Source organism: Caloenas nicobarica, chromosome 8 (assembly GCF_036013445.1).
Source record: "Caloenas nicobarica isolate bCalNic1 chromosome 8, bCalNic1.hap1, whole genome shotgun sequence".
Taxonomy (NCBI): Eukaryota; Metazoa; Chordata; class Aves; order Columbiformes; family Columbidae; genus Caloenas; species Caloenas nicobarica.
Genome location: NC_088252.1, coordinates 22154026 through 22296211, shown reverse-complemented (window position 1 = coordinate 22296211; position 142186 = coordinate 22154026). Strand labels below are relative to the sequence as shown.

General features: G+C 44.4%; 3 protein-coding genes and 1 non-coding gene across 8 annotated transcripts; 3 read left to right on the top strand and 1 right to left on the bottom strand.

Annotated features, from left to right (window-relative positions):
- The first annotated feature begins 21010 nt into the window (after nucleotides 1-21010).
- Nucleotides 21011-21084, top strand: TRNAN-GUU (transfer RNA asparagine (anticodon GUU)). Its single transcript has one exon. It is a non-coding gene; the product is annotated as a tRNA-Asn (tRNA).
- An 18632-nt stretch (nucleotides 21085-39716) lies between these two features.
- Nucleotides 39717-45890, top strand: OSTN (osteocrin). Its single transcript, XM_065640496.1, has 4 exons — nucleotides 39717-39815; nucleotides 42602-42819; nucleotides 45467-45546; nucleotides 45868-45890. The coding sequence occupies exons 1-4, from the start codon at nucleotides 39717-39719 to the stop codon at nucleotides 45888-45890; spliced, it is 420 nt and encodes a 139-aa protein (XP_065496568.1).
- A 4840-nt stretch (nucleotides 45891-50730) lies between these two features.
- UTS2B (urotensin 2B) lies at nucleotides 50731-59082 on the bottom strand. 3 transcript variants are annotated; one of them, XM_065640464.1, is made up of 5 exons: nucleotides 58929-59082; nucleotides 56608-56709; nucleotides 53635-53672; nucleotides 52202-52295; nucleotides 50731-50756 (listed from the first exon to the last, which is right to left on the bottom strand). In XM_065640464.1, the coding sequence occupies exons 1-5, from the start codon at nucleotides 59080-59082 to the stop codon at nucleotides 50731-50733; spliced, it is 414 nt and encodes a 137-aa protein (XP_065496536.1). The 3 variants fall into 3 exon arrangements, with proteins under 3 accessions (XP_065496536.1, XP_065496537.1, XP_065496538.1); XM_065640465.1 differs by having other exon boundaries at nucleotides 58959-59082; XM_065640466.1 differs by having other exon boundaries at nucleotides 52205-52295; nucleotides 58959-59082.
- An 11569-nt stretch (nucleotides 59083-70651) lies between these two features.
- On the top strand, nucleotides 70652-115177 carry CCDC50 (coiled-coil domain containing 50). 3 transcript variants are annotated; one of them, XR_010606528.1, is made up of 12 exons: nucleotides 70652-70820; nucleotides 87489-87551; nucleotides 88881-89007; nucleotides 94046-94136; nucleotides 97155-97272; nucleotides 104361-104467; nucleotides 105057-105101; nucleotides 105603-105707; nucleotides 106653-106732; nucleotides 107749-107846; nucleotides 108874-108987; nucleotides 114960-115177. XR_010606528.1 is itself a non-coding variant. In XM_065640302.1 (12 exons), exons 1-12 carry the CDS (start codon nucleotides 70772-70774, stop codon nucleotides 108891-108893), a joined length of 1608 nt encoding a protein of 535 aa, XP_065496374.1. In that variant the 5' UTR covers nucleotides 70652-70771; the 3' UTR covers nucleotides 108894-114640. The 3 variants fall into 3 exon arrangements, 2 of the variants coding, with proteins under 2 accessions (XP_065496374.1, XP_065496373.1); XM_065640302.1 differs by lacking the exon at nucleotides 114960-115177 and adding an exon at nucleotides 100888-101592 and having other exon boundaries at nucleotides 108874-114640; XM_065640301.1 differs by lacking the exon at nucleotides 114960-115177 and having other exon boundaries at nucleotides 108874-114640.
- The last annotated feature ends 27009 nt before the right edge of the window (nucleotides 115178-142186 follow it).

Below are 142186 nucleotides of genomic sequence, written 5' to 3'. Positions count from 1 at the left end.
CTGGAACAAAATAGTTGAGCATTTGTTGGGAAGGTAGAGCCTTTTGCAGCAAACCCCTGGCTGAACCATTAGTGTTTCACTGATGGAGTGAGGGGACTGGAGAAGAGGCAAGCTTTATAGAATATGCATTTCCTCCTTCTTTCCTCCATTGCGGGTGATGCATAGATGGGACCAGATCTTCAAATCTTCAGTCTTTTTGCTTGTATGAGCTTTAAAACTAACTTGCCGTTTTCTTTTCAATTACAATAGTAACCACCTGCTGGTAGTTTAGAAAAGCCTTACAGCATGCAATGGCTGACAAAAGCATAAGTAAGGCTGGGTCTCAGGGAACATGGCCAGAGTCTGAGCTCCCCGTCTCTCTGCTCCCTGAAGAGGAGATGGCCAAAGCCGCTGTCGTGTTCTCTGGGATAAATATTCAGATGTCAAAGGGCAGGGAGGAGGGTGAGCAGCTGTAATCCTTCCTGCAGAGAGGCTGTGCTCCCTGCTCCAGTGAGGGATAGCAAACAGCCCACCCTGAACACAGACCGTTGCCTCTGATGTGACAGAGCACTGGCCCCTGACATCTGGATTAACCTCAGAGCAGGTTGTGGAACATGCAGCAAAGAGGCACAACGGGAGCCCAGGGGTACAGACTGATATTCGGCCAGCACCCTACCAAATGGGCAGGATTAGAGTTTTGTGTCTCACATGAAGAGAGTGTTGTGACAGAAGAGATAACTGAGCACAGCAGTGTCTCCTGTGGGTGGAACAGATGGGCATGAGCTGTTGTCTCCTGTGGCTGTGGGGAGCTGCTGGGCTGCTGTAGCAAACCTCTGCGAGAATGAGTTCAGCCTTTGTTGCCACTAATGGTTACAAGTAACTGATCTCTCCATGGAAGTGCCATAAATGAAGAAGAGTAATTTTGCTATTCAAGATACTAAAATCTTCCATACGGAAGAAAGAGGGTTTTTTGTTTTGTTTGAATTGCCATTTATTTTTCTCATTGTGTCCTAAATATACATAGCACTGTCCAGCTGGCTGAACCACAGAACAGAATGCAATATCTGCCACATTATAAAGGCACAAACCTATAAAGTGCAGATGATAGACTGAAGTCTCAAATCTTTGCTGCATTCACATATATGGATGTTTTACCATCGACTTCAATGAGACCAGAACCAGGATTTGGCTTATGTGAAAGGAGCATTAACCAAATGAGCACAAGCATATGAGTCAGATGTTCTGGGTTTGTTCCTGCTGTTTGACAAATTTCTTCACTGGTCTTTGCCTCAGTTTCCCCTATTTATCAGTGCGTACCACACTGAGGATATCTACATTATTAAGTTAATTAAATTAATAAAACTCACTTTACAGCTACTGCTGTTTTTGTAAATGCTTTTGAAACTTCACTAGGAGTGCACTTTTGCTGGTATCAAACCTATTTTTATCATAAGGATTATCAGCTCTGTCCATGAGTCTGGCTCTCTGCTCATTGCCAGCACTTTTTGTGGCAATCATTTAAATTCAGTGTCATCATTTAAATTGTAGGTGTTCAGGTACAAAGAAGCCCCAGTCACTGCTTTGAATAGGTGCCTGATTTTTCTAGAAAAAGGATGAGAGCAAGGAACTTTCCATTTCCCCCATGGATTGTAGGTTGGTTTTGAGAGGTGTCCAGCTACAGAAGCTCTGCAGACACAGCTCCAAATAACATTGGGTCACCACTGCAGGGATATTTCTGTGGTTAGTACAGGCACCGTTGTGACCATCTAAGGACTTAAATGCATGTGCGTGGCTTACTAGATAAAGCAAAGTGGGAGAAGTCACTCAGTGGATATAACTTGGTATTATTTTTGGATGATTTCATCTTCTCTCTCAAATGCCATCTTTGTGCTTAGTAGATGGTTTATCTGACTGTATTGCTGTGGTTAGAGTGCAATGCATAGGACAGCGTAGTTTGTGTTAATAATAATTAATAAGAGGGCAATATAGCTGCAATTGTTGTCCCTTGATTCAAGGACATCATCTCTACTGACAAGATGGAAGAGTTTGTTCTGGACTCCAGAGGTTTTGTGTCACTTTTCAAAAGCTTTATTTTCATATTTTTTAGCTTTATTATTTCAAGATCCTAAGGTCTCCTGCCAGGCTTAAATTATCTTTTTTTTTTTTTTTAATATATATCTTTATTTGGCTTCCCATTTAAACCATCCCTTCATCCAGTTTCCATAAAACCCTTAATAACTATTTCAAAGTTTTTGTTCTTGGCTCTTTCCAAACCCATAAATACGGATTTGAAAACCCAAGCTGAATTCCATGCAAGTAATCCTCTCTAGCACTGCTTCTCCTCTGGTTATAAGTGGAGCCTTCAGTGTTTTCCTTCCCAGCACTTGTTAGTTCTCAGTGGTCCACATGCCTTCCCCTCTTGGGAGGGGAAAAGGTACCTGTGGCATATAAGCAACCTGACAGATGATGCCTCAGAGACACGATGGTTGCAATAACAAAGGAAAATAGCAGCAGGTAAATTAGTTAAAACACAGTTGCACTTCAAACCTGTCTTTTCTTCCTGCCTTAATGTAATCCCATCTTTAGCATACGCATGCTTCTTAGCAAGCACCCCTGAGGAGGTTATTATGCTTGTCAACAGCTCTCGGCTTCTGTGTGGCAAACACAAACCAAGCCCAGCCCTCACCAGTGAGTGCTGCTGGTGCATGCGAAAGCCCCTGAGAGACTCCCAGCTCCCAGCTTGTGGAATGTTCAGATGTTCTGGTGAGAGGAAAAAGCACAGCCATGTCCTGGGGCGCTGGCCCATGCTGCTCTGCAGCTTGAGAGACAGTGTGGAGGATGAAGCGGTAGAGAAGTCCCAGCAGAATATCAGTGCCTTGGGAGACATGGTTGTTTAAAGATCTGGTTTTCGAATGAGAAGTGAGCCCTGGTATCTTTTTCCTGAGGGTAAGACTTGCCACTGATATCTAAGATGGCATCTCCTTATTATGGGAAAGTTTTGTTTTTCTTGTCAAAAACCAGAACCTTTTATGCAAAGCTAGTCCCTAGGAAGTTTCTTGCTATGCTTGTTGTCTTGGTGGTATGGAGCTAAATCAGGATTTGGTGAACTTACTTGGACTTTGAGCCAAGTGTCAGGAGAAGGTGGGGTTCAGTCTCTTTTATTTGTGTTGTGTTGGCTCTTCTTTGCATTGTATAGGTGCTGGGATGCTGTGTACTGATGGCAGTGGAATTGCCTTGTCCCAGCTTGTGCAGCTTGGACACTTGACTTATATCAGCCAACCAGAGGCTGCTCTTCATGTAACAAGTGCTGTAAGTGAAGTCAACCCAGGATCAAATGTCCATCTCATGTCCTTCACAGATGCTCAATCTGGTGTCATAACCAGAAGTCCAGAGTTAAACCTATTGAACTTGATGGAAAAAAGTCCGTATGTTTTCAGAAGCTGTGGATCCTCACCAGAGATAAAAGCAAATCTTCCAATACACTTTTTCTACATAGAGACACTAAGTGAGGCCTCTGGCCAACATCTGAAAAAATGGGGCCTAAAATTAGACCTCTAAAATACCAAGAGCAATAAGTGGTTCCAACTGATACCAAGTTAGGAAAAAGGGCCCGAAATAAACAGATTCCTCAGTAACCAAGATCCTGTTTTTGAGACAAGTGTTCATTCTCACAAATCAAATCAACAAGAAACCAAAAAGAAAAAAGAATGAAAACATCAAATCAAATCCCAGCAACGCGATGATATTATCAGCCAAGGCATGTCTTACTAGAATGTTTTCCAAGATTCCTCAGGAAGTACCAGTGAGCCATGAAGAGGATATTGCTTTTTTTCTGAAGTATTAGATTGGGGATTTTTGGAACATGCCAGATTTATTCATGTGACAAATCTGTTCTTCTGTTTGGTCATGTATATACTTTCTGGTTCTTTTGCCCCTTGTGAAGTTTCTTCTTTTTCCAGGTTTATGCTGTAAGATATTAATATTTTAAAAGCTTTTTTCTTGTCATCTTTTTGACTTTGTGATAGACACTATGATCAATTGTCTCATTTGGCAGGTAAAGTGAGGAAGCAATTAGCAGCAATAAGTACTCTGTCCAGAGACTATGTTGCTTTGATAGGTGTGTGTACACATTGTTCAGTGCAATCCTGTTCCTTGGCTGAAATTGTTGGGAGTACTGAAATATAAATGTCAGAAAATATTAACAGGAATGACAGCAATCCTGAGAACATTTCTTTAGAAATAGCCTTGGATCTATTTTCAGCCCGCTTCTACGTTTGCGGTGATGTTCCTTTCTGCATATAATGAAAGTGGCCATGTTGTTGCATTTTATATTACTTTTATGTCTTATTTAGGAGCATCTACTTTATAGTTCAAGGATGAATGACTAAGCAATAAGACATAGGAAGCCCTACAAGATGATCAGCACTTTTTAATTGTATACACAATTGTTAACAGTGGCTTGAGTAGCTAGTATATCTTTATTGTTGTACTTAAATTGCTGTATTGTCCCAAAACCCTGCTTGTCGGGCAAGATCTCATTGTACAATTGCACAACCAGAAGATAGATTCTGATCCAGGAGATCATGTACCTGCTTGACTCTACACAGAGGGAGGGAGGACTCGTACCAGCCTGAACTGTGTAGTTCCCCAAAGTGAGTGTGTACAATAGTGCAGACTGCTTTGCGCATCAACCAATTTCTTGTTATGTATCTGCAGAAAGCTTAGGAGAGGGAGTGTGATTCCTGGCTTAATTCTCATTCTTGTAATGTAAGATGAATAAGTAATATTTCTAAGAATATGCACGTTGAAATCCATGTGTGAGGAAGCGTGTAGAGGGCACTCTGAAATATGCAGTAAAGAAAAAAAAAATCTTTGTGGCTGTTCAGTACCAGAAACATAACGTCTTTGCAGTTCTGCACAATCTCATTTTTGCTTTCTTTCTTCCTATTCTGACCATGTGAGATCCCATTGGGTCCCACACCACTGGACTGCCTGGGCAGCTGGAGACAGGGCAGATGAGACAGAGCAAAGAAAACAGAGTTAAAGTACTCCCACGGCAGGATAGCTGCTATACAGCACCAATAGAGAGTCTGACCATCTTTATGAAATGCATCAAGACCTTCCTTTTTTGACAAGGTATCTGAACAAGGGCCAGGTTTCTCCCTGCACTGAAGTCCCTAATGTTGTGTGTCCTCTGTAGCTGGAGAATTCCCTAATCCCTGTAACTGGAGAAAGGAAAGAAGCTGAAGATTCCAGAAGCCCTACTGGCAACTTGCTTTGTAGTCTAATTTAGAGGGAAGTGGTCAGAAACTAGAGAGACTGGCACTGTTGCAAAACCCTAGATAGACCCTGACATAGAAAAAAGACTTTTTGCAACATTCTGCATAGCAGAGCCTTTTCCATTTTAAGTTCAAGTGCAGTCACAGTGGCAACAGTATCTTCTGTCCAATGTCAGTTTATGATGGAATATAAACATAGATTTAAAAATACATATCGGGCTTAAATGCAGCTCAAAATGTCAGCATATTACTCTGTGGTCTTGCAACAGTGGTGTTCTAATAAAATCACAGCCCTTCAACTTCTGGAAGGCAACATGGACAATGATACTCCTCTGGTACTATAAGCTGTATTTTTCCTTTACAGCTCTGGCATATTTCTTGAAAGTTCAGTGATATCCAGGCAAAAACAACCTTGAACAAACCTGAACTCCGCCTAGAAAAAATCCTGATGTTACCTATGTTCGTAGCTTCCTCTCCCTAATTCTAACAGAATGTTTTGGTGATTGAAGGCTTTTTTTTTAATGTGTGTGTGTGGCAGGAGGTGTTACATTCCTCTCCTCCATCCCCATTCAAGAAGTGTGCTGCAGCTGTTTTAATAAGGAGATATTTCTACTCTAAAGATCTCCCTAGGTAACCAGGGCACTTGTATGCATAGCTCAGCTACCATGTGGGCTAGCACACTCCATCTGTCTCTGTGTTCGAGGTCTTTGTGGTGCCTCCGTTGCATCCACAGTGCATCCTTGTGGACACCACCTCTCCTGCAGACCCTTCCCATGTGCCTGACAGCAACACTGAAGCAGTGAAACGGTTGTGTCACTTTTCAGTGGCCTGTGCCAGGCTCCCCTGTCACTCCAGAGTCTGGTGTGTATGAGTCCTGCTCACAGCCACCATAAGCTTTAGAGAAGAATACTGAAGATGACCAGATGAATAGACTGGTTTCTTTATGAGGGCTAGTGGGACAGACTGGGAATCTTTAGCCTGGGAAAGAGACACTGAATGTGGCCATATGATAAAGGCTGACAAAATCATGGAGTGTAGCACCATGGCTATTAACCACTGCCTCTGCCCAGCCTTGACACTCAAAAGTCCCTCTGCTTCCTAATATCTCTGCAGTTTCTGTCATCTACACCTTCTTCCCTCTCAGCTGGCAGGAGCTCTCTTTCTCCAAATAAGCAGGCAGCTACCTGATGTTGGTCAAGTCCTAGGGCAGTGTACACTCCTTCTTGACTGTATTAACTCCCTCTGAAAATGTTAATATGCTGTCTCCTGCTCTCTTTTCCCCATCTGCTTCAAAACAGGGTGAGGATTTTCCACAGTGCGGATTTGTTGCTTGTCATCAGTGATGTGCAATGTGCACTCCAGTGTCCAACTGGAGTGAGCTTCCTTCAGAACCTGGACGAGCTTAGACTAGAGAGCTAACGTTGAGATGAAGGTTTTTCCATCTATGGGCCATCTGAAGTCACGGAGAGTCCAGTACAAATCCATTCTTTGGGTCAGACTGCTCGCAGGGAAGGAAGGAACACTGAAAAACAGAAACTAAAGTTTCTGTCTTCCACTGCAGGTTGCTGGAAAATAAGATCTTTCTTGCCATCTGGTTATAAAAAAGCAAATGTGCAAATCATGTAAATCACAGAATAATTGACTCATGTGAAATTGATATTGCAGCTGAACAAAGTAGATTTCTCAGCATTTCCTCAGTTTCCTAGCAAGAGAAGTGCTGGATTCTCTATATTTATGTTTACATATTCAAAATTGATACCTCAGCTTTAGCCTAACAAAAGTTAATGGATGCCGACTTAACAAAATGTAAACATTATCTGTGGACATCAACTTGGGATCTGATGGTCTGATGCTCTATGAGTCTATTAAGTCTTCAGAAGTTTCTTTCCACCTTAAGTAATGTACAAGCAGTTTCTTGCTGACATCCAAGCAGATGCTGTTGTGAGGTTTCCGTAGAAGTAACTTATTTGGTTTAGTTTGGTTATTTTTTTGAGTGGTATATGAAAAAATATAGTAAGAGCTAAGTTAAGTTTTTCAAATCTTAAAGCTGATTAATGTGAAAATAAGTAAGTTTTTTTTCACAGAGGAAGGGAAAGGGTATTTTAAGTCCCTGCAGAAATCTTTGTGTTATTTCCAAAATTTGGAACTTGTCTTTCTTTTCCATCAAAAATAATCACATTTTGAGGAAGTTATCAAAATTATTGGGCTACTAAAAATCCTGTGAGCCTTTTTCAATGAGAGGGATATTTGCCTGCCACAATAGATTCTGATTATAACTTCCAATTTACTTTTTTTTTGCTTTAGTTGCTTTAAGCTTTTCTTCATTCTCAGATTAATTCTCTCAGACTTAACTTTTATATCAACCCCAGTTTATTCTGTGATAGCAGTATTTCTTTGTATGACAACATTTAAACACTTTGGAGTGCATCACTGAGGGAGTGCCTTACTTGAAATATTTGTGCCAGCTAAGATATGTAGTAACACTCTTTAACTTATTTAACTTTGTTCAAAACATTAAAAAGTATGTCTTTTTCTGCTGCTGGTGTCGTTATGGACTAAGTATCAGCTTTCTTCTGTGAAGGCAGCAGAGCCAGTGTTGATGAGTCAGGCTTCAGTAGACCTATGCTGATTCACATTGGCTGAAGATCTGAGAAAATTCAAAGTCATGTGTCATTCAGAGTTGGAGCAGGAACCTTAAATCAGAGTTCTTCTCCATCTATAACACATGGGTATGGAAAGAGGGTTATCCATTGGAAGGCAGTATCGTATCATCTTGTGGGTGCTGTAGTCGGCAGAACTCTTACTTGAATGCCACGCTGTTTCTTCTGGATCCAGATGAGTTGTGCAAACTGGCTGTTTCTGTCCCTAAAGAAAGAGAAGGTAATGTTTCCTTCCTTTCTTCAGGGACCTTGTCTCCCTCATCATCAACAAGGAAATACTGTCCTTCTGCTAGGCAGAAAAGGCAAGTCACCACATCAGCTTTTCAGCCTGGAACCAGACCTGGAACTGGTGAGGCTCAGGCTCTGGTAAACCAGGAAGCATAAGTCATGCCTTGCTGCTCCTGAATGAGGTGGCAGCCAGCGTGCCCGTTTCAGACACTTCCCTGGCTTTCTGCTTGCTTTCTGCCGCATGGGCGATGTCTCTAATGTAACACTCGCATCCTGTATGTATTATTGTCTGTCTGTACACGTAGGTACCCAGACATTCATTTGCCTTCCAGAATTTAACACATTCCTACATGCTGTCTGCCCAGCGCACTCAAGCCAGGGGCTGCAGGGCTGTAACACAGCTCAGCTTAGTCTGTGGTGGAGGAAGGTTAAAGTGAATCTGGTTATCCTGTTGTAAACTAAGAGTGCACAAACAAGAAATACCAATGTCAGCCTAATGTAGGGTTAAGTTAACTTGGCTGTGCCCAAATCCTTTGATTTTAAGGCTGTGAGACAGGAGAGGGTCTTTCTGTTTGTTTACACAGCTTCTGACATGGCAGGCTGTGACCTGTGTTTGGGACTATGGTGACTGACAAATTAATCCTGTGTTTTGCTTAAAACTGCAGCCCATCTCAGCTCAAGTGCAATAATTATATGAGTCTCAGAAGCTAGGGATAATAAAATATCTCCTGGCCCAGCTTGGATTTCATTGCTCCTTGCAAGCCTGACTACATGGAGTTTCCTACTTTGCTGCTGCATCACTTCAGGTATTAAGGCCTTCCCATGATGCAGATGGCCATGGACAAACACAGAACAATAAACAGGTAGCAACAAACCATCTTAATTCCCCAGCCATGCGGGTGGGACAGAGCTTGGCTTCTAAAGAGCACCACGCTCTTCTTCTGCATCTGTCATGCAAGTAAAATTGGCTTGTCACCTTCAACTTTCTGCACAGAGAAGTTAAATGTATACTGCCCATTAAAGACCTTGTCCTTTAGTGGAAGCAGAGGGACCTATCCTGCCCTGCAAGTAAAATCCCTATGAAGTTTAACAGCACTACTGTAAAATAAAGGGCATAAAAAAAAAAAAAAAGCTCAGAACCAGACGTTAACCCTACATGGTGGCCATAGGCTAGGGCTGGCCAGCTATACACATGACAAAGAGGGGCCATGTCATAGCAATTAATTTCTTGCCGCAGGGTGGAATAGCAGACTTCCACTCAGACATATACAGAGCCAATCCCTTCTCCAAAAGCCAGAGTGCTCATGTTACATGGTGTTCAAAAGTCCTTGCTGTTTCCAGAATATTTCCTTAGCTCATTTGTCCAGTGAGGGGCACAAGGGAAAGCAATTACTGCAGCAAAGGTGGAAAACGGAGTTAACGGTTCAATCTAATCACCACCCCACCGTGGAGAAAGCTACATCTCTCCTAACCACAGAGGAGGTGTTTAGTGTTCCAGCTCAAGGCAAATATTTCCTCATCACTCAGCAGCAGTTAGGCAGGATGTGCCAAAGCCACTCAGGTCCTGCAGTGTGAGGAAAACAAGAGCTGCATGGAACTGTCATCAGCAACGAGAATCCGGGAGTTTAGACTCAGCTCTTCTCACTGTACTAAAACAGATGACATGCCACATTACACAGCCACAGAGATTAAAGTTCAACATGCTTGAGTGCATAGCTAGTGGCTGGTCATTGCGTTTAACACTTTGAAGATCTTAAATGACACTTGCACCCTTCTTACTAGAGTCTAGAAGACACCAACAAGGAATTTCTTCCAGGGACAGGTGTGGCTGGTGCAGAGGGTCCCTTTTGCAGCCCTGGCGGATGAGGTTCTCCTGTACAGCTGTAGCTGCAGTGAGCTGCTAAGTCCGTGCCAAGAGGGACAGCCTTCCACAACCTGCTTTCTCTTAAGATGAGTCCCTATTCCTCTTGAGTCAGGTACCAGGCTGGATTTTATGCCTACCAAAGTCTTTGCCTCCAGCTGACAGAAGGGAGATAAACCAGGCAAGCTCGATCTCATTCAGATCAGCTTCACCTCAAACTTGCTGTATTGATTCTCATGATGTTATTCCCTGTTTGCCCTGAGGTCAGGACACTACACGCTGGATTTATGTCATGATCAGGCATGACAATTATTTTACTCCAAGTGCTTGTGTTTGTAAAATATGACCAGGTGGCAAGAGGAGTTTCTTAGGAGACAGCTGCTGTAGCCTGAAAGTGTTTTAACAAGATAAATGTTCTGATGGCTCCACATGCTACAGCTGGACTGTGATCAATCTATTACCACAGTTCCAATGATGGAGAGCTTGTGTATCATTGGAATGACATTGCTTCAACTAATGTAAGGAGTAGTGTGAATGCCCAGCGACAGCCTGGGTTCAGACTTCAGAATAAAGATGCAGACCTCCATTGCTCCACTTTTTTATTATAGCTTTTGCTTTCGGAAATGTAGGTCTGAAGGTTATCAAATCTTGCTTGCACCATTGTAGACAATTGCATCAGTTCATACTGTTTATGAACTGATTGGAACCCAAAGCAGAACGTTGCTCAGACTGGTGTCCTGTGTGTTGAACTATGTTTCTGCTGACCAGCAATAGCCAGGTTCTTTACTTTCTCTCTGGATCAAGTCCAAGAGATGATATTTTATCCATGAATAAACTGCAACTTAAGTTCCATTTATGACTAAAAACTTGATGTAGAGGTTGCTGAAAGAAAACCATCCAAATAAGCCTTCATGAAACTTCAGGATAAAACATCACTTCTCTGCTGATTGATCTATAGATTTGTGTACATTGATGCCAAACTGCACCCACAAATAATGACTTTTCATCTTGGATGTTATATACTGGCTATTGGTACCCTATATGCAATTTTCTCGGAGATGTTTTAATTTTTAAGTCCCTAAGAAGTTATTTAAAAGATCTCAATAATTATGAAGGAATTGTACAAGGAGCAATTAAAAATGTCAGTTAGATATTTGCTATATCAAATGTCAAGTCATACACTTTTGGTTAATGAAATTAGTTTCCAGCAGAGTTCATAACTTCATCAATGACCTAAACAGTGCACCTGACAGCTTGCCTGCTATCTTGAGCTGTAAATCTGGGTAACTAGTGGTATATCGAAGAAGAAAAGGTCAGTAAATGCAGAAACATGTGGAGAATCTAATCTAACCCTGGCACTTGTTATTCTTCCCTTTTCACTCTCCTTTAATTTTATAATCTGTCACATTAAACTAGTCACGCTTCGCAAGAGCCTGATCAGGACAAGTTTTCTATAAAGCTGCATCCGTTCTTGCCACACAGCATCAGATGGACAGAGGCAACGCATGACTGCAGATCTGGGAAGACGCAAGGGGAAAAACCTGTTCTGGAAACGTAATGTAAGAACGAGTCACAAATACATGTAAATATATCAACTTTGAGAAAGTGATGAGAGAGATTACAGAAGTCACTCATCTCTTCATGCACAACTGAAAAAGGTTTTTGGTGAGTTTGGGTTTGTTTTGAACAAAACTGCTACTGTTGAGAACAGAAATGTCTCAGGCTTCTGAGAAGTAGACCTGGTAGTCTTTCCGTCTGCCAGTATTTTTTTTCCCCATAGTGTGTTTAACACTTTGCTCAGTCCAGAAAGAAATGACTCAGTCAGAAGGACTTCCTCAGTCTCCCTTGGGTGATTATTCCACAGACTATTAGGTGTCCCCGTTAGGAGATGTTTCCAACATAATTTGCCCTCTGGTTACTTTTAAAGCTCTGTTCTATGACTAGATATTATCCTAAACAATACTCTTTCGTCATTAGTGTTTCCATTTCTTCTGTACTTGTCTATGGTTATCATATCCCCTCCTGCATTTAGCTGGTGTTTAGTTGAGTTGCAGATGTTTAACGTATTTAACCATTCCTTGTATGCCAAGTATAGGGCTGACACCAGGATATTTATACTCCATTAAACAAGGGTGGTGCCTGTTAAATATAATTACTTTCTTCTGATGCTTTCATGGTAGAAGTTGTGCTGGAGAACAAGGGCAGCTTCTATTCTAAACCACATGGAAAAGGTGCAACTGCTAAACAAGAATGACTTATAAACAGACTATATAAAGTAATATACTAATTTAGTATTCAGCTTTGATTTAAATCCACAGGGGAAGCAGTTAAATTTAATTGATGCCAACCTCTCAAACAAAGATATTGCATGTATGTGCGCACGTGAGAAATTCCAACCAAACTGATGTATATTATCAGGCTTACTAGGATTCTGTATTTTAACTGTAAAGAATATCTCTAAAACCACTAGATTCTTTTAGGCTGTGGGAAACATTGCAAGTGTTACCACACTTTGTCTGGATGCATAACGTATGTGTTTTTGTATCTCGGCATATTTGGGTTTCTATGAACTTTAAGATTAGCTCTGGATTTCTTGAATATACAAAGCTCACTTCAGGGGTAGTTGTATAACTGCTGTATTGTATATTACTCTAAATTGCTGATATGTACTTTCTACTTGAACTCCAAATATAACCTTTGAATTAAAGGTAGGGATGATAGCTCTGTCTCTTATTTAAGTTGTAAACATTTAGCATTTACCCATCTTTGGTTGCTTATAAATTTACTAAACTTTAAAAAGTCTTTGGGTTGAAATCTTATTTGCCAACTCGGTTGAACAAAATATGGTATATGTATGTAAATGTTATGGTCATTTCAGTGAATTTTTTTTGGCTTTTCTGAGAACAAGAAAACAGGAAAATGTGATATAGAAGGGCAAGAACAGTCATACCAGGTCAGACCAGATGTCTGTCTAGTGCAGGATACTCGCTCTGACACTGGCCAATACTGCAAACATATTTGAAACTTCCTTCAAATATTCTGCCAGCCTCCAACAATTTGTGGCTGAGGGATTTTAGAACCAGACACAATATTTTCTACTTAATAGTCCTTGAGGGATTTTCCTTTGGTGACTTTGTTTTCGAATCTGTGTAAGCTTTTGGCATCTAGAATATAATTTGCGGAGGAGTTCTACTGTTTAAATACCCACTGGTTGAAAAGAGGTCCTTTCTGATGTTTGTGCCTGTTTCCTGTCATTTTCAATTGAAGATTTCAAGCTGTTATATTGAAAGCAATAATTTTGAAGACCAGCCTTTGCCAAACCCCGTCTTGGTCCTCTTTCTGGAACAGTCAGCTCAGAGCCCTTCGCTGTGTAGGCAAAGTAGAAGTATTTAAGATTGTTTCTTCCCATGTGCATCATTTCACATGTTTTGACACTCAATGCCATCTGCCCTTTTTTCTGGCCAGATATTCCCTCTTGTCACCTTCACTTGAAATTTTCCATGATCGTTCCTCAATACCTGAAATATCTGATTATCGGTAGCAAGTTGTTTTCTAACTGTTGCCTGTCTTCTCTAGATCATTGTATGAAGCTTATTTTTCTCAAGTTAAAAATGTCAACAGTTTTCTCTGAGCAGCTCTAACCACTTCATATGATAGAAAAGAGGAAGTAGGAGTCAGGCTTGTCAGGAACTATGCCCATGAGCATCCAAAAACTGCAAGGGTCGTGTAAAAGGGAATGCAGCAGATGCTTAACAGCAATGATTAAGGAAACTGGAGATGTTCTGTTTCACTGAAAGTTAATAACCTTTTATTTATGTATCTTTAAAGGGCTGAGTTTAGATACTGAGCATCAACAGATTTTTGCTAAATAATTAAACAGCAGACCCAACACTGACTGAAACTGAGAACGAGACTTGTTTAGAGATCAGCAGAGTGTTGTATCAGATGTAAATATAGTGTTCCTGGGTTAAGAATGAATAGGAAATAGTCCAGGAAAGCAATTAAGTGAATGTCTAACTGTACGTGCTTGAGTAAATATTTTCAGTGGGGATACACATTCTGAAACTGAAAACCATACTTAAATGCTTTGCTGGACCCCTGAGGAGTTGTATAGATGTTTGTAAATATTGAATATATGTGAATTGTTTGAAGTGCATGACCAATTTGAAAATAACCTCTTTATCACTGTGCTTCTGACTGTCAACCTTGACTGCTCGTTAGTTGTTTTCTTCTTCTTCATACATCTCTCCCAGATTCCCAGTGAGCTGCAGACTTTGTGGGTCTTCTCTGGGGTCTGTTTGGTTCTCACTGAAGTTAATAAGTGGCCAAGTTCATTAAAAAGTGTCAGCAGGAAGTTTTTTCCTTTTTTGTTTTTTTTTTTCTTTCAAAATAAAGTTTCTTAATCTTCTCCATTCCTTCCCTCTGTTCCTCTCTGGCAGATCTGTTCCACACAACCCATGGAATTTTGGCTTCTCGTTTATATTTGGAAGAAAACCAAATTTCAAAATGTTGGAATTTCTTGCAGATCAGAAATTCCTTTTTGCAGATAGTTCTTCATGAAAGGCTCCCAGTGGCTTCTGCGGTGCTTGGCTTGCCTGTGTAGGATTGTGAGGCAGATGTAGCAACACCTGGATGGAGGAGGAGGGACTATAGGGCAGCACACCCAACACCTGGCCACGAGGTAAAGCACCTTCTGTCCCTGCAATGATAACTGGAGGCTTCTGAGCTTCCTCTTGTCTGATCCTTTGTTAAATCTGTCCCAGAATAATAGCTCCTTTGCTGACTCGGTTTAACTTTTCCATCTGTAAAGGTAGCGGATATCTTTGTTAGAGATAGGATTCTCAGAAGTTCTTAAGAGGCAGCTGTTGGTTCTCAGCAGATTTCACTGGGACATTTCAATCTTAGTGTGCCAGTAAGAGGGAATTTTGAAGTGTGCCAGGAGGCATTGTTCCTTCAGATGATAATTTTTCCCAAAAGTAAAAGAGAAAAATAGGAGATTTCATTTAGCAGCAAAGGAATGAAAATAGTCCTAATGTCACTTTACATGGTCTCTGCAGCTATTGTTTTGCCTTTCAGTGTGTTATTTTTACTGTCTGGTCTTCAGTTGCTTTCTGTTAAACTTCTTGGGAGAATAGAAGAAAGACAAATTTCACTGAAGCACAGTAGAAACAGGGATAAGGGAAGATGGGAAGCTCATTTTACATGGGATAAAAAAAGAGTAGAATATAAATTATCCAAGAAGAAACGTGTAGCGTGGCAAGACACAGGCAGGGGGTGTGAGGGAGATTCTGAAGGGGTTCTGCTCCTCTGCTGCTGCTGCATCCTTTCAACACCAATTGCAGTTCTGCACACATAGTATTTGAGTATGGGTGTGACATAGTTCTTGATTCTCCAAAGCATTTGTCTCCTATAGTCATTTCCATCAGTGTGAAGAACTTCAGTGTTTCTGGCTTTTTGTTTTCCATAGTAGAGGCAACGTTTACATTTACACAGAAGAGAAAGGCACCAGAGCAAACTTTAAAGTACTTTCTTCCATCAATGACAATTGCTTGCCTTTGTTGGAAAACAATAATTAAATGAGGCTGATCTGATCTGATTTGTTTACAGCACCGTTGGTCTTATGACAAAGTCAGCCACAAAATGTTCTTACAGAAGTTGAGTAGCCAGGAAGGAATGAAAAAATACTAACAGACAAAAAAAGAAAACAAATTATTTTCTGTGTCTTAAGGGACAACAGCAGATATGCTGAGGTTCAGTACTAAAATTTAGCATATTAAGCTCTTAGAATACTGGAGAAATAAGAAGTTTGCAGACTTTTTCAGATTTAACTTTATTAGGTATTAGTGATGGCTGGGGAAAGCTATGACTAATTTCAGAGGGGTCAAACTCAATAGGGTCTCAGTTCAGAGACAAGTTTCTGAAGTACAAAGGTAATGCAAAAACAGGCAGTAGAAATAGTTGGAGAAGATTTGGATGAAAAAAGAAATTAATCAGCTTTGCATAGGTAGTTAACACATGTACAATCTTTGCTGGACACAGTTGTTCTAAGGCACTGTTTTCTTAAGTTGCTTAGTAATATGAGTCTCAAAAGATTAGGCTTTCTTCATAGAGCCCTCTGAGGTCCAAGAAATCCCTTTTGCAAGGACTGTAATGCACCTGACAGGCAGGTGTGTGCTGGGACTGTGCACATTCCTTGCACTGCCACCCTGTGTGTAGGAGCTGTGGTGCTCAGGAGAGGCAGAAATACCGTTTGGAACACCACAGCCCAGGTCCAGAGCATGCTCATGTAACTGTCCAAAGTGAATTAACCTTCTGCCAGTGAAGTCTGTGGGCATGTTCACTTCAGAAACGTTTGTTGTTTGGTCGGGGTTTTTTTTTTGCCTTCCCTACTGAGTATGCTCTAAACATCCCTTGGTTGTGCCCATTAGGGTATTTTCCTTTTTTCACTGCTTCAATGCATGTGACTCCTGCCTGCAGACTCCAGGACCTGGGTGATGCTTACTTAACCCCTGGGGCTTTAGCTGTCCCTCAAATCACAAAACTATGTGTGACCAAGGACATGCCATTCTTGTTTCTGGGTTGCTCAGCATTAGTATCAATTTAGGACATAAAGAAGTGCAGGTAGCAACAGTGTGACCATCTATTTAGCCAGAGATATAGAGATAAAAGGATATTTCTTGAACTTTCTACCTCTCACATAGGGAACATAAACATTTTGGCCTTCACGAGCCTCTTTGTCAAAGAATTAGCAGCAGTGGGTGAAAGATCTTGCACAGCCCCGGTGGGGAAAAGGGAATCAATCACCCACAGTAGTACCTTCCATGAGCACTAAGCCTAGCTTTAAAGTGCTCAGGGAAGAGACATGGAGGGAAAAAACCCAAGGAAATGAGCTGGATTCCTGGAGAGAGGAGCTGAGGGATGGTAGGATGAAGGTATGTGCCTTCCAGAGATTTGAAGGAAGGAGCAGAAGAGATTCTTTGGAAATGCCTTTCAGACAATTGCCTGAAAATATAAACACTGTTCAGGACACCCACCAGCCTTGCTGGCCACATTTGTAATGCACCTGCCTCAAAGCTGCCCATGAGTATGTGATGTTTGAAAGGGAGAAGAAGGAGCTTTCACAGATTGGTCAATTTGGTGTTTCCCTTTATTCTCCCTTTATCCTAGTGCAGATTATCAGTGGGAAATGCCACTACTGTAAGGCAGAAGCTGCTTTATATGCTTCGTTTCAGGCTTCAGTCTGTTTTTATCCAGGACTAACTCCTTGAACTTTTTTTTTTTTTCTTATTTGCACCAGTACAAAGAGGAGAAAATCAAGTGATAAAAATCTCTTCCAGTAAGAAATCCTGGAGCTGTCTTTACCGCTAAAGTCTCTCTTCACAGCAGGCACTTAAGAAAGTTCAAGGAATGCACGTCTGTCGATTCAGGAAGAGGCACAACAAGTCTAAGTGCCTTCCTGAACGAGTGCCTTAAAATAACTCCACCAATAGCCACTTGTGCAGTGACATTTTGGAAATGTGCACTGCCTTATTAGAAAATTTGACTTTGAATACCAGGCAATCTACTGTGGTTCCTGGGATGTCAGCCCAGAATCCCAGCGGCCTTCCCATTTCAGCATAGCTCAGAAAGGCAGCTTTTAAATTAAAATCTTCATGTAAAATAATAGATGTTGTGAGATGGGAAGCCTCATGAATTGAAAAATGTCAGTTGGTTTTGCAGGGGTTGCTTATTTATTTTCACCTCATAAACATTTCAGAAGGGATTCTAGCACTTTGTTAAAGTGCTGCAGTATTGGAGTTTTCCATATTTATTTATACCCACCTAATAAATTCCCTGAAGTAGCCAAAGGACCTGGTTTCAGCAGCCCCATGGCTGGTGACTCGGGCTTTTCATTTTTTTTGTTGTGCTGGGTTAATGTTCTGATAGACAAATCTGAGTAAAGTGTGCACATTAAATGCAGACGTTTGTTTCCCAAGGAAATGTGAAAGCCCACGTGGTAACCTCTCTAGTCCAGGTGCGCTTGTCCAAAAAGGGCTGATGGTGAAAGGACCGACTTGGTGTATCCTTTCTTTAGCAGCCGCAGCCAAAATTCTGTTTTCTGTTTGGAGCTATTGGCTTAACTTCAGACTCCATCCCATCAGCAGCTTACCTGTCACACTTGGCACAGGTGGGTCTAGCGCTCTGTTCAGGACTTGTAAAGGACTTGTTGTGAGGTAGGACCCCAGCCTGACGTAGGTCAGCTCATCTCCAGCCAAGGTTATTGGCCAAATTCTCAGCTGCTGGAACATTTAATTGATTCAAAGGCATTGTGAAAATCTGTGCAGCTCTGTACAATGATTTGTTTCCACTTTCAGGTTATTCGTGCTGACTTGCCCCACTGGAAACTTGCTTAAGCTGGTGGAGTAAAGGTGTGTTTCCTCTGATTTCAGCTGGACCTGGAGTCCTCCAGTTCTCCTGGATCACATCTTGTTTTCAGTTACACCAAAGGAAATGCTACTGAGGACAGAGAAGCTACAACACCAATATAGTACTGTAAAAAATCCTGCCACTTATTTTTCTGTCTTATCCTTTCACCCTGTGTTCGTCTTCTTGTGTGTCCCTCACCCTGTCCCAGTGCAGTGGGATCAGCCCCAGTTTTTCTGCCCTGCTCCTCCTCTGCAGTCACCTCCCTGTCCCTGCCAGGCGCTTCACTCTCAGCCACGGTCCTCACGATACTCCTGCTGAACATCACCCCAAACACGTTCTCTAGGTAATATCAGTGGTTAAGCTTTCACACAGTGAAAGTCAGCAGGAGCCAACAAAGTCAGCAGTTTTGGGCCAGTGACAGGGAGATAAGTGTCATGGGCTAAAGCCCGAGTGCAAAAGGTTTTTGCATGGGTGTTAAGGGATGTGTTCATGACAGACACCAGGACAGCGTAACCATCTGGACAACATCATCTTCTGCATCTGTGTGTGGTTTTTGTTCTATTGTTTTTGTTGAGCCATATACCTCCCTCATCTGGAATATCTCCATTCATTTTAGTGATTTTTCTCAGGATTTTTATAAGCACTAAAGAACATTTAGTTCATTGCTCAAAATACTGACGCTACCTCAACCCTGCAAGGACTACAGCAAATGGGCCAAATATAAAGTAGGGGTAGGCAAGAATATCCTCCACTGGAAATTGTGGGGACAGATTTTGCAGTCCTGATTATCTGGCAAAGCAGATGTAATCAGTGTGTAAGCTGGCTAGAAAAGGTGTCTAAACAGAACTGGCATAAAATAGGTGTGCAAAATGAATGCGACTTACATTTCAGAGGGGCTGAGGGTGTGGGGGGGGAGGGTATGGAACAGCATACAAGAAGTATAATGCAGAGTACCTGTATGGAGCTATAACTGTGTGAAGAGCAAGAAAAAATAAATGCCACACAGATTGGTATTATCTGTGGGTCTAGCTGCTGGTATCTTGTCGAACTTGTTGTTGCTACAGCCATCTGTAGCGTGCAAAAAGGGTGAAGCTTGTGATTTTTAAAAAAGCCGCAAGGACAATTTCCTTGGTTTGAGCTCTTTGGATGGCAGGAGCTAAAGCAGTATTGTCGTTCATTATGGGAGGGGAAGGAGCAAGTGACCTGCACCTCGTCTGCTGGGAACTCCCATGGGTGTAATGCTCTGTTCACGTGCTCTGTGCCTACAGGGCGGCCAACGATCAGTGTGCTGCAGTGGCTTCTCCCAGTAATGTGCATTTATCCTGTCACTCAGATTTAATGTCCATCCTTCTGCTGTGTATTTCAGGGCAAGAAGTGTTCCCTCTCCCCCCTCCCTCTGTCAGTGTGAGCTCTGCAGCCTGGACGGATGGGGAAGGGAATGTGTTAATGGCTCTGTAACGAGAAGGGTGATTTTTCCTGGCAGCACTTTCAGGTTTGCTTCCAGAATGCGTACAGTTATCATTTATGCTCCTTTAAATTCTTTCCTTTTCTCAGAAAGAGGTTGGTGCATAGAAAGAGAATGCGGATTATCAGGCTGCTGGCACCGGCCTGCATTTTCCACTGTGTGCTGGGAAAACACTTTGGTCTTGTGCCTCTCCCGATTTGTTTACTTTTTCCTTTCCCCTCTTCCTGCTGCCCCCCAGTAAGATGTTGGATTCCTCTTTTCGTGATAAATATTTTAACATTTTAAAGTGAGTTATTAAATCACTTTTGCAATTTCTCTGAAAGCCTTAAAATTGCACTTTTGATCTCCTGAATTGTGAAGAGCCCAGTGAAATGACCAGGATGTATCAGTGCCTGGGTGCTCAGAGCACTCAGAAGACACCAAATTTTACAAGAGCTTTGAAAATATCAGATACAAACCTTAATCCAGAGGTGTCATAGCTGTCAGTGTAAACTAGTCTGTTTGCAAATGGAGCAATGCTCAGTATATTGTGCAATATCTCGTCCTGTATCAGTATTGGATGGGTAGCACCTCCCTGCTTTTTCTGTTACTGCCACCTTTGATGTGCTGCAAAACTAAGCCAGGATTGTAGGAGGCGATGAGTAGTCAAAAGGTAAAAACAGGAGCAAAGGGATCATGATAGTGGCCGAGAGGGCTTTTCTTCAGTTGTCTCTATTCCGTGTTTCTGTACCCTTTAAAACAGAATGTGGCTGAACAGAACTGGACAGGGACAGGACAGCTTTGGAACTTCACACAAAAATGCTCTTCAACACCTCTGAGCTTGAACACCTGCGTTTTTGAGTATCACTGCTCCTGACTTGGGTATGAGAGTCAAGTATTGCAATTTGAAATTCTGCACTGTGGATTCAAATCTAGCCCAAAGCCGCAGTGGTCACCGTTTCATACCCAGCTGACAGGTTCCTGGGAAATGAGAACTCCCAGCCTTGTCTTTTTGAACCATTGTTGATTTTGTGAAAAAGGCTACCTTGGTTTATGTGATGTCTCTGCTACTTGGAACCAGTGTTTTTAGGAAAGTAATTTTATATTAGGAAGGAAAATTATTTTTTATTATGAAAATAACTGTAGCCAGGGAGTCTCTGTGGCGCAATCGGTTAGCGCGTTCGGCTGTTAACCGAAAGGTTGGTGGTTCGAGCCCACCCAGGGACGGGTTCTCCCCTTTCCTCTGCCTGTGGCAGGGGGGTTGGAACTAGATGATTTTTATGGTCTCCTTCAACCCAACCTCTCTGTGATATTCGACTGTAGAGTTTTGGCCATGCAAGGCTGTCTGTCATGAAGCGCGATATACTTCTGCTGGCAGTTCTGAGCACAAAGGAGAAAAGAGGTTCCTCCCTGCACCCCCACAGTGGTCCCAGGGCTTGAGACTGGGGAGGCAGTGGATATACTTCCATATGAAATGACCAGGGATGCCTATGATGAGATGATAAAAAGTTGTGGTTCCTAGGAACAGTCCTGCTTCAGAGCAAGCAACAGAAATAATACTGCTTCTAGTGCTGTTTTGGTATAAAAGAAGTATTAATGAAAAAATAGAGTAATTTAGAAATAACTTTCTTCCCCCAGCTTGCTGTCATGGCAGCAAAACCCCTATAACAGAGCCAGTCCCAGAGCCAAAGTTATTTCTAAACCACTTCTAATTCATGGAAACCAATTTGCAAAATTTGGGGTGGTTTGGGAATAAGAAAAGTCACTTTACAAATCATTGTCTACTGCAAGAAAAGCAATTGTCACGGACCCAGAACATAAAAACGTGATATGGGGTTTTTCAGTGTATCAAATCATGTGACAAATTAGAGGGATACCAAATAACATAATTTCAACACAGTCAAACAGCTCATGCTCCGCTTGCATGGTGATTATCCTCTCAGTTTACACAGATCTTAGTGCTCCTGTGGTGCTTTAATAACATCACTTTAAAACCCTGACATTTGGGTAACATGAGGAGCAGCGAATAGTCGCAGCACCTACAGTCATCACTCACTGTCAGCTCCAGGCTGAGGTTTCTCTGCTTTCTAACGATGTGGCTGTATGCTTAGCTTAGACTCCTGTTTCCGACACCAGGTATTTCCCCATAGCCCCCAGAAAACAACCTGGAGCGTCTCTGGTGTGCCCAGCTGCCTGAAGCCTCGGGAGCCTGGGCAGACAACGGGTGAAGGGAGAGGTTTGCAGTTCAGTGTCAAATGCTGTTCATTAACCCTGGCTGCTCCCTGAGGGGGCTGCTGGTGACATTGCGTTATTTGTGTGGCAGGAGAGTGAGGGACCTGCTCGAGATGCATGGGAATGGAAAAAAAAAATCGTTGAATAATAAAAGACAGGCTTTGTTCTGAGGCACTTACAGGACCAGGTGGAAAGAAGGGATGGAAGAAGGGCAGGATTGAGGTGCTTCAGGTAGTGATGATGTGTGATAAATACGTTGAAGAATGAGGGTCCGATTTTTCTCTTTGTTCAGTCTCTGCAGCCAGACTTTGGGTTTATTCATACTTGCATAAATCACAGCTCCATCGACTTCAGTGCAATGACAGCATTCTCTGCTATCAGGGCCATTGACTTGAGAGCAGTTATTCCACTTACGACCTGGCTGAATAGAAGCCAGTCCTGTTTCTGGCATGGGGAGGCCAGAACTGACTGGTAGCTGGCTATATTTTCCAGCTATTGGCTCTCTGTTTGATCCAGTGAGAACCAAATTCATCTCTCAGTAAAACGGGCACTCCCTGCTCCTGACAGCATTGGAGGTCTCTGAGCATTTTGTTTGAGCAGGGCTTATACCAGTGGCATCGTTATGTGCCCAGTAATGTCTGTGTGCAACCAGTCCCGTACTCCTGGGCAGCCTGCTATCCCCAGCACTATGGAGCCATGGCGCGGCATCACCGAGGGCAGGGTTTCCTCCCCACAGGATGCTCAGAGCTGAGGTGTCCATGTCAGTTTGCACAGCTTGTGCCTTTTTTAGTAGTAGTCTTAGTAGTCCATGTCTTTTTTTTTTTTTTTTTTAATGTGCGTGTTCAAAATGTTCCTTGTGTTGTTTAGCATGTACTGTTATTATTTAGAGGTTTATTGCAGTACTTACTGAAATGTCAGCCACTCCTTCTATGCACATTTCACGTGCAAGGTGATGAAAACCTCACAATGTCATTTTTTTCCCAAAGACAACTAGGCTTTGCTATGGCAAGGCTGATCTGTGGGGAGTGTAGATACTTCAGACCTGTGAAGGATGCAGCTTCCCAGGTTCTGTGACATGATGCAGTTCAGTAGCCCAGTTCCAGATCCTTTCCCGTCTGGTCCCTGGAGTTGTGTGCTTAGTGGCAATGTTCTTGATTTGGGGCTGAAAGATGGGGCTTGGAGTGCTTAGTCAGTATTATCTGCTCTGTTTCATTCCACTGGTTGGTTGGTTTTAAATATATTTTGGATGCCTAATAATTCCAATAAGAAATTTCTAAAAGAACATCAGAAAAACTATCCACAGTATTTAAATCACTATGTTAATGCGACTGAGCTCATGCGGCAAAGAGATTGCAAATCATTTTCAGATGCCGTCAGCATTATTTTTTGCGCTTGTCTATGTCCTCCGGTGACCATTGCTTGGAGAGCCATGTACACACTCGAAGGATTTGCTCTGAGGGGAGGGCTCAAATATCAAAGTGGAAAAAAAGCATTCAAACCTAAAGCTGACCAGAAAGACCAGCACATCATTTTCAGAGTCAGAACATTATTGTTACTCTGCTGACAAACTTCTTTTGAGGGCAGCAGCACGGTCCAGCACCATTTTAGATTTGTCTTGAAGCCGCACGTAACCAAAATAAATATATGGTTACATAAGAAGCTATATTATGTTCTTGCTCCTGGGTTCCAAGTCTAATTGTAAAGTAAGCAGAAATCCCATATGTCTGCTCTTACGGAGGTAGAGGACCAAGCTCCTCCCACATGTGATCCAGTTGATTCGCACCTGGGATAAATAGGCCAGCAAAGTGGAAGGAAGGTGGTTTTGTCCCTTCTTCTAAGGTCCTGGTGTAAGATGTGGTGGCCTTTTGCAGTGGTGGACCCAAGGGGATAGGTAGGGAGAGGCATTGAACAGGCTCTGGAGAGCAGCCCCATCTCAGAGAGTGCCGTACGTGGGTTTGGGACGTAACCCAGCTTGGTGTGAGTAACTGAAGCCCAGAGGATTACATTGCTCACATGGATCAATAATGATTTTTACAGTTTCGTTAGAGCGCCGGCAGCAATGTCTATAGCTATAGTGACTTAATGCTGTGCATGATACAAGCCTGCTTTCTGCTGCATATGACCAGGGATAGAGTTATATGGAGAAGCTGTGACAAACCTGCACTTTTACAGCTAGGCTTTGAAATTTGGCAGGGGATAATTGTACTGCTTTGCCCCTGAAGGTGTTGTGAAAATATATGAATCATTGTTTATTTCCAAATTGCTTGGACACTATAACTTCAAATGGGATGGAAAAAAACCATGAAGGAATCCAGTTTGCTTCAGAGCAGAGATCCTCATAAAAATGCTCATGAAAGACAAACCTTGGCCTGCAGAGAGGAAGGATCCGGCCATGCATCTGATGTGGTGCAGAGAAGGACAAAGAAACACACAGCAAGAACAAGCAGGCAGTGTTAGCACCTTGATTTTTCTGAAGTTGGCAGTCTCTCAGCTTCAATCAAGCACAAATTGTTCAGTTCCATATGGAAGGGACTAGGTAATGTTCACTGCCCTGTGCCTATGGGAACGAAATCAGAGGTTTCTCCTGGCTTCTTGGCTGGGCTAGGATACAGCAGCTAGGGGCAAAAGAAGCTGATAAGATCAAAAGACATTTTCCATGTCATTATATTCTGAAGAGGACTTTATAGCCTCTGGCTATAGGATACTGTACAGTGCTCAGTATTCTGTCCCAGTTTCTACACCTGTAGCGTAGCAGAATAATGTGTGTGTGTGTATAGGTGTGTGTAAGCCCCTAAAGAAAGGACACTGAAGCAGAGAAAGGTAAATTAAATAATATCTGAGGCAGCAGGACAGCAAGTGCTACAAAAGCCCATGTGGAAGTGAATGTTGTCAATATGAGTGGCATCACCTTGTCAGAGGATGATAAGATAGTTACCTATGAAGAACAAATAAAAATGACACCTACCTCAGACCACCAAAGTTTGAAATCTCTATACAAAGGAGGCCAGTAGCATCAACGCTGTGGACAGTAACTCCCAGAAAGCTGAATCCAGTAAAAGTACAAGAGGAAATGGGCACAAACTGAATACAGGAAATTCCATCTAAACATCAGCTGGTTTGTTTGGTGTGTGTGTGTGTTTGTTTTTTGTGGGGTTTTTTGTTGTTGTTTGTTTGTGGGTTTTGTTGTTTTGGGGGTTTTTTTGTGTTGTTTTTTTTTTTTCCAAACCATGGCAGTGGCTGAGCAATGAACAGGCTGTCTAGAGAGGTTGTGTAGTCTCCATTCTTGGAGGTATTAAAAACTTGACCAGGCAATTTCCAGAGGTCCCTTCTAACCCCCATTGTGCTGCAATTTTATGACAAAATACAGGTCTCCTGAATCCCAGGGTACTGTTTGCAATGAAATGGTTGCTGGGGTACTGGATACCTGCTCTTTTTTGATTAAATGTTGCCAAAAGAAATGTATGTTCAGGTATGTGCTGCACATGTGCAGATGTTCTGTGCCTATGTGTGGATACCTAGAGAATCTCTCTATACGCAGGCAAGCCAGTGCATCCGGCCAGCCTGCCAGAAGAAAATGTGAAAAATTACTGAATTCCACCTAGACAGAATTTCCAGCTGGAAAAAAAGAGGATGTGTCTGGGGAAACCTGGCCATGAGCAATTCCTGCTTCCATGATCTTGCACTAAATCTCTGCACAGAACAGTTTCTCCTTAAATAAATACCTACTCAAACCAGGTCTTTGCACACTGAAACAGTATATTCATAATTGGATTATATGGTGGGTTACTTGCTATTCATCACTCCTTATGTTCTTCCCTTTAAAACTCCTTGGCTACTTCAGTCAAGGGAAAGAAATGAGAATATGTAGTTGTGTTTGTACATAAAGGCTTGCTGCTTTTGTCACAACGACACATCCAACCTGTGTGGACACTATTAATTTGTGCAGTTATGCCACTGGTTTCATTTATACACATTGTTTGTGGAAAAAAACAGCTGTCACAAAAGAGAGTTTCGTCTGGGTGTTATTTTTACTGGTTTTTATCATAGCAGTGCCATATAGTTATCTATCTATCTGTCTATCTGTTTCACTCATCCCTGCAGCACCATGACTGCAAAAATATATGAATGCAAAATGCTGCAAGTTGGGTGACCTCCCAGGGAAGAGACAGAAGGGATAATCGAGGAGCTGGCAATCAGCGCTCAGTAATTTGTTCGCATAACGGTAAATGGATCTACTCTAATCAGCAAATACCTTCCTCCTGCTGCATACAGAACTGCTTGGTCTGTCAGATAACTCTTTTCCAGCAAACCCACATCAGCTCTAGCCGCAACGTGGCCACCTCTAGAGGGCGGTGATTGACTGATTAATGTTCGTGCTGTAATTGGAGATGATTACTGGTTTATCCTGGATTAATCCAGTTGCGATGGTGCAGCTGTTTAGCAAATTACAGCTTCACTATAGAAAGGTGCAGAGTCTGACAAGGAAAGGTCTCCGTCTACTTGAAGTGATAGAGGAAATGTGGCCAAGTAATGCAGCAGAATTTGGCCCGAGCATTGGGATGAATTTACAAACTGCCATGAGATCTTTAATTCTTAAAAAATACCGGAGACCTTCATTTCTAGAACAGCATTTGTTTGTGCTGTCCCTTGCAGGAACCAATGCATTTAAACCAGAGCAAAACAGGGAAGGAAATCAAATCAGTCAGCATCATTTGCTCTGAACATTCAGGTTTACAGTCAGAGCTCTCTCTGGCTGGCTCACAGCACAGAATGGTCCCACTGTGCAGACACCATCCCAGGGACGGGCTTACAAGGAATGGGGGCACAGTACCTGCCTTATTGACATCATTTGATGGAGGAATTGCTTCCAGGGAGAAACAGCTGTCCAGCCCCAGCTTTCATATGGCTTCATCTTCCTTTACCTGCATGTCAGGTAAGAAACTAGTGGCAACATTTCCTGCAGCATCCTGTGTTGTTGTGACTGGTCCATGTGTGGCCCTGCCCAGCTCCCACACCACTTGTTTCTGTCTGAAGAATATCACTCGTCTTCCCGTTTTCCCCCAGACCATTGTCATCCTTTTGCTGCTTAGCTGCTTTAATTCTTCTGTATCCTTTCTTCGGCTGCCAATGAGCCGAACTCCACTTTACTTCCCAGCTCTGCACAGAAAATGATGACCAGTTGTATGAAAAAAAGTATGAGGTCAGGGCAGAGTTTCAGACAGACATATTTTTGATTCTCATGAGCATGTCTTTGAATTAAAGCTGCTGCTGTGCACTCAGCGCTTTGCCACGTTGCCACATTTGTAATTAGCTCTGGAGCTGAAGCGTGTCCTCTGTAGCCAAGATGTGCTTTGCTACTCAGTGCTTTGTCTACCGTGCCACAAGGTTCATGGATCAAAAAGACTTTATTTCAGTAACAGGTGACATCAGCACACATCTTTGACAAAGGAGGCAGTGTAAAAACAAACAAACCCAAAAAACCTCCACCAAAACAAAACATCATCACCCCTCTCTTTCTTCCCTCTTAGCACAGAAAGATGGGGCTTGTTCTCAGTTTGTTATCTTTATATTTAGCATGGACTCCACTATCATAGCTAGAGGGGATGGAAACACAGTAGACTCATTTTCATTTCTGCGTTGCCAGTTTGAATTAGGATTAGGCTGATACTGGCCTGGAATTATTACTATTTACTTGGTTCTTTGTGACCTCTTCATATGGTTTTGTTGCCTGTGGGCCACTGTGTCCATTGCACAAAAGGCCCTGTCGCTCTTGGCCGTCTTCACTCTTCATGGCCATCTTGGGCCGGGAGCCAATGGCATGGACACAAAAGATAAACTGTCTTTTTTATTTCCAAAAACACCCTTCTGCATCATAGAACGACTGTTAGTGGAAAAGCTTGCATTTCAGTAAACTGTCCTTGTTTGGGATTTTTTCTTTGTAACTGTTTTTTAGTTGATTCTTAGGTGTCATGACCCATCACAAGGACTTAATTCCAGCATAAAGGACTCTTTAAAAGTACATATATAGAAACTGCTAGTAGGAAGCCTGACATTCCTGAAGAATGTCTTCAGTTTTATGTACTGCCTTTACTTGGTGGGTTTTGCTTCTCAAAATCTGTCTAGCTGCAAGGAGTCATCTTAAATGGAAGTGACACAGCAAAATCTGCTTTGATAGCCTGCGGATTTAAAACTAGCTGCCTTAACATAGTTTTTCCTTCCAAGGTAGAATGTACCTTTAGTTGGAAAACATGCGTGCACGTTGTTAATGCAGAGTCTCTTTACCATAGTTTTGTCTTGCAGTGAGTCATCTGCTCTCTGGCTCTGTATATCTACATGAAAATAGGTAGAATTCAGCTTGGTTTCTGAAATTCCCTCTTACATTGACTGAAAATCTGTGGTGATTATTTTAAAATGTTTCCCCTTCTCTAGACAAGATATGAACATAAGTGCAACAAAAGTAGTGTTGGATGTTCTCCCTGAAGTGGTGATGTCGCTATAAAATGCTGGGTGTTGATTAATCTGGTGGAATGCTAATCCACTTTCCGACAGGTGCCAGAATTGGGCCAGTTTTATCAGAACAGTTTATTGGCTCAAGAAATAAAGTCGATTTAAGGCATCTTAATTTGGAATTGTTGTTTATCTCAGAGCCATATGAATCAGTATCAGCTGAGCACCTGACTTGTGGAGATCAGCTCTTCATAAAAAAGAATTATAGTTTTCATTTGAAAATAAATAAATTCTTGGATTATTTCTTAGAATTTTGAGGCAAAACTTTCAAAACTGGAAAAAAATCTCCACTTTTTCTAACTTCACAGTTGTCTTTGTTTCTCATACTGAACCCAGAAGTAGGCTGTTTCTAATGACACAGTCACTGTTTAGTGAAACTGTGAATAATCCTAGCAATCAGAATATATGGAGTCACATGCTTTTACTCCATGCCAGCTCCATCAGAAATTCCTGAGGACAGGTCTACTGCTTTGGCCATAATGCCTTCTGGACCCCACACTATTCATGTTGATTTATAAATGACAAATGTGTGACCTTGTGTGAGGAATGGAAAGGGTAACATAATTTGCAGAGGTTGAAGGTAGAGTTCACATGGGACAACTCCATGACAGAAGGAGGAGACTCCCGTGACTTAGACCACAGTGATTTTAACAGTACTGCTACGTGTTTTAGCAGGAGAAGAAAAAAACTAAAAGTACAATACAGTAAAACTAGCAAGCATATGTATTCACGTGTCATTGCTAAGATTTCAAATACAGGGTCTGACAAACCCAAATTTAGTTTCCACAGGCAAGGCCGATGAAGAGCAATATTGCTGAACACATATGCAGGTCAACCCTTGCTAACTCCTGCTTTCTGAATATAAACAAATCTACTGAAGGAATTAAGGAAAATATTGAGCCAGCTCAATTTGAGAACTAGTGTTGAAATAATTACAGAAATTACTTGTGAGACCATGAGGGCAGCAGGGTGGCAAGTTTGTCTTTGTCTTGGATGGTAACAAAAAGAGCTTCATGCCTTGTGGCCTTACTTCCTCCAATTTCCTTTTTTTTGTCTTCATAGTTCAGAAAATCACATTATATTTGTTTATTCATTTATGGTTAAGACAAAAAACATTCTTCCAAACTCTTGGTTGCCCAAACTGAATTATACTGTAAGTATAATTAAACTCCAGTAGTGCTGATGTCTGTTCCTTGGGCACTCTGTCAGCCATGCAACCACCATATACCTTTCTCATTAACTTAGGAATCTTCCTTATCAGCCTTGTCTACGCGTCAAAAAGGTATCTGCAGGTTGTTGCTAGATCTAAGTCAATTTAGAGCAGGAAATCAAATGTTAACACTCTAACACTGTAGTCTTTCTTTGTGCTCGTTTGTTTGGGGCTTGCTTGTTTTTTGTTTGTGGGTGGTTTTGTTTGGTTTGGGGTTTTGTTTGTGTTTTTTTTGTTTGTTGTTGTTTTTCAGAAAGAAACACTGTGTTCTGGTAACGTATGTCCTATTGTAAGGTCAGTAGCAGTACATGAAGATGGCTAATTACGCACAGCTGAGTCTTTCACACCTCTCAGTCAGACATGATGATAGTTGTGTGTATCGGCATCCATGTCTGAAATCTTTTAGATTGTATGCTTTTGTAGGACGAGCACAGAGATAAATGTATTTTAAAATAGAAAAAGTGGGTAATACTTATCTAAAAGGAAAAGCCACAACCTCACAGTAGTACAAAAGTGGCTAGAGCTTTGTTATCGGATCACCAATCAGTGGAGAGCCTAAAAGCAAATTTTAGTACCAGGTCTTAGACATACTCTTGGAGTCAAAGGCGATGACACCTATGGCTGCATTTCTCTTCCTGCTTTTTCTGCAGCCACTGTCCCACTCACTCATATGAGGTCTAAGCTTCAGCCAGCTGAATCTCAGCCTCACTCCAGGCTTCACCCTGTCCTGTGAAATACTGGAATGCTTTCATCACCAGCACCGGGTTTTCTGTCGTCAGCCACGCATGGCAGCCCGTGTCTCCTGCCAGCTTCATCAACACCAAACGTGGTAACAGAATGAAACCCCACAGAGATCCCGCTGAAAGAGCTTGAGATAGGACCTGTAAACATTCCTGGGAGGAATAAATGCCTGCAAGTGCCTCCTCATGCCTTTCCAACAGAAAAAAAAAAATGAGAAAGAAACAAAACTAAGTTCCTAGGACTGCAGCGGCTGGTCAGCAACACCTCATGGTCATATGCAGCAAAGGTACTCTGTAAATCTAATAATATCTTGTGGTTAGCTCACAGTTATATTTTTTTTTCTTGAGATCCTGCTCAAGTTTTATACACATCAGTCAAGTACTGCTGCGTCCTCGGACCTACAGCAAGAAGCCACCGTCTAAACGCAGGTAGCACTATATAACGGAGCATAGTCCAGTTCTTGTCCAGTGGCAGCATTTTTAGCTGTGTTTCAGCAGCCTGGTGTTGTTTGGCTCTGCCCTTTTGATTCCGCTCTGGTATCCCCAGAGCCCATTTGGACCATCTCTGTTCTGTTATCCCCTGCAGTGGAAAATAGACCCAGCCTGTCTGCTCCAGCCTGACACTGGTGTGGGTGCTCATGTGGCTGTTGTGTATTGCTGCAGCGCTGCACTAGGCCATACTCACATATCTGCCTGTGCTGGAGATGCTATAGAAACACCTGCTTCGCCTCGCCTTGTTCTCTGGAGCTGAACATTGCGTCATGCTTGTGATCAAAACCAGCCTCTCACTCCCCATTTACTTGTTTTTCCCCTTATACCTCAGTCAGGGAGCACAGCAAAAACATGCTTTGCAATGAACTCTCCTGATTTGGCACTTCATGCAGCTCTGCAAACTTCTGTGGCCATCTTCATCTGAGAAAAGAGCTGTGTTACAATATGATTAAATTCTTGTCTTTCTCTAATCACTCTGATCAAGACAGATGATGAAATCAAAAGCCTTTGCTCCCTGGCTGGCAGATTTTTCCCACCTATTGTAAAGCTGCATTTGAAATTTCCTTTCAATGCCTGGTGCTTGTAGGAAGGGCTTTTGGCTAGCCAGAGTAGGAACTATTTTGAAAGTACTGTGCCTATCTGTTTAGAGAATAAAGTCATCATCAATTACCTGTTAAGGAGTATGCACAGGTTGGAATTTTAGACCCCAAACCAGGTCTACAATTGGTGTGTGAATCAATTGAAAACTGATATTAAAAAAGGGGGCAAAAGAGAAGATAGACTTCTTCTAGTGAGGCAAACAGGGGAAGAAATAGGTCCTCTGGTACTGCCTAGGGAAGATAGGCAGCTTCATAGCTCACACTTTACAATCATTTCAATAGCTGAAATAAAGTGTCTGAAAGACTTAAGTTCTTGTGACTTGCTTTACAGAACACACTCCTTTTCTAATGCTTATCTTACAATAGTGTCGGTCCATTAAAAATGCACTAATTCATTTCTTCCCGAAGTAAACGCAGTCCTTCTGAAGTTATTCCTGTTGTCTGTAAGAAATAGTTCTTAAAAAAAAAAATCAGGACATCAGGTTTCTCTACTGCAGTTTGCAGAAGTGAGAGGTTAGATGAATAGTGATGCTGCTGAAAATCTTTCCACTCCCATGGCTGGCTGGCTGATTCTCTGAAAGAAAAACCAACTCAACAACAAAAACCCTAGACCTTTAATTATAGCCTAATCATTTTGATCACAGCAATAAATACAACAAAAGTGAGGCAAGAATGTGTGTAAGAGTGCGAGACAGAGAAAGGTTTAGGGCAAGGATCAGTGGAAAATCTTTAGAAATGATGTAAGAGAAAGCAAAGGCAGGGATTGGAGTTTGTAGCCTACAGCAGAGAGTATAAAAACTCTGAAAGAAAGCTGAACATTAGGGATAAGTTAAGGGGAAGAACATAGCAGGACCATTAAGGAATTGCTTATATTCAATGCAAGGTAAGATGAGTGAGGACAGACAAAGGCTGGGGATGTTTTGTGTGTCTTCTGCTTTGTTTACAGCAGCTTTCTTCCCTTCTGTGCTTTCTTTTAATTTTTTTCAATCTTCTTGTGTTAACAGGCATGCACAAGGTATACACATGCCCATGTCTGATGGGAAAACAACAGTTTCTTTTTCCAGTCTGAGATTCAGATTGAGATGCTTATCACTTAGTATTTTTGGTACTAAAACTGAACTAATAATATTCAGTAGAAACTTATTTCCTTCAGTCAATCAGCCAATATTTAAATAAGATGTGTGATGCATTTTACAACAGTGACTAGTTACTTTCACGCTTTTTCAGTGCTTTGCTGCCTGTTTATGTTGTTATGGACTTTCCACTGTATGTTATTATCAAATGCATGTTACTTCTTAAAATAAGCTGAAGAGCTGTGATAGAATAGTTACTTTGCATTACTAAATTTCATCTGTGGTAGACAACTTTGCTGCATGTAGTATATTGTAAAACAGAAAATAAATGATTTAAGAAAAGTCTTTAATTTATGGATCTGCAAAAAGGTTTTGTTATATCCCATAATAGATAAATGTGGATCCAGATTCTGCCACATTCCTGCAATAATAGAATAAGCCTGCAAAAACATTCCTACACTAACAGAGCAATTATCATTATCCAGTGATCTGACTACTTCAGCTTTGTACCACTGCAAATGAAGACAGACTCTGATTCAGTGATAGTCATTGTAATTTCTCCATTCTGAGTTCAAAACTATTTCACTGTTTCTTTTTGCCTCCCGGACTGGAGTTGTACAAGTAAATACATGTGAATAACCTTTGGTTTAGATGTCCAGAGGCTATAGTGAAGCTCAGAATCCACCAATTTTTGAAGCACAAGCACTCATTGCCTTTATCTTTCTTTACATGGCTTTTCAATTTGGAATGACCATCCTCTCATGGGGAGTGCAGAGCTGAAAGCGGAGGAGCTGTGGGGAAGTTTTGTGCCCCTGCCCACTGATTCACTTAGGAAGCCTGGGGCAAATTATTACATTTATCTGTCTCTGCTCACCTGTATTGAAAATGCAACTCAGCCTACTTTTCTTGTATAATACTTTGAATATCATGAGGAATAACAGGGGAAAAAAAAGGCAAATCTATGGTGTACATGATGGGAAAACTGCAAAATATATCTGACTGGAGCGGGAGTTCTTCTATATATATAAGTACCGACCATAGTGATTTCAGCAGATTACAGCTTCATTTCCACTCTTTGAATAACAAATGTACGTCTCTGGGCTTTTTAACTAGCAAAGTAAAATATTTGAACCATGTAACTGTTGTAAGGGGTCTCTAGATTGACCCTGACAAGATTGCAAGTGATTGCAGCTTTCCTTTTCTTCTCAGTCAACCCAGAGAAACAGTTTACTCTCTAATTTCCATTTGCAATGCATCTTCACCAAGACTTTTCTTCTTCAAGTAATATCCTTGACCAGAACCTTTAAGTGTTTATCCAGTAAATCAGCATGAGTGTTTGATTCTCATTAAGAAATTGCAGTGCTCTTAAGAGCTTATCTTGAAGGCATATCTTGAAGGATACTTTTACTAGACTTTAAAAGGTCTGTGTTTTTATATTGGTAACATATTCTGATAAGATATTCTTCATATCAGGTATGAAGAACTTTCATTTATCACTCCAGTGCTGTTAGGAAAGGAGATGACTTTTCTAATATAGAAAAGCACAATATATTTCTCTACTTTTATTGACAGAAAGGTTTCTTATTTTTACTTTAAATGCTGAAGATGGCACTCTAACAATGAATAGTTTTTACTTCTCATGCTAAAGATGGAGGAAAGCTGAATGTAAAGTTAGAAATGTTAAGAAAAGTTGGCATGTTCAGTCAGTACACATATAAATAGCGTAGGGTTGAGAGTTTGTTGGAAATAAGAATAGTCTGATGTTTTGTTTTCCATTGTGCATACCAGGAATACTGCAGCTCACTCAATTATCTTATTTAAGAAAGGTGAAATAGATTCTTCCCATTAAGAGATATTTTGTTACACTGCATGTCATTCTTCTTATTTAGTATTTCCTAGGCTTCTAGATGGGTTTTATCACTTATCTTTGTGTCTCCTCATTCATTGTGTGATTCTCGTCCTTCAATTCTGTGATTCGTGGTCTCTTACATTTATGGTGCTGATGTGAGTTTGGGAGTTTTCATTTCTAAAATCTGTTGCTAAAAATGGATTTATTGCACATTGTTTACCCAGTTTTGCAAGATGTCCAACTTGTATGCTTCCTGCTTGAAATGTTCTCATTTGTTCTGCAAGGCCATTTGGTTTCATGCTCTTTATTCAAACGAAGAGATGAGGACTGTGACTCACTGGGCTTCCACAAGTGTTTGTCCACCTTTGTCAGTTAACTTTTTCCTGATTCATGCTTGTGTCTGTTAAGCAAATGCACTCCAGTAGGGCTGGGTTAATTTGTACAGTTTCTCTACTGAGGATGGGAACTAGAGTGCCACATTTTCAGCCTTTCTCCATATGAGCCATGTGATTTGTGTGTTGCTCCCACAAACGTTGTGCTTTCCGTGGGCAGGGTTGATGCAGAGTCTAGTCAAGCCCTGCAGGGACTAAGCCATCGATGAATCTGTTTTATTTGAGCACAGATGGTACAAACAGTTGTATACTTGAGCATCCTCTGGCCACATCTGCGACTACCAAAAGTGCAGCTATCAAGAGCTGAGTCAGCATTAAAAATAGTTACCAGCAAAGATAACAATCATGGTGATATGAAAACATTTTCTTACACTGGAAATCATATTGTTAAAGTGAAAGCAATTATTGAAATGAAGTCTTTGAAAAGCAATAAATAATCAATCTGAAGTGCCTTCTTGAGAAACCTTTAAGGAACTTCATTTTCAGAAAGTGGAACATCTTTGGCCTTGAAATAACGTCAGACAAAATGTTTAATCTGGGACACAGAAATACCTAGGCATTATCTCAAAATCACTACTCTTACATCTCTTGCTCAAGTTCATGAATTTTAAATTCTCTCTGGTTGCATCAGATAAAACCTACCTGCATCTATTTACCTACATAGTTGGGAAACTGAAAATAGAGGGAAATCTACATCGTAGAAGTTGACAGCGTCTGCACCATATGTCTAATAAAATGTGTGGCATTGTTTAAAGGTCTAAACCTACTCCAGAAAACACACTCTTAGTAATGTAAAGTGCCTGGTACTGACTGCTTACACTTCATTTTGCCACAAAGTCTCATGCTTCAATGTCTTGCTTCAGTATCTTTTTAAAAATCAGCATGTAAGAAGTGCTCTGTATCTCTTCTGTGGGATGAGAACAAAAACAACACTCTAACTTATTTTTGGACTCTGCTTTTTTTTCTGAGGATGGGATTCGTTTTGATTTTTTTCTCTCTTTTCTTTGATATTTACATGGCTAGGAGATTACACTTGAGATATGTACAGTCCCTTAGGAGTTTCTCAAATCACTAGCATTGCGGGTGTGGGCATGTATTTGGCTTTGTGGCAATGAATATGCTCGGAGGATCTATCCTACAACTTATAAAAGTAGGGCAAATTTGTTTCAGCAGGAACAGAAGGAACAGTTATTCTCAGAGCTTCACACAAGTTATTTATGAGTTGTTCTTTTTGTAAGAGACTCATCCATCATAATTTGATTGACCATAAGGCAGATTCCCATCAGGTGTCCAATCCAAGGCTAATGAAGCCAATGTTAGGACCCAGTGGTACATTTGACTAAGATAGGCAGCAGCAGTTAATTTTCTATTTTGTGGCATTGAAGCAGCAACAGAATACATCAGTAACTGGCTTGCAGGCACAGCCATCATTTCCCCCAGCTGGCTGGAATCTGCATGCTATGAGAGGTCCTTGTGACTAGCAGGTGATTGAGGCTTGCCAGCTCCATTCCAGTGCTCGTAGAGAAGGACTGGAGTCCGAATGGGCGCTGCCCACAGCCTCCCAGTGCCTGTGGGACAGCCATGCCTTGGCTCGGCTTCAGGTCAGCTCGGGAGCGTCCAGTACAAAACCACACTGGCTTCTTGGCTCAGCCACAACGTCCTCATCGGAAGAGCAAAGCTGTCACTTGTAGGTGAGCTCGGTCATGTCCCCTGTTGGGGTTACAACAAGCAGCGGAGTCATCAATACATAGTGGTAGCCGCAGTGAAATATTACAGTGCAAGGCATGATGTCTTGCCTCAGTTCTCTTACTAACAGGCCAGCAAGAAAAATAAAGTTCTTGTGATTTATACTTGTGGAGTAATCTCTGAAGCAATGTGAAATATGATAGTTCAAATGGGTAAGAACAATGACAGATGTTACCTTTTTTGACAGGCAATGGGTTTGGAGCTTGGTGATGAATTGCATGCCGTCTGGGGTTTGTTCAGCCCACTTATCTTCAGGATGTCATTTTGTTTTTTGGTTTTTTTTTTCTTTGAAAGAAAAACGTCTTTTAAGTCCTTTGGTTTGATGTTGGAGACTTAACAGTTTCTGTTTGGTAAAGAATTTTGCTTTCTTGTGATCTTTTCTTGGAAAATGGCTCTGCACTGATTCCTAAGAAAAAGGTTTGAATGTTTATCCTGCTTTGATAAGGTAGAATAATGTTCTCTCTTTTATCTTTAATTTTATTTTGATTGGAGCTGCAACAAAGATACCTAATTATATGAGGAATTTTAGTTCTGACACATTTGAAGCTAAAATATCACTAAAACACATAAATATGTCTGAATTTCAGACTTGTGATTATATTTAGTGAAGGGTAAACCATATTTTATGTCAGATTAGACCAGACCTTGAGATATGAAATACATGGAATTATACCCCAGTCCCTTGACCTATCTCTGTGAAATTGGTGGTAAAGTTTTCCAGAAGAAGGATGGAAATTCAATACCAGTGGGAAGTGTGCATCTTGCAAAGGTCCATGTGGTTGTCAGAGCTTTGGTTGCTCCCCTTCAGTAACAAATACTATCCAGCCTCACTTTAGGCCTCTCTTGGAATGGGTCAAGGTAAAATACGGGTGGGGTGAAGCAATAACCCGTGTGTGGCTGGTAAAGGCCCTTTTGGCAGGACGGCTCTGCTTACCCAATTGCAACAGCTGAGCTCAAGGGAAAAAAAGCAACAGCTGCTTTTAACAGATAAGATTCTGTGACATGGCTGAAGGTGGAAAGCTAAGTCCCAGACTGGCAGAAGACAGTGGGATTTTAATTATGTTTACATAATCCTCACTGCACCCTTAGTTTTGCAAATGCTTTTCTAGAGCTAAACTGCTCCGCTAGAACAAACCTGCATCTTTCACCTTGGTCACAACGTTGCATGAAAACTAGCATAACAGGATCTTGCTGGACTTAGTTTTTCTCCCTTTTAGACCAGTGACATTGCTTCTTAGCAATTTGTTTCAATGGGCCCTAGAGCCAAGCATTAAGTCCTTACAATTTCCTCTGCTTCTAATTTCACTGGCATCGGCTTCTGACCAGTTAATCAAACGTCTTTTGTGTTGCAGGTGCCTTAATGTTTATTTTGATTGGTGTACTAGTTGCTTTTTTAGCTCTTCGGTCTTTGGGTTGAATGAATACCAGGACAGACCTTAAACCGTAATAAACATGTGTTTTTAACCTTGTCATTTATTTTTATGTCTCTGTATCCAAATAACAAGGATGTGGTTACCTGTAGTAGTAGACTACTTCTTCAAATTTCAATGCACACCCACATACAAAAATATACATTCTAGAGGGTTGCAGCTTTAAGCACCCCAAGACAGGCCCTTGTCTGACCTTAATGGCTGTTGCCATTGGACTGAGAGACAGCAGTACCACCTGGCTTCTTGCTTTGTCCTTTGATTCCAATGAACTCAGTCTGCTTCACCCCTACGGATTAACTGGCAGATTTCTTTCTCACTACTGATCCCTCAGGGGCAGTATAAAAAAAAAAAGGATATATAATAGAGTAACCAAGTAACAGAAGCACACATAGGATATGTTGAAAAGACCAAGGAAGAAATAGTTTCAGGAAACAAGGGTACAAATGCTCTGTCGTTACTTTCTAAAGTTGGACTCCAAATACTTTTGTGGCTTCTCTTTTTTGTAGTGTGGGAAAAAGTACAAAGCCAAATGATTTTTACCATGTGTCTTCTGCCTGATCTAATGGCAAATTTTCTATGCAGAGGATAAAACAACTATCATACATCACAGAAATGTATTTAGACATCCTTTCTATTTCTGCTTTTGCCAAGTGGAGAGTCAGCAAAGCATGGCAGAATCAGGCTTGAATTATACTCTGGGGCAGGACCTGGAGACAGAGTAATCAGCAAATTAGCAGATACCTTTGGCACTAGAGGCCCCAACCTAGTTCTTATTAACATCAGATGAAATATTCCCACCTAGGTGAGTTGGAGGCACATCAGGTTTTAAGAGCTAGATCCAAACAAGGGCTTAAATAATGCAGCCTAAACCCATGGCCAAAGAAACTCCTGCAGCAAGCAGCTTCCCAGTCCTGAGCCTCCCAACACTTGACCCTCCCTGCATTACTTAAAGGCTCTGTAGGCATCTGCAGTTCTGCAGCTGTGACACATGGTCAGAACACCAGCAGTCTGAGCAATGCATTCCCTTGTAACCTTTTCCCAGGTGTGGGAGCTGGATTACTTTATCCCAGGACCCCGAGAAGATCCTGTAATTTGTAGCAACCATTAACTCGTGCTGAGAACTGGTGAAACGCACCCTTGCTTTCAAAATGCTGCTGGGGAGGTATGTGATTTCTGTTAGCAGCTGTAGGCACCTATCCAGTATGTGGAGAGGTCAGGGTTAACCTGGGTGACTATGAGCCAAAGTGTCCCTGCTTACAAGTGAGTGTCTGGTTCATCTGGTTTTAACACATTTGCGTTCATTACTCCTGCCACTGCAAGCATTGGCCCACTGTGCAGAAAGGAATTACAAGATTTACAGGGCTGCGAAGGAGCAGAGAGGAAGGAGCTGGTTCTGCACCCAAAGGTGGAGGGGCACTCAGATGGCACTGTCTAGTCACTGGATTTTTTGCAGTCACTTTGTAAGAGAAAACGTATTAACAGCCAAGAGAACAGAATCTTCCTTTGCTTTCACTTCTTAAAGACCTTTGGAGTGAGGTTCCTCTAGGAGTGCAGCTGTGAAGTCATTAACAGATTGTTCTCCTTTACAGATGCTGCAGTTCCAGCTTGTTGTGGTGCATTTGGCCCTAGTGATTACCCTGCTGCAGTGGCATTCTAGCTCAGTGCTCCTTGCAGAGGCAGCTCCAGAGGTAGGTGAATGTTTCTGGTGCTTGTCACATAACCCAGCTCTTCCTTGGGTTGTTCTTGGCCGCAGAATGTGGGAGACACCACGGTATCCAAACAGTGTTGGAAGGTGAGCGATTGCTATTGACTCTCAAAGGGCAAAGGAGGAGCAGGACAACTTCCCCAGCAAAGAGAGGGATGCAAGTTGCATGGCTCTGGAAGGACAGACAGAAGAAAGTCTCACCCAGATTCAGGCAACCTCTCCTGAAACACCATGGGATTTTCTGTGCGTTAAAACATTGTCCAGTGATGCGCAGGGAGTAAACTCTTCTAACACTCAAGGGAAGGTTTCACTCTTCTTCTTAAAGACAAACAATAGCATGAAAAGTCTGCAGCTTTCAGAAGCTAAAAGGAGATCCATGAGAGAAGAACACCTGCACAAAAGCTACAAATTAAAGGACACAGAAGAGTCCAGGAGATTGAAGGAGCAAAGTAACTTGCCTAAGCTTGTGAAGGAAATCAGAGGATGAAATGGGAGAATGATCTCACATTTCATCCAGTGCGATATGCAGAGGTTGCACCTGAAAATACTTTCAGTGCAGTCTCTTTTTTTACATCGTCTTGACATGAAACAGACTTGGCAGGAAAGGTATTTATGTAACGGTTTTGTACTATAAAAAAATCGAGGATCTAAAAGTTTAATCAAAGTAGCACTGTTAGGCTGTAGGGTCTTCACACCGGTTTTTAAGATCAGCTGAGAAGTTTGATGCATACTGAAGAATACTGATGTGTCCTTCACCTTGTTCGCTGTCTTGAAGCAAGCATGCCCTGATTTTACAAAATAATATTTGTTACAGAAAACAGGGCTTTGGGAAACCACTCCCCACATCAGTGCTGCAGCAGCTGCTGTTCTGATGACACAGAGACCTGGTATTCTGTCTCTATCAATGATAGATTTTTGTGAAAAGAACATAAGAACAGGACATCTTCAGAGACTTCCTGATCCAGAGACTTGTGTTGGACCAGGCTGATGAGCTTGAATTTGTCTGTGAAAGAGTTTAAAATTTTGGTATCTGCTATGTCCTCTGGCAATGCGTTCCACTCCATCTCTGTGCTGTGGTTAAAATGTAGCTCCTTATTTTTATTTTAAATCCACCATCTGGTGACTTCACTGGATGGACTGGAGAGCTCTTTTTCTTGAGGAAAAAATTACCAGTCTTTATTCACCTCTTTGCTGTTCATAAGTTTATAAACCATCCACTGTATCACTGTCCCCACACTCATCCCTTTGCTTATCTGTGAAGTTGCGCTTTTTTCAGTGGTTCGCCATAGAAAAACTGTCTACTTCTGATTATCATTTTAGATGTCTCTTTACTTTTTGTAATTCTATTATATCAATTTTAAGACAAAATAAGCAGGGCTGTACAAAGTACTCAAGAGCAGAGGCTATTTTTTATCTTCCAGTTTCAAGCATTATTGTAGACATTTATCCCTGCTAACCAGAGGGGAGAGTTCCTTTTTTTTAAAGGCATAATTTTGTTGCAAACCTTTATGGAAGTTTTATAACACTGAAAAGGAACAGACCCTCAGCCTCACTGAGGCTTTTTATGAGCCTCAGTGCACTTGAGGCTCATAAAAAGTAAAGTAAAAAAAAAAAATCCTTTATAAAAGCATTAACAGTGCTACATCATTTGTGTTATTATTGTGGTCATGTGCTCCCCCGTGTAAAAAGATCACAGTTTCATACACTCCATCACTGGTTAGGCCACCTATTGGTAGTGGGAAATGTCACCACAACTATGGTGTGGACCGCAGTAGATACCAGCGTATTACATCATCCATATGATGGCTTCCTTTACATTTGTACTAAACTCATTGTGTATGAAGATGGATGCTTCTAAAGATAGAGGAAAACCTGGTTCAATGCATATAATAAATGTTCTGGTTAGAAATTCTGATCTAATTCTGTGAAGACCAAGTGGAACAAGAAGGCAAACATTTCATCCAAAGAGAAAATGATTTGAGCTTGACACCTTTGAGCTTTCATAGAATAGCTGCTGCCCTAGATTTTTATGTTATTTGCAAAGCAAATATTTCACTTTGATTTATTTCATTTCTCTCTTGATAGACTCCAATATTTTCAGGTATTCTAGATAGCAAAGTAGAGTTTAGTTTTGAAGAGGTATTAAGCCTAATGTCGTAACTAAGGTTCAAAATTCTATGTTGAGTCAACACTGTTCTTTCCTCCTCCCCATATAGTGCTACTGCATAAATTCTTTGAATGTCAACGCTGAGCAAGTTTATCTTGGGAAAATTTTTGCATAACAATTAATTTGTCAGCTTTAGATGAAAAATTCTGTATAACATTTAATTACTATTTATTAGCATGCATTAAAAAAAATGAAAATTGTTTTGCTGAAAAAGGATGAAATTACTCAGCTCATGCTATAAGTGATGCTAATCATGCTGCTAAGATAGGGATAGTGGGCTGGCCTACAAAAAGCAGGCTTTGTGATGTAATAAATTTTTATAATTCTTGCAATAATAATGAAGGCAAGTTCAATTCTATTAAAAAAAAAATCCCAACCTTTTATGGCAAACTTCTCTGAGTGGAAAGTGGCCGTGTTTCACAGAAAGAACTTTGTTTTAAAACATTGGCCCAGGTTTAGTATCCTAGTGTTTATGTATTTGTAGGACTGCTGCTGTGACACTGGTTCAAATGGGTTGGTTTGTGGTTTTTTGTTTCTTTGTTTTGTTGGATTTTTTTTCTGGAACTTGAGCAGCAAGTAAACATCCCCCCTTTCTTTTGCAGCCTTTAGAGCCTTCTGCTGCTTTGGGCATGGGAGCACATCCCACTGCCAGTGAAGTGAAGTCAGCCACCAACCTGGCAGCCAAACTGCTCCTTCTTGATGAGCTGGTGTCTCTGGAGAATGAAGTGACTGAGACCAAGAAGAAAAGGAGTTTCCCAGGATTTGGCTCCCCAATTGACAGGATTTCTTCAAGCTCTGTGGATGCTAAAAGCAAAAAGAGGTAAATTCTTAGATGCTTCTACCAGGGATAAAGTTGGAAGAAGACTGTTGGTAGGTGTTCTGGATACAGATGGGTTAGCTTTAGCCACCAGCAGGTTTACTGTTGTGAGGCACCTCTGATCAGGACACCAGAATCTGTATAGAAACCGTCCTGGTTGCATGGTGTGTAATCTTTCAGCTGTGATGCTGCACTAGTTCATTCACCTCCACAGCGCCATGCAGCTAACAAAGATCATTCAAGCATATGCATTTTAGCACGCTTCTTTCCACTGTTGTGAAGCAAAACGCAGTTTAAAACTGCCTTTTTAGTCATGAGGTTATTTAAAGCAAAAATATGCCTGAGGTTCAAAAGCAGAGGGGCAGGGCTAGTTGCTCCTGGGGTGAAGAGAAGGTATGGTGCTGTGCATGTCTGGAATAGCAAGATGAAGAACATACCGTGTAAATGGGCAGACAGTTAATAGAATGGGCTTCAAGAACTCAGTCAACCTATGATAAACCAGGGTTTAATCAATATAGCAGTACAGCTATACCTTCACAGTACGCGTTTGAAGATAAGTATGTTTAAAACAGGGCTAAGCAATGACGCTTGATATGGCCGGGGAGAGCCAGGGAGTTTGGGGCAAAGCTCAAGGGGCTGTTCGCTATATCTGAAAGAGCTTAACTGTCTTGTTCCCTTTTTCTGGTAACTGTCTTCTTTTGGATGGAATCCCCAACACCACAAAGTATTTAATAACGTGCTTAAAGCTTAATCTGGAAGTGGAAAATATTCACAAGACCCAGTCAACATTACAAGTATTTTTTTTTCAAACAGAGTTTTGCAATATTTTCTTGTTTTTCCATTTATCCACTCCGTCTGCTACTAGGACTTTTTCACTGCAGCCAAAAGTGATAAAATAAGAAATTCTTAAAACCTGGAGTAGAACTATTCTGTTCTGTATATCTCCTCAAGAGATCAAAATCTGCTCATTCTTTGTTTGCTTTTTTGCATGTTTTCCCTTTTCAGGGGAAGAAATACAAGGTCGGTTTTGAAGCTGCAGTGCCTTTTTTGCAAAGTATATGGTATTCCCAATTTGCCTCTTGCTTTTTAGGTGGAAATCTTGTTTTCATTCTACGTGCAATACAAGAGGGGGGAAAAAAAGAAGGGAAAAAAAAAAACCAAAACACATGAAAAAGGGAAATTGTGGTGAAAATTGTCCAAGTTTTCTAACAGCTTGTCTCTGAATAATGAGCTCTTGCAAATGAATGACATACTGCACAAAATTCCTCCTTTGCCAGCATCATCAGCATAGTTTTCAGTTTTGTGTTGAGTTTATCACTTCGGGGGAGCTGATTAGCTTTTGAGTTTAGGATGGACTCATTTATTAGAGCCATCTCAGCTCTCTTGATCGCCGCATTGATAGTCAGATAGTCAGATGGACCATAGGGCAGATGAGTGCTGCCAAACAGCAGAAAGGCTGGGTGCTTAGGTGGAAATGGGCAGAGTCTGCTGCACTTAAAGGAATAAAGCTGAGGACTGAGCACCCTGTCACTGTCCTGTACACAAAGGATAACAGCCCATTCCTGTACCAGCTGGGAGGGTTACCTTTAGAGGCCAGATAATGACTTTTGAAGTGTGAAAGCTGTTAAACAGATTCAGCCACCTGAAATAATACAGTGTGTGTAGTGCCTGGCAACACAACGGAAACTTTTGGGAAATTGCAGTTCAAATATAGGTCCACTTAACACATTGTTGTGGTACCCACCAGTTAGAGGGGTGCCCAGATCCTGATCTTGCTCAGCAACATCAATTTATAAGGCTTTGAAAGCAAGAGAAGAGCACGCAAGAAGACATGAGTCTTCAGAAGAGGTAGATCCATAGACAAACAGAGAGAAAGAGGCTCTGGGAATCTTAGAAAATGCTATTTTAAATAGACAACAGCACTTTGTCCCTTGTAAGTGCTGAAATAGGCACAGTCTGGTTTGGAAAGTGGAAGCGGCGTGGGAGGCTGGGGAGGGAGCGGTGGCTGTGCTGTTGTGGCTCGGGATGGCTGCAAGAGGGGAAGCTGCTCTGCCTGTCTCCTGCTCCCGTGGGCGTGAGGTTACGATTTCCCTCTTTTTTTAACTACAGAGGATGATGGTGTTACAACTAACGATGCAGAACCCCTGCTGTAATCCAGTCTAGGAAATTAATTCCCCTTTTTATCAAGTCAGGCTCAGCACAACTCCAGCAGCCCAAGACTTGCCTCCCACCAGCTTGTGCCTACGCCCGGGGAGGAAAGAGTGTTGCCCTTGGCTTTCTTTCCCTGTAGCTTCATGCAACGGTGCTGAATATGTAGGTGTTTGAGGAAGGGACAGAGAGTCTTCTTTCTTTTATGAATAGCAGTTATCCTGAGAATTACTTGTTTGCTACCAGATAAAAGCAGGGATAGTGGATCAACGTCAGCCATTCTGTAAAACAGATGCAACTTTTGTCTATTCTTTTGTAAGACAAGTGAAGCATCTTATTTTTAAGCACTCACATCTCTGGCTGCTCCTGCACAGCTGTTCTGCCTCAACAATAAAAGTTGTTAGTCGGATGAATGGAGGAATCACAGACGTAGTAACTTTTATTATTCCTATGATGTCTTTCCCCAATTCTTTCCCTCCTTTGCTCTTTTTCTCCCACGCAGGAAAGTGGTTGAGCTGCCTAAGAGACGGTTTGGAGTTCCTCTCGACCGGATTGGAGTGAGCCGCCTCGGCAACACCAAGGGTTAGCGGTTCCTGCGAGTAAGCCAAAGCACCCCGGGGGTGGGCAGACTCAGAGAACGCCCCTGCTCTCAGTTGCATGGAGGAACTCAAGTCATGCCAGTAGGCTTGGAAAGAGACACTTGGGGAATTATGGCTTCTTATAACGTGGATTGTGATCGTCAATTTAGCTTGAATGCCCTAAATCAGAACTTTGTACTCCCCTACAAGAAAACGAGTATTTCTAACATTTTCCATCTCCTGTAGATCACCTGGCAGTGTGTTTGTCCACGCCTTGCGTTTCTGACATGGGAAAATCTAATCTTTACTGCTTTTCTTCCTACAGGTGCTTCTGTTCTGAATGACTGATGCTGTCTTGAGAACATTACAGAATTAGAGAAACTGCATCACAGCATGTCTTGTCATTGACTAATGATTCAACACTCCAGGAATTGACCTCCTGCAAAATCTGTTTCACATTGTGTTTTACAAATGTTGTTTTTCCAAATAATAACAAATTTAGTTTATCAGGTCAGAATGCTCTCACAGTCATGCACAGTGCCACTCATAGGAGGGAATGGAATATATGTATATAGTTTAATTGCATGGCATTTATTTCTTAAACTTGCAGAGGACTGTTAGGTTTTTTTTGATTGAAAATAAAACTTCCAGAGATGCCAACAGCAGCCTATGAAAAGCAGTCAGTTTGCTTTGCACATTTCTTTGAAGAGGGTGTTTGTTTGGTAGATTAAGGGAGGATTTAACAGTTATGGGACAAATCTCGAATTTATTTGAACTGCTGTTTGGGAGAAGATGCCTACTGACTTCACCAGGATTTAGTCTGATTAAGAGCTATGACAATATCTTAGTATTTGTCCTGATGTTTTTAGTAGTCTTTCTCTTATCTCTGCACCATATTTAGACATGGTTTTTTTCATATGACAGATCCTGAAATGTGGTGAGACTTCTAGTTTCCTCCTTAAGCTGATGAATACATTTCACTCCTTCCTCTGCATAACATAGGATGGCATCCAAGTATGAAGTCATCTACTTCCTAGGCCATCTGCATCATATGCTTTATTTTAGCCTCTTGATGAGCATAATCAGACATCCAACTCTAAAAGTCCAAGAATTTCTCACTCTGGTAAAATGTAAACACGTCCTCTCTCTTCATTTCAGAGTAAAACAGGTTATCTTAAATCCTGTTTCCTTCTTTTCACTTTTTTCCAGGTTATAAAATACAGTTGAAAAGAGCTGTTTGCTGACATCTCAATGTCGGATTCTTAGTTGAGGTTTTCTAAACCTTGCATGCTCCTTCTTGGACTTTGGTCCATGTCAGCTAAATTATTTGGATTGTTATTCTTGGATATAAATCATCCTCAGAATTGCCAAAGAAGATCCATTGAGAAAGGGATTGTGCAGGACTAAGAAAAAAAATTATTCTTGCCCAATATACTCTGTGTTAGGCAGAAAGTAAGACTGGAGATAGGAATTAAGTGTTAATTTCCTGATTTTATGTGGGGCACAAAGCACTTGGCCATCACTTAGAAAACTGAGGAAAAATACAGTCAGCTACAGGAAAGGAATCAGAAGTCAATGAGTCTTTGAAGTTAAAGCTATTTCAAGGATTGGGATATTGGGGCAATTGCCCCAGTTCAGTCCATGGTGGGAGATGGGCTGCCGCTGAGAAGCACAGGTATCATGCAGTTCGTGTCTGAAAGGGGCAGTGCTCAGCCATGCAGGGGCCTTTCCCATTTCCCTTCTTGCTGACAGCCGTGCCCTGAGACAAGGGCTGGCCCAGCCAAAGAAAGTTTGCAAGAAAGCTTGCTTTTCTTGACATCTCCAGTATAGGCCAATGCTGCTGAGAGCAGCTGCACATACTGGTGAATCACATCAAGAGGTGGCCCCATCTTTTCCATCAGGCAGAGCCCTCTCTGCTGAGTTAGGTGATCATTCCTCCTGTGGTGGGTGAGTGCTTGTGTGTGAAGTGAAGCACTGCAGATGCTTTCCAGACCAATCTCTCGAAAGCCATAGGAAGTCCATATGTCATCATCGTGGGTTTTTGCTCCCTGCTTGTTCCCTCATCCCACTGCTCCTTTTCTGCTTCTAAACTTGCAGCTGAAGGCTCTGAGAGCTGCATTCAGGAGGTGCATGTAGACTGGCTGACTCGAGACAAGATTTTCTGTCTAAGAGCAAATTTGCAAATGCGGTCCCAGACAAGCCCAGACCCTGTCCTCTGCTGTGCACTGCCACCACCCATCCTGAGCCTGCTCTGCGGTTTTGTAAACAATGATCTTGTTTCACTGAGCTCATCCAGGCAATCTGCAGATAATCCGCTTGCAAGGCAGCTGTATGTGTGCAGCATGGGCAAATTATGGAAGTGATGTACACCTGACTGCTCATACAGCTGTCTGTCAAATGCTGCATGGACAGTCATTACATGACTTATTTTGGGAGACTCTGATCAGAGGAATCTGGTGCTAATACATTCGCTTCAAAAATGTGCTGCTGGATCAGAAAAGTGTTTAACAGTTGGCAGGTATTAGCCTGAGCTTCCAAATAAAGAGGGGTTTTAAAGTCTGCAGTTGCGTGCAGGAATGCCTTCCGTTTGAAGGGTTATGTGAAAGCAAAGCAGGACAGAGGTGTCTGTGGTCATGTTGCTTGGAACAGCGAGCTGGAAGCCTTAGTTCTGCTCTTAGCTCCCACCTCACTGTGTGGATTACTTTGGAGAATGCAGCAGCCTTTCTGTTCCTCTGCCCCATCCACCACAGAGCACATTCAGTCCTCCTGTGGCTCAAAAAGCACTCTTTCAAATCCATAGATTGGCAGGTACTGTTTAAAATATTATGATGTCTGATAGGCTGAACACCACAATTTGTTTCCATAGGCACTATTGGGTAGCTTCAGTCAGCATGCATAGCATGGAGGTCAACAAATGTGAAATGAAGATTTACTGCAGCATCCATTGCATGCTAGATTTGCCCTGTGCTTCCTATTTGCAAATCCACTCAGATGCCTGTGAGGATTTTCTGCCAATAAATCAATATGCTGTACTAGAATGTCTAAGGGAAAGCCCTTTAATTACTGCCTGTGGATCATTAACTTCAGCAAGAGTGATTGCTCAAGCATGGGCAAGGTGTGAGCAGCCATGATGTGGAGGTGGCACCTGAGGAAGAGGAGAGTTTCTGTTCTGCACGTTTAGAAGATAGGATGTAGCACAGCATGTGGCCTAAAAAATCACTGCTAGCAGCGTTGTACATTGCACTCCAGGGAATTCCTGTGTCTAGAATGACAGCAAGCTGTTAAATAGCCGCAGTCTCTGTATTCCTTTTGGTGACTTGCTGATGAGTCGTCACACCGGGTGGGGAAGGTATGGCTACAACTCACAGGTAACAGATGGAGCCTGCTGCTCCAGCCTTTCATTGCGCTGGGATTTCCCGTGAGCTGAAAGCATCTGAGCGCAAGACCAGCTTGGGGCATGCAGGGCAGCTCTTGTGATACATCTGCCTTTCAGCTAGAGCACCCAGCTCTCGAAGAAAGAGAGACTCTTGGCAATAGGCTAGAATTTTTCCTGGATTTGGTGATGTTGAGAGGGCATGTGAAAGTATGTTCACACATACCTTTTCACTTGCAGAAAAGCAACAGAAAATATGAAATGTGATCTGAATCACTACCAAGGCAATAACAAAAATTTAATACTAACAGTAAACTGTATTTTGCATGTCATTAGACCTTGTTGATATAATCAAGCTGGTTTTATTCCATAGATGCTTTGGCCTGTAATAAGATGAATAGATCTCCCGTTAATGAAATATATGCAAGGTACTGCTGTGGTAAGTGTGCATATCCTGCCAGAGCCCAAGGCAATGAATGTAACATGGTAATTACAGCTTTGGGAGAGGTAAAGTTTTGAAGAATATGTAGTATGCACGCTACAGTTAAATAGTGTGGCTCGACAGGGCTGGAGAGACTTTAATTCTAGCCAAAAACAGTCCACGCATTCACAGTGGCTACCAGATTCTGCTCTCATTTATACCACTGGAAACCTGAAAGTTAACATCAGTGGCTTTAAGATTTATTCTGAATTTGCACCTTTGGGAGCATGGTCCACTGTTTTTGCAAATATTAATAAATGTAGATAAGTGACTTAAGATTAATATACGTAGGAACCACCGAGGGATTGTGTTCTCTTCCTTTTGGGCAGGTGCAGACATAATTTTGCAGTAGAAAAAGCCAGCTGGCATCTGCACTGAGCAGCCAGATAAGCCACAAATCTCTTCTCAAAACATCTCTTTGTGGTGAGTAGGCAGAAATCAGTGGGTCTGGTCCAGTACTATGAGGATAGCAGCCCACACATGTTCATGAGGAAGACCCAACTCTCATTCCCAGTTGGGGTTAAAAGGAAGAGCCTCTTCCTCAGGCACATTAAAACAGGCCTGTGTTGCCACAGCTAGGTGTTTAATGGGAGCCTTTTTTCTATTGTAAACTTCACACGAACCATTAAGGTAAGAGGAGCCTACATCAGGGGAAATGTGCTGCCCCTTGGACCTCTGCAAGAGGTGAGAAAGAAAACAGCATGTGCTTCTGTGCAACAGAAAATCTTTATTGGAATGATACCCAAAGGATCCAGACTTCCATGCTTGCCCTCCCCCAAACCTACTGTGTACGCTGATGGGACACGAGGAGGAACAGCTCTGGCTCAGCAAGCCGAGGCAGACATCCCTGAGCCCTTCACATGACACCCAGTCTGCCCCCCTGTCCCAACAGCGGGTGTTTGGTCATCACAGACCTGCTTGTAGGAGGCAATGGGAAACCCAGACACCACCGTGAGCAATGTCTGTAGATGTGGGCAGAGGCCCAAGCTGAGGGGAATTGAGTTATTGTTTGGTGCCTTTGAGGATGGTGAGAAGGGGAAGAGTGTACAGTGTCAGCAGGCTGAATGGCGCACAGGACAGCAAGGCAAGTTGGGAAGCATCTTCCAAGTAGAACGTCATGGTAGGTTAAACCTGGAAGGAAGGAACAGGGGATAGCGGTAGTGCGCTACCAGCTCCCGTCGTGGTCCCTGTTAGACGTGGCTGTGGTGCAGTCATGGAGGATGGCATCTGAGCTAGCAGCACGATGAGAGAACAGAACAAACTCTTAACATATTAATACCCAGCAAGGCAGTTTGGGGAAGGGCTCGTCTTCATCCTCCTGTTCTGGCAAGCCTTCAGATGCAGTATTTCCAAAAGCAAGCTGAGAAGGGACAAAAGAGAAGGATGTTAGCATCCAAAGGACTTTTTCCAACCTCCCACTCTAGCCCTGGAGTGGGTTTCAAAAGCCCCATGTCTTGAGAGATCTGGACTGTGAAGCCAGCATTATGGCTTCTGGTCATATCTCAATAACCAGCTTTGACTTCATATAACACTTTTAGCAGGTGTTTCTTTTAGCTGCTTATAATGTACATAAGGGGCCTAAAAGTTTTTTCCATGATGCTTGATTTATAAGGGTTTGCTTTTCCTTTTGCTCTACTTCAGCAATGTCAGGAATATTTACTGTTTAGTGGCCAGCAGTTTTGCTGCCTCAGAGGTGTGTACAGGGTTTTTTACTCGTGAGTGATGAGAAGAACAAGATACTCACTTGGAGAGACCGGATCTGGTCCTTAAAATTTTTTTTTTAAAACCCAGTCACTCTATCACTGCTGCTAACTGTCCTCCAAATAACATTGATCACTTTGGGATCTTCCAATAAGGATAGATAAGGGAATGATGTGCATTTTGGTGTTGGAAAAAATAGCTGTTTCACCAGTATGCCCTGTTCTTTGAATCCTGTGTGGGTCTCCTCTTGTCAAGTATGAAAATGGGTTTCTACCTAGTTTTTGAAAGCAGGATCTTAGGAGAAAGCTTCTATTGAATCCACAGTGCTTGTGCTGAGATATGAGTTCCTCTCAGACTGGAAGGACTTTAAATGAAAGCAAGATTCTCTGCTTTAATTTCTGGCAAAATCTGATTTAAACCTGGCAGGGGGAAGCAGTTTTATCTACATTTGAACTTTCCAGACTGGTGGGGGCATGAATTAGATTAGCCAAATTAATTACAGCCTCCAGGGTTGCTTATAAATTGCAGATTGTCTAAGGATCACCTGAGCACTTAAGCAAGCCTTGCACAGAGGGATTTTCTCCAGGCTGTCTGGCAGGTTGTCAGCTTGCACATGCCCAGAGCATGTGGGGTAAGGGCAGAACTAGCTCTCTTGGTTTTAGGCCAGATCTGTCATCAGTGACTTCTGGTTTAGAGCTGCCACTGCTTTGTGGAGGAATCTGCTGAAGACCAGCGTGAACGGCATTGCCCATGTACTTGCCAGGGGCAGCCTTGCAGGAGCACTGGTGCAATATGCTCCTGACTCAATGGATGCAGACTGGACAAAGCTTGGAAACCAACTGGGCAACTTACTGGATCTTAGCTCCCTGCATTCTTGGTTGATTTCCACATCCTTTATAGCTGCTTTTCAACAGCACAGACAAATGCTTTTTTCTCTGTAGGGAAGCACTGACCTTGGCAGGAGGGAATGCATGAGGTCCACATGCCTCATCATGCCTTCAGCACTAGCTTTGTGCCCAGAGCAAAGTGAGGGGTGCACTGCAGGGATGTGTTCATACAGAGGTCACCTCCTGGATGACTGCAGGGCTTTAACCCAAAACCTACCGCGTTTTTTGGGCTGGGTTGCTGAGAGACTTTCCAGGGCATAGGCGACCTCTGACCCTTCCTCAGTTGAGAGCTGATCCTTCAACTTCTCCAGCTGTTTCAAAACAAACATAGCGGTAAACAATTGCCCCATTGTGAGGAGCTCTGCAGTGTTCTGGCAAGCACATGGCAGCTCAGAGGCAGGAGGTACAGACAGCCTGGCCGGCAACATCACCGGCGAGGACAGGGTTTTCCCGGGAGCAGGACCATTCCAGGAGTGCCTTTGGAGCGCTCACATCTCTTCAAGTTCTCCTCTGCTAAGCTGCTTGTTTCACAGCAGCAGTGTAAGCACCCTCAGCTCTTCCCCCTCACCCCAGGGTGCAAGCCCCAGTGGAGAGGAGGCTGCGTAGAAGGATATTGCATGACTAAGTACCAAGTCAGTGCTGGGGCAGGAGGTCTCCAGGCGATCCACCCACTGCAGCAGTGAGCATTGCTTCTGCATTGCTCTGGGCTGTCCCTCCCCTCTCTTCCCCCCAGCTCTTGCTAACTTCCCTTGGTTATAATGTGGAAAGTCCACAGTATTTCTTCTCCATCTGTAGCTACTCTTTTCTAGTAGACTGGGAACATCTACGGTCATCATCTAGACTTCTGCTCTGGCAGTGTTGCTGCCAGGAAGCCAGAGCTTAATGTCAGTCAGCACTGGAGTGAGAGGCTAGGGTTGGAGCTGGCAGCCTCCTGTCTGGCATGCTGCACTGTGGTTTTTCAGTCTGAAGTGAAAAGTGCCAGGTGGAACTTGGCAGGACCTCCAGGATCCATGCAAACAGCTGGACCTGGCCTGAGAAATGGGAAGAAGGGCTTCCACTGCCTGCAGGGTTTGGGGCACAGCAGGAGCCATGTCAGGGTCGATGGACACCTTTCCCTGTTCCTGGGCACTGGGTGCAGGATGAGGATTCCTCTTGCTATCGGTGTGTGTGTGCACTCTGCTCAGCACAGCAGGGCTCTGTCCCTGGGGAGGGCCTCCCTTACTAGTAAAGAGTAAATCATTCTGGATGACATGTGCAGTGACTATCCCTCTAACTTCAACCTGTTATCTAATACAGCCAGCTGACACAGTGCCTAGGAAAGCAGCATGACTTCCTCTTCTCCCTCCTTTTTCTTCCATGGAGATTTCCTTTGGTGTTTATTTTTTTTTCCTGGCCTGGCCTTCGCTGGCCTTTCACTGGTGATTGCACTAGTCTGTAACCTTGCTCTCTTTTTGTCTTTTCCAGCTTGTGCAGCTATTTAGCCCAGGTTCTGCTTTTCTCTTCGTGCAATATATGCTTACATTATAGCAGCAGAATGTAGAGTAGCAGGATGCAAATATGGAAGAATAGGGTACAAAGACAGTATGCACAGTTGTTTAGCTATTCATGCAGCAATATGCATATATGTATCTGTGCATTTGCTCCTCTCACCTGTTCAAGCTCTTCAAATTTTTTTGCCAGCTCCCAGTCTGCAAGAAAGGAGAGAGAAACATCAGTACTTGAATTGCTTCCCAAAGCTCAAATCCAAATCAGTTTCTTTATTTAATCTCTTCAATGGTTGACAAGAAAAGACCTAGTTATCATTTAGTTCCTGTTAGCAGGAACTCCATGGTAGCAGGAACAGTGACAGGAAAGCGGACTTTCTCTGCTGAATTCTATGGGACTTTATTCTAGTTCTCCATTATGAGGGAGGCTTCTTTGTCATTCACCAGGCTCTAGGGGAATTGGCCCAACAAGGTCACATGCTGTGTGATCCCAGCTCAAGTGAACCTCTTTGCTGTTGTTTCATTTTCACCCCGATAACAGCAATTCTCTAATGCTGGCTTTTCTGTCTCTGTCCTTTCCTATGAACTCCTATTGCCTCCTTTAAGACTTGTTTATCCTCACATCACCCATGTGGGCAGAAGTCAGAAGACATAGATTTAGCCTAGCATAACTTATGTTACTTAGAATTCAGCAAACATCTGGGCTGGAAGAGTGGAGCAACAGGAAAAGTAACATAACTGAGTGCATGGGTTTTGCACTTCTAAATGTTGTGGGAGCACAGGGACCTGTGGACCAGCTTCTTAGATCTGACTTAGAGATCTCAAGGCTGAGCAGTCTACCAGTCAATAAACTATGCAGACGGACGAATTATCTGCCCTGAGATGCTCCATCCAGGGGAAGGGGAGAGTTAGGTGCCTATGAACAAGATCTAAAACATCCGGCTGAACTAGGAAGGGAAGTAGCAACAGGAAAAGCTGCAGGAAGAGATGTAAGATTTCGATCTCACTCCTCTTGAGGACTCAGGTGCCTTATTTCAGACTCAAACTGATGTAAAAACAGTCGATTTTTTTAAAAAATAAAATAGCTGAAACAAAGAAAAGCACCATGACAAAACAAGCTCAGTCAAAATTGAGTATCTGGACTACAGCAGTTCACCTGGAAGGGAAATGCAAACTGATCAGCTGGTTTTAAGGGACAGTTTGAGAAAAATGCACTAAAAAAAAAAAGCAGAAGAGCCAGGAAAGAGCTAAAGAATGTCTCTGCTGGGCCTCACAAGAAAGCCAAAAAACAGCCCTGGAGCTGTCTCCTTTGTCTGCTGCTAATGTGGCAGCAGGCGTTGGCCTGCATCTCCAAGGGGATTTAAGACATAATTCCTTCTGATTTCAGATAAGACTTCAGCTCACAGACACATTGCCAGACTTGGACCTTTTTTTTTTTTTTTTTAACGTTTGGAACTGAGCAGGAGTGTGCCAAAAAAGAACTGACTGCCTTCTCAGTTTCTTCTTTGAGAAGGAAACAATTTGGTTGAAAAATCCTGAATATTTTCTGACAGATATTCATTCAACAGAAAAAGCAGCAGTTTCTAAGCAAATCCATTGCATCAGGGCTCAGTTTGAGAGACAATCTGGGAATGGGGATGTGCTGAGCGTCAGGAGATGGGGGATCTGTTCCTGGCACTGCCTGCAATGACCTCAGACAGATTCCTCTTAAGCAGGTCTTTACATATCTATAAGGTAGAGGCAGCCAGACCTGCATATCTACAAGTGAAAAGTGCCACTTAAGAGATTATTATTATTATTATTATTATTCACATTTTTACTTCTTTCATAGTTTCAAGTGCCTATTTTGGCTTGACTTTCTGCAAACCGTAAGCTTGGCCAATGACTGCTATGAATAGAAAATGAACAGCGGTCGAAATTTGGAACAGATTATCTCAAGCAGGGGGAAGGAAGTTAATTTATGGATGAAGTCTTGAGAAACTGCCTGCTGTAAATCCTCTGTCTGTGCTCTGCTCAGAGATTCATTATATTCAATTGTCTGGCATAAAATACAGCCTTTCCTCTAGGAGGAATAAGTGCAATAATCCATAAACCAATCATAAAAATGTTATTTCTTGAATACATCCCCTTTGCAGGAAGAATGCCTTTGTTAGAATAAGGATTGATTTATTTGTGTTTATTTATTTGTCTCAGGATTGTTTAGCCACTGCCTCACTGCGTTAACAAGTGGCTGGGGAAGAGCACTGAGTGATTTTGACAAATGGATTTTCATGACAACATTGTTGCTGGGCCCTGTTCTTGGCTGTTTTCACAGGGAAAAGCAGCTTCCTGCTCCGAGACCACCGCACGTGACTCAAACCCTCCCCTGCGATGGCCGTGGGAATAGCTGACCCCTGTAATCCATATGGCTTGTGATCCCTGTGTGTAGTGTCGTGGAAAGCCCAAGTTTCTCTTCAGCAGGTCCAAGTTTAGAGGCTGTTGCAACATGTGGGTGGCTATAAATTTGGTGCCTGTTCACAGATGCCTGGTTTTGGCCTCTCTGCTGTGTGGGAAAAGCCTGTTGTCTCACCGTCTTGCAGCCGCACCAGGGGCTCAGGCTCAGGAGCTCCCAGTTCTGTTGTCCCAACCTACACCTGACCCCAAGGGATCTCAGCCCTGTGCTCTCTGCAAAAACTCGATGCCACCCCACTGCCCTTTGTGCTCACAAGATGCTGCTGGTTTTAGCATGCCAGCAAGACACTATATCTGAAAAGCATGTGGGGCTATATGGGGTGTGGGTGGAGAGGTGACTCCCAAGGCTGGCCTATGCCCACACAATATCTCAGGGATAGCAGGATAGCAGAGGCACAGGGACTCAGCAGCATCTCTTCTTCTTATCAGTTATGTGCACACACATGCTCCCTTGGCAGCTCAGTGTTAAGTGAGGATCTAGGGTGCATGGCTTTGGGCAGCTTTACATCACATTGCAAAAGCAGGTCCAGGAGCCCCATGATGCAGGACACCGGACATTAATCGTGTGTAAGCACCATACCGGGTACTTCCACTTTCTGAGCAGTTGGTATTTCTGAGGAAGTTGAGGAGCAGGCTCCTGTGCAAACACAGATTCAAGAAGCTGAGATCACCCATCCCCTTCACTTACCGATATTTTCTGGTCTCCGCCATCCAAGCTTCTTATTAAGCAGCAGAGTCAGCAAGGTGTCGTCGTGATTTGTGTCTCCTCTCTCTGGAAGCACTCGGTTCTCTGTAGCACATAAGAAACAACTCTCCTGATTTCTAATGACAAAAAGGATGGACTGTCCAGCCCCCAATGTTAAAACAAAAATTAAGAAGTAGAAGGAAAACGTCTCCTTGTCAGCACTTTGTCAGGGTGAAAGGAGCTCAGGGAAGAGGAAGTATAAGCACCAAATAAAATGTGTAGACCATGAGGGCTGCATAGTGAAAGCGTGCAGGACGGAGGAGCCTTCCCTGCCAGCTCCAGCTGCTGGCCGGTCTCACTGCAGCCTCATCAGCATGGCTGGCTGCAGGGAGCTGGAGACACCGCTTTGACTTAGACAGTCCTGACCTCTTCTACAAGGTGGATGTACCAGGTGCCTCTGCAAACCCAGACAGCAACCCACAAGACCCTCTCTTCTCAAAACCGCAAGTGCTTCCCTCTGCACCCCACCCCATCCATCTTCCCAGGGCCAAGAGAGGTGGGAACTTGCTCCTCCCGAGGGCTGATGTGTGGGTACCATCAATGAAAAGCCCTGCAGCCCCACAGCCTATTCTTGTGCTCCTTCAGCCTTGGGGCTGCTCTATCTGATTGTCAGTGGTATTAGAGGATTCTTCCTGAACAGAGCCAAAGTATGGAGGAGTTTAAAGCAGAGCCTCTTTATCTCCGAGGAAGCCTCTTAGAGTAGATCTAAACCACACAGAATTTTTGTTTTCGAGGAAAAACCTCCCCAAGCTGCTGTCCTAAAGCAGTTTGGGCCTCTCTATGAGGCCCTTTTAGGGAACTTTCTCGGTGGTTTTGCTTTAGTGGTTGTGGCTATGACCTCAAATGAATGGTTGTGAAGGACAAGGCTTCAGCAGAAACCAATGGACACATGGGACGGGACTAATCAGAGCTCTGAAGGTTCTGAGACCCTCCCAGCTCTGCTGAACACATTTCCAGGATCATCTGAAACTTGCATGTTGCATTTATTTTTGAGAATGACAGAATGGGAGCCAAACTTTACAGGGAGAATGGCCATTCTCCAAAATCCTTGGTCTGAACACCCCTGCCCCAAACTCAGACCCTGAAAAGCCCTAGAAGATGCCTACAGAATCCACGGAAAATGTGAAGAAATTATCCAGAAAGGCTTATTTTCTCTTTTTCCAGTATCTTTAGGACATCTGCTCAAGAAGGTTAGAAAGGAGAAAACGGTCTTGTATAGCCATCAACCCGACAAAGCTGTGATGGGATTAATGCAATTATTTTTGATCCACGGGCGACAAAACGTTGTACCACATGAGCCTCAAGGATGCTCAATGGTATGTGGGAATCGGCTCCATCAGCCAAATTCACATATATCTGCAGAAGCAAAGATGCCCTGGCCAAAACAATGCTCCAAGTATTTGGCCAGACTCAACCCTGCCTCCTGCTGTGGCTGAAGCTGCTGGTCCTGATTGTCATCTCTATAATAGAAATAAACCCGAGGGACTTAGCAGAGCTACATGCTGTGTAAAACTTGCAGTTAGCATGGAGTGCTATAAACCTCGTTCCTCAGCCAGAAAGACAGTTATGATTTTAAAACAGCTACTTTTAGTCACTTGGGAGATTTGCTACAGAAAAAAACCCCTATAAATACTCTAGTAAAAACTAAACAGAAGCAGTATTTAGATAGAGTGGCCTCAGGAATGTTTTGGTTGTCATTACAAGAATAAATAGGTGATATAAGAAGAAAAATAATATGAAAAACAATGTTATTTTCAAGCCTATATTTAGCTTTTTGTTTCCTATTGCCAAGTCTCTTTAAGAAAGAAGATTAATGATTGACATTTCCTTGCAGAATAAGTTCAAGCTAAGATTAATTTAAATTATAGGAGAAGAACATATAAAAAGAAGTTTTGTGAAAAAAAAAGTTCAGCAGCACCCTACTACTGACATTTATGAGCTGTCAAATCTCATATGGTGCATACTGGAATTGCTACTCTCTGATATTTTAATGTTTTTCCTTGGAAATTTTCTTTTGGGAGAAAAAGAGCCACCCTTACCAGATTTCACCAGATCTGATATTTTTACTGATTAGCAGAATGTGTCATACGACCAGCTGCAGACCAGACAAACAGCTTTAGCTCATGCTAATACGAACAAGTCTTTAGGTAACACCCATGTTAATTGATTGTTTAGTATAGCTCAAGGTTCTTTTTTTTTTTTTCATGGATAAGCAAGTGTTGCATGGCCATGACAAGCAGCAAAGCAAAAAGATAACCACCTACCTGTGTCGTGTAGTCTGTATTCCAGCTTACCTTGTAGTAGAAAAGGCTCTCCATGTGTAGATGGAACATACACAGTCATGGTCAAGATGGTTAGCACTCCAAGGGACAGCTGGACAGACCACATCTTCTCCAGGTTCCCACCACCCAAAAGCATTCTTCCTTCAGGCACGGTGGAGGACTTCAATGCAACCCAGTGCCAGATGAGCTCACTTTTAAGAGGGAGTGGATGTGCCGTGATTGCAAATGGCCTTTGGAGGAGGGGAGAAAAATATCTCTTGAGATATAATTCAACCTGTCAATATGATTCACTCCTTTGGGAGTGGACAGAACAACCCAGTAACAGACGTCAGATGGAACCTGTTCAATATATCTCGTATCAGACTGAACTAATGAATTCTGATGTTCCCACAGGCATGTACTGTCCATGCATGTCAATGTACATTCTATACGTACATACATAAAAAATATTTTTTTCTGGGCTGCTGCTTTAATGGAGTTCAAATATGAGGACTCCCACATCAGCAAGGAAGATTTGGCTAATGTACAAGTTACCGTATGTCACCAGTTTGGACAGAATCAGGTTAATGGGTTTTTGTAATTTATCATCTCACTTCCTAGTGCCTATATTAATTAATGTCGGACATAATGAGTGCTGAAGTGGTGGAAAACAGACGGGGAGAGTTCTTTTCATTTAACTGATCAGAGGATGTTGAATGTGTCTCGCTCGCTGTGACTTACGGCTTTGTCAACGGGAAAGGCATCACACCCTATTTTGGGATTGAGTCTGAGTGGGGGAGTGCAGATTTGGCAGCAGATATGGAATACATCAAGGATGGACAACTGTCTTCAGTTTTTTCTTCGAGAAGGAAAGACGTGGAAGGTCAGATGCTGGTTCTGGCTGCACAGCCATATTTAATTAGTATAGAGCAAAGTATTGAGGCACATTGCACATATTCCATGTTGTCTCAGATCATGACTACATCTTGGTTTGGCTTCTATTTGTTGCCTGTCCATTACTATTGATCAGAGACCTGCTACTAGTTTCCTATTGCAACTTTACAATAGAAAATGTAATAGTTACCGCACTAAACTTTGTTCTTCGCTTCTGCTGCTTCTGCAGAACTGAATCATCTGTGCTAAGCTTTGGCCAAGCTCTGACTTGTACATACACTCCTAGTGACTCACCTCGTGTACTTTTTTGACATTACATCATGCCCAATTACCAGACACAGCTTCATCTGATGGTACTTGCACTTCATCTTTACTAAAAGACAGTATTATTTCCATGTTTGGGCTTCTGGCTTCTGGTCCCCAGCTCTCCCTACAACTTGCTGGGCACCTTGGATAGCTATAGGATGATTGGCCTTTTAGTATCCCTTTTAACATTTACTATTTACTAAAAAATGAGGCGGGAGAAGCTCAGATTTTTTCAAAAAGTGCCTATGAACATGAATGTGATAGTTCCATTAAGGAATACTTCTCTACTGAGGAAATATTCCAAAATTTTCCCTGCAGACATAATATGTACAAATGAACTAAACTTGTCTTTTCTATCAGTCTTGTGAACCAGTGATCAGCCAGCTGCAGTACTTACCTTTCCTTCTTCAAAAAGTTCTGTTTGGGCTGAAGAACATCTATGTCCTACAGGGAACGCTTTTCCAGCCAGCTATGTCACCCTAAGCTGCCCATTTCAAACTGGTCAGTCACAAGCAGCGCTCAGGAAGCAGAGGCCACAACTTGATGAGCACCACCTTGCACAAGTGTCCAGGGTGGACAACAGTAGCTCTGACTGAAAACAATGTTCTTAAGGGAAGATCAGGTCTGGTTTTACTTGGTATTAAAGGACCTTCCAGCTCCCTACTAGTCTGTCCTGAGATGTGTTGTGGAATCAAGTTTGCCTTGATATAGGTGGCGTTTTTTCCCACCTCATCTAAGTCTGTGCAGAATCTATAGATCTCAGACTTTTTTTTCTTACCCTTGGCTGTGAGACATCATGGGCTATTGGCAGCCTCTTTCAGGAAGATGAGCTTTTCCCTAGGATTTCCTCTTTCACTGTGGAGAAACTGCAGTTCTGGGTGACAGCAACTGAAAGCAACTCAGGTAGATATAATAGTGTGCAAGTCCTTTCAGCTGAGGGCCTTGCTGAAGGTGAGGGACTGCCATTCTATATTTCCATACTAGAAGGGAGTCTGCTGGATGCTGTGAGGGGATGGACACTCTCAGTGGGTGTGTGAATAGATGCCTGACAGCTGCTGCCAGATGGTAGTGGACTTTTTGCATTTGTTGCAGTTATGAGATAGTTGATTTGCAGTGTTGGGCTTCTGTAAGACTTCCACCTGGAAAATTCCTTTGCTCTTAGCCCATTTGTCTAGGTGCTGGAAATAGTATTAAATTTTATTGTTCTTACATATTTTATTCTAAGTAGAAAAACAACATAGTCTCCTTGTTACTTCACTCAGAAATAACGTCTTCTACATCATCCACTGAACGCTTGTGTCTAGAGCTCAAAGATAGGGAGAAGATGAAGTTGGGAGATCCATCTCTACTTCCCACGGTCCTAGTCTGTCTAAGCCTCTTCATGTAGAAGTTTGTCTTCTCATAAAGCTACACAGACTTCAGGTAACCAAACATGATCGAACTGGGAAATTGACAAGGGTGGACAAAGCCAACCAGTTCAGTGGACAAGAATGGAGAAGACTTGGCCCAAGCAGATGCCGCTAAACTCAGCTGCACCAGCTCTGAGCGTGAGAGATGAGTGTGTCAGGGCTCTGAGGTTGTTAATGCTTCTGAACAGCCTCAGCTGGGGCATCCACCCACCCTCTCTGTCCATAGGCTGAGGAGCCCCATTTAAGCTCAGCCCTGGACCCCTTCTGTTTCGGCCTGAGCTATGTTGGAGGAATGCTGGTCTGCAGCTCAGCTGTATCTTTGCCTGGCCATGGTCCTTACTGATCTGGACTCAGACGTGCAGATTGTCTTCCTGGCTTGACCTCAGACATGTTCCATTACCCTGTTTCCCCAAAAATAAGACCAGGTCTTATATTAATTTTTGCTCCAAAATATTACTTTTTTACATGTATAGCTGCATGGGCACTATTTAAATTGATTTTTTTAATGAACTGTAACTAGGGCTTATTTTTGGAGAAGGGCTTATATTTCGAGCATCCTCAAAAATCCTGAAAAATCATGCTAGGCCTTATTTTCAGGGTAGGGCTTATTTTTGGGGAAACAGGGCAGTGTGGACCTGTCTGGTGTTCACTGGGATGTGTTTGACCCTGGTTGCTGTCACCAGGCCTCATTCTGACTAGTGGACTGACATCCAGCTTGACGCTGGATCCTCCTCATCATCATGGACTTCACTTATTGTTGGGACTCTTGACTGGACCTGGCTGCCGTCTCTGGGCCTGCCCTGCTTGCACACCTTGGGATGGGTCCCTGTCCTGCTGGCAGCATCACTGCAACTTGGCTCCCTGTTCCCTAGGGAGCAGCTTGCCCTTGCTGCTCTGGGACATCATCTTCCTCAAAATGTTCAGCTTCTTTCTGTGCACTGACTTGCTTTTCTCTGCCAAGTAGACCAGTAGATCTTGGAGTGGTAAAGGCTTTCAGGTATGTGTTATAAATTCCCATTTTCTCTGAAGTCACTTTGGGCTTTGCTATTAGCTCTAATGAAGCTAGGGCTGCCTCTAGAAGACATGCAGTCCTCAAATAACCTAACCTTCATTTAACCCTGAAGCAGGAACCTTTACTGTTTCAGACAAAACCCCAGACAAGGATTCAATGTGGGTTTGGAGCAACTTGTAAAATGCAGGAGGCACTGTTGAGCTGCTGAAAGCAGGAGAACATGAAAGGACTACTTTCCGGAGCCAGCTTGGAGTGGCAGGATTCCAGACCACTTTGTATGCTGTACATTTGGGGTTTGGAAAGGGAGGATATTTTTTCTTTTCCAGATCTTCCTGAGAACACATGAAGACATCACATGTATCCTGTATTTCAGGTGAGCCTCAACAGCATCCGCATGCTTTGCTGTGGTCTTATGGTCTCTGCTTAACCATAAATAGCTTGGTGCCAAAGCAAACAACCTGCTGTGAGTGGACCTGTCAGGGAAGAGCCTTTATTTAAGGTTGGGATTAAGGGAATATGAACTGACCTGCAACTTCTGCACCAAGGATGGGACTTGGCTGTGACCAGGTAGTCTCAGCTGGCAGAGACAGGATTTTACACTTTGTGGTACGTATGGGGAGACCTGTGCCTCACTGTTTGCTTAGAGTGTTTCTAAGAATAAGGTGAGAGTGGAGAACGATGAACAAATTTGGAAATGAGAAGGGGACATACTTTTTAGGGGGAAAGGCAGAGTGGAGGCTTCACGGCCCCAACAAAGAGGGGAGGAGTTGGTGAGCTCTTAGCAGGCAAGAAAGGGCAGCTGCCCTCACAGCAAGGGTGAAGTGAGATTCAGACACAATTTCAGAAAGGCAGGAATTATCTTCCTCCCCATCCTGGGCAATGCACTCCATTCCACCATGTGCCTCTATCACCTCTGTCTATTCACACACCAAACAACCCGTTTCCATCCTCTGCGGCCAACCCCCTTCTCTCTCTTCCATAGTGTCTGCCTTTCTTGCCTGTATTACCATTGTAGACCTGGCACCATTTGTCTTTTCTGTCTACATTCCTCTTGAATCTCTCTGCCCCTCACTCCAACTGTGTTTCACCTGGTAGGAATCAGAGTAGAAGGTACTGAAAACTACCTTATCTTCTTCAGCTTTCATTGCTTACACATTTAATATCTAATTTCTTCTCTACCTGTGTCACTTCTACCCTGTGGTGAACTTGAGAGAAGAAAACCCACTCCAGTCCTGTTATTTAAAGCACCACTGGAAGGTGCTTGGATGCTCTGCTGATGTGTGGTGCAAAGTCCCTGACAGATCAGCTTGGCTGCAGAAAGGAATTAAAATAATGTGTACATGAGCCAGGGGAGCAGCTCTCTGAGAGGAGGGAGTGCATAATGGGGATGGAGATATAGTTATAAAATGAGATTCTCTGTTCCTTAGAGGACTGTTAAAACCAGTCAATATTTATGAAGCTTTTAGTCTGACTCATGCAATTTGTTCCCCCTTCTATGTGCTTGTCTTCAGGACTCAGCTGTTACTTGGCCTGTTACTGCCATAAAATTAGTTGCTATGGTTTAACTGTCTCCTTGATTAGAGAGAGAAAAGGTCCAAGGCAGAGTGTAAAGCAGCTCAAGTTGTCACCTCACTGCAAGCAACCAAGGGAGCACGCAGAGAGAGGCATCACCAGCTCCCATCAGACGGGCACTGTACTAAGGAGAAGCAGTTTCTCTTGGTGAAGGCAGCAGAGGGTAAGAAGTGCAGCTAGGCAGAGCTTCTGCAGAGCTAGCACATCTCTACAGGGCACTGCCTACCCATGTGGTGTTATGTCTTCAGAAAGCTGCAGCCCCCCAGCACTTCCAAGGCTGCTGGTGGTGAGGCACCGTGTCCTCCTGCCCATGCTGCAGCCACCAGCTGGTAAATTCGCTGGCTGCTGTGCAGGCTGGCATGGACTTGGCGGCTCCCAGCGTGACCGCAGAGGAATGAGATGCCTCTTATTTTTTCCTCTTGCAGATGTTGGGCTGAAGATGCTCAATGCTACCTGCATCAAGGATCTCTGCAAGGATCATTTGGTGTGGTCAGTGATCATTGTATGGGAATGAGTGTTTGTATCCATCTGTCTCTGAATGTTTCCTCTGAATTTTGCACACTCCCTTTTTCAATCAGCCACTCTCAGTAATTCAAAATTGAATGTAGCTTGTTCGTGTACCACTTTGGGCAACATGGCCGTATAGACAAGGCTGGGTGATTTCCTGCTAAAAATGCTGGCTGGGGCACTTTTAAAGTTGTGCACGTCAATCTCTAGCTAACAGTGCCAACTTTCATGCTGTCATTCCACTTTCTTCCTCAGTTCCCACCATCTGGGCTTTTGATTTATTGAGAAATGTTACCCATCTTTTTGAAAACTCTCACTATGGGCCGAGGGAGGCCTTAGAGGATAAAAAGATCTGTTTTGAGGAAATTTGTAGATAGCCGTAATCCTTGCATTTGAGAGCCTATATTCTTGCCTAGCTTTTCATTTGCACGCAGGGCTGCTGAGACTATGACGGCTTCTGCACATGCAAAGTAGTGTTTTGTTGAGTAAACACCAGTGCTTTGTAGATGTAAACTTGCATATTACAAGATCATGACTAGAAATGAGGGATCCAACTGAGATTATAGGACATATCAATCCTTCAACTTTTGGCCTGCTGGCCACTCTGCAGCTTGGGAAACAAGACTGATAACACAGAAATTATAACACAGGATTTTTTTTTTTTTTTTTAAATCCAGAAAAAGATGGGCAGGTGGAAATCAAAATTAGTGCTATTTAGGTAGATCTAGAATTTTCTCTGAGTGGAATATAGCAAACTCACTGCTAGGTGAGAACTGCACCAACTTCAGCCCCCACAAAACTTCCTCTAGCAACATCAGTGTCTTGAAGCTTCATCCAGGTAGTAATGACTGAATAACTGAGAACCAGATAAGGTGCTTCACCACTATATGCCTCTTTATGTTAGTATTATTGTTGTTGTTATTATTATTATTATGCCTCTGGTGTGTGGGTTTGCAGGTAGCTCCCTGCAGAGCACCACATGAACAGCAAATACCTGCTCTGGTGGATCTGTTCTTCTGACCTATAAACTTAAAGGAAAGATGCGCAGTGGATGAGGAAAGAAGAAAGTAGCAAATGTACCACTTTTAGTATTACTTCTCACTTTCATTGGTAAAGGAGACTTTTTGGAAGGTAGTCTCTTTTGCTGATGTGAAACTTACCACTGAAACTACAACCCTTGCAAATGTGTACCGAAAATCGTGGGCAGAGATGCAGAGCTAATTTGCACCTTGCAGTTTCCAGGGTAGTTTATACAAACACCCGATCTATGCATGTAACTGAGCTGTGAGCAGCACCACACCTGACTTCAAATTGCATGGGTTATCTCTCCAACTTGGAAGACAATAAAAGCTCTTGTTGTCTAAACGCACAGCTCATTGTTTTCCTGGTGCCCCTCATTATATTACACTTAAGCACAAGTTTAGTTTCCTTTTTGTTCATTCTTTGCAATCACCCCATTCATTACCACCGGTGTGCTTTATAATACCTTAATCCTTGCAGGCTTCAGCTCTCCTTATCCTTCAGGGAGCCTGTATTCCCACAGGCACCGTTCACCTACCTACGGAAATTGCACACCTGCGCCTTGGTGCTCCTTGCCAACACTGTAATGTTCGCTTCCTCTTGTTGGCCCCTTCTGGCACAGGACTTCAGCCCTCTCTTAAAGTGCATCTTTGCTGAGAAATGCAGGGAGGTTAATGACTGAAGCAAGTCACAGAGGAGAAAAAGAAAAGTGAATGTCCCCAGCCCAGGTGAGAAAGAATGTCAGTCCCTTGGCATCAGTCACTGCTGATCCACGGATTTTGGACATGGCTTTGCATGGCATCTGGTATCATAAGACACCTAGAACCATTTTTTTTCCACCCCTTTGCATTGACCATTATCTGATGCACACATTCCTCCCTGCAGAATCATTATCCTCTGTGTCTATTCAACAGCAGCCTCATCAGTTGGAAGCTAGCCTTGCCATCATTAAGGAAACTTTAACAAAGACTGTGCTGTTCAGAGTAAACATCTTGATGAGGCCTAATTTATTTCACAGTTGTCGTTATCCTGTTGACCTAAAATGACAGCAGGACACTTGGAGAGGTGCTTGGTTTATTTAAGGAGCAAGCATAACATTGTCTCTCCCTGCCTGCAGAAAGAGCTTAGCAGCATAAGGCACTCCTATGAGTGAGCGACATACTCTTATGAGCATGTCCCAATGCTCTGCCTGGCAGCTCCTGCCCTAGAACCTCACTGTGGCTTTTCTGATGGCCAGTCTAGATTGTGTTGGTTTTATCTGTTTTTAACAGTTCCAGCCTCTGCTTTGCACAACCCCTCAGGAATTTTTTTCAGTGCTGTGAGAGCTGGGAAAGTGTTGTGTTGTGCACCAGCACCACAACCTGTGTATACCCCAGGAGTGATGTGTTTGGGGGTAGGATTAGATGTCTGGGTGCAGATAGGGAAAGTGCCCAGTGCTGGGGCTTGCTGAGGCATTAAGATTTGTGTGGTGGTATGGTCCCAGCTGTGGTGCCATCTCTGAGCCCTTGCCCACAGCTGTCTGCTGGAGCACACTCCTCATTGATCAAAGTGTGCCTGGTACCTGGGGTCTGTGTGTAGAGTGGCTGCTAGAAAGTGCAGAGCCAAACAAGGTGACAGCGCAAGGACAAGGGGCTGGGGCTGCAGGTTGCAGGTTGCAAGGGGAAGTCCACCTGGATAAAAGGAGAAAAATCACAGTGAGCAAAGAATGGAACAGGTGCTCAGACAGCTGCTGTAATCTCCAGCCTTGGAAATAATCATAACTCACCTGGACAAGGCCCTGAGCAACCTCATCAGATTTTGAAGCCAGTCCTGCTTTAAGTGGGACTCGTCCTGTGTGAAGTTACTCCATGAAAGACGAGTTAAAGGTGTGTGCCGTGCACTTCAGCTCAAGTTCCTCATCAACTTCTCAGTTGCTTTTGACCTGGGAAATGAGATGGGCCTGTCTTCCAAGAGAAGCTCCTGTGAGATTAAATACCTGCTTTTATAAAAGATTGAAGTGTCTTCTTATTATCTTAAATAAAAGAAAGTGGTTAGTCTTCCCAGCTTTACTGGGATTAATCCACCCACTGCAGCATTTACCATTTGTCAAGCTAGATGCTGTACAATTTGCAGAGGAAAAGCTGAGGTCAGTCTAGCAGAACTGACACCTTCCACAAGTTTTACCTAGAAACAGCAGCTTTTAGACACAAGTGAGAGTCAGGAGGGTGATTTAAGATCCACCACAACAAGGAGCCCTTTGGGACCATAAGATGTGATGCTGCTGCAGTAACTCATTTCCTAGGTCATTTCCCTTTCATTTCCACTCCCTTTGTAGTTAGTCTCATGTTTTTGTAGCTGTCTTTGAAACTTTCTGTAGTATTCAAGTGTTCATGCCATCTTCCAGTCTTAGAGATTACTTCTGAATATACCTCAAAAATCAAGCTAAGATAGGAGGGAAATACAATGCCGAGAATGCAAAGAAAATTATTTGTTTGTTGTGTAGGACCCTGCCTTAAGGAACGGTGTTGACAAGTGCTGTTCACCCCTCCCAAGAGCCTGTTCCAGCCTTTCTGTGCTCTGACACCTAGAGATGTTCCTCTCATTTGCAGCACTTAACACTGTCTGCCTGAAATTTCCTTGGGTCCTAGGAGAGCTCACCATCCAACTGCTACCACTGAGCTTCAGTAGATCTTGCAAGAACAAATAAATTTGCACGATGGAGCCACAGGAAGGAGGAGTCTGTAATTTGTGTAGTAGAAACCAAAACCCAGGCACTTCAGGAGCTACTCTGCTGTGACTCTGAGCATCAGGTACCAAGTCTTGCTTTAGTGAAGCTACACATAGCCAGGCACATAGTTCTCTTTTAACAGCAGCAAAAGTCACACCAGTCCAATATGGTATCTCTTGAATACAGTGCAGATTATGATTAATTTATGTTGCTGGTTTTGGCCCAAGCCAGACAACATAGTATGATGTAAATTCATTACTGAAGACTGGAGCAAAAAGCTGTATGTGTAGGTAAAATGCAGGACCACTGGGACAGACACATTAAAAGTTGTGTCATAAATTTAGCTGTGTTGCATTAAAGCTGCTGTGTAAATGTGAATGCTTCAGGCTTTCAACTTCTGCTGCTTTGTATTGAATACCTTATACTGAGAGAAGGGCAGGAGAAAACCATATTCTGGTTTTGGAAAGTCTGATTGGCATGTTCTCTGCCACTTGTGTATCTTCCTGGTTGCTTGTCCTCGTCTTTTGTCCTCCCTTTTGTCCAATAATAAATGCTTATTCAACACTGAAAAAGCTTGATTAGTGAAGGGTGTCCAGAGGAATATACTGACATCAGAAAAACTCAAATTAGGAGAAACTGGAAACAGACCTTTAGAGCCTTCCTTAGCATGGAGTTGGCTGTAACCACCAGGATTATGTGAGCAGTTCAGTTGTATTTCTCATGTGAATGGCAGCAGGATTAGAGGTGGGGCCGTGGCAGGAGATAATCTGTGTGAGCTGCCCCTTGGAGGGACAAGACTCTCTGACTAATCTCCATCTGTATGATGCACCTGTGTAGCTGGGGGTCAGCCTGTGCACCACTCACCTCTCGGAAGAAGAGTACGACAGCCTTCTGGTCAGAAGGCTGCTCAGCTTTCTGTATGTGTTAGCACACGAGAGGTGTGCCAGGTGCATGGAAGTGAGAAGGGATCATGCAGACAATGCAGTGACTTTCTCTGTGGAGGAGGCTGAGCAGTTGAAGGAAAGGTAAAGGCAGTCAGACCAAAGACAAAGTCTAGACTTTGGGGATGATGAAGCATCATTTGAAAGGGGGAGAATTAAGGACAGACAGTTTCTGCATTTCAGAAAGCAGGACTGGAAAATTCTGGAGTAGTACACAGCTGACTCTCTGGAAATAGATTCTTCTTTCATAGTCAGTTTCTTAATGTTTTTAATAAAACTGAGATATTATTCCCTTTGCCATTTTTTTCTGAGATCTCACATCTCGCTGTGTCTCCCTCTGAGCTCCCGTCCCAGTTACCTGGGGCACAGAGCTCCCTGAAGCCTGTGGGGGTGTGGGAGGAGGCGAGGGGCTCAGGTCCCCTCTCACCCCTGCTTCCCCATACCCCACAGTGGTGCAGGGGCCATGGGACATTAGCATAGAAGCTGGAGGCCGCTCATTTCAAATGTTATAATATTGATTTCATCTGATTCTTGTATACTCCTGAGATACACACTTCTTTGTGATCAAAACACTGACGGTCTACATGAGTGACTGGCTGTGCCAAGCACAGCTCAGAGGATCTGAGACATCCCTAAATCCCAAATCCTCTTTCTTATATCTCCTTGCCTTTTCCCAGAGGACATCATCTCATGGTATTTCTTTGCTGCTGGCAAAGGTGGACCCCAGCTGGCAGTCCTCCCCGTGCTGAAGGCTGATTTTAACGCGTACGTGGCAGCACATTACTGGGGTTCAAAGGCCTCTCAAGCTGCTCCCTGGCCAGAGATCTCTTGTTCGTGCTGCTCTCCTTGAGATGTGGCCATCCCAACTGACAAACTCATCACATCGTGCTTGCATCCCCCCCTGAAGAAAAAGGCGCACACGGTACTGCCCCCGCAGCAGCTGCCGAGCAGTTGACTCGTTTGAGGCTCGACCTGGGCACTTTTCCATTTCCCAGGCCGGCGAGACACTTGCGAGCACTGGGGTCGGATGGCTCGGGAAGGGGGAGCAGGGGCAGAGGCACCCCGATCCGGCACGGGAAAGCGCGGGGGGTTCAGAACTGTCCCGACGGTTCGAAACGCCGCTTCGGCAGTAGTAGGGGGTCTCCAGCCCCGCCTTCGGGGGAAGAAAAGAAAAGAAAAGAAAAGAAAAAAAAAAAGCAAAATTGACTGTAAATAAACACGCTGCCTGCCGCACTGGACGCCGCCGGAGAAGGGGAGGGGGAAAAAGCCCGGGTCCCCTCCGCCCACCTCGGTGGGGGTGCGCGGCAGCCCCGCCCCGCCCGGCGCTTTCTGTCCCCTCTCCCGCGCCGTACGGCCGGGCGCTCCGGCTCCATCCGCTGGCAACTTTGTAGCGCGGGGCGCGGGCGGCGCCGCCGCGGCTCTGCCCTTACCCGGGGGGCGAGGGCAGACCCCTGCCGGCCCGCCGGGCCCTCCCCACCATGGCCGGCATCGGCATCGACCACTCCAAGCTGCCCGGAGTCAAAGAAGGTCGGGGTCACCCCGTGGAGGGTGGAGGGGGTGCGGAGCGGGTGTGTGTAGGGGCGCGGAGCCCGGCCCCGGGTGGGGAGAGCTGGACGGGACGTGGCGGTTTGGGGGAAATTGGGGGGAAGGAAGGGGAGAAACTCTTCTTTTTGAAAATAAATATTGTTATTTAATTTTTTTTGGCTGCGGGGCCGTTCCCGGCGCTCCCCGTGGAGCCGGGGGGTGGGGGATGGCGCCGTGCTCCGGCCGCGACACGGACGCGCGGGGCGGGCGGGCTGCGTGGGGCCCCTCGGGGTGTGCGGGAGCCGTCCCGCTTGCCCGTGCGTTCTCTTCGGCGGTCGTGCGGCTCGGAGGGAGCGGAGGGAAGGCTGAGGGCCGGCGGGGAAGCAGCTGCTTTAGCTCGACGGAGACCCGCGGGCGCTCTCCCAGCGCAGCTCACGGCTCCGCTCCCCGGGGCGTGGGGCGGCGGGGAGGTGCCGCTTCTCCCCGGGAGAAGGCGAGGAGCGGCGCTGGGGGAGGGGGCGGCCCTTTGTCTGCGCCGAGGCCGCTGCTGGCGGTTCTGCCGCGCTGCCCCCGGCCGGGCAGAGGGGGCCGGGCTGCGAGAGTGGCCGGGTGCGCTTCCCACGGGAGATAAACCTTGCTGTGAAACAGCCGGGACACCCTGCGGGATATAGGCACGAAAATATGTTCCTCGCGGCTGTGGCTCTGCTGGGCTTGGAGGCTCCGCCCGGGGCGTTGAAAAATGGGAGCGGGACTGGGAATAACCACAGATTTGGTGGTTTGAGGGAGACCGGCGAGGTTGAGGTCCCGGTTAAAAATTACTTAATCCTACGGGGGTTGTGTGAAGACTTTGCCCCGTGTTGAGCTTCAGAGCCCCCGGCAGCCCCCTCCACCCTGTAAAATCCCTATGCACCCCAAGAGTGCCGGGGCAGGGTGGGCTGTAAGCGGCCCCACTCACTTTCTGGGCGTCCAGCTGCGTGTGGTGGCCGGTTTAGCCTCAGACTACACGGAGTCACCTTCGGTTGGGCCAGATTGGCCTCGGTTTCCCCCATAGCAGGGGATATCTGCTGCACATGAGTGCCTCTGACCTTAATTAAAGGTACCCTGGAGCTGCTCTGGGTTTGAAAAGCTTTGTGCGAGGTGGAGCCTCATCTTTCTGACACCGATATAAATCTCTAGAAGTTCTGTCAAAATCAGAGTGTGTTAGATTTACACTGTAGTAATGGAGAGCACTGTGTGCTTGTCTAAATACAACCAAAATTCCTTAAACTTGTTTCCTTTACCACTGGCCATTTATTTTTCTTTTTTTTTTTTTTTTTCTTTCAATTCTTACAAAATAGCAGTTGTGAATTTGATGATTCAGCTAGTGAAGAGCAGAAAGAATATGTCTGTGCAGGGAGCTGGAGGTTCCTTTTGACCTCTTGCCATCCTTTAATGCTTCACTTCTTATTGCTACCGGAAGAAAAATAATATCCATGGGCTGAAATTTTAGGGGTTAACATTGGTCCTATTAAGTCATTAGCAAAGCTGTTTTTGGTCATTTTAGGGCGGCCAAGATCTCATCCTTAGAGTCTGACTACACATGGTTACTCAAGAAAAATAATCCAATTAACCTTTCTGGTGCGTTGATTAAGGGGAATTAAATTCCTGTGTAGACACTCTTATTCAGAATTTAAGTAGCCTTGATTTGATTTAGCTTGGTTCATTTTTGAAGTGAGCTAACTGGACTGAGTTAAGGTCGCTTAGGTGCTGAAAATATAGTTACAGGGTTGCAATGTAGCTCAAGGAGTCCTTGGTAAATTTGCGCCTATAGTTAGCATGGATTAAGTTTCAAGAGTGCCCCGGTATGAATATCTGTTGTTACCTGACAGCAATTGGATTAAAGTAGTGCCCCAGAGCAGCTGCGACGTACTGAGTAGATGAGGCCTGAGCCATGTCTGCAAAGCCTTGGGTATGTTTCATGCTTTTGGTTTGGTGACATCATTTGTTTTTCTTGTGGAAAGTGTTGAAACTGAGCTATGCTTTGGATTAGATCTTTTCATGCTTGGTGTTAATGACAACCAAGGAAAGAAATACATCACCTTCCATACCTAGGGAAATATTTATTGTTCCTGATACAGAAATCACTGTTGATCCTTCTGGAAAAACATTCCCTTTTTTCATTCCGGGTAAAGGTCAGGTTAGTCAGTCATTAACAATGAAGAATATTGTTTTGGTTTGAGTACTTTGTTCTTCACCAGCGCTCCTTCAGGAGGGGAGGTGTGTCCAGGTTCTCCCTGATAACAGGTAGCTGGGGCTGCGATGAGACAACGTCATCTCTTCTTCTGGTGTGGTCCTAAAAATGTTCTATGAGAGAGGTAATTTCTGTGCAATGTGAAAATCTGATAACTGTGGCTAGGTGCTGCAGGAAGCTTGGCTTCTTGTGTTTACTTTCTTTTTTTATCTTTAAAAGCACTTAGATTAGCTGAAGGCCTGATACAGATGGCATTTTGCCGGTGAAAACTGCTTCAGCTGGTCCAGTTTATTTTGTGGACAGGGGTTTGTTTACTGGTGTAAAATACACCCTCAAAATGCTCTTTAGGGTATAAACTAGACCTCGGTGCTGTAGCCTGGAGTCACAGAGCCATTTTTCCATGGGCAGTAAAGTGGATGTTCTGACCACTGTGGTCAGTAAAGCTCTTGTAAGTTATTTGCTGAAGGTTTTGGTGTTAGTTCCAATCTGTGGGCTGAGTTTCTCTGCTTGTATTTCTCCTTGACTTTCAAGTGTCTGTGATATTTTCTTTTTCTTCACAGAGCTGTGTGCTCTTTTGACCCACCCCAGGGGTTTGCTGAGCTCTGTAGTGTGTAGACCTTTTTTACTAGAGGCCTCATCTGTGAGGCTTTTGGGGACAAAAGCATCCTGGAAATATCCTTTAAATTAGTTATTTATAAAGCAAATAAAAGAAACTGGCATGGGCTCTGCTTGATTTCTAACTGTTTGTCTTTCATCTCTTGTGATCTGATGCGTTGCTAGCAGCTGAAATTGGGAAGGGTTTACTCCCTCTCCTTGGCTGCCTGTTTTAAATGAGCTCTTTGGTGCAGCTCCCTGTGCCGTCTCAAAGTGCTGTGTGTTGCCTCTTGGACGTGCACGGCGGCGTTCCTGGAGAGGTGTTTTGGAGCTGTGCAGACCTTGCCCCTCTCTGGAGGATGTTCCTGTGGTCCCGGCTGCTGTTGCTGCCTTTGCCAAAGGGCTGAGGCCTGCGGCAACGGTTTTGCGAAGGGGACGCCTGTCTGCTAAGGCTGAGGCTTAGTCCCTCGTCCAGTACAGTCTCTGAGAGCCATCGGTTGTGAGCGGCGGCGGGTGAAGCCCAGGTACAAGCTTCCTCTGCAGGGGCTCCTGATCTTCCTGCCAGTTTGAATCCTCAAGGGTGAGGTGGGGGGAAAAGAGGGACCCTGAACTCTGCATATGGCTCTTTGGAACTGTGGAAAGTTACAGTGGCTTAAGTGGTTTTATTTAATTTTATTTCTAGTAGTACTATTAAGAAGTATAAGGGCCGTATGTCTGTGCCAGTCATTAGAACCAACCCTGCCATGCTGCTGTCTCTTGAGTTCCAGCTGTGACAAAGGCTGATTGTGCCACCTGTGCTCAGAGAGACACGACAACAGTGGTTTCTACTTTTCATTAAGCATCTGATTTGACTTTCTGAAGCTCCTGAGCTGTACATTCAAATGCTGCTATTTGTAGTCTGCTGCCAGAGGGGCCAGTTTCCCAAATGTGATAGGAAAAGATACACCTCTGACTGTGGCCTCAGGGAAACAGGAAGGGCTTGAATCTTTATTTTCCATCTTGGCAAGGTTTTCTCTGGGCCAGGCAGACTAGCTGTCCTTATTTTGCCTTAACATAAATTGAGTTAAAGTTTGCTGTAAGCATCAGTCTTCCTCTTCCTCCCAACCACAGCACCTTCCCTCTGACCTCTGCAACTTAATGTGGCCTTTGCGGAGACTCCTGCAATAAAAACCTCCTGGCTGCTGATGTTCCAAGTGACCAGGGAAGGGTCTCAGCTCTGAGGTGCAGTGTTTCAGGCTCCCGTGGAACAGTGATGTTACTGGCTTATATTGGGACTTTTGGTGCCTATGTGTGCCCAGCAACACGACAGTGGACAAGAGAAACGCGATGTCTGTCACAAGTGGAAGTGCGTTCAGAAAGTGTTGATGGCTGGCATGGTGTCTGAGTAGGGATTCTGCTTTGGGATTTTTCAGGGGGCTGATGTTGAGGGATGAGGTGTCAGCTGCACTCATGTGAAGGAAGGGCTGGCTTCTAACTGGATTAGTATAATCAGGGCAACAATTTCGAGAGGAGCTGAGGGTCAGCCAGGTCACTGTGAAGCCACCTGCACTATGCCCTTTGGCTCCAGCTGAAATTTTTCCTTGAAGCACAATGTGCAGTGTCACGCTTTTCTGCTTTGTGACATCCTTGGAGAAGGACTGACAAATTCAGGCAAGCTGGACGGCTTGGAGGCAGCGAGGAGGTGGAGAGTGATGGGGCATAGATGCAGGCTTTTCTTTCTAGGTCACTGGTTCATGTCCAGCTCTTCTGAGTAATAGGAGGTCTGTTTTTCCAGCATGCATGAATTCAGTAGCTGAGGCTGTGGTGCTCATTTCACTTCTGGTTAAAGCTGGGTGAAAGTTTTATTATGCATTCAGTTTTTCTGGGTCTGCAGCGTTTGGCAGAAGAGACGGGCAGCATTAGCATATTTCATGCCCTTGGCTCCAAAACACAACTGAGGAAGCAGGTCTGCCTCCTTCCATCCTTAAATCCTTAGCGCTGTCTTCTGCAAGCTGCCATGGAGGTTGTACTGAGGCAAAAAGATTGCTCAAAAACCAGTCTGTGGCAGAGAAGAGCTTCCAGGTTCATGTTGATGCCTTCTGCAGAGATGTTTCCTTAGTTACTGACAAGTTTTTGGGCTGGGATAAGAGGGGGCACAGTCTATTTTGCCCTGATTCCTGGGGATGCAGGGAGGCAGGGGGGATGCCTTCCCCTGTTTTTAATACTAAGACACTGGCCGTCACCCATCACTGATCTCCAAGTCATGATCCCAGCCGAGGGCTGTGTTGCAGACAGCGTTGTGTTTGCTGTCACCCTGGGCCTCTGTTTGCTCATGGCCACGGGAAATTAAAGATTAATGTCAGAGGGTATGTGCACACCAGGTGGGAGTTGGAGATGGCTGCTGCAAGGAGCAGGAGAGGCCAGTTGTGCTTTCTCTGGGCACACGGAATACCCCGCTTGGAGAAGCAATGGGACGTGCCTTGGGCTGTGTGAAACTTCTCTGTTTTGCTGGGATAAGCTTTCTCTTTCTTGCTCAGAAACATGGATGTGGTGATATCGGACAAAGTGACATGTTCCCTCTCTGCTTCCTTGTCTTCTTCCCAGCGTGTCCCCGGCTGGCTGGCTGCCCGCTCGCTGCTGCTCCTCTGTGGAATGCTGGCTTGGAGGCTGAAGGGCTGCGGAAGGAGCCTGATCTGTTGGTGAAACTGCCTTAAAACTCAAGAAGCTTAGGTCTGGTTTCTGGCGTGGCACTCCTGACTTATCCTTTTGCCTTTCTTCAATATAAGTGGTAACGATATTTGTCATTCTGCTGCTGGTGGTTTGCACTGCAGGGAGCAAAGAGCATTTGCTGGGCATTTCCACCGGGAAAGCAGGGCTGCCGTCTCTCTGGAGGCTGTGGCGTGTTGGAGATGCTCCACGCTCACCTTAGAGTGTTGGGATTTCCACAGGACACATTATGGGACCTTGTGGAAGTCCCTTGACACTTTATTTACACTTCCTTTTGAAAGTAGAAATTGGAGCCTTCCCACTGTTTTCTTTCTCAGTACGTGAAAAGATACCACACAGCTCATTGGGTGAGTGCTATATGGCCTTGGCACTGTATGGCAGCTGGGAGAGACTTTTAGCAGGGCCAGAAAGAGAGCAGGACAACGTAGCATTACACTATATGTATAAAAGATGCAGGGCAGGGCTGTCGTGAACCTTGGATTGAGCAAAGGAGATTAGTTAGGCCTGGGTGCTCATACAAATCTACCCTGTAACTCCAGGCACCTTGTGAATTAAGCTTGCCAGAAGTGTTAATGTTCCCTAGGAAGAAAGGTGTGGACACAAGCCTGCCCACAAGCCTGGCACAACCCTTCTGCCCCTACCCAAGCATTTTGTGTCAGGCTCCGGAAGCTCAACTGATGATTATTTTAATTGCACGCCAACCCACGCTGCCACCGCCACGATGCTCTGTCAGCCAAATAAAAATAGTGAGATCTTTTTGAATCAGGCCTGGGTTGGTAGCGGTTTGGTCCCTGCACTCTTGACAGCCCTGCCTGTGGTGAGTGCTGTTCAGGACAGAAAGTTGAAGTGGGTTTACAAGTGAGTCACTCTTCTTCACTTCTCTTTTCAAAGGAGGTGTAAAAAGCTGTGTGCAGTAAAACTTTGAGTTCCCGTGTGCATATGGGTATGGTTTGTTCTCTTCCCAGCCCTTCTGCTGAACCAGGACTTGGTGGCTGCAGGAACTGGCTTAAGAGGAAATGTTGTATGGGCTCAATATGTGGTGTTCAGTATGTGATGACAAAGGGGAAGAGGACATACATGAGCAAATATTCGAAGGCGTGGAGAGACAGGCGTACCTTAAGGACACCAACAGGACTGACCTGAGAAGTAATGGGACAAAAGGGAGGAAGGAAGTTTATGCAAGCAGGAATATTTCCTGGCAGTGAGAGGTGTATTTTTTTTTTTTTTTCTTTTTGCAGAATCCTCTCCCCTCATAGAGGGACTGTCACCGTTGGCCTGGCATGGGGGAGCCTTCCCTGGTGTGGATGGAAAGCTTCTCCCCCTCTGCATGGTTGCAGGGCAGAATGGCTTTGCGCTGCAAAAGCATCCAAGCTTATAGCATGTGTCTGTTATATATATGTCAAACGTTACTTGTGGGATCCTGGTGGGGGAAAAAAAAAAATTCTTCCTCCGTTCTAAAGTTAGTTGTATTATTGGGGTGGCAGCTGGTGGGACAGGGAGGATTTATGTCCTAAATTCACTAGTGCCTGGAGCCTTTGGCAGTGCTGCTGGGGACTGGGGCGAAGCGATGGAGGACGGCAAGGAAAGACCTGGGAATTTTCCCAGCTGCCAGGGTGTCGGCTGTGTTTGTGGCACGCAGAGAGCGGTGCTGTTCACAGGCCGTTCGGTCGGCGCCAGGTTTCCGAAGGAAGCTGGTGTTGGGAGGAGGCTGGGCTTGTCTGATCTTATTTGCAGCGCTGGAGGGACGGGGTCCTTAGCTAGGGCCGCACAGCCCTGCCTGCATTCCTCGCATCCCTGATACAAGGTGGAAAAGGCAGTTTTGCCTCCTGCTCTGATTACAGTGCTCAGTTACTTGGTACTCCAGGTGGTTGGCATTGCGTAGACACTTAGCTCTGGCTGCATAACAGGTGAACTTGTTAGGTCCTAATTTCATTCGTCCTTTTTTTTTTTTTTTTTTTAGGAAGCTATGAGGATACAATATTGCCTAAAGGTGATTTAGCTCCCAAAGCAAAAAATTTTTACTTCTGACTGACTTAGAGCTCGTTTTGTACTCTCAGAGAGGGGGCATTTAAGAGGCTGCCGACCTTCTTCTTCCTCATTCTTTGCAATGCACATGAGCTGCGGGCACAGATGCCACAAAGCAGTTTGCTCTGGGTTGATGCTGCGAGCTCTGCCTCCCTGCCCGTCTGGCACCAGGGGCCAGGGACTTGTTCTTACCCTCTTATGGCGCTGTCTTAAATCTGTAGTTGCTTTAAGGGCAGCATGCCAATGCAAGGCTGTGACAGGAAGAGGGACGTGTATTGTTAGTGCTGCAACTTGACTTGTGACTCTTTTGTAGATGAATGTGAAGGTTTGACTGATCTGGGGCCAGCTTTGGTACTTTGTGTTCCCCAGAGCTGACTAATAAACCTGGAGGACTTAAATTGCGGGAAGCAGCAAGGGAGAGGAGAGAGTACCCAGGAGGAGCTGATGGAGCAAAGAAAAGGGGTTTTGAAACAAAGCGAAGCATCCTCGGTTGGTTAGGTAGAGGAAGGTTGTTCTCATGGAGCAGATTTGCAGTGCTGTCAGCAGCTGAACGGGTGGCAGACAGGAGCCCTCGCAGCCGCCTTTTGAGCAGAAAGGAAGCTGATAGGAATCTGTGCAAGAATCGGAGCTGATTGCTTGATCAGTTCAGATACCTTCAGCTTTGAGTGCGGCAGATGGCCAGGTTTCCAGCAAACCTGCGGGACTGCCCTAGGGTCTGTCGTGCTGCAGCTTTGCTTCTCTTGGTGTCTGATCTGGATGAATAAAACCTGGCTTGTTTGTGTGTGCACTGATGCTGTGATCTGTCCTGCCAGCTGCAGCTCTGGTTTAGCTACGAGCCTCAGAGCAGACTCAGGCTTGGGTCTGGTTGCCTGAAGGCTGAAGAGAAAGTGTCATCTGTCTTCTGCTTGTTCTTCCAAAAGACTATGGGTCCCTGTGGTGTAAAACCACGCTGCAGGGTTTTGAGAGGAACTGCAACCTTTTTTTGGCACTTGGCACCTTCTTGTTTGGGTGTCAGGCTTCCAGCAGTCAGCCTTGCATAAATAGTCGCCAAACTGAGTCAGTGCATGAACTTGTACCAGCGGGGCATCGAGAGCTCCCTTGCTGATGAATCCTGTCTCCCTTGTATTTTGCTACATTATCTTTTAGGATTAAGCTGGAGGAGAAGCCTTGGACAGCTGACACTTTGAATTATCTCTGTTCCCGGCTGCCTGCCTGCCTTTCTGGAGCTGCTGTGTGAGCTTATTCACCACAACCTGAAACTGAGGGCTTAGAAATGCCAGTGAAGCATCTGAGATCAGGATGCCATTCAGGGCTCCTGAAAGCCACCCTGAGCCACAAAGTGGACCTGCCAGTTCTGCAGAGAAACTGCTGAAGTGAGCAAGGGATTTAGGCTTGCATTTAGCAGACAACAGAAGTTTTGCATATCTGGGAAATTCAATGTGGCCTTCTAAGAGTGTTTGTGTCGTGTAAAATTGTCTAAAATGCTGAAATAAACAGATCAAAGCAAAATACGGTGATCACTGTTGAAATGTTTGTGGAGGAAGGGAGTATATATAGTGCAAACCTCTTGAGATGCAAACTCCATGCCTGAGTGATTTTCCGAGTGGGTGGCTGTTTTGAGCTGTGCATGAAAGGAGACTGTTTTTCTTTTCCCGCTCCCTTACACCAGTTTAAATGAGTGGTGTTGGGCTTAAAACTAAAACTGCCATGACATCCTGTCTGCAAAAGCAACAAAATACCCTCCAGAAAAGGACAATGTCATATGATCTGTGGGACACTGCTGAAAGCATATTTTACAGCTACAATAGTGCTTGTAGGGACATCTGTGTGAGGCAGGGATTTTGATTTCTCCTGGTGAAAGTAACTCCTGCTCTGCTCTCCAATGATGTGTGTGGTGGTTTGCCCTTGGGTGAAGTGAGGGTAAAACACAGCTGTTGGAGGCAATGTTGTTTGTTTTGCTGTGATCCATGGCTGGGAGGCAGTGTTGACTGCTAGATCTCCCCATCTTTATCGTTGGTTGTTCATTTTGCACACGTGTTAGCTGAGTCAACTGAAGCTGTGTCAGACGCTGGAGAGGATGAACTACACAAGCAACTTCTGTTCTCATTGATGATTAAGGTTAAGTTCCTCCACACACAGGCCCAGTTATGTCTCAGATATCGTGAGTGAAGCATGTCTTTGGCTGACTTGGCTGTGGTGTCAAACTAGCCAAGCCATCCCTGAACAATATATCTGCCTTGAAGTTTTAATACCTGTCCACCTATACAGGCTGATGGACCTGTGCACTCAAGAAGGAGCTATGGCGATAATAGTGTTCTGAGCCTGACAGATAATGGCTCACAGACGTTAGCATATCGTGACTTATATATCTCCTCTCTGCTTTAAAATGGCAAAATACTGTAGGTATTTGTCCCCTCAATGCACAGGCATTTCTGCAGTAGGAGGCAGCAGCTGTAGCAGTGATGTTGGCTATAGGACTGAGGGGTTTTGGAAAGTTCTTGTGACTCAGGGTACTTCATATCTGGGAAACCAGCTGGACCTTGCTAAAAAGTCTGAATATTCAGAGCATGGGTGCCAGTACTCCTTAAGGCTCAATACTATTTTCAAGTTTGTCTTTATGTCCAAGCTTGAAGTCCTTCAACTAAACATTTTCTTCTGGAAGTCAGAAACATGGTCTTTAACACTCTCGACCTATGGCTTGTGTTTTAAGCTTGGGCGATCAGAAGAGTTGCTCTTGTTTAGAAAGATTGCAGATGAAGCGAGATAGGGTGCAATTATCCAATGATGAAAAAGATGGCAGCCTTCTGTCATAAAGGCAGAATGATAAATTTTATCACATTTAGTGGCTGAGGCATGCTCTGACCTGACCTTTTGAGGTCTCTTCTGGTGCTATTTTTTTGCAGTCTTGCGTATCTCCAGCTTCCAGTTTCTACTGTGCAAGCATATCACCTTCTGCTTTGAGGTGTTCAGCAGATGTGCTCTCAGCTTGAGGACTGCTCCATGGTACAGTTTGCAGGCAGTTTTACAGAAGTGAGAATGCCAAACTTGTAGCCTCAGAGAAGGCATTTTGTGAACGCTGCTGACTTCTATTTCCAGGCAGCTTAAAAAATAGACTAGTGTTCTGAGGGTTTGGTTCCAAAATATATATATAGTCTTCCTTTTTCAAGCATTGTTGGGCAGGTGAGAGCTTATTGTTGGAGAGCGGTGCAGACAGAACACAAGCCTCTCGTGACCTTGACCTCAAAGCATTAGCTCAGAGCAGAGAGGATAAACTCCTTCCCAAATCCCAAGCTGTTCTTAGCTGCCAGGACAAGACTACCAATGAAAAAAGGACATGGTTCTTTGGCAGTTTGTTTTGGTTATTGCATGTTTATGCTTTAAAGAATTAGTCCAAGACCCCTCAGTTTGGTTCCCCATGCAGCCACAAAGTCTCCTTGTAGCTCCTGGCTACATGAGATGCTCTGGTGCTATGGCTGAGAAGCAGAAATTGTTCCCTTCCCCAGGCTGCCCTGCCCTCCTCCTGGGAACCACCTTTTCCCTTGCGAGTTTTCTGATGTCCTTGGCGCTGACGGTGCCTGGTGAACAAGGTCCTAGGAATGCGGTGTGTGTGTAACTGCAGCTGCAGCAGTCGAGGCGTGTCCCGGCCAGCCGCCTCCGACACCAGTGGCTGGGGAATCTCCTGGTGCTATGGGAGAGGCAGGATGGAAATGAGAAATGCTGAGGTCAGGCCACATACCTTGCAGAGCAGCTCTTCTAGGGGTGAGAAGGGAACATCCCAGTTGCATGTTTCCTCTGGGAACCGCCTGCTGGGCAGCCTCTTGACTCCAGTTGAGTGGCTGCTCTGTCATGTTGGCTTTGTTTCAAGCAAAGGATCTGCAGATTTTGGAGGGCTTACCTGCTTGGAGTGGCCTGGCCAGTCCCTGCTAATAGGAGTCTCTGGGGTCCCAGCTTGCTTTCTGATCTGCAGGGATCTTCATAGCTCAGCATCTTCCTGAGACTGCTGGTTTGTGACAGGCTGTGCTTGCTGCTTGCCACTTAATTTGTCAGCTCTGTAGGCCCCCAAAAAGTGATTTTTGGCTGACAAAACTGTTTTCCTGTGTCGCTTTTGTCTTTCCCTCCTGTCCTTCAGTTCAGGATTCAAAAACTGCAGATGCTCTAAACGGAGCGTGACTCACACCTTCTAGTTTATTTTGTGAATTATCCAGCATGTGATGCTGACGGGAAAATGTTGGGAGTGAAGGGGGTGGGGAGCAAGAGATGTTTTCTGAGACCCAAAAGGAAATGCTTGGAGCATGCGTGTGTGGTCCCTGGGTCGTCGAACTGGCCGGTATCCTGGAGCACATCTTCTGGGCCACATGAACCAAGGAGGCCCTTGGGCTCTCCAGCAGATGTCAAAACACAGCCTAAGACTTCGGGCAGAAGTGTGGGGTGTGTTTTGCTGTAAGCCTTGCTTTAGTAGCTGTGGGGGTTGATGTCTTGTAGAGCTGGTGCAAATTCATGCTGCCCGTTCCTGGACGATACCTACCCCTTTGTCACACACCTAAGTATCACTAGCAACATCTGAGGCTGCCTTTGCTCCTCTGGGGTTACCTCACTCGCTTTGAGGCAGTGTGGTGTTAGAAATGCTGAGCTATGAAGCTGAGGTAATGCTGGAGAAAGCTGGCGAGGCAGATGGCAGAATATAAAAAGAAAAGTTATCTTGTGAAATTTTGTGAAGTTATTGTATCTAGAGACTTTATTATCTTGGCCATAAAGGCAGGGCTTGCAACCATGCAAGAGCACTGATGTGTAGAAAGGCATTTTTTGGGGGTGAGCTCCTGCCAGTGGAGAAGACCTATGCTTGGAGCTTGCAGAGAGGCTCCCTCAAGCAAACTCCCTCTTTCATGCTGCTGCATGGATTTTGCAGCCCACTGCTGCTGCGAAGGTTGATGCTCCCAGCCACGTTTCTGCCCTCGTCCTCCCTTGTGGGCACCTCTGCTGGCCGCGACAGCAGCTGGGATTCCTGGGCTGGCATTTCTTTCATTGACAGCTGTGCCAGGAGCGCGTATCCCAGGCCCGCTCCCTGCTGTGCCAAGGCAGATTGCCTTAATCAGACTATGGTAAACCTGTTGTTAATGTTTCACGCCTCACTGAACTTGCCAATTGTAGCTGCTGTGATTGCACCCCTGCTGCTTGTTTGACTGTCTGATGGCTCGCAGCCAGGGCCCGGAGATGGCAAGTCACGTTAATTTGCAGCAGTGAACATGACATTAATCTTACCTTTCGTTTTCAGGCATACAGTTAGGGAATAAGGAAATAGATTTCTTTCTTCCTTAAATATGAAGCCTCTTGGTGAGGAGGAATTGTGGGTCTCTCCATTGTCATTGAGGCCATCCTGTTTCTCAAACCCAGGGGACGTAATGCCTCATAATGAATGTGCCGGGGCCGTGCTGAGACTGGGCAGGGGATGAGGACTAGTGCTGATGAAGCTTCATTTCAGACCATGCCTGGCTGGTTGATATTCTGGTTTTTTTGTAGTTGCCTCACTGTTGGGTGCATGTCTTTGACAGAGGGTTGGTTTCCTTGGCCTTGCTGCTGTGGTCATGTTTGACTCAGTGCCATGGGTGCTGGTCTAGTCTGGAGGGAGTGCTGTGCACTTGCCATTGCCCCTAAACTTGCTAAGGAGTGGAAGGCGTCTCCATCTATTGCCACCTGGCTGGCTGACAGTGCTTCATTGTGTTCATAATGGGGATGTTCTCATCTTCTTTGCTTGTTGTTCTCGGACTGACGGGTCTTGGGAATAATGTGCTCAGATGAGTTGAAGGCAGCCAGCCCGTCCAAGTTTCTGACGGTGACGAAAGGTCTTCTTGTGCCATCTGCCCTGCCAGCAGCTTCAGCAGCACAAAGTGAGGGCTGTGTGCTCGAGCCGTCCATTTGCGGGTTTGTAAGAGCGGCTTAATGGAGTGTATACACGGCCAAGTGGCTTCTTCAGCAGTGTGTGAAGGAATCCAAATGTGTGAGCAAACCCAAGGCTTGCTGCTACCATGCCAGCCTGCTCTGCTGTGTCCTCAGTGAGCTGGTGACACCATGGAGCACAGACACTTGGGAGTGTATCATGAATAGCCATGCAGTTTCCCTCTCTCTGTACTGGATCTTGATGGGATAATCATTACCATTAAGACACAGCCCCTGTATTCATGTCTGGGCCCTGCAACTTTGTGGTTCGTCCCAGAGCATTTTCCCCACTTGCTTTGTCCCTGTTTGTTTAACTTTGGAGACTCATTAAATACTTCCTGTACATATCTGGAGGAGCAGCTAGAAGAAGCAGGCCCATCTATACAACACAACAGTATATGCACTTGGCCTTTTTAAGGAGCCTATGCTTTCTTTAGAAAGTTTTTAATGGCTCATTAATCAAAATGATTAAACATCATAGGAATAAAGCTCACCGGAGGACATGAAACTTTTTTGGGCTGGTGCAAGACTGTTAATAGAAGAGCAACAACGTTCTATCACAGCCCTCCCACTTTCTCGACTGTATGCCAAATGTGTTGCTGTCAATATGGTTTTTTCCCAAACAGAGAAGTTTGTCTGAGTGTGAGTAGAATGGAGTAAGAAAAACCTAAAGTCCTCCTTTGCACGTGTGCCTCTTTGTGGAGGATGGAGCAAAGGTCTATCAGCACCATAACCAATGAGGCAGAGCTCTCGAATACCACAAGGATCAGAGCAGTGTATAAACCTGTGCAGAAAGGAGCTGGGATGGGCTGGGATGCCATTTCATAAGTGTTTCTTGCAGCAGCAATCTTTATGCAAAACATATGTAGCTCTGAAATGTTCATCCTTGCTCCTGTGCTGCCTGTCTTGTCCTGCCAGTACAGCTGTTCAGGCAGCTGTGCAATGCACTTGCTCAGAGACCTATTGCAGTTAAAAATAACACTTCCCTCCCCTTCTTTTTATTTTATTTTTTTTTTAACTGTCAGGAGCAAGTGCTGCTGCTTGACTATGTGGTGATAAAAGCACAACCCTAGATTTGGGTAAGCTGTTTGTGGCTCTGTATTGAGGTGTCTTTGCTTAGCACTGAGCTGATAGTTGGGCTCAAACCTCCGTGTTGGACATATCCTTCCGGCAGGCCAGATGATGCTTGTTGTAAGCAGAACGTGGTCCACAATTGTGCTGTGAAGCTGAAGTATTATTAGGGACCACAGAAATAAAGTCTCTGGGGGGCAAGGTCCCCTTGCCCAATCCCATAAAGATGTGTCATGACCGGCAGATACCCTGGGCCTGTCACCTGTGAATAGCACTGCTGCCCGCTCAGCTGTGGCTCTTCCATATCTATGGCTGAAGGCAGCATTTCTTTCTTTATATACAGATGTCCACTGGAAGTGTTTCAGTGCTATTTAGTGTTTTGTGTCCTCTTCTGTTTTTTAAAAGAAGTTGCAATAAGAAAAGCAACAGCAAAACCTTAATTGCACCATCCAGAATTGTACATGCTTAAAATGAGTCACTTTGGTATGGTATAACGGTAATCTTTGTCCTCATCTCCACCCTGCTGCTTGTCACTCTGCTTCCCCGAAGTGCTCCTCTAGCTGTTGGGAACTTCTGTCATGTGTAAAACGTCCTCCCATGCAGCAACACTGGACCAAAAATTCTGTTGCATGAGATCAAGGATAAAGCATTTATCTGACCTTTTAGCACACACAACTAGAAACGCTTCTAGATGTTTTCTGAAGATACCTGGGTGCAAAGGAACATCTTCATGCTTCTCTAGCAGAGCACATGTGTCACTGTGAGAAGACGGGAAGGCTCGTGGGACTGTGGCTTGGAAACATGCAGCTGCCGCCTTGTTTCCTTGTAGTATTTTCCACCCTTTGCAGTGATGGAAATGTTTTATCTTCGCTGACTCTGAACACTTTCATGAATAGGTTCCTCATAAATTCCCCTTGTAGTTTTGGTACATTCTGCGGATTTTGGGGTGATTTTTCACTTTTTCTAGGCTGTTGCTGTACTTTGCTAAAGAGAAACCTTGGTCTTCCCCAGAGGTTTCACCTGTGGAGTGCAGCAGCTGAGGTTCCTACCTCCCCTCTGCAGCTTCAGAAGGACCTTGTAGTTCTTTGCTTTGTGCCATACATTTCAAATGGGAAGAACTCCCCTTTTGGGTCCTGTTAAGCTGCTTAGCTTGTGACACTGAGTGACAGACCTCCCCAGTGTAATTTTTTCAGTGCCCCTGCCTTAAACTCCCCTTAAAGCAGATGGGAACCTGGTGCATGGCAGATGTGCAGAGCAGGACCCCATCCTGCAGTTTGGGGGCACAGGTCAGTTCGTTCTTGGTTCTCTGAGAAGCCGAGGTGTACTTACCACCAAGAGACTGAGCCTGGTGCTGTGTGTATGTCCCTGTCCCAATATGTATGCGACTTGTGTTTTGGTGCCCCGCTGCCTATCATTACAAGTTAAAAATAAACCTTGGTGCTTTTCTACAGTGTGGGTAAAGCATTCCTTTCAAAGTTCAAGTGCGAAAGTGATAGGCATTGGCAAAAATCTGCTGCTTTCAGACTGGTGCCAAAGGGAGCTCATCCCCTTCCCGTTTAGCTTGTCTCTGGGTCATTTTCAGCATCTTTGTAAGTAGCTGTGCTTATCCCTGCCTGTAATGCTCTGGCTGATCCCATATCTGCGATCTAGGTACAAATGCAGCATTCACAATAGAAAAAGTCAATGAAGCTTTAGAATAGAAAAAGTCAACCCGGTAAAGAAAGTCATAGTAGGCACAAATGTTTGCCCTTGGTTTTAGTTGAACACAGAGTTGGCATTAGTATAAATCTGGGTGGAATACAGGGTTTTGTACACAAAGTCTGATCCAGCGGTAGCGTGGGCAATTCTGGTCTTAAAATAAAGAAGCAGAGGTGGAAAAGGCTTGTTGTGCAAACAGGGACAAAGAAGTGCATGCATGCAAAAATAGCTACAAGTGCAGGAGGGGAAAAAAAACACAAGTCCAGACCTTGGCTGGTAGAAAGTATGTCAGAAGTCTCTGTGTATGTATGTATGCTCCCTGACCCCCATAGCTCTTTTGATGCCTTTTTTTTTTTTTTTTTCCTGCCCCCGCCTCCTGATGCTAATTCTCTTGACTTTGTTTCTCTGTCCAGTGTGTCGAGACTTCGCTGTTCTGGAAGATCATACCTTGGCCTATAACTTACAGGAGCAAGAAAGTAAGTAGCAATGATCTCTGGAACAAACTGAAGCAAATTTATCCCAACAGATATCTGGCTTTTTTGGATTTGCTAAGAAAAATCCTCCCTGCTTTTATTTTATTTTAATTCTTTTTGTGGAGTGTGGATTATTACTACAGTTTTCACTGTCCTGTAACGCTATTCTGCTTTCTGCCCCAGCTTACATTGTACCCTAGAGAAGATTCCATTTCATGTTTCAATTTTGTGCTTTCCTTTAAGGTTGAGTTTTTTAATGCTCTTTGTGATAAAACTGCATGGGGGACTGCACGTGAGGTTTTGTTGCTGTGCAAGGTTTTTATAAATGACTAGCAATTTTGGGAGCTTCAAGTTTTATAGGCCGACCTGAAGTGCAACCGGAAGAGGTCTATTTATTTACTTATTTCAGAATTGCTAGTGCCTGCCTTTTGAAAGAAGGCTTCCTTTTGAGACATTTTGAGGTAGGACAGCTGTACGCTGTAGAGTTTAAAAAGGAGAAAGTAAGTACAGCCAGGAACTTCAAAGTGAGTGGTGATTTTTTTTTTTTTTTTTTTTTTTTTTTTGCATGCTTATCTATTACTTGGGGTATGTTTGCAGTTTCAGGTGTGATGGCCTCTCTCTAATCTGCTTTGCTGAGTGCCAAGACCATTGGTATCTTCAAGTACTAGGTGCTAATACCATTCCAACCACTCCACCAAGCATGCAGCTTGTGCTGGAGTTGTGTCCTTGCTGCTGGAACCTGAGACCACTAAATTAGAGCTGGCTCCCAGTTGCAGCTCATGTATCCATCTTTTCTTGCAGACAGTATCCATGTATGGTAAAGGACTCACTGTCATATTCAGTTGCTAAATATAAAGGTAGTGAGATTCTGGAACCGGTTATGTTGAGAGTGAGGGGAGTTTCTTCCTCTGAAGGTTCTTGAGAACAAATTAGGGAAACATCCCTCAGAAGTGTTCAACTCATCCTTACTGGCCTCTGGTGGTCCCTTCCAGACCCACTTTATTAATCTAGGGTAATTTCCCATGGCCAGAAAATGAAATTCAAAGCCTAAAAAGCATTCCCTACGAATCTGGATGCGATTAAGATATGCAGATCTTGTTTTGGTAACAGACACGCATATCCAGCCTCCTCAGTGCTGAAACAAGGCAATCTCAAGCTGCCAGTGTAATTTCAGTTCAGGACTTGCCCACCTTTAGAGAGATTACACGATGTTCCCCTGCCAAGAGCTGTCTTCCTTTCTGGCCTGGAATCTCCCTCCCACTTGCTTTGTCTTGTTCACACTGTGAAGTTCTGCAGGCTGACTTGGGGGTTCTTGTCTGTGCTTATTTCTAGTTGAGCATCACTTGGCAACAAACGTTCAGCGTAATCGTCTGGTGCAACATGACTTGCGGGTGGCCAAGCAACTGCAAGAAGAGGATCTGAAAGCATGTGCTCAAATCCAGAAACACCGAAAAGACTTGTGAGTTTGGGATGGAGCTGTTGAAATGTTAGTCCCATTTGCTCAGAGCACTGAAATCAGCTGCTTTCATATGAGTTCATTGACAGTGCGTGGGGCTCAGGTTGATCAGCCTTTTGCTTTTGTTTCCTTTTTCCTTTGGCTATCCGTTGCTGTAGAAGTGTTGATTCTAGGCTGTGGCACAGAGTAATGAGAACAGGGTGGGAGCTGGTGGTCGTGGGACCCATCCTGGCTTAGATTCTGTTGCCTGACCATAGAATCATAGAATCATTTTGGTTGGAAGAGACCCTTAAGATCATCAAGTCCAACCATCACCTAACTCTAGCACTGAGCCATATCCCTAAGAGCCTCATCTACATGTCTTTTAAACACCTTCAGGGATGGTGACTCCACCACTTCCCTGGGCAGCCTGTTCCAGCACTTTACAACCCTTTCCGTAAATAAATGTTTGCTAAGATCCAATCTGAACCTTCCCTGGCACAACTTGAGGCCATTTCCTCTCATCCTGTGGATGAGATGGGAGGGCGCCTTCCTGTTCTCGTGCCTGTTGGTAAAGTGGGGTGGCTTGGCCACCTGCATTGACCTTGTCTCTGACTAAAGTCTGAGAAAGAAGAAACTGCACCACAGAAATACGCAGCATTACAGTGAATTCTCTCTCTTGTGGAAATTGCAGATATTGGCCTGTTTGCACATGCCTGATGAGGGCTTTTGAGGGCCTAATGCTTTTTAGTGTCCGGCTGCACTGAGCAGCTGACGGCCCCTGCTCGTGCTTGCAGGTACTCCAGTGTGAAGTGATGTGCAAAGAGGAGCTGCTGCCCCAGGGATGTTTGGTGGAGATGGGTGCTGGGGGTTACACCTTCTCTTGCAGTAGATGACTTCTGCAGCACCTGTGGGAGAATGTTTTGGGGGTGATCCAGTTTGCTCTGCAGGTTTGCTCAGGCCCCACACACCAGATCTAACCCCTGGCCTGTGATTTGGGTTTCTGTGTGCTACGGCTCTTAGACTGTGGAGCTGGTGTAGAAATAAACGTGGCAGTGCAGGGCAGAAAAAATTCGTACTTCCCAATCCAGAGTTGACATTGGTACTTTTTTATTGTTGTTTCCCTTCTACGTAGTCTCTTGCAGTCCGTGAGATGTAACAAATGGGTTACGTGAGAGGTCTCAGTCAGATCCCAGTGGTGAGAGACAGCAGCTTGCTTTCTGATGGGGCTCCCTGCAAATGCAGGGTCTGCAAGGCTTTTCTCTTGTTCTGTGATGCCACCCACCAGGTACAGTTGGTGGTAGATCACAAACCCTGGGTGGCTCATCTGGCAGAGACAGCGATGGAATAGAAGAGCTCTGTATTGCAGATGTGTGAGATACAGGACTAGCTTCAAAGGAGCTGCTCATAAAAGATCTGAAGTTGGGGCGTGACAGATCAGTCGCTGTTTTCAATGTTCCCAACATACTCAGGCAGCACTTGATGGTTACATGTGTCTCTCTCAAGTCTGTCCTTTCTTTCAATAGCTTGGTCTTCATTACCAATTACAGATTTGAGCATGTAAATGACAACATAAAAATTAATTTTGTATGGCAAAGATTATTCCTTTTTGTTACTCGCTGGAAAATGCAAACAGTTTTCTTGTTGTAGGACTCTGTAAAATGGGATTTACAAACTTTGTGAGCCAAGTTACAGGCAAAACTGCTGATGCAAAGTGTTGTGTCAGCAGCAGTTCTGCTCCTGAAAGCATGAGCTCTTCTCCAAGAATAGTAAAAAAAGTTGGATGCATCCTTTTGTAATTTGATCTTTTTCTTCCTTAATTTCTTGTATGTTCCCCCTGTCTCTTCCTTGTGCAAGATCAGCATGTTCTGGCAGCAAAATGATCCTTGCTGTTGTTGCTCTCTGTACTGTCTAGGGCGGTTTGACACTGCAAGGTGATGGAGGAGTAAGGGGGCAGAACTGGGTGGTCTTGAGGAACAAGGAATATAAAAAAGCTCTTCAAATTTATGGACTTTCTTCTGTCTTTCAACTCCTAGATTCTCTCAGGAAGAATTTGTGAAGATAAATGAGAGAATAGGAATAACATTTTTTTAAGAATTCAGGGAAGCATCAAGCCTTATTATCACGCTGCTTTAAAAGCATCTCTCACATTTAGCTGAGCAGCCTGCAAACTGCCAAGCGTAGGTTGCTTAGCAAGGTTGGTAAAATAACTGTTGGAAATACCATGAAAATATGCTGTTTCCTCATTTTGCTCCCAGTACTGTGACGGTTCTGTTACACTAATGTGAACAGTTCCTTTGAATGGTTCCCTTAAACCCTTTTTTTTACTCCTTGTCTGGCAACAATTATAATACTTACTACAGCCAACATGAGTGAGAGCCTTCTGATCACAGACTTTTTTTTTTTTCCCTCTTACCTAAGCTGATGTAGAGTTTCTCTGGCACTTTTAACACTCCTGACTGCCCAGGAACATAGGGCACATAGGTGTGATGTTCAGGGGTGGTGATGTTTTATGTTTCTCTGGCTGATTTCTGAGGACTGACGGGCACTTGAACTCACGCTAAAGAAACTGAAGACAAGAAGAGCTGTCAAAGTTCTTTAACGTATTTTCTTATGCTCAGTCAAGTTGAAACACTAGCTTATGTTGATTGACTAATCAAGTCTCAGTATTTAATTACCACTGAGCAATAAACCCCAAAATCTAACCCTGTGCTGTTCAGTAGTTCTTAGATTGATGTGGTGTATTCCAAGATGCGTGTCATCAGGAACAAGAAAATGCTTCTGCCGTTGCATTACTTCTAGTGTTCTTTGCGAATGGAGAGGCAATGACCTTGTTGCCGTGGCTCTGAAAGACGATTAGCTGTTTATGTCTCCTGTTTGTCTGCAATAAGATGTATTTTAAGCATTTAGCAAGTCAGTTGGTGCTGATGAACTTGGCACGTTGGCTCCGTTCACAGGTGCTGGGGGAACTGGAGACGTGCTACTCCTTGATATGTCTGACCTTTCTAACTTTATTTTCTACCTGCATTCATGTCCTCCAAGACTGGGGTCACAAGGGATCTACTATCTTAGACCCTGCTCCCCAGGATTTGTATATTCAGCTATTGTTTTCCTGGGGACTGTGGTTCCCTGCTGGTACCAGGTTTGCCAAGTTCCATTTTATATGGCAGGTTCAAGAACTAGGTTTGCTGCTATGGGAGCTCGTATGCCTTTGGACAGGTCTCTCCCTGGAGTCTAATGAAACGCACGCAAGCATACACACAAAATGCCAAGTTTTATTACTTGGATAAAAGAAACTGATGTCTGAAGGTGTTTGATCTATTGATAACTCCAGTCCTACAAACACTGATATTCAGGAGGCTTTCCAGGGTGTCTTGTCTCTAGACATGGTCAGTTTGTGGCTATGCACAGGTGTTTGTGAGTGTGGTGGTCTAGGAAAGGGAAGGAAATGTCATGTTGTGACACCAACTTGGCATGCATATGTGTTTGGGGAAGGGGATATAAATAACACGCAGTACCCAATTTCAGGTCTGCTTCCAAGGAAGAGTTGACAGAAATAAAGAAGCTTCTTTTCCCCCCCCGCTGCATGTTCCTGTTCATTCCCTATGATAGATTAGTTGTTACTTGGTGGCATTTGTCCTCTGAACCCTCTTCTTGTTGCAGTGTCCTTCCTCACAACCTTAAGCCACATATCCACTCTTCCCACTTCTCTCCTTCCTCACTTTGTATAAACAAAGGCTCTGTGGTGCCACTGACTGCTCCGGCCATGCCAGTTCTCTCTGTTTTGCTACCGAAAGTGTTGGTCAGCACTTACTATTTTAATTTCCTCTGCTCATGTCTTAGACTCTCCTCCAGTCCTTTGCCTCCAAGTTTGCTAAGTCATTTATGCCCAGATCTTTGCTCAAGCCTAGAACTACTCGCTCCAGCCCACACGACACAACTTCGACATAGCTGAACCTGCTTCTCTGGAAATATTTGCTTGACTTCATGATATGCTCTTGGTAGTCCTCTCGTCACCTATCTGATCATTGCCAGTGTATTCTTCAAAAGATTGTATTCTAATGAAGCCAGCTCTGCCTGTTGCTGGTCCCATTCTTATCTCCTTCCGTGCTTTGCCTTTCAGTAGTCTCAGTTGTGGAGATAGCTTAAATTGATTTTTCTGACCTCTTTAGAGCTAATCTTTGGCTCCATTTCAACAGTGCTGAAAGAGAGAGCTCTGAATCTATATTCTCAAATCCCCCAGCCCATTTCTGGGTTGCCCTAAGAAACCTCTCTGGCCATCGTTCCAGCCTGTTGGCCAGGCATCAGAGCACACGTCTGAGTATGGCACAATTCTCGCAGATTATTTCTGTATCACATTGCTGAAATACAGCCTTCCCATTTCATGTCTCAATTACTCCAGTATCCATCTCTCCACAGTTAATGCAACCTTGTGTTGTACCCACATCCACACTGACATGGTGACAGTCACTCCCTCACCCCTTGTTTTGATGCATGTCACTCTCTTGCCTCTTGGCACCAGTTCTACTCGTGTGTCTCATCCCACCTCAGCAGCATTTTTTTCATTCGTTACTGAAATGTCACATCCAGCCTCAGCTTGGCCTTTCTACCACATTTTGCTATCAGCACTTCTGTGCTTTCTCCTTGGCTTTCATGTGAAAACCACTGCCCTGAAATGCCTGCATTAGCCTGACCCCTGAATCCCTCCTTTGGCACCACGTGTACAAAAATTCTTCAGCAGAATTAGGCTGTTTGCAGAGATTCTGGTGCGCTAATTTGACTGGTCCTGTCTGATGGCACCTCCCTTCTTAGCAAACTGCCTATGAATCTGTTTTTTCTTGCTTGATACTCTGTGGATGTTTTTGGACCTGTTTTCTAAACTTGGCCAGCAGTAAGTACAGGGAGTCCTGGTCCTGGTGAGGATTAATAGGTTCTGCACTAATACTGAGTAGTAATTATTCTGTGTAAATCAGATGGTTCTTTAGCTCTTTTATCCCTTTCTCCAGACTGACCGATGCCCATGACTTTGGCTACCTATAATCCTTGTCTCCTTGCCTTCTAGAGAACGACAGGACTGCGAAATCGCTCAGGAAATCCAAGTGAAACTGGTGTTTGAAGCGGAGCAGCGCCGCAGGCAAGAGGAAAATGATGAGGTAACCTTTAAAGCTGCAGGGATGGCAGGGCTGTTTGGGGCAGCCCTTTCAGAGCAGGTGTTTCTGCATCATTAGCCACGGGAATTGGCTTGTGTGGTGTCAGTCCTGGTCCTCACAAGTCTTGGTAGGCACAGAGATTTTGGGGAGTCCTGTTACAGGGATAAGATACAGTCATTACCCTCATGCTGAAGGCTCACAAGGGTTGTTGATGCCAGTGGCCTTGCTAATGAAGAGGGTAAGCAATAGGTGGGTCTTTGTGTTCATTGCCCTGGTGTGAGAAAGTGAAACTGCTTTTGCCGTTCGAGATCTACTTTCTTTCTCAAATGCAAGAAGATAGGTACTACTTTTGGGAGAATCGTGAGTCATGATTTCTTGATCTTTGGTGCAAATACTTCAGCAGGACCCTCAGCCCAGCAATCCACCTCTGGCTTCTCTTCGTTCATCTTCAGTTTAGTCTTTCACAGCCTGAACACTGTTGCAGTTTCTTGTTAGCAGATGCCTTTTTTGATTTCAGAATATTGCTCTGCTACTGTTGGTTGAGAGTGGGCAGTGTGACTTGTCCATGGTATCCAAAGGATTTGGCTTGTTGATCACTTTATTGTGTCAGCCTTTCAGACTGGGTACTCAAGAAAGCCACAGTGTGGAGGAACACCTGTGTGAGCCTGGACTGTGGCCCCATTTTTGATTGCAAATGGTTTCCTGAGGAGTCTGAGTAGTCTTAAGATGCTCAAGAGGCACCTGGTGGCATTTTCCTCTGTGTTTCCTGGAAGAGCCTGAAATAAGAATCAGTCCTTACCTGACAGATCCATCAGTTTGCTTCTTATACTATCAAATCCCAGCAAGTACTGAAAGGCTGCTCAGGTAGACAGGGAAGGGCTTCCAAGAGGAACTTGTGTCAACAGGGGTGGGAGGAACACTCTGGCTAAAGGATTCGTGTGATAAATGTGACCATCTGTCTCATTATTATTGGGAAGGTGAAGGGGATGCAATACAGCTCATGTTGGCTGTGGGATTTGCACCTTTCCTTCCTGCTTTACGTAGAGAGCTGCTGGGATGTCAGCAGTCTGACAGCAGGTCCCTGCAACCGGTCACACCAGCGTGCTGACCATCTTGTGTTGTTGGGAGCAATCTTCAAATTAAAGTCACTCAAAGCAATGAGGAGAAGTCATAAATACTCTCTTTCTTCTTGCTGGTACATGGGAAGTTCCCAAGTGTGGCTGAAATGTAACTGTGGACTGAGTTGGGCTGCAGCTGGGTACCAGGGTGTGGCATCACCACCCATCCTTGCAACAGGACTTCTGGAGAGCTTGAGTTGATCCTGCTTCCCTTCAAGGGTCCCCCGCAGTGTTATTTCTTTTGGGTGGGCTCCTGTGCTGAGGCCCAGCCTGAGCAAAGCGAGTGACTTGCGCAGTGCCGCGGGGTTTGTCAGCTGGCAGAGTGACGAACGTCAGAGCTCCTTCTGTAGCCCTCAGCACAGCATCTGTACAGGTACCCTGCAGGACATTCTGTATATCATTGGCCACACACTGGTCTTGTACTTGTCACACGTGAGGGTGCAGTAGCTGCCCGGTGTTCATGGTGGCTCTCTGGTTCACCAGTGGCCATCAGTGCTACACCAGTGCTGTGCTTGAGGCAGATCCAGTCTGGTGTGCAGGGTTTTTAAATGAAGCGCTAAGCCTACCTGCTTACAAGTCCAGTTTGTAAGAAGTGGTTTGTGTGGATTTGCAAGTCCTGAGCTGTCTCAGTCCTGGAGATAATGTGCCTAAGCCGATATATTTATAGACTTACTGTACTTGCTAGAAGAGGTTAACCTTGTCAGGGGAAGGAATTTTTTTGTTGTTGTTTCTTTGTTTGTTTTGGGCCTTGTGTGTATGTGTGTCTTTTTGTAAAGAACCCGTGGCATCCCCAGGTCCTCCACAAAGCTGGTTACTGAGCAGATCTGATCTGAATCCTGAAATAAGTTTGTACTTGAACACCCATCCAGTGTCCTCCAGTGCTGGCTTTGCTCTGGAGGGTGCTGGCTCTTGGTTTGCATTTCAGTGATGCCTTTCCTGCCTGCAATGCACACTTTACATGCATGGCTCTGTAAAGGTCCTGAGGATTAGGGAGGCTTAATTGAATAGCATCCAAAGGGCTAGCATTCCCTGCTGGTATCTTCCAGCCTCTCTTCTGAGCTTCAGACTAACTCTCCTGACTCATGAGCATCTGGGCCCCAAATGAGCAAGCCCTAGGGAGCTGTTTGCTGTTGCTAGGCCTTGTTGATCCATTAGTCATGTTGAAGGTAAACCAATTAGGAAAGTGGAGTGCTGTTCCCTTTGATGGCATATCTACCAAAACTGCGACAGAAGATAAATGGCTGCAGTCCCCGCAGCGCTCCTGCCTTGTACGTAGCCCTTTCTTCCTAATGTCCCTTTCGATTTTCTTTTCCTCCAGCCTCTGTCTATCAAATTGATGCATTTCCCTGCCCGGCATCCTACAGTCCCTGTAAATTGCATCCAGTTTGAAGCGAGTTCTACATAAGCGAGTTGCTTTGGGAAGTCCTTCCAGTCCGAAGTGCCTTCAGCTGGAGACAGGCTTTGTCTCTGTGTTTTTTCTTTCCTTGGTGGGGTTCAGGGGGGAAGTCCAGCCCACTTGCGTGAGTGGGTGCGCACTTGTGTGACTTCCAAGTCCTTGCTGGAAGGCAAAGGTTGCACACTCAGTCCCTTCTGCCATGCTTTGGCCTTGAGGGTTTTGCAGGCTTGTGTACAGATGGAACAGGAACCTGTGAGTCTGCTGTGGGGTTGGAAGCTCAGCGGTGGACCTGGGTGAGGATAGATACTGGTTGCTGAGGTGGTCCTTTGTGTTAACTACTAATTTGGGAGCCCCATCCAGTCCAGGGGTCCAAAAGTAACCCTGTTGTTGCCGTGTCTGGAAAATTAAACTATCAAGTTTTTTAATTGAATAAAGAATTTGAATAAAAGGATCTGGAGATATTTTTTTAGGGGGAAAGGTAACGTCTATTTTCTTCCATCTCTGCAGGACATTGCTCGTCTCCTACAACAGAAAGAACTGCAGGAAGAAAAAAAGCGCAAGAAACACTACCCAGAATCCCAGGGACACACAGTCTCTGAAGATAACTATTATGCAGAAAATGAAGGTACGTTTCTCCTAGATAAAGGATCAAGATCATGGCAATATAGGTGAACCTGGTGATCTGGCAACACTGTTTAGGAGATTTCCTTTATCCTACAGTCCTGCATTCAGCACTGTAGCGTTGCATCAGTTTGCAAGGTCGGGATCAGATTTTATTCTAGAATCAGGAAATATTAAATTAAAAAAAAAAGTGGAGAAAACAATTTTACAATTTTTGATGTCATGTAAGATGGTGTCCTGTAACGTGGCCTAAAGGACAGAGATATGGGGTATGTGGTGTGTACATGTAAGCACACCCGTGCATGCGTGTTTTGAAAGGGTTTGTAGAAAAAGACAGTAGCTGATGGTACTGATAAGCCACAGTTACTTCTGTGTAACACTGCAAGCGTGCGGGGGGGAAATTCAGATGCCGTTCCACACACACTTGCATTCAAAGAGAAACAGTTCCATGTGCTCATCTGCGATGCTGGCACAGCTACGTGTATGAGGGAATAAATGCTGGTTCATGGAACAGCCTTTCAAAAAGAACTCTTTGCAGGTATGTATCCAAGCATTAAAATTAGCACAAACACTTTGAATGACTTACTGAATAACAAGGTCATCTCCACAGAATATCTCTGCTGTGATTATCATCTGGGACTGTACATTGTGGAAAAGATATGACTCACAGTGCTGTATTGCTTTCTCTTGGTCGGCTTCTATGATTGAATACAGACCTTCTTTAAATTGGGAGGAGAGAATCGGGATGTGTTTAATTACGGAGCAATCTGGGGATGGCTTTGCTGTGTGCTGGTGGTGGTTCTTGTGCTCTTTCTTCAAAAAAAAGAATGTGGTGGGGAAGAGATGGGTTGCTTTTGATTAACAGATTGTAAAGATGAGGATCAAACCTCTTTCTCATTTTAACATCAATGCCATTGGCAATTTTAAATGTCTTTTATTTGAACTTACACGAAGTATTTTAGTTTCAATTGGGAAGAAGATGAAGGATGGCCAAGAAAACACAAAGTGCAAACCAGTAATAAAGTGGAAACTTTATAACCACAAGTCCTGCTACCTGTACGGAGCTGGGAAAGACTTTGATCTTGGAGTCTTATGGCCAACCCACACTTCAGTTTTTCAGAGTTAAATGGGACCAGTCCTTAGAAAAAATACAATACAGGTAATAGTGTTGCTGTGCAGAGATGGTAGGACAGCATGGATCTTTATAACAGAAATGAGCTGACAAAAGCCTGTCACTCTCTGAACCTGAAACTCTGGTGTGGATTTGGAGAGCAGGATATCTTGTGGGTGTAATTTTTCTCCCTGCAATAATTTGTAGTCTCGGAGGTGAGGTATAACATGACCCTCCATAGTAGTGCTGTTCTTGGTCCTCACTCCTTAAAAACTAGAAAGGACTGGAGTGGATTTTGATGCCGGGATCATCTAGTCCATTGGTCTGGAACCTCTTAAATACTTGGGCACCATTTAATTAGGCTTTGGCATCTTCTGTTTGTAACACCCTCATGACTTGTGAACTTAAAACAAAAAAACCCTGGCTTTGTTTGGGTTTTAGTCTGTCTTGAGACTGAATAAAAATGTATCCACATCAAGGAGGAGTGTGGGTCAGGGCTATTGGTCCAGAGCAACGTGTGCTCTTAAAAAGTGGAAAAATAAACCTGAAAAAAGGCAAAGTTCCTCCCAGAAGTGTCTGTGCCATCAAAAACATTTCTTTATTCGCTCAGTCACTTATTGCTTGAGAGAGAAACACCAGGACCTAAAGAGTGTTTACACAGCCCCTGCGGAAGGTGCTGCAGGAACCGGTGCCTGCTGAGGAGTTAATCGCCCTGAGATATCCCAAAAGCAAAACTTCTGCCCGGGCTCTCTGCCATGGTTATGTTACCTGCAATGATCCTTTTCCACCGTGGCCACGCTTTGCTCTTTCATGATCTCCTGCTCTCTGCTGCTGTATTTATTGAGCTTTCCTTAATGACAAAATTGAATTAATTCTAACACCCTTGTTAGTGTCGGTCAAGAACTGATTCTTGCTTTCAGGCTCTGGTCTCAGTTTTTCAGTAAGTCACTTAGATTGTTTTATTGGATGTTTGTTTTCTGTAAGTCATGTGAACGATCTAAAACTGAACAGAAAACCTATCAGTTAACAGGAACTGCTGTGGTTACTCTTACAGTTCTTGGATTTTTAAAAATATTCCTGTTCTGGATAAAAGTAACACAGACTTGTTTTCAAAGTGGATTTTCTGTAGGGTATATTTTTCCTGGCTCTTAAAAAGTTTTTTCTGAATAAAATGACTTGAAGGCAGCATTCAGTTTGGGTGGTTTTTGTTTCTGAAATCTGGATGACTGTAAGGAAGGCAGAGCTGTTTATTAAAACAGAATGCAGTCCATGTGCACTGAAATCTATTTTAAATATTTTTAGATACTATAAAAAACTCAGCAGTGAAGAAGGAAAGTCTTAACACTGCTACCTTTTTTTTTTTTTTGTATATTTCTGTTTCACATCAGCGTCTGATTCAAGGAATTTTGTTTTTCATCAGAAATACACCTTCATTCCGAAAAGCTGCTGTAAAGATAATCATTCACTAAGTGCAATAGGTTGATTGGAAACTAAATCAATCAGCAGATTGTATACAGGCAGACTGCTGCATCCTCATAGCTGTGTCAGGTTTATTAGTGAAACTAAAAGCAAAGAAAATTTCCACCTGCTTTCTGGAAAGCACAGAGGAAACAACCTGGCCAGCCTGCTGAGTAAGTGACTTTCCCAGCTATATTGCTGAGGTCAGAAGCCTGGGTTTTGTAAAGTTTTATCCTGCCCTTAAATTTCTATAGTCCTCCCTGCAGTCAGAGCCTAAACTTTTACTTAAGCAGTGAAGAAGTGCGAGCCCTGAAACTTCTGGGTTCTGCAAGAGATATGTGACAGTCTGTGGTTGAAGATATTTGGGTGCTGCAGGGATCCATCATCTCATTCTTGCTTTAAAGAAAAAAAAAAAAAATCCCACCCCACTTGTCTCTTTCTCTTCTCTTTGCGTGGGTCTCCCTGTTAGGTGAGGCTGTTTTTTCTGATGAAAAACCTTGTGCCTGAAGCCAGGGCAAGGCAGCGGTGCTCATAAACCAGGATCCAACCTTGACCGACCCTCCGCTTGTCCCCTCCCGGCCTTACGCCTCCCCCCCTGCTCCCTCCCGTCTCACCGGCATCTTGCACCCTCCTTTGCAAACCTTTCTCTGGTGGTTGCAGCAGTGACATGTCACCAGGAGATGAACTACTCTGGCTTTTTTTCACCCCCAATGACATCATTAAAAGTTCTTCATCTCCATGTTGGCTTGTCCTTGTCCTAGGAGGCGTTCAGACGCACTTTCAGGTTGGACCTGTGCTTTGTGCTCCAGCCCCGTTGCCTCCTGTTCTGCACTGCTGCTGGCCAGGCTGCTGCTTCATTCTGTTCCCATTACATCCTGCAAGCATTATATCCACATTCCTCTTCTTTCCAATCCCCTCATGTCTTGCCTGCATCTCCAGCTGCTCCTTGCATCAAGCTCCCTCACCTGCCTGCTGTGAGTCTGGCCTCGCTGAGCCACCGTTAACCCCCGTGCCACTAACCCGCTCCATGTTTGTCCCCCCGTTGTTCAGAGCACCCCCGGGGTGACCCCCGAGAGCAGGTTTCTGAGCCTGGCAGGGCACATGGTGGTGACAGGCGCAGGCACCGGCACAGAGAGCACCGAGAAACACCCTCGCCTTTGTCCGATCTTGCCTCCAAACATGGACATTCCACCTCGAAAGATCATCAGAGGTCTCCTCAGCCAAGTGAGGCCGGCAATGGACATCGTCAGGAGTGCAAATCGGCCAGCCAGGGGAGGTCCAGGAGACGTCCCAGCCTTGACCTGGAAAGAGAGGCTGAGTGTGGTGCCCATGACCACAGCAACAGCTGGGAGCTGCAGGAGATGAGAGCAGCTGGCAGGGAGAAGGCTTGGAGACCTCTCAGTCTTGACCTAGAGTCAGAGCGTGGACTCCCAGACCAGATGCGGCACAGCAGAAAGCCAACAAGGCAAGACAGAGACAAACGCCTTCCTCTTCTGGAGATGGAGTTGGAGGCTGAGCAGGAGACCTGGCATCGCGGCGGCAACCAGCTGGCGCGCTCTGAAAAACACAAATCTCATCGTCAGGGCCACTCGTCACACAGGGTGGGGCAAGATGAGAAGCTCCATGATGCTGAATCTAGAGATGATTGTAGGAGGGGTGAGGAGAGAGACTGCAAAAGGGCAGGACACAGGAGATGTTCCCCCTCCCCGCACACTGTGACCCAAAGGAAGGCTGGAAGCTGCCAGCGAGACGCAGGTAACCAAGTGATGGGGAAGGTGTATGTATGTGTGGGGATGGACCTTTGTGTGCCCCATCCTGGTGTCTGAAGTCTGTGTTGTTTCCTTTGAAGGTGCTCATCTCTAATATCCACCTACAGTGTGTACGTGGTGAATCCTGCTCAGGTCTCTCCCTTATTTAGTGAGATTCTTCTTATCTGTTCACGTTCTTGCTGTGTTTGTTTCCTGACGTGTTCCATGGTATCAGAGAGGATGAGTAAGAAGCTGTTGTTGGAAATGGTGCCCTTGATATCCTGCATTTAAGAAAACAAACAAACAAATACCCAAAAAACCCAAACAACCAACCATTAGCTTTTGTTTCCATGTTATCTTTTGTGCTGTGGTCTCCTTGCGCAGGAGGAAAAAAAACCCAAAAAGCCAACCAACTAAACACCACCCCAACCCATCTTGCCCCCCACAACAAAACACCCAACAACAAAAAGCCCAAATTTTATGATTACACTTGTATTTTGTTGATTTGGGATGCAGGGCTGTGAGGAAAGTTTGCTTAAGCACTAACAAGCCAGCAATTTTCATCCACTTCTTATTGAAAACTCTGCTGGCAACATAATTCACTTTGGGCAAAATTCAGTAGTGGCACTAGGTGTCCGGCTGGGTGCTATTTGTAAGATGAGGTTCTTGTCAAATTCTGTAAAAGTGGATTTTTCTGGGAAACATGTATCTGTGTAGTTCTTGTGGTTCAATAATACTTGGGGACTATTGGGCTTTAAAGATCCAGATCTATCTTTCTGCTTTTAAAACCGCACTAGGGGTGGGGGTGACCTGTCTCTTAGTGAAAGTAGGAGTTTATAGACTTGGATCTATTTGTGTCACAGTGTGGGAAACCTGTGCTTTAAGCCGTCTAACTGGTCTTAACTTGGATAAGGTGGGGGTGATGATTCCTGTCTGTCTCTGGAGATGCTGGGAGAATTATTCTTTGTCTTCTTTGTGCAAAAGTTTTCTTCAGGGAGGCGGAAGGTGTTAATCTGGTCTTTATATGTAGTCAGTAGGTCATGATTTGCCCTGATACGATCTGGGTGCGAGTGACTCAGTATCCCATCACATTGAGTCAAAATAGCCAGAAGGTCATATCCTCTTCCTGTGGGCTGTGGTCATGGTGGGCTTCACGCTTCCCTGAGTGTGGGCAGAAGTGATGTGGAAGTAATATTTATTGTTGTCTTCTGAGCAAATGAAGCCTGGCACCAACCAGTTTGTGAAGAAAGCTCAGCCTCGGGCTGGCCAGCAAACAATTCCTGGGAATTTGCTTTTATTCTTCATAGAGATAATGCTCTACAGGAGCCTGTTGGCCATGCTGTTGTTCATTCCAGCATGGTAAACTGCATTTATCTTGACATTGGAAGCACTCTGAAGAATTTAACTGTGACCAAGCTGGTGCTTTTTCTGTTTCTGTTCTGACCAGAGATGTAGCTCATCACAGCTTGGATTGACCAAAGTTTGCTGGGAAAGGCCAGATCATATGTTTAGCCATAACATGCCAGAGCTGAAGTTTTCTTATTATGCTAAGATAGTTTATAAGAGGGGTGTTAATTGCTTAGGGTCATTGATCAGTTGATTCAAACAAAGCAAAAAGTGGAAAAACTGACATGCTTTCTCTAATACCTGTAGAAGAGGTTATTTCCTATGCCATAGTTTTATCCTGGGGCGATGCATGAGGTCTCTAGACCTCTGCAGGTTTAACTCCTCAGGATGCTTGGTGGAGCATGATGGTGGTTTGGTAGAGGCACAGAAAGTTTTTTGAGGTCAGTTGGTTACTTCATGTTTATCCCTTGGTCTTACAAGATGGGAAGGAAACTGATAGGTGGCCCAGTAAGGTGTAAAAGGTATTTATAATAAATGTATAAATGGCGTAGCTGGAGGCACGGGAGTTTTGAGTGGAACTTTCTGGGTTTGTGGTGGAAGAGAGACAAACATCTGGGATGTTTGCATACTGCAGACATAAGGCAGGAAGCTCATTTAGATATCTGAACAATACAGTTCAGACTGCAGATGGAAGGAGAAGGCATTTGTTGTATGTGAGTGAAATCATGCATCTATAACAGGGATACAGTGAGGCTCTTGATGGTTTGGTGCAGATCGACTATGGAGACACTCAAAATGCAACATTTTAAATCACTTGGAGGTAGTTTAAACAAACAAATAGAACTCTGTACTCAAAGCAAGAGCTGAACTTTGTATGAACTTCAAAAACGTTTACTTGGCTGTTTTTTCACTGTGAATTGTAAAATTAATGGGCCAGCCCAAGAAAGAAATTGTCTGAAACTTCATGTTAGCCTGTCCCAGGCAACTTTTACAGCCCGTTCTCCTCCAGTGTTGTGTTCACAGACTCTGCTGTGCTTGTGACGGATGTTGGGCTGCTCTCTGCTGCTTCATTTTGCCAGCGTATCTGTGTCAATGCAGAGTGCGAAAAATGACAACTCCTTTGCTAGCATCGCTGTGTCAGCAAAGGCTGCTTTAAGGGACATGGCTTCTTCTGCCGTATAGCTGCATTTGTCATTTGTCAAGACGTGGCATATCAGATATTTCTATATGCGTAGAGAAACCTCCCTAAGGTGTGTGCTGCACTTCAGCTCAAGGCGCTCTCAAACCAGCTGTTTGGTGGGTACACCGTGGTGGTCTCTGGTTCCCTTGAGTGGGGCTTTTGCAGGTGGCTGAGGAGGTGGTGGGGATTTCCTTACCAAAGCATTTGGAAAACAGTTGAGTTGATTGTTTTCTCTCGTAATTCTGTAGGCACTAAATTGAGGGGGATGAAGCAACCTATGTATGATACACCCCGAACGGAACAGGAGTTGTCTGATGCAGAGATTGCTCGGAAGCTGCAGGAGGAAGAGCTCGTGGTAAGTAGAGAAGATGCATTAGTCAACTCAAAGCAACTAAGGTAGCCAGGGATGACAGCTTTAATTTGTAAACTTTTTATTTATGATAGTGACTTTAAGACCTAAGGTCTTGCTTCTGTGCATTCTGATGATTACCTTTGTCTCCTATGCGCACACATATGGAGTGACAGCTGGCAACCAGCCAGTAGAGCCGTATTTTCTGAAATAAACACCCTAAAATTACACGATCGAAGCAGAGTGATATCAAATGAACACTTACAGGCAGCTAAAGGTGCCCTGAAGTCAGTGTGGTTAGCCCAGAAGTGTGACAGGCCAGTGCCCATCTCTGAGAGGGAGGGCAGCAGGGTGGGCAATGCTTTGTGGTGTGGCCTTGTAGACAGATGGGGACAAAACTCAGCTGAAAAGCTGAAATGACAGTTTGGTGTTGTGAGGTAAGTATTGAGGTAGCTAAGTATATTTGGAGAGGATGCTATTGTGTTTGTATGGGCATCTACTTGCCCTGCCTAGTAGGTTAATGAGTATGAATAATTCAGAAGTGTTAACTCTTTTGTTCTTTCTTACCACCCCTTTTTTTTTTTTTTTTTTTCAGGATAATGAGGCAGATCAGAAGGCAGCTCAAGTAGCCCAAGATGAGGTGAGAAAGAAATCAAATGTTTGTGGTATTCTTTTACTTGTGCAAACTGCTAAGCCTCACTTCTTCCCACTGACCCTCTAGTTGTTCCTTTTCTTCCATGTCAGGGAAGCTCAGGGTTCCAGTGGGGTTTGCCCTGAGCTGGTTTTCATGTATCTGCTCAGGCTGGCCAAGTAGGGAGTTGTGCTGCCTGTTGCAGCCATAGCAGAGGAAGGAAATCCATGGCTGTGTAAGAGCATCTCTTGTAACTGAGCCCCAAGGGAAAAGGGATAAAAGACAGAAAGGCTCTGCAAACACAGTTCTGTCAAATTGGGGATCTGCTGAGCATGCTGCATGGAGTCAGTCTTAATTCTGCCCCGTCACTTGATTTCTGATCGCAGATGGGTGGAATCCTGGCTTTTTACCCTTCGCATTTGGCAGCTGATTGTAGGAAAGTGTTTAAATAACTCAAACACACAAGAGCACTAAAACCATCTGACACACTTTCTGTATTTTCCCTTCTAGGAAATTGCCCGACTCTTGATGGCCGAGGAGAAGAAGGCTCTCAGGAAAGAGAAGGAAAGAGAAAAGTCTTCCTTTGAGAGGAGGAGGCATGATCAAGACTGGAAGGTATGTGAAGCTTCAGGAGGTGCCAAAAATGAAGTGCTATATTGTTATTCCTGTTTTCAGAGGGAGGCAAGGGTGTGCGGTGAGAGTAAAAGGAATGATACACTCTTTTGTCCAAAGGGTTTTACTGCCTATTATTCAGTTGCTTCCTTAGCCTTTTGGAGCCACCTCCTTGGTTAGATGCTCTTTGGCTTCAGCCTCAAGCAAGACAAGGTTTGGGCTCTGTCCTTGGAGGTTGGTGCTGGGTGTCCCAGCACCTCGTGGCCTCCCTCTGGCACTACCAGTCCCTCTGGTGCAGGACCTTCCCTCTGCTGAAATCCTCAGTGTAGCAATAAAAGCAGCATTTGGTTCTATTTGTGCACTGCAGGTACAAGGACAATGCAGCTGTTCCAGTTGTCACTCTGCTTCATAATAAAATTGGCTCTATGATGAAAGTATTGAGTGTATCAAGCCTAGGTTTTTGTATGGGTAATACTACAGAGACTTGACTAGCCGATGTGATAGGAAACATTTCATGATCTGCACTGGTAAGGTGCTAAAGGGGGGTGTTGTGTTAATCTTGGGGCCAGTTGGAGGTAGCTGTGATGTTTTCAGCCTCCTCACTTTGTTTGAGTGGTTGCAGGAGCACAGCTGCATGCAGCTGGTCCCTCATGCTCAGCCGAGCTGTGTGCACAGTCATTACACACCGACTGTGTTCGACCCCAGCTTCGGGATGGGTCCCTCAGCACTGTCTCACATTTAGAAGAAAAGTTGAGTTTGGCTCAGCAAGCTGAGTTTCATTTATTGGAAACTAGTCCTGATACTGCTGTTTGCACATGTCTGGCTGTAGTTAGTTCTGTGTATAAACTGAGCAGGAAAGGGCTGCATGGAGCTGTGGCAGCCTCATTGCACTGGCTGCTGCCTTGCAAGGCACACAGACGAGCTCCTTTCCTTTCTCTTTCCCATCAGTATGATGCAAGTGAGTCCACACGCTCAAGGTCAAGAGAAGGGCCTGAGACTCAGCGGCACAGAGGCGACAGGTCTTCAAGGTGAGCTTGAACTGGCTGGTAAAAATGGGGAAATGCAGCTAGGAAGCTGCTCAGAAGCTGAGTCCTGGGGAGGAGTTGTGAGGTGACCAGCGTGACCCTCCCACAAGGTAGAGATCGGAGGTTTTGGTGTTGAAAAGAGATGGAGGGCACAGAGCTCGTGAGGTGTTTGGTGACATGCGTCACTCACTGCACTTGTGGCATTTGTCCATATCTGTCTCCTTGCCTGGCTCTGACAGAGATTGATGAGCTTGTGCAGTGACATTTGTTAAATGGCAGAGAATCACTGAGAGGGTTAAAGAGCTTCTGGGGATGTGAAATGAAATGTCATCTCTGGGAAGGAAGGAGTAATCATGTATCATTTGCACAGCTGCTCCCTTGGGTTCTTGTTCCCCAGTTCAGCCCTGTACACTGCTCCTGCTGCTATGTGTGGACACCCCCTGCAAGCAAGTACGTTGTGCTTTGGGGTTCCTCACCCCAGAGCTGATGGGAATGTGCTGTAACCCAGTGCTGCTTCTGCGTCACTGATGCTACTCATGAGGGACTGAACACTGGAAGTGAGTCCGGTGGCTTTGATTTCCAGTCCAGATATGAGCCTAGAATTCCTTGTTGAATTCGCAAAAGAAACAATAAATGAGGCATGCAGGTGGAGACTGAGAGAGATCATCTTAAAATACTCCAGAGTTAAAACCAGACAAGCATTGAACACTTGAAAATATTGCTTTCCTGAGCGAGGTTTGCATCAGACTTCATAATAGAAATTCTTTCTTTTCTGACAACTTGAAACCATTATTAAATAAAGATGATCCATGGGAAGCAGTAAATACTCCTCATTTCTCAGCGTGGAAACAGTAACAAGCTGTGTGCAGAGGAGCTGGACCATATGTGGGAAGTCTGGGCCAGACACAGTTCGCATCAAACTGACAGGGGCAGACCAGGCAGCTGAGGTGTTGCTTTTGCCACATTGTTATGCTTTTGAGTATTTTCCAACACTTTTTTTTTCCCACTGTGCTTTGCAGGTCGCAGCCTCTCCTCGATGACTTTGAACACTCTCGATATTACACAAGCCAGCCCAGCCCCTTGCGCCAGACCCCTAGACTTGAGCACTCTCCTAGAGGTAGGATCAAGCCCATGGTTGCCCCAGCATTGGGGTTATGGTGGGAGGATTTCCTCAGATAACCAGCCTGCAGGGCAGGACGTTTTAAAGAGGGGTGCTGATAGAGAGGAGTAATGGATATTGTTGCCCCAGCAGGCAGCTGATACTATTCAGTGTTTGAGTTGTACTTGTGGAGGATGTTGCAGACTGAGAGACTAAAAAGCTGAATGAGTTTGCCTTAACTTTGTCCTCTGTCATCTCTTAATGATGAATGACTGTAAATCCAGGCAGCAAATGAAGGAAAAATAACATGAAGACAATGAGATGATGGATTTTAAGTGACTCACTAGTATCAAATAATCAAAACAAGACAAAACCTCACAATGTCACCTGTCTGGCAGGCAAATGGGATGATCAGACAGAAGCTTGTCCTGCAAACAGGCTTGTTTTGTTCCTGTAGCATCTTAGCACTGCTTTTTTGGCTTGTTTCCTGAAATCACTAGGCACAAGAGCAGTGTGGTTAAGAATCACCCTCCCCAGTTTTTTAAATCCGAATGCCAAATGTCTGAGTTATCCGTACAGTCTCTGGGGGAGGAGTGGGGCAGCCAGAGTTTGACTCAGTTGCTCAGATTTCTTCCAGCTCCACTGATCGTGACTTGAATGTAGACAGTTTACTTTCCAAACTTTAAAGTTTGGGAAGCTTTGGCATTCTGTCTTCATCAGGCAAGCTGGAAAGTTGATAGAACTTCACATAGTCTCCAAGCCCAGCATTTATTAAGTTTTCTTTAATCAGACTGTGGAATGTGGCTGCAGTACCATTCACAGCTTAGAAGAAATGCCAATGTCTGTGTGTCTTGTGGACCTGTCCTTCCTTCTGCTTGCATAAAGCAACAGATGGTTCCCATTTTGGCATTTGAGTTTGCCAGGACCCTGGAAGTCACACGAACATCCAAGAGGGCAGGACAAGTAACAGATGACTGCAAGTAGTTATTTTCTTCACCAGGATCTATCCTTACACTTAATTTTTTCTTTCTGTTTTGCTTTCCAGGTTCCCATAGGAAGCAGTAAACTGTGCTAGCCTTTGCTTTGGTACTGACTCTTCTGTAGCAAACATTACTGGAATTGCCAGGCAACTTTCTCAGTTCCTTACCCAATGGAGGAGGTACAGCCTCCACTCCCAGGATCTCCTCTTTAAGTGTCATCATATTCATAAGGAACACGTGTTCCTATCAATTTCTTACTCATATGTGATCACTTAAGCAGTGCAGTATAATCTAGCCGCCACTGAGCTGTGTGAATCAACTAGCTGTTTTAACAGCTCCCTCTTATATTGTTTTGAGGCTTTACTTTTATTTTTAAGCTTTGGCTGGAGCTTTCACATATAGAGATGCACATACAACAGAGAGGAAAATCCAAGAAATGAGTTGGGTTACGGCAATGCAGCAGAATATCAGAAGTACAAGTCCTTTCCGTATTAGGATGACTTAGCAAAGGGAGTTATAAGAGGAAATGTGTATCATCCTGTGCTGGGTAAGGCAGCTGAGCCAACCTGACAGCCTCATGCTAGCTTGCAGAAAGGAGAGAGTGGCTTCGTAACATACACCAGCAAAAGCAGGAACCTGGGACTAGCAAGGAAGAAATTGCCTATAGAACAAAATTTGTTAACTGCTGTATTTTTTCCTAGAGTTTCTAGAAATTTGTGTAGAGTGTATAACCAGGCATTTACCTCCAGGATACAGGATAAAACAGTTATTTCAGTTGAAATTGTATTTCCTCATTAGACTTTGTGTGCATGACTTTCAAGACATGCTAGGGAGTTGATGAAGCTGTGAGTTGGGAAGAATCACGCAAACAGTTTTAAAGGTCTGAAGGGACCTCTGTGGTCACCTGCTTTGAGCTTTGGTGTGATAGGAGCCAAGGAATTTCACTGAAGCCAAGTAGGAACTACTACAACTCCTAGCTTGGTTGTTGATGCACTTCAGTATAGTAACTTGTGTCTTGGAAACACAGGACTGAAGGTGGGCTGTGTGGGCACTGAGCATTGAATCTAAAATCAACAGTTACAGGCAACTTTGAGCTAGACAGAGTGCTGAACAGTCCACGTGTCTGTGCTGTGGACTGTTCCACTGCTCCACTGTTCCACTCCTCCCTGCTCCACTGCTCCTGCCCAGCACCCCAGGCAGACTCCAGTCAGGATAAAACTATTGCGAAGGCAGAGCAGGGTCTGCAAGAATAAGTTAGTAAGTTATCTGTATAGATTTGCCCATGCAGTGATTCTTTTTTTTTTCTCTCTTTTTTTTTTTTTCCCTTTTGATGGCTTGTTTTCCCTCCACTCTTGGAAAATCATTCTTCTCTTGCACAAACAAGTAGCCTTTTCCCTTGGCCTCCTCTCACTTCAGTTCTTTTGTCTTTTTAATATATTTTTTTTTTCTTTTCAAGTGCATTTTTAAACTGCAAAACCAAGCATCTGGACGCCGGCTTGGAGTCTGTTCATCCAGTACAGGCTAGTTATTCGTTTGGCAGGCTAATTCACGGCAGCAAAACCTGGCTGTGTTGCCCCTGCAGCCCGGCTTCCTTGTTGCACAGCACTGAGCCTGTCCTGCCATGCTCTTCCTCTTCTGCTGGCAGCTGCAATTCTGCTTTTTGTTTTTCTGAGGAGGAAGGCAGAGCCATGACTGTGCTCACCCTCCTCACCGATCTGCCTGGGAAAGGAGCCGGGCAGCTCTGTAGAGCTCTGAGGAGAGCACGCGCTGGTGTGGAGCACCGATAGGACATGGGAAGAGATCATGGCTCTCTGCTCTTGCACTAGTGCACAACTCAAGGCAGCTGTAAGGCTTCACCCTTGGCTGTTGTACTTGGTCAGGATAGTTACTGAGGGCAATCACTAGGAAGACAAGGCAACTCCTTCTTCACATAAGTTGCAGGGGCATGTGTAATACCACAGCACGAGCCCTCGCCTTGACCAACAACTCAAGAAACCCATCTCCTACCCATACAGGCGTGTTGGCAGCAGTTCACTACCTGTGAAGAACCAGTTAACCCCCAGTAGACCTCTGCTCCAGGCATACACTAGCCAAAAATGTTATAACATAGGAATTTGTACATCGGCAGCATGCTGTTAGCTGCATACGTTTGGTTCCAGACCATGAGATTGCTCACTTGCATGAACCCCTAAGTAAGTTGCAAGCTCTTGCTTGCTTCCTGCTTCTTCTCAGGAAATATCCCAGCCAGTGGCTAGATTTTACTGTCCTTGCCTTGTTCCCTCTTCTAGTTCCATCTCTGTCCATTCAGAAGTGTTAACGTTGTTTTAAATGATCTGGAAAAGGAACAACATAGACCGTATTTTTTTTTTTTCTTTTTATTTGATAACTTGGGCCAATGTGGCAACCTCATCTGCAATGATTTTTATTTTGTAAAAATTTATTTTTGTATTTCATGTAACAGTCAAAATTTCTACTGCTGAAGATGCCATTTTTTTTTTCTTGCGGGTTTTTCCCCTCCATTGCCATCAGAGTATTTATTGTTGGGAAATGGATGCCTAGTGGGGTTTTATGAACTGATACTTTCTACAAATACCCCAGTCCAGGCCCTGCTGCTTATATCATCTGGTGCACTTGTGAAATCTAGATGGTGAAAATCCTGCCAAATCAGAATGTGGTTGTGCTTTGTACTCACTGTGCATGGGGAAAATGGTGACCCTTTGTACAAGGCAAGGGGGAATCTCACCTAGGAATTCAGCCTTCCCTGGGCCTCTGCAGCTGGCTGTGATGGTCTATCTCACGCTGCAGTTGGCTGATGTAACTTGTGTCTTATTCTAATCAGAAAAGTCCAGAGGGCCCTGAGCCAGCTGACATTTGAAGAACCCGTTAATTCAGGAGGGATGCTTGGGAGTATCCAAGTTGTTGATTTCAATGGGAGCGAGTGTACATGAGAGGAAACTTTGGTTGATTTTGTTTGGAAGCTGCATACAATCTGAAGAACACCTCAGTGTCTACTGTGGGGCTGCGGGATCTCTTTAATGCCCACCTTGGGCCAGCCAAGCTCTCCATTCATGGCAACAAGAGACAAGAGTCCAAGGGAAGGATCCCAGGAGCATCTGCTGCTTCCTTGGATGCCTTCAGGGAGTGCTGATTGCTTTATGGGCTGCTTTGCTCTCTATCCTCCCTTAGTGCTTACCTTTTTATTCTTATGCCCTGCCTTTGTTCATTTGCTGTCCCTTGCAGGTGTTTCTCCTCCTGTTTTATTTTTCCGTAGCCCTTGTCAAAAGGGAGGCCCAGAGGTTTTGTTAGAAGGGCTGACACATATCTCTCGAGAGAGGGAAATGCTACAAATAGTAGCTGAGGAAAGCATGTAATAAAAGGGGTATAAACAGAACAATTGTTCTTCTGATATCCCATGTGGGCTTCATGCAGTCAGCAGGTTAGACTTCGGGAGGCAAAGGTTGTAACTGGATTTGCATGTTTGCTAACCACTTTTGGAAGGAGATTCCATGGTCCCATTGAAGTCAACAAGAGTTAAGACCATGGATGAACAAGGAGCCAGTTCATCTTGAGGCTCAGCAGCCATGGTTCTTCAGAGAGTCAAAAAGATGCAGCTTGTGTAGGTGAGATGCAAAATCAGCACCTTGCATGTGTGTCCCTGGGAAGAGGCACAATGAAGGTGATCTCTTAAAAAGAATCAATCAGAGCAATATTTCCTTTCGATGACAGGGAAAAACGTTTAAGTAACTTTATTTTTTTTCCTTGTCTTTCTTGCCGAGTACTAGCTTTGCCTGTGGTTTTGCTCTGGATTTAATAGCATGTTGGAGCCCTTGCTGGTTCCCCTGCCCAGGTCATTCAGGTCTTGCATCCCTTTCTGCCTCTGCATTAACAAGGCAAAAGGCACCATGTGGAAAACTCATCACCGTGAAATCCTGGCACTTCCAAATCTCCATAGTAGGCACATCTCACCAGCAAGAGCTCTTGCCACATCCTTGCGTCTGTCCAAAGCACAATGATCTGCAGAAGAGAGGTCGGGTGAGCTGGAGTGGTTGTGCCTTACATGCAGGGATACTTGATGTCTGCAGCAGGCTGATCTGAGTCACCTTGCTATGAAACACTGTCTTAACATGGACTGTAGAGCTTCCTGCAGTGAGAAGCAGTTGTCATCACGCGGGTAGATCCAACAGGTTAATCTCATATTTTTTTAAAGAACTTCATGGTTTTGAACTTAGTAGGGTGCAAAAATATCAGCTGTTAGGGGATAGGTGAAGTCTCATTGAATTTCTCCTCTTGGGGAAGAAGAAGTTACAAATACTGCAGTCTGCTTCACTCTGTGAAAGGGATCTTGTATGTACAGTATTTTTATATCTCTGCATTCCCACCTGTCAGGATTTGAATCGAGATTAATAACATTTACTTAGGGGAAAAAAATTGATTTTTATTTTTACAGTGCTAGACCTTTGTGCGTTTTTATTTTGTGCCAAATTACAGCCTCTGTTACATTCTAGTGTTTTCATTCCGTTTATTGCTATTGATCAATGTGTATATTATATATATTTTTATTATCAAGGTTTTTATTTTAATTCATACTAACCTGTATGCAAACTAACTGTGGATTACTAATTTATATATAAAGGGGAGCACTTGGAGACAGTGTGAGGATTCCCCTACTTAGTTTACACTCGTCATCCAGCACAGCCAGTCCATGAAACTCATCGCCTCTTACACAGGATGATCTCCTGGGTGTCTGTCACCCTGAGCAGACTTCTCCTGCCGTCCCTCCAGGCAGCACTGACACTGCAGGGCTGTGTCAGCCGCAATAGAAAATGAAGCAAAGCCCATGGCATGGACCGATGGGTGGCCAAGGTCACTGTCCTGCTTCTGGCAGGGCGCTGCAGCAGGAATTCCCGTCTGGGGGTGACTTTGGGGGTTACTCTGCCCTATACCCTTCCCCAGCTGATGGACAGTTGGTTTTGCCCCACACTTTCCAGACCCTCAGCGCTTAGTTCTGCAGTTGCTTTGGGAGCTGGCTGTGGGCTATAGCGCTGAGGCACAGCGCTGCCATCACGTGAAGCACACCTCAGACAGCTTGGCTTTTTTTGTTTTTTCTTGCGGAGGACAGGCATAAACCTGCAGAGATCCCAGTTTGCTGTACTCTAAAACACGTGCCGCAGTGCAATTACTGCCATGGGCTGTGCTGCGCACAAGTGCCGTGTGGACTGCAACACCCAGGACAGGCTGCAGGACACAGGTTTTGTGTTGAGAAGCCGCAGTTTGGGCTCTTCCAGGAGAGTCCTAGAGAGGACAGTGGCACATACACATGGGTATTTTTCTACTTCGCGATAAACAAGTTCCACTGTATCAGTGTTCACTCTTAAGTAGACTCCACAGTGTGTCTCCAGCTGCATCTGTGCACTGCAATATAGTTAATTGCCTCGGAGAAATAACTGCAGTTGTGTCATTTAGCTCTTCAGGGTAAACTTTCAGCCTGTTGAATCTAAGTATTAGCCATGCAATGAGATGGATTAGTCAAAAGGCTTAAATTCCTCAGAGCTGTAAGTGTACCCTGCGTTGCAACAGCTAATCCTTAAGTATAAATCACGCACTGACAATAATCCGTCTATGCAAGCCTATATTTTTTCTTCTTTTTGACTGTTCACTCTCTAATTTTACCAGGTTTGTTATAGAACTTCTGAATGACATTTAACCAAAGTATCGTGTCTGTGTGCGTATAGCATGTTTTGCTTCATACTCCTGAATTCTCATTGAATGTAAAGGGAACATTGCCTTGCCTCGTTTTGTTCAATAAACCGCTGTATTTTGTTACCCACCACATCCTTCTCTCTCTCTGTGCTTTTCTGAAACACTGAAGTGGGTTATACAAGTGCAGGAGGAAAAAACACTTTGTTACACCCTTGGCCCCTGGAGCTCATCTGCTTCTACCAATAATTATGTTCTTCCAATGTAATAGATGTAGCAAACCAACAAATTTATGTTAGATTTGATTATTTTGTGGCCAGAGAGATGGAAAAAAAAGCCATGTAATATCTTGGAAATGATCTGGCCTGTTTCATTTCCTGAGGCTCTGATACTGAAAAATAAAGCAGTGTAATTATTTGCAAGGATAGGATAATGACTTCTTTTGTTAACATAGCTTTTTAGTTTGCTAAAAACCTGCTTGAAGCTTCCGAAGAACAACTCACACCTACAGTGATGGGACAGAAGGCAAGAAGGAAACGTGACCCATGCCCTGGGACTGGCTGATGTCTTCAAAGGCATCAGCTGAGGATGCAGCCACATGCAGCTCAAACACAAGGAGACATGGAGCCATTTACATGTCACAAATTCAGTTTGTGTCTGAACATGCTAAAATAAAGGGGAGGATACTAAATATAAACTCTGGGTCTTGAGTCCAAACTGTAAACCTTTCTTAAATGTTTGTTTACTCATTTCCCTCTGCTTGCCAAGTGTAACCGTTGCACAGGGGAGCAGAGAGCCCTTTCCCACCCACCACAGAGTGCACCAGGCTGTTCCGCCTTGGGCAAGGGACTTTCCTTCCCCAGGGGCCTGGGTCTGTGCAGGACTGAGTGCTCTGACTCCAACCTCATTCAGTTTTGGGCTTGATTAGGGACTGTGTCACAGCACTACCCCAGTGCTTTCGAATGTCTTTACATCATCTTTATCACCTACCAATTCCATCTCAGGTATTAGAAGTGAGCGGAGGTAGGGACCAGCAAAACAGAAAATTAAAAATACTAGGACATGGCTAGCAGTGGAAGAGTCTGGTTGTAAAAATCGGGCATTTGGAAGTGCCAAGAGCTCTGCCAACTTACAATTTATTGCAGCCTCCTGTCTGAAGTGACTGGGTTGGTCTGTTTTCTCTGAAAGGCTTCATTCATTGCCAGCCTTGGCCTTTGTCGAAGCATTAGGCTGTGGTGGGAGGGGGGCCAGCTGGAGCCCTGAGTAGCATCTTTCACCTGCTGCAGGGATGTGCACACAGAAGACTGTATGTGGGAACCACAAAAAAACACTGAAGAGACCCTGAGGAATTTTTTTTTTCTGTCAGAGGAATAGCTCATCTCTGGGTTTCCAAATCACATGCAGCTCTCAAACTGGATGGACATGAGTGGTGATCCATTGTGCCATTGCTGATGGATCAAGGTTCCCCAGGTATCTTCTGCCTGTCAGAGAAGGTAAGCCAGTGCACACTGCTTAAAGTCACTGTCATTGGGTACTCAGCAGCTTAACTGTCCCCTTGGTTGCTCTATTCTGTGCTGGAATATAGGAGATGCAGCTGCACAAGTCCGGATGCTCGTCTACTGCCCAGGTCCATGCTGTGTGACTGGGGGGTCTCCCCCATGAAGACTTGATTGTGTGCAGCTCATGGCTTGGGAGGGCTGAGCCGTGCTTACAGGCTGCCTGTGGAAGGACCTGCAGCGCTGGGGATGCTCACACACAGCGGGTAAATGAGTCTTCATGTCCAGGTGGACAGCCAGGGCTAACCCGAGCTGTTGTGTGCTGGCTCATGCATTGCATTGGGAACAGATGCTGGTGTGGAAACGTGATTCTCTTACCTGGGACTGATGCTCCCGGTTGTTCACAAGGCAAACTGTGGCTGCGGAGCAACTCGAAGCCTAGACAAGCTGGGGAGTCTGAGATACAAATGACTTGGTGTGGTACATGTGTTATGTATGTACGTACCATTAACAGTTAGTTTCCTGGAGACCCGATGGGTTACAGCATGCCTGGAGGTTGAGAGCATCCCCTCTGCCATGTGAGACCCTGAGTATTCCTTCTCGATATTGAGCAAAACCAGCCCCTATGTCCCAGTCCTTTCCACCATCCTGCTAGAAAACAAGTGACAACTCCTGGCACCAATCAGTTGTCTCATGTCAGAGGTACACCTGTCCATCACCAGGGTTTGTTCTTTCAGAGACAATGATCCTTGAATACCATCATGAGTCCATCAGTTTATCCTGCTTCACCCTCGCCAGAATTCCTAACACAGTTAGTGGCAAACCAGAGATTTAGCACGTGAGACCTAGGATCAGTCTGCAAACCAAGTTTAAAATAAGTACAGACCTCGAGTCTGGCAGCTGGGTATTTGTTGAATGTCTGAGTTTCTCTGACCCTAAAGAGCTCAAGCCAAGCACCTGTGCCAAAACCTGCTCCTGTTTCATGTTGTTGATGGTGTGCAGCAGCTCTGAGCACGGACGTCTCCATTTTCACAAAGTCCCCTTACCCCTGGCACTGTTTTTGCTTAGTAATATCTGCCCTGTCCTGCCCTTTTCCCCCAAAACGGGCATCCTAACTCTAGCTCGGTGAAACCTCATAGCCTTTTGAGGCCAGGCTTCACAGACACAACTAGCCCCTGGCTCGTGCTGGGCCTCCCAGACCACCACATGATTTCTATTTATGTATTAACAGTGTGATGTCACACACAGGACAATTTTTTTCCTGGCTATTTTAGATTTGGATGATGTCTCATTTTTATTAAAACATGGTTGACATATGCAGTGGCTAATTATGAACCAGAGGAACGTGTGTGTGTCTCACTAATGGGGTTTGTGCCCAGGTGAGCAGTGCAGAAGCACATCAGCATCCCCTTCCCTGGGCTGAGCATGGCATTAGGACAGGCACTTACCCAAAGTGTGCTCCATGCCTCTGCCTTCCTCCTCTCTTCATCCTCCCCAGGTACAGGCAGCACCCAGAGCGGCATGACATGGCCATACATGTGTGTGTCACCAGAGCAGACTTGGGGAGCGTGAACTTTGTCCCAGCAAGGCTGGAAAAGAGTCGATTCGTAGTTTTAACAGAGACCGATATGACAGATGGAGGCTTACCAGGGGAAGGTGGTGTCAGGGGAGAGGATGAGATGTCTGGCCACACGAGGTTTATTCCCACCACTGGCACTGGCTGCCACCTGCCACACCACAAACTGCCCCGAGAAGTTGTGAGGAGCTTCTCAAGGGACACGCAAACCCCACTTCACTTGCGTATCTGTGTTTACTTGTTAATCGCTCTCAACTGATGAACCTCTGAAGGCCAGCCTGAGGGTGCATGTTGATGTCCAGGAACATCCCAGCCACAGAGTGCACAGGCAGCTCTGCAGGAAGAGATTGCTCGCAGTCTCCTGTCCAAAGGCAAAGTGAGGCACCAAGAACAAAGGTTTCTCAGTGAATTTTCTAGTTTGCTAGCAAATCCAGCTAGCTCATCCTACTGGAAAAGTCCTCAATTGGAGGAAACAAGTCCTGTGTAGAGACAGGACAGCCCCTGTTGCCACAAGGAGCCTGGGAGGGTCAGTGCAGAGCATCCCACAGGAGAAGGGGATCCATCATTGCAGCACCTGAGGCAGAGAGGACCGACAGCTGCTCCGAGTATGACCATGACTGCTGATCTGACAGCACCTGTGCCCTCCTGACATCCCCATGTAATAAGAGGGACCAAGAGCAGCAGTACAAGAAAATGGGATGGGCAGCTCTCTGTTTGCCAGGGAGAATTGTAATGTCCCAACAGCAGCAGATGACTGGGTACTCCTGGTGCTTGCTCCTCTGGGAACCTCAACCAGCTCTCCTGATGCCAGGAGTCAGTTCAGCTGTGCAAATGTGCAAGTTAATGCCAGCTTACCTCACCCCTAAGGATGCTGAAACAGCTGACCAAAGCTGATCCCTCCTAGTCCTACTCTTCTCATTTGTCTGTGCTTTTAGGTGGGAAGAGACCAGTGTCCTTGTGGGTCCTGGCTGACAGCAATGGCTCCCACCAACAGCAGGTAAGCCAAGAAGGGGTGGCTGTTCTTCTCTGTGTGACAGACACTGGTAGCTGGTCTTAGGGAGAGGTCTGCTTGAAATCAGGATGTGCTGCTTGACAAGACCCCAGGATGAGTTACTATAATTTGGAAGTCACTTTCTGCTCAGCTGAAAAATTTTTGTTTTCTTTAAATATTCTTCCAATTTGCTGATTTGCAGGTGTGCAAATGGACCACATTATCTGGGAGAGAATAAGATAAAATCCCCAGGAACAAGAAAAGATTTCACCATCGGGGCTTCCAAACCCTGTGACCCAGTGCAAGCCACCTGCATTTTGAACAGAAAACACTCAAAATGAGCTGCTAACCCTAAAAATCAGAGGACTGAAGGTTCTTGAAGAAATAAAACAACAAATAATTTAAATAGAAATTGTCACCTTTTTAGTTCGTTATTGGGATTTTTATGGAGACTGGGCAGGGAGTGGAGCATCAGAGGGGGCTTATTCCTTAAATCTTGTTCCCTGGGTACCACACAGCACAAATACTGAAGTTAGCACTGATCAGCCTCTGACCTTAATGTCTGCAAAGCATCACTCGTGCAGATTTTGAATTAGCCCCCAAAGCAGTTCAGCTGCACAAGCATGGCTCAGGGCTGGAGTAATGCAAATATTGTGTTGTGCTAAACTGCTTTTACTTCCAGGTAAAACTCCATCACAGCTAACACTGATACCTCTGCACTATGAAAAAGGGCCCCCAGCTCTCATGGGAGTGTTTTGATACCTCTTCCCCATACTTACTGTGTATATTATCAACTCTCACATTACTTACACGAGTGAACTCAACTCAGTTTTGGTACCAGCTGTGGTGTGCAATCCAGTCCCTTCTGGTGAGAAATCTTTCCCCCCAAATATCCTTAACAAGAGATGGGAGAAATACTTGCCAGCTTGCTTACCCCTTCCCCTCCCAACCCAGCTCTCCCTTGAGAAATGAAAATTAAAAACAAAGGCTTGAAAATAAACTTGGATTAATAAAGATAGATTATCATAATCTTGGGATGGGGGGTTGAAAGCTGGAAAAATGCTTTGTTTTCCTTTTAAGTGAGGTTTTTTTTCCCCAGTGACAATTGCAGTGTTGTGTCCCGCACCCAGGGATGTGCCGGAGCCGCACATTTTATACCATTGCCCTCTCTAGTGGCCAAACCACAGAAAAGAAAAAAGACTGTACAACTGCTCGGTGGGAGAGCTACAGCTGCGTCTTAAGACAGACATGTGTAACTGCACCAAGGGAGCTGGGTTTCGGGGTGCTGGCACCCCACAGCAGAGAGCAGCGAAGCTCCTCTCTTGCAAATGTGCCTCCTGCATGGACTGATGAGGCCACAGGAGCAACAGGTAAATGCAGTTTGTAATCCTACCTGTGAGGTGTGCCACTGGAGGAATCAAATCTGAGACAGACATATTGATGGTGCTCCAGCCTTGCAAAGTCCTCAGAGTGAAACCGTGTGAGTGGGCTGTACTGGGTGAAGCCATTTGAAGCCCTCCAGAAGTCAGAACTCCTGATGGACTGAGCATCACTTTACACAACTAGATGAGGGGGTCAGTTATTCACAATATAGCTGTATCATGTTGGTTACAGACAGATCTCACAGCTTGAGAGCTGTGCCTTTGCCTGGCTGCTGCTGTCAGCACACTGCAGGTGGGAACTAACAGCACAGAGGATTCCTCTTCTAGGCTGGCCAGCAGTCTTTGGACACCTCTTTTTTCTTTATCATTTGTCAGCACAGCTGGTAATAACCATGGGCATCTAAACTGTTTGCCACTTGCAGGGTAATATTTGGGCAGTTTTCCTATTGATAGCACTGTGTGTCTTGTATTCGTTTCATTGTAGAAATTGTGTACCGAAACCATGGATTTAAATAATGTCAATTATGTGGCAAAGCCAAACACTCAAAAATTAGGAAATAATAGAAGCGTAATAGAGATAATTTAAGCTAGTCCGTTTGCCAGTACACAGTGTAAGTCAGGTAAGATCAGGGTCTGCATTTTTCCCTGGACTCTTAGCTCCAGGGCAAGCTCACTGGGTGATGAGCTGTGATTAGTGCTGCTTGCTGCCATCATAAACTTTGGGTAGCAGCCACATGAACGGTGTTCATTAGCAACACAACACACCAGCTACAAGGACATTAAAAACAAACAAACAAAAAAATCCCCACACACAAACAAAAAACCCAAACCAAACAAACACACACACACAAACCCCACCCAAACAAATTTTAAAGTATTAAACCATTAAATAAAACCGAAACTCCTCAAAGAATGGGGAGTTGTGTTTCTCAACAAATGTGGCAGTTGCACACACCTCCCCACCCTGCTATGAGGTCTGGAGCTTTCAATAGGGCAGCTGATGGATTTTCAGCACCTTTTGTGCCCCACGGTGCCTGTCCTCACTACCAACCGTGGTGGGTGCCCACAATCACATCCCACCACCAGGCACAGTGACTCCCCACATCACTTCCCTCTGGCTGGGGGACCAGGAGACCCCCAGCTCCTGGTGTCTTCAGAGCAGTGGGTCTGCAGTTGAAGACTCTCCTCCTTAGACTGGCCATCTAAGGAACATTCCTTGGGGACTGAGACCCCTTGCCAACCTGGTAAGTGATCTGGGTACCCCTGAGAATCCTCACTTTGTAATGGAGTTGGAAGAGGCACATTTTGAATCATCACCTTAGAGTTTTGGGATCTGACCCCCTTGAGTTTGACTCAGCTGTACAGTAATTAACTCCTAACGGGTATCCAAACGTGTGTTGTATAATGTCGTTGGGGTGCTGAGTAATTTGGGATAAACCCTGTTTGTAGTTGGTTTTCTGCTAAATGGTTCTGGTTAGAATAATGTCTGGAGCTTATTGCCTGCCTAAATTGACTTTTGGGGTACCTCTGCGACAACCAACCACCAATAGCTCCAGCCAGGGATCCAAGTTTCCATCACCTTCTCTTATAAGCATTTAACACCTTGAAGCAAGTGGCTCCTCCCTTTTATAACCAGCCTTTCCCAGCTTGCTTCCCTGGGAACAAGCCCTTTCACCCTTGGAAAGATGCTTTCTCCCAGCCTTCTGATGGACTCAAGCTTTTCTCTGCATCTGATGTGAGTACTTGTGTTGACTTTTTTTTTTCTTCCCCCTGAAAGGATTGAAAATTGACCCTGCTAAAATGAATTTCCTAGCTTATCCCCCCATGTTTTTTTCAGCTATTGGTGTGAAATACTTTAGCCTGTTGTTCAAAGGGAGTAAATGGTTTGCTCTGGCTTGTAGCGCTTCGTTGTGTTTTGGAGAATCTTGCTCACTGTGGTGTGAGCAAAACCCCTGTGAAACCTGTGGCTGCTGCCTTGCAAAGAAAATTGCAGTGACTTTTTGATGTGTGCTGCTTTTAGGAAGCTATACTGGATCCCCATATGTCAAGTAACCTGTCTGAAATCCCTCCAAAGGGAACAGGTGTGGGTGGTTTCTGCAGCACCGGAGGGTCTGCGTGCAATACAGGTTGGCATGGAGCAGTGCCCTGTAGCCAACTTCTGTAGCATGCTGCCAGTAACCATTTTGAAGCTCACATTAAGTGTCCGTAACCTGTGGAAAAGAGGTGTTTTATAGCAAAACTACCACTTAGTGCAGTGAAAGAGGGGAAAAATCACTTAAGGAAAACTTCCTCTTGCTAGACCATTGTCATTTCTGCTGTGCATGAAGGTAGAAAAAGTATGACTTCCATGCAGAATATTAGGAGCTTCCATTGCAGGAGTTACCCACATCCTACTATGTGGGTGCTGTACAAATCTGCAACAGAAAAAACAACCCTTACCTGAAATTGCTTGAGGTGCACAGGTAAGGGAAGGACAGTCTGGCTATAGGAATAGCAGCTCTTTTTGCTGTTCCTGTCTTTTTAGTTTTTTGGCTTCAAAAGCACAGCTGTATCTATTTGCCTGAATCCCATGGACTTAAGCACATCACTATTCCTGTATCTGGTCTCCTTCCTTTTTGTGGTATTTATGTTTTACAGCTTAATTGGGTTCTGTGTTACTGAAGGCTACTTGCTACTTAAAGGCTATTAGAGAGTTGCATTGAAATATTTATGTCCAGTGCATTACTTCATTAAGGAGATGATCTAAAATGAATGGGGATTGAATTATACCCAAAATGCCCTACAAAACTAGATGCTGACTGATTACTTAATGGTTCTCCTGATACATGATGCATTAGAGGTCTATGTTGCCTTTAATTTTTCATGGGCTGCAGTGTGTCTTGCAGCAACCCTAGCCTGTTGGTTAATGGCATTTCCTTGTAACAAAGAGTATCATTCTTTTTGGGTTTTTTTTTTTGTTCTTTTTAATCTTGACATACGTGGTGTTTTCATGATACATGAACTGAGGTGTGAAAGTATGTTTTGTGCTTGAGAATGTAACTGAGGTCACTAAATGGATCACTCCCATTTCAGTGACAGGAAGAAAACCTGTTCAAAAAATAAACCTGCAGCTCAGGAAGGTCCTTGTGATGTGTTTTGGCTTTAGCCATGTGGATATAAATTGTCTTACAAGCATATCAGCCTGCGGTAAGAGAATGGTTCTGTGGTTAAGACTGAAAGAGCGTAATTTGGTGCTAACCACTCAACAGAATATTTAGACAGCAGAGAGCTTTTACTAAACTACTTTGTTTTCAGGGCTGTCAGCAAGCTTAACTCGGGTTTCAGTAATGGAGAATGAATTCTTCCAGCTGTGGCCAGCTAATGCAAATATTAATACAAATATTGCAGGATGTATGAAGCACCCCAACAGGTCTTTTAGACACTGTTTTCCTCACTTCCAAGCATGTCATGCCTATTCCTTTCTCTTCTGGAGTATGTCTTCAATTTATTTATTTTTTTACTTTTTTTTTTTTTTTTTAATTCCCTGGGAAAATCACTATCTGTTTCTGGGATGGAGAAGCTCCAGCCTGTGCAGACAGGACAGGTCTCAGGTGAATCTGGGGACAGCAGAGCCTGCAATAGTGAGCTGGCACCTTGCATGTCTGTGTTGCTTCAAACACTCTTGCAGCAACATTCCTGTTTCTCATGGCTTGCAGGACCAGCCTGGAAAAAGCCCGCTTTCCAAGACCTGCACAGTGCCTGTTTTCATGCCTATGAGGGATCTAGTCACCTATATACAGTGTTGACCTGGCCCTCTGCAGAACAGGAGTTCTTTGAACCTTCATTTGTACAAGAGGAAATGTCCAGGATTTAGCAGAAATGCCTTTTTATAACAGAAATGTCAGCTCTGTTTCCCTTTTGGCCTGTCCCTGAATCCCACTGTTTCATGCATGAGGGAAATCCAATCCTTACAAAGTTAATTTTATTAATTGATGCTTATTGGATTATCTTTAAAATCAAATGAGCTTTAGCTGGGTAAGCTGGAAAATAAAGAGCCCTCAGGAACTTAAAGGAGAATCAATTCAGAGAATCGTTCACTAGTAAAAAGTAGTTCCTGCACAGCCTGATTTCCTGAAACACTGGGGATTCCTCCACTGCAAGGGACATTTGTGACAGAAAATGCAAGACTGAGAGTCAGGAGAGCTGGGCTCATCTTCCAGTTCAATGTGAACTCCCAGTGCGGTGTTGGCAGAGTTGAGGGTACCAGTGAAGGACTTGAGCTCCACAGCGGCAGACATCTGGTGCCCAGCAAGTATATTAAAAGCCTTGCCAACACCAGATCTCTCCTGGGGAAATCTGGTATTTTGGAAGTATGATTTAGAAGATCAGTATATTGGCACGCTTCGGGCTATTCACCAGAAAATGCGTGGTGGGGGTATGCCTGGCTCAGGCTGAGATTTGCTTTTGTGTCTTGAGGAAACTCAGATACTGCCCAGGCATCATCCACAACACTAAGGTATCAGTTTTCTGCATCCCAATTGTATGTGGTTAGCAAGCTGAAAAACTGTGTTTTATTCTGTCTGTTCAGTGAGGTTCAAAGCCATGTCCTTGCTGTGCCAGTAGAGTGTGCTGGCTACACAAATTTAGTCTGATAAGACTCTGCTCTCCAGTCGCCGGTGTTCCAGCTGCTCTGAGATGAGCTGAGCTCCCGGGGCCAAGCAAACAGCGCAAGGGGAACCTTAGGTGTCCCTCAGAAAGAGGGGAGCCCTGGATGAATCCTGCTTTTGCAGTGATTTAATCATTTGTCCATGTCATGGGATTAAATCCTGAAATATCCTGGCTGTAGGGAGCCAAGATTGGCACTTGCAGGGTGCATAGTCCTGGGGCAGCCCTCACTTGAGTAGATGGATGGAGTTGGTGTTTCTGTGGCTTTCAAGGCTTATTGCCAGGTGTGCTCAGAGGCTTTTCTGGGCACTGTGTCCCTCTGGGTGATGAAAAGCAGCAAGCCTGGGAGCCAAATGACTAAGGTGTATGCAGCAGCCAGACAACAAGCAATGGTATGGACGATAGTTTGAGGGAGATGTAGGGAAGTCAGGATTGTTGTGTAGTGGGGCATTGGGGAAAAGGGCACAAATGCAAGGGAAAGCAAATTAGCACTTTTATTGTGTTTCTTCTAGGACAAACTGAGGTTTTTGCTTCGCCTTCCTAGGGAAAAGGGAATATCTGCTCCCTGTCTCACAGTGCAATGAAAACCCAGAGCAAATCATCTGACTCCTGACAGCTTGGGGTTTTTAACACAGTAAATAAGGCAACATGTTTTTTCAAAGTCAAAAAAAGGACCTGGGGTTTGTGGCAAAAGTTATTAATAAGAAGTGTTCTCTTGGGCAGTGAATTCAGAGGTTGTCTCATCAGACAGTAATTACCAGCCCAGCACCACCATTCCTGAGACAATTGAAATTTAGCCTCCTGACAAAAAATTGATTTTAAAGATTAATTGTCCCCTGTAGCACAGTTTTAGCGCAATCTGAAATACAGGGAGGACAATTGTCCTTTGAGTTTAATAGAGCTGTCTCTTTGATATTCACAGAGCTAGAGCAGCTATATGCATTTTTGTCCTGACTTAAAGCTGATATGAGGAAGGCAGTTTCAGAGAGGTGCTGCCTTTAGAAAGGGAACAACCACGGGTGATGTCTGTTTTCGCTGCACTCCCAGTTCCTGTGCTGGACTGAGGGTAATGGCAAACAAACTTTAGGTTCAAAAAGTGGAATTTTCTCCTGCAGCTCTAACTGCAGCAGTGTCAGTGCTGTACATTCTGCACAGCTTTTAAACTTGCATTGGAAAGACAAAGCCAGCTGGAACAGTTTATCTTGATGTTATTTTTCAAATAGATATGAAAGGGCGCAGCTCAGAGCCCTGGGGAGCTCAGCTATCCCCAGAGAGGATTTCTGAAATATAGTAGTACAAGCTTTGCTCTCTTAACACACAGTTATTGTCTGGCTACAGAGGAGGTGTTGGTTTGAGCTGGGGAAACTCTTCTGGGGAGGAATTATTTTGGGACATACTTTTTTCCTTGCCTGGCTTCCTGTGGTTTATGAGCTGAAACTCTGTCAGTGCTCCTCTAGCTTTTGAACCCACAGATGAGTTTTAGTAAAATTAGGCAGAGACATCCTAGGAATTGCAGTGGCTGCTCAACTAATTAGCCCCTAGGGGATTCACACTGGCAGTCGCTGAAGGAAAAAAGGATTTGTACATTCTGCTGCCCAGGTAGGAACTCATATTTGATTCTCCCCAGGAGCCAGGCAGGTGATCTCCTGAGGTGCTGTGTGAAGCACGCTGAATTTGAGTTGGGTATTGAACCTCCACAGGCAGCAGTGGGACACTGGGAGAAGGAAAAGAGGAGAAGCTGGGTGTCAGGAGGAAATTTTGGCACAATTCAACAGTTCAAGAGTGTGAGGGCCAACTGGTTCAAGTGGATGCCTGAACCTCAATGTGAAATGTTGGTCTCTTCACAGGTTTAATACAGGTTTTCTGTAACAATCCCTATCTGTATCCCATCACATGTGCTTTTCTTTTGTAGTAGCAAACTGAGAGTGGGGTGACTGACAGCTGAATTAGCCATGTGCTCAGCGTCTCCTGCCGCCCAGCCTGTCCTCTACACTGTGGTTGGGGCAAGATTTCTTCATGTTTCAGCCTGGCCTCTCCGTTCAGGTGTCAATAGTCTCTGTCCCAGGACTGTTCCTTCTTATTCCTTCCAGGAAATGGAAAGCTTGAAGAGAGTTACATGCTCCAAGCAGTAGGGGCTGACTATTAATTAATTAAGATGAAAGCTGAGGAAACTGCAGACCTGGAGGCATGGAGTCTTGTCTTCACTCCTGTAGACCTCTGGGCATGTTCTCATGATGGGAAGTGTTTGTGAGTGGGAAAGCAAAGGTTTTTGCTGGAATAGCGCAGCAGGGAGCAGTGAGGTTTGGGACTGCTCCCTGCCACAGTGTTTACCAGTTGAATCACAGGAAATCTGGCTTGCAAAAGTACTGTCTTTCACCGCTTACACATACATACACTTGTCCCCTAATTCCTCACCTTCTTAGCTTCTGCTGTGAGAGAAACTCTCTCTGAATCAACTTATTCAATACAAGATTTTGTAAGTTGATGCCCATAAGGTACTGCTGGGCTCCTGACAGCATTATCAGCTGGGTATGGTACCTATCAGCAGCTCTGGGGCTTCTGGGCTTGCTGCTGAGCTCCCCAGCCACAGTCCCTCGTTATCAGAGGGGAAGGTGTGGGAAGAAGGAGCAGCTGCTGGGAGCTTTGGGCTAGGATTAGCTTTGAAATGTTTTTCAGCTCTCTGAAAGACTTCTCCCTGTGGTACTGACAATAGCAAATGATTTTCGGCTTTTCCAGGCTTTCTTCCATTCTGCTTTGTGTTGCTGATAACCTTACAGCAGGGATTCAGAGGGAAAAAAAAATTTAAAAAGAAAACAATGCTGATTTAATTTATACAAGAAGGATAGAAAGGGCGAAATCAAGGAAATAAATAGCGCACAACCTGTTCAAGGTCTCTCTTGCCTGAACACAGGCTCCAGTGCCTGAGTCTCCTTTGGCAGATTGTGGTGTTGAGGGGCTTTGTCACAGACTCCTCTGCAGGGGCAGTGTCTGTGCGGCGTATGTACAAACCCCTCAGTCTTCGGGGATCATCTAGTTTCTTTTTTGCTAGTATTTCTTTGTCTTGTTTTTGCTAGGCTTATAATCAAAAGAAGGAAAGGAAGAATGACGTGAAATAACATTCAGTAAAAACACGGAAAGAAAACTTGCTGGGCTGTGAATAGCCCAACTTTGCTCAAGCTGAGATGCTCCGCTGTCCTCTGAAACCCCCCTCAGCAAACTCTGCAGTGTCTGTGTATGTGCAATTAGACTATTTGGCCACTTGATGTCTCTGTGGGTTGTGGAGAGTGGTGGGTAAATAGAGGTCAAGCTGGAACTGGAGCCAGGTGGGAGCAGCAGTGGTGACAGGTTTGTGCAGAGACGAGCCTTGATAGAGCAGCATGACAACTCCCTTTCCTCTCATTTCTCTTAACGAGCTTCAGATTTTCAAACGAATTGTGAAGCAAGGAAGATTTAGGTAACCAGCTTCCTAAGGGAGCTGCTGAGGATCTGCACCCGTTAGTGCTACAAGTATAAAATATGCCAATAAATTCCCACAGAAATGTGACAGGAGAGGTTGTGGCCAGTCCACAGCCCTGTCTGTTCCCCACTAGGCAAAACCCCTTGGCAGAAAGGGGTCCAGATGCCTGACAGTGTGCTCCATCCAGGGGGAGGTGAGCCTTAGGAAATACCAGACCAAATCTCTCACCTTTGCCTGGTGGAGTCTTGCACAGGGGAATTGCCTTGTGCTACCAAACCCACAAAACCCAGCTCAGTGTGATGGATCAGACCTGGGATATTGCCATGGCCTTGCAGGTGTGCCAGGCTGGCCTCCTGAGACTGGTCTCCCCATGGCATCCAGACATAGACTGAGGATTCAGATGAGGCAGAGATGCTCCCTCCAGTCTGGCACTATCACTATCCTAAAAGGCAGTACTCACCACAAGGCTTCTGTTTATGCATAGTGGAAATCTAGAGTAGCTATTGCTGGAGCCAAACTGTGATATCTCAGCGCCTTGGGTCATGGAGAGCTGGCTGAGACTGAGTTTGCTTTGGGCACAAGATAGATAAACTGGATGTGATTACAGCCACAGCTGCACGTGGAAACGCCTCGGTAGAAGAACTTCCCCATAGTTATTTCTGCTGGTGATGCTGCTCAACTTCGCTGCAATAGTAGCTGGAGGATCCAGCTCTCCTGTGTTAACTACCATGCATGTGCACAGTTAAATCTTATTTCCAGTCTTTCTAGTCCTAAAGAATATGAAATCTTGCTTCTGCAAACCCAGATCAGCCTAGATACAGGCTTTTTCTCATGGTGATTCAGCAGGACTGCTGCCATTCCCTAGAAATGTACAGAGCCTTATATAAATCAGGTACAATTATAAGAAGGTGGATGACCTTTTTTCCAACCCCCCCAAAAAAAAAGGTTATGTTATGGTTTGTCTCAAATAAGCACTTCTAGCTCACTGCATGGGTTTTTAGTTTGGACCTTTTATAAAGCTTCTGCCTGCAGTGTATCCATCACCTTTCCCAGAGCCACTTCAGAGAGAGAAGAGCTTTGTGTTGGGAAGATGGTGACCGGGGAAGTGTGCATCTTCAGCAAAACAGCTTCCCTGAACAGCTTCCCAGCCTCAGGGTACTTGAGTAAACTTGCACACAAGGCTTATGCTACAATTTGCTGTTACTTGTGTGGGAAGATAAACTTGAAATGTCTCAATCTATCTGCTAGGCTGCAATTTATGAGCTACAAATGGCTGAGTCTTAGAGGAATAACAGATTTGAACCAAAACTCTGCCACTCCGCCTCTGGAGGCAAAATAACTGCCTTTAAGTGGAGCATATGGATTTATAGAGGTGACAACAAGCCCTCTAGGGAAATGACAGCAGCACCATTGGGTCTGAGCTGCAGATCAAAGCAGCTTGGGGCTCGGAAGTGATGGGCTTAAAGTGAGGGGCAAGGGCTTGATGAGGAAATGGCCTGGGAAATACACAGAAATAGAAAAGGCTTCTGTGTTCACATACTCTGTTCCTGTACAGTTCACAAGAGAAAAAGGGGGAATTTGTTTATTAAACAGCTTTCTGTGACTTATTAATTCCATTCATCTGAGGACAGAGCAGCTCCCTCCAGAGTGCTGCTTATTACTTGCCTGGAAATCAGTCAGGGTCTGGCCATGAAATGATGTTCTGGTTGAAACTGCTTTTTCAGTCAGTAATTTATGCAATTGCTAGGAGACTGCTCAGATGGCCAAATGACTTCTATTAACATAACTTTAATTCTGTACTTTTAACAGAAATAATTTATGCTTCATGTTTCTTCAGGGCCCTTTATTAGACTTTAAGTCCAACTTCTGTGGAGAGATCAAGGCTTTGTCATTTTGCCAGTGGTTGCTTCAAAAGTTATCTTTGAGGCTGGGAGCTGCTTGAATTTTCTCAGGAGCCAGACTGGGAATATGGAACAGATCTTGGCAGGTATCAATTCCTAAAGCCTCTTATTTTTTCCCAGGGAAGTGTTTGAGACTTAAGTTACACCGACAAGTTTGGTCAGGTTGGCTTCTGCAAGCGGCTACTGGTACTTGCAAACTTAATCAATACTTCTAGGAAATGTTACAGGTCTTGACTGCATTTATCTACTGAAGAATAAAAAAGTTTTATTGATGTTTGATGCAACAGCTACTCTTATAGTTGCTGTGATCTCTGTCAGTAAGTCTGATAGTTGTGATTTCTTGTGATAGCTGAACCATCTGGTGCTCTGTCATGTCTCCATTTTCCCTAATTAGGAACTGAGGCAGTTGTCTACAGTAGGTAATGGCCTGACAGTGAGATCTAGATAGGAAATAAAAGTACTTTGAGAATTTAGGACAGAAAGTACCATAAGACCTAAGCAAGAGCTGCCTGTTAAGCATAAAAGGTGGGGTAAATTCCTAATCTACCAACTGTTTTATTAATAGTTATCATCATTAATACAAAACATTCAGCTAAATGTTGCATAAGCTCCTGAGCAACAGATGGGGGATCTAGTTCTTGCTTGGTGTTAAATGAAACCACATGAGCACACAATTGCCAGTATGGGAAAATTTCTGAAAATATCCTCCTTCCATCATCTCGAAGGAGATAGTTTTAGTTGATACCATGGCACCATATGGGAAAGAATCCACTTGGAGCCCTTTGGCTGGATTACTTTGTAATGCAAAAGGGGGAGAAATATCCAATTGTGGCAATATATTTTGCCAGTTTGCACTGATGGAGTGTTGCCAGCGAAAGTCTCTAATCATCAAAGAATATATTAGTGTTAATGTGATTTTTTTGTTGTTGTTGTTTTTTGTTGTTGGTTTGGTTTGGTTTTTTGGTTTTTTGTATGTCTCCTAAGGGAATGGCTTATGTCCTTCCACAAGAAAGGCACTGCTGAATTAATCATCAAGCATTCCTTACAAATGGCACCCTGCTAAGTATATTGTACAAATGAAGATTATTTTCCTGAAAGGAGAGGTACTTCTCCTCCAAGCATCACATCACGCGTGCTGGCAGCAGCTGCTTGGAGGCATGCGAGCAGCTGAGGTTTTTCTCAGGGAACGCTGCCCAGATAACCCTGCAAGTTAGCAGTGTGGCTGATGGGACAACAGAAACATCATACAAGCAGGTCACTGTCCCTTTTGGGGGGATAATGAAGCCCAGCGGCAGACACTTCTGGAAACTAAACTGTCCTGTGCTAGTTTGCTTCTCATGCATCCTTGCATCTGGCTGTTGGGCTTTCTGATTTCTCTGTCCCTGCCACCCAAGGGCTTTCCTCTTTCTTGGCACCGCTGCAGAACTGTATCCAGATAAACTGCAAAAGCATCTCCTAACCTGTGGGGAGCTGTGCCTGGGGCAGCAGCCAGGATATGTCCCTAAGAGGTCTGTAATAATCTGCCTTTCTCTGCAGCAGCCAGGTAGCATCTATGGAAATGGGATTTAAGTGCAAGCAGTCTTCAACCACAGGACTGTGATAAGTTGGAGTTTATAACCAGCCAAATCCTTTCAGGAATGTGTCGCTTTGTATTTGGTCTTTTGAGATGAATCCCAGCAACCCAGAGCCTGTTTAAATAGCCTGTCCTACCTTGTGGGTATTAGATCTGGGAGGTTCTCACTGACTTTGGAGGTAAATAGGTACATGATTGTCTTTGGTTCAGGATTTTGGGTGCTGGTCATGGAGCTTGCCCTGCCAGGAACACATGCAGGTGGCAGACACTGACTGATGGGACTCATATCTATCCAAGCCGTTGGCAGCCGTGGAAACCCATCTATACCCAGCATTAGCCCTGTCACTGATAACCCTTTGTCTCTGTCGAGAAACTGGCTGAAAATGGAGTGGGTGATGACTGCTCTGGTGGCTTAGAGCACAGGCTATCAGAAGGGTTTTCAGTCACTTTCAGCTGGGGACTGACACAGGCTGGCTGAGCATCAGGCAGGAGAGGGAGGGTTAGCAGAAGCTGGCAGCTGGTGAGATGCTGCGCTGCCCGGTGGCACTGCAACACTGGTACCACACAACAACCAGCACAGCCAGTGTGTGAGGACACTGGGAACACCAGCATGGCTACTGTCCACCCACCAGGCTCTAGGAAATCCCCAGGAAAGCTCTCCGAATACAACCTTAAAGGCGCTTGGGAGACCTTTGGGGTTCAGATGAGACTAGGAACCACTCAGTCATCTGTGTCCTCTCATTCAGCCCTGGGGACAAGGGCAGCAAACCCTATTGTCATGAGCAAAATCCCAGCATGTTTCCACTTGGGCTACTGCCTACTGACAGTCCCTTCACACCTCCTTCTGTAAAGGCACGTTGCTACTCCTTGGCCATATTTCTCACCAGGGCATAATGAAGATGGGAACATTCTAGCAGTTGGTACTGGGTTCTAAGGATGTAGGGCAGGATCCAGGTACAATCCCTTGTTGGTGAACCTAGAACATCTCTAAACCTCCCATGGCACCAGAAGCACCATCCAAGCCCCAGCAGCACCCACCATGGCAGGAGCTCTCACAGATGCTGTGCTGGTTTTCCCCCTTTTTCAGTGCCTCGCACAGAGGTGGGAAGAACTTTGGTCTCTTGAACCCTCAATCCTTGACTCAGCTGAGGTCACAGTACCTCCAAGGTGGTGTGCAGCCCATCATATGTAGGCTCTCTTGCTTCAGACCATTTTATTAGGTCTTCAAGAGGTGAAGGTGGAAGCACATTCCTTATCCCTTTTTGACTTAAAGACTCACCTTGAGGTCAGGTAGGTTGTCTTACTCTGTCTGCACATAGCCAAATTTATTTCTAGAGCTGTTTTTTCAGGAGCATAAGGTTTACCAGTGGGTTGCCATGGAAAGCTTTTCTAATACACAACCTGCATCAATTGTACTGTCTAAAGGAGTCCTCCCTGGGTGGCTTATTTTGTTCTGCCCTGTCTCTCCAGCTCTCTATAAAACAAACTACCTTGGCAAAAGTCAAAGAAACACACTGAAATCTTCCTGGCTGTCTGCCCACAAATACTCCCTAGTTACCCCTTGAGTGTTGAGGAGGGCTGGTGAAAGCACGTGGGGAAGCTTTGGCTGTGTCTGGCTCAAGGGTCCAGCACACCCCTGAGATGCTGCCCGCAGAGTGGTGCTCTCAGCCGTGGTGCTGTGTGGATGGTGGTTTCCAGGCTGCAAGGAGTGAGCTGTCACAGCAGGCAGCCCAGGGAGCGATGGACTTAACACCGGCCAAGCTGGCTTCTCATCACCAGCGCCAGACTGTGCTAGAAAGCTCTTCATGCTCTTGTTCTTCATTCACGCTGCCAGGCAGGTCTCCAAGTACACACACAGGGCCCAAGAAATGAAATAATTAAGAGGAGGAGGGAGGAGAGGGAAGCTGTGTTTGTGGGTTGCAGCAACAAGATGTGAGTATTGGAGATTTCTACCCTGAGGCCAGAGAAGAGCCGGCAGTCCCCATGCTGAGCTCAGGGACTTTCTGGATTCTGTGGGAATTGGAAGCCACAAGAGAGGGCTCGATGCCTGTGTGCCTTGCTGTTTTCATGCAGTTGATGTGTTCAGAAGACAAATCGCAGCCTAAACCTACCTGTGCCTTAAAGCATGTGAGACATCCCACCTCCTCCAGTGCTGCTGTTGTGAGCCTGGAAGTTATACTGTTTCTCTGCTGGTCTTTGCCCTCAGGTCCATGTGTGAATTTATTCTTTAGGCCTTGAAAAATCTTTGCTAAAAGCAAACAGAGAACATAAATTGTGGGAAAAGTTGACTCGGTCTGGGAGTACTGGGACTGGACAGGTAAGAGTTGAGTGCCCTTGTCAGACGGGGACAAGGTGAGGTTTTATGCCTAGTTAAATGTTTCTGGTGTGCAATGGCCTGAGGGAACTGTTGCATGGCAAACTGCAGTTCCCACAGGAGGAGGTAAGTGGCCCAGGTTGCAGCAGGAGCTCTGCAGGTGCCCTGGGTTGAACATCTGCTGTGTTGCTCTCTGAGTGGAGCAGGCAGGACCTGGTAACCCAGGCAGCTTCTTCCAGTTTGCATTTTGTTGTTATTTTTTTCTCTGTGTACATTAACAAAGCTAGAGCATCAATTAACGAAACTTTTTTCTGTTTGAAGGAAACTGCTAAAGCTTCACCACAGAGCTGAGCAGAGAGAAATGCACCTGTCCTCTACAGAAAGGACAGGAGGGAGGAGCAGAGGCACAGAGCTGCTTCGCTAGATGTCACCGTGCACATGGACATCCCTCCCCCAGGCCAGGCCAACCATGCAGTCACCCTCTCAGTCATGTTCAGGTACTGCCAGCCCCCGGCTATGGCAGCAGTGACCTTCGTGGTGAGTGAAAACCCCATGGGAGACGCTGGTGAATGGTCAGCCTGTGTCAAGCTGTGCATACTACTGGCCCTGGCCAGGCTGGGCCAGTGTGGGCTTGTCCTTGTCCACACAGACCTGGAGGACTCAGCAGCTCTGGCTATGAGACACGGGATGTTGAAGCTGGGGATGGAGCTGCTTGAAATGGGTGGGAGCATTAGAAAAGTTTGGCTTCTGCATCTAGATGGAGACCACTGGGACTCAACAAGCCATTTCTGGGGACTCTTCAAACACTGTTTGTCTCCTTGGCCCAAGCTGTCACCTCTTGGTGCTTATGCAGTAACTTTGGATAACTTTGGCTAGTTGTGTTATGTGACAGTGTCCCAATGGAGACAGAACTTGAAAATTTGGCCCATTTACTTTTAACAGAAGAGTAACAGCTGGTCAACCGGATTTTAAGTAATGTATAGTTGCTTTCTTGTTACAGTTAACAGTGTATGACAAACCATGTGTGATATTAAACAGGCGTTCATTAAAGGTTAGACATAATGTACTGTATCTCTTAATCGCCTCACTTTCCTTCTTTCTCCCAAAGCACCGTTCATGTTTATAAGGTTCTTTATATTTTTCAAAGCTCTCTGCAAACATGAATTAATCCTCACAGCCCACTATACATATGCTTTAATTAATTAGTACTCATTTACTTAACTCAAACTGTCTCATTAAATATAAATTGAATGTATGTTTGGGAACTTTAACTAGAAACATTACTGGGGATTTATACTAAGCATGAATGCAAAATATGTTAATAGTAGCTGGAGGCAGCAAAATTCAAATACCAAGGTATTTAGTGAAAAATATGTTGTGGTGTCAGTGAGCAGAGTCAGACAATTAGCTGTTCCTATAAAATGCATATTTTGTCATGGTCCTGAAGTCATCATTCACTCCGTGTTGTTACCATAGTAATCTTGATAATTTGCTTCCCATAATGTCTGTCTACAGACTTTGTTCAGTTAGTTTAATTTTTCAGACTTGCAGAAGATCAGTACTCTGTGGGCTGTCAGCTTGCTGTGAATTACTCGGATCTGGAGTGTGCTGATATGGACACATAAATGCCAACACTGAGACTTGCTATGGACAATGGGTAGTCTCCAGAGTTATAATCCACTCAGCAAAGTTGTGATGAGACTAGTAACTGTGTTATGGTTGTCTCTTGGTAGCTCTGTCTGGGGGCTGCCATTGGCAGGAGGTGTAAAACTGAGTGTGTCTCAACTTCCCATTACAGACCATCACTCATGGTGAGAATGAGCATTTGCTGTCGTACGCTGACCAAACGCTGTCTGGATTAACTGCATTGTCACAGCTCCCTGGTTATTTAGGGCCAAACCGCCATGGGTGTCAGTGAGAGTTAGAGCCAAAGAGCCCCTGAGGATCTGGGCTGGTTTGCCCAGGTATAATTCTCTTGGCTGTGTCTCTTCTTGTTGCCTCCTCAAGCACTAAGCAGTTAAGCAAGTGTTGCCTGCCACCCAAGAGGCAATTGTAGCTCAGTGATGACTGAAGTATTTTCCTAGGAATAAACTTGTAAATCAGAAGATGAAGAGTTGAGAGAGTTTTTTACAGGGTTGTGAGTGTCATTTGCATCATGGAAATGTGGCTAGAAATGAAGCATTATTTACACACCTTAGATTTTGGTTAAGCCCTCCAAATCCTATTATACAAAATTATTATTGTTTGAAGTATTCTGGATTGTTTCACGTTTTCTGTCTTCCCATACCTTGGAGTAATAGTGAGCTAGAATTTTGAGTTGTTACCAAGGGGCAGCTTCAAATGTAATTGGTCCTTTCCTCCATATGAATTTGGAAGGTTTTTCTCTTCAAGTTTCGTTCCGAGGAGTCAGCTGCATTTTCTTTCCTTTTGTTTTTACTGTCCTGTGAACAGCTCACTATTCATATATAAGAGGCAAAAGTAATTTGCCAGGGCTTACTGGAGAGGCATGAGAATGTGGAGGCTCCTGCTCGTTCCACAGAGACCAGTTGTAGGAACAATAGCAGCAGGAACACTTCAGTTTCAACAGGGTTTGTACAAGTCTGAATGTATATTCCTTTGATTGCCATGATTTTAAATTAGTAACAGCTTTCCAGGCACAATCAAGCTCTTAGGGATGCATGATCTTTTTACTAGAAATATGTTTCCTTACAAACTATGTGTTATCTTGTTATCCCAAAGAGGTATCAGGGCTTTGAGAGCCAGTCTGGGTCTCCTCCTTCTCTTGACTTCTCTTTGTCAAGAAAACTCTTGCAAGCTGAGTACAAACTCTTTGTGCAACCCTGATGCCTTCAGGAAGGCTTTCTTCAGATACTTGACTGAGTCTTTGCAATCAGTTTCCTTGGTAATACACAGGAGAGGCCAAAGCTCATCATTTTTCAAGGCAGGCAGGAGTTAAAAGGAATAGAAATGTGTTCTGTTGCTCAAGTCAGCAACTTGTTTAAGGACGCTCATAAAGAACAGCACATATTGTATGGCATACTAACACTTCAGAGCACGCTTCACTTGAAAGTATAATGAGGAGTGCATGGTGTGACACCAAAGTAACTACTGGCACAAGAAATCTGACTATGTTTTGGGAAGGACATTGTAAACACTCTTTTCAATTGAAGTTTTTGCAACAGTAGTACTTCTTTCTCTTGCGTTTTATCAGAATACTGAAAGCATGCAGTAACATTATTTCCTCGTCTTGCTTTTCCTCCCAGCAATCTTTTGTCTTGTCCAAAAAAAAATCTTATAAGAATGTAACAATAAACATGCTGGATCTAGCCCAGTGTCTCATTTACAGCAGCATACAGGCGAGTATAGTGGTACTTTTCCAAGCATTCTTGCCTCCAGCAATTTCTTGTGCAGGGCTTTCATAAACCAAAGGCAGTGTCTGTCTTTGAGCATTTTTCTTCAGTAAAATTTTCCAGCTTTTAGCCAGTCTCAGCTTCTGTCATCCACAACACCTGGAACAAGTATTTCTTTGGCTGCTGCACGCATTTATGAAGAACCATCTCCTTTAGATTGTTTTCAACCTGGTTTTATGGCTTTGTCTGATAGCCCTTAGTTCTGGTTTGGAGAGAGCACACGTGCAGTCTGTACTTGTTCCCTGTTTCTATGCCACTCCTGATTTTATGGATATTTTTACACTTCCCTTAGCTGTCTCTTTTCAGGATTGAAGAAACCTAATCTATTTATACTGTAACCATTTCAACTATCATTGACAGCTACCTCAGGATGAAGATATGAGTATGTGGAACTGCCATTCAAATAAACTCACTGGCTTGTCCTTAACTTGTGAGAACAGGTTTATTGAAATCAGTGCCATTCTCAGAAAACAAAGCTTTGGGTAACAGGTATTTGGACCATTCACACCAGTCTGAGGGCATGTGAATGTAGTGACTTTGCAGGATTTTGTTGATGCTGTTTTTGTGACAGATGAGTATGGGAGAAAAAGAGCAAAGAGCACTTTCCTGTTTTATTTAAGATCTTTCTGGTAGATTGCAAGCCTGCAACGCCACAGCTATGAGAAGTAAATGAAAGGCTACTTCTTAGAGCACTGTAAAGAATGTAGGAGGATAGATCATGCTGTTCTGTTCAGGATGATATTATGGGTTTGGAAGAGATGCGGAACATGTTAAAATGTTAGGCAAGTCTTGCTGGTGCTTTTTGATTTTCATTTTGATACCTAAGGATAATTCATTTTGCTCCAGCTGAGATGTGTTTAGTGAAAGGGTAAAAAGTGGAATAAAAACCTCTTGAGACAGTTGCAAACAGAATAAACGTTGCCTGAGAAGATGCACATTGTTGGCCAGCTGTCAGTTGCTGCCTGTACTATTTCAGACTCCTTCTTTGTGATTCATCAGTTCATTACAAAATTTACTACATCAGACAGATTATTCAAGTCTCTTGAATAAAGCTACTCTAGTGCTGTCTTGAGGACTCGTCTCATGCAGGATGTCATTAATCCTGGGCAGCTACAACAGTACAGAGTCCTCAGGAGAAACCTGCAAATGCATTTTGCAGTGTCTTGGCTCTTAACTTATTTCTTAAGTGACAGCATTTTTTTTCCTGTAATCTTTATTAGAGAATAATAGGGGGAAACAAGAGTAGTAATCAGTGTGCTCTGGTCCTTGGAGTTCTTGGTTCTGCTGTGAGATTCTGACTGCACTAGTATGGGCTACGTGTGAATGTGTCTATAGAGCACCAGTGTAAAGGCCTATTTGCCACTAGTACCAATAATCTCTTGAAAGAAGGACTGGGGAAGGAGGTGTGGTGCAAAATCCTCAGGATTTGCCTGCACAAAGATAAATTCTATCTAGTGATTGACTTCCCTAATAGCTGGAGTTGATTTCTGGGCTTTGCCAAGCTGTGAGAAGACCAGGTGAAGTCTGATAGCTTCACCAGTCACCCAAGACATGAGTGGAAAGAAAAAAAAATGTTCCAGCCCAAACCTCTGTCTAGCCCAGAAAATAATGTGATTGATTGTGGACTGTGGTTGCATGTGAGTTTTCAATGTCTTCCAGACTCAAGAATTTTGTTGGGAGCTGTTTAAAAGTGATGGCAGACAAGCTTTCATGTGGCTTTGGTTCCAGCCCTATTCCTACTTTTTTTTCTGTTATAGTTCAGTTTGCCTCATTTAGTGCTTTTGGTCCTTGCCAGAATTCTCAGATCAATATTTGCAAAAATAATTTTATGTGGAATCAGCTCCAAACAAATGCACAATTGTTTTATGAGTATGTGTGTATACAAAATTTTAAGACCACTCTTCTTGACCAGCTGGAGAATGGAGACACGAAGTCAATGTCTGCAAAGAGTTTGCATGATTAGCTTTCAGAATTAATTCAGTATGGTCCTAAAGAAAAGCCTCAGCTCTTGGCTTCCTTTTGGAAAATCTGGCCTCCAATTTGAATTTGGCATCTCTTTTCTTGGAATAAAGAAATACATTATTAAAAACTCTTGCTTGTTGCAAACTGTAGTAAAAATGTAAAAAGTTTGAATAATCCATTTGAAGTTGCTACTGATGAGATTTTTCTGAAGTCAATTTTGCAGCCTTTAGAAATACCTGAGATGAATTTACCTGAGAAAGAAATTACTTTCTGCTTACCTAAATCCACCCCACATTCACACCAGAGTTTCTGCTGGTTACTGGAATCTGCTATACTTCAAAGCCTTCACCAATCTGCAGTGTTGCTCTGGGTTGTTAAGCACACAAAACCCCATCCTTCCTCAGAGTTAGCATTACTGGTATCTTGATGAGTTCAGAGATAAGCACCTCCATAAAGCCTGTCTACTGCTCCTTCCTTCACCTCTTTATTTTTCAGTGGGGAAAAGAACTTTTTCAGTTATTTTCATTTCAATAAGAAAAGCAATATTGCCTTTTTAATGGATTTGGGTTTTTTCCTCTCTGCAAAAACCTCCTGGGAGAATGTGGTTACAAAGAGATGACTTGACTGTTTTTCTGTTTTGTGGGAGATGGACGGGAGGTGAATGGAGAAGATTCCAATTAAAATGCCTTTTTTTCTTTGCTCTGTCTTTGACAAAGTATGTTCAAGGAAGATGAGAAACTGTTCCACTTTAGTGAGGCAAGTACTAAGGATAGAAGTCACAGGAGTTGCAGAAAATTGGGTTGGAAAGGCCATGAGTCTATGCCTTTCTTCCTGTTTAAAGGCAGGATAGACTCATCTTGCTGTGCTCCTGACAGATGCTTTTCTAAACTGTTCCTCAAAGATTTTTATGGCTGGAGAGTCTAGGTCTCATGTACAGGCAATACTAGCTCTTCTCTGTCCATTTTGCTTGGTTAAATATTAAGAATAATTTCTGAATTTCCTCTACTGCAGTCCAAGCCCTTTGCCCAGACCACCACAGAAGAACTGATAACTTCTTTTCAGTAGTAACCTCTTATTTTACAGAACATTAAGTGCTTCCCCTGCCTTTTTTCTAAGTCAAACACTGATTTTTTTTTCCCCTGTATCTCTGGCCATTTATGCTTGCAGTCCCTCCATGCATTTCTGAGCTGTGGTTCCAGAGCTGGACACAAGACCCTGGCAGAGCTGGGTAAAGAGGGAGACTTTCTCACTGTGTCTTCCGGGCAGCATGTGGGTTTCTGCAGCCCTGGCCAGTGTCTTTTCGGCTTTACAGCAGCTGTCTGACCTCCCTAACTCATGATCCTACCTCCTTCAGATCTGCTGCCTGGCCAGTGGCTCTACAGTTTGCCTTGATGCAAGTGAATTATTCCCAATGAAATTCAGACATTTGTTTATGGAATTACATTGTTTAAATCTTTCAGTAGTTTGTCAAGACTATTTTGAATTGTTTCTTTTCCACAACATGTTCACAGCTCTCTCCAGCTTAGCAGTATCTGCAGATTTTGTAAGCGTGTTTGTCCCTTCTTTATCCCCTTATCTACTGGAAATCTCCAACAGTAGCAGATCAGGACTGCCATCTGCAGACATCACCTTTCGATTTGTCAACAAGCCGTTGGAAATGTCTCCTGGAGTCTGTTTTTTCCAGCCCTCTCTGCCTTGCCACAGCTCTACCTGTTCATGTTTCCATAGCTTGTCTATGGCAAGACTAATAGGACAGTGATGGACACTTCTGAAAGTCAGGGTACATTGATATTTGTGCTTTACCCACAAGACTTATTATTATTCTACCATTAAAAAGAAATTGGAGTGATTTTAAGTGATTCAGTTTTGACTAATCAGTGTAGGGTATTTCCTGTCTCCTATTGCTCTGTATATTTTAGGGGGTCTTGTGGAGGCTGACTGGTCCCTAACACCAAAGCTGCTCCTTTACCCTTCTCAAAAGTCTGAGCTCTCTGCTTTGCCCTGTGCAGAGACCTGGACCCTCCCATATCCACCCGAGTCCTGAGGGTGATGCTTCATCTTGTGCTGATTTGCTTGAGGGTATTCTTACGAGGGCTGACTTTCTCCAGGAACTGAAAACAGATGAACAAAAATAATTTCAAATAAACAAGGAAAGGCTGAACAGTTTGAAACTCAATAAGACCTCATTGTTTTTCTCTGGTCTTCTTGCCCCCAAAGGAATACATCTTTTATTCTTTCTGACCTACTTCAGGCTAAGAGGGAGCTGAGGGAGGAGTGATAAGGACTTGGCTGAGGGATTCAGGGGAGGCAGAGGAATAAGAACAGAAAAGTCAGAAGGACTGAATTTACAGTGCTCTGAGCTCATTTTCTTGAGCTGGTCTTTTGTGGCATGATGAAGACTGACATCAGCGCTCCTTTCCTTACTGTTGAGTATCTGTGGGTATGTTACTTCTGTGCCTCAGTTTCCCCATCTTTTACAGTGGAATGCATGATCCTGAAGACCTGTGTAAAGGGCTTTGAGAGCTAGTGGAGAGGACAGCCAGGGATTCAGCAGCAGTGCTCTCGGTGGGTGCTACAGCCTTAGGACTAAGGACAATTTACATGAGTTGCCCAATTCAGACTGTTGGGATGACACTTGTGTGATGATATCTCTCTGAGGCTAGCAGGCAGTTGCCTTCCAGGTTCAAGAGAGAGAATTTATTTAGTTGCTTGTCTTTGACTCCTTGCAGGTGCTACTACAAACCAGCACTTAAGCTTGTCAGGTGTAACTTGGCCAGAATTAGACCACAAAGGTGCATATGAGTGCACACACATCTTTGAGTCATCTTGAAGGTCAAAACAGTACTGTATAGCCAAAGTGCTTTAGTTATCTGGAATATAAGGAATTTATACCAGAATGACTTGATCTGACATGCTTTTAAGGGGTGGCAGACTAAGCTTGCCAATCCATGGAAATATTTCATATTCCTTCATGA

Excerpts from the sequence above, each read along its gene's own strand:
- OSTN (XM_065640496.1), top strand. The coding sequence starts at position 39,717 with ATGCTGCAGTTCCAGCTTGTTGTGGTGCATTTGGCCCTAGTGATTACC. Across the intron at positions 39,816-42,601 it reads TTGCAGAGGCAGCTCCAGAG|CCTTTAGAGCCTTCTGCTGC; the intron begins GTAGGTGAATGT and ends TTTCTTTTGCAG. Across the intron at positions 45,547-45,867 it reads CCGCCTCGGCAACACCAAGG|GTGCTTCTGTTCTGAATGAC; the intron begins GTTAGCGGTTCC and ends TTCTTCCTACAG.
- UTS2B (XM_065640464.1), bottom strand. The coding sequence starts at position 59,082 with ATGCTTTTGGGTGGTGGGAACCTGGAGAAGATGTGGTCTGTCCAGCTG. Across the intron at positions 56,710-58,928 it reads ATACAGACTACACGACACAG|AGAACCGAGTGCTTCCAGAG; the intron begins GTAGGTGGTTAT and ends TATGTGCTACAG. Across the intron at positions 50,757-52,201 it reads AACCCAGCCCAAAAAACGCG|CTTGCTTTTGGAAATACTGC; the intron begins GTAGGTTTTGGG and ends GTCCCTTCTCAG.
- CCDC50 (XM_065640302.1), top strand. The coding sequence starts at position 70,772 with ATGGCCGGCATCGGCATCGACCACTCCAAGCTGCCCGGAGTCAAAGAA. Across the intron at positions 70,821-87,488 it reads GCTGCCCGGAGTCAAAGAAG|TGTGTCGAGACTTCGCTGTT; the intron begins GTCGGGGTCACC and ends TTCTCTGTCCAG. Across the intron at positions 105,708-106,652 it reads GGCATGATCAAGACTGGAAG|TATGATGCAAGTGAGTCCAC; the intron begins GTATGTGAAGCT and ends CTTTCCCATCAG.